At 38.6% G+C, this 144,179-nt stretch overlaps 6 protein-coding genes across 13 annotated transcripts in view; 2 read left to right on the top strand and 4 right to left on the bottom strand.

Moving 5' to 3' along the window:
- Positions 1–33,609, bottom strand: part of FGD6 (FYVE, RhoGEF and PH domain containing 6) — a 63,694-nt gene extending 30,085 nt beyond the window's left edge. Inside the window, 6 exon segments of the mRNA XM_042468978.1 lie at positions 6,251–6,281; positions 6,386–6,453; positions 8,486–8,642; positions 18,233–19,932; positions 19,934–20,601; positions 33,513–33,609. Of these exon segments, the coding sequence (XP_042324912.1) occupies positions 6,251–6,281; positions 6,386–6,453; positions 8,486–8,642; positions 18,233–19,932; positions 19,934–20,601; positions 33,513–33,528 (2,640 nt within the window). The 5' untranslated portion in view covers positions 33,529–33,609.
- A 261-nt stretch (positions 33,610–33,870) lies between these two features.
- Positions 33,871–74,606, top strand: VEZT (vezatin, adherens junctions transmembrane protein). 5 transcript variants are annotated; one of them, XM_042469298.1, is made up of 13 exons: positions 33,897–34,032; positions 36,176–36,348; positions 46,090–46,239; positions 52,043–52,132; positions 54,276–54,451; positions 58,066–58,341; positions 65,054–65,203; positions 66,182–66,329; positions 67,556–67,887; positions 68,553–68,746; positions 69,475–69,575; positions 71,208–71,415; positions 73,246–74,606. In XM_042469298.1, the coding sequence occupies exons 3-13, from the start codon at positions 46,201–46,203 to the stop codon at positions 73,809–73,811; spliced, it is 2,280 nt and encodes a 759-aa protein (XP_042325232.1). In that variant the 5' UTR covers positions 33,897–34,032; positions 36,176–36,348; positions 46,090–46,200; the 3' UTR covers positions 73,812–74,606. The 5 variants fall into 5 exon arrangements, with proteins under 5 accessions (XP_042325231.1, XP_042325230.1, XP_042325229.1 ...); XM_042469297.1 differs by lacking the exon at positions 36,176–36,348 and having other exon boundaries at positions 33,871–34,032; positions 46,090–46,224; positions 65,066–65,203; XM_042469296.1 differs by lacking the exon at positions 36,176–36,348 and having other exon boundaries at positions 33,871–34,032; positions 46,090–46,224.
- Positions 74,607–77,841: 3,235 nt separating this feature from the next.
- On the bottom strand, positions 77,842–112,921 carry LOC121931839 (uncharacterized protein C3orf20 homolog). The gene is made up of 12 exons (XM_042469914.1): positions 110,632–112,921; positions 108,724–108,873; positions 107,315–107,435; positions 105,004–105,135; positions 103,792–103,902; positions 99,331–99,469; positions 97,637–97,853; positions 96,668–96,766; positions 92,200–92,464; positions 91,214–91,330; positions 85,028–85,170; positions 77,842–79,372 (listed from the first exon to the last, which is right to left on the bottom strand). Exons 1-12 carry the CDS (start codon positions 110,751–110,753, stop codon positions 79,225–79,227), a joined length of 1,764 nt encoding a protein of 587 aa, XP_042325848.1. The 5' UTR covers positions 110,754–112,921; the 3' UTR covers positions 77,842–79,224.
- Positions 112,922–113,764: 843 nt separating this feature from the next.
- LOC121931764 lies at positions 113,765–121,388 on the bottom strand. Of its 2 annotated transcripts, none has more exons than XM_042469767.1 (7): positions 121,296–121,388; positions 120,509–120,593; positions 119,855–119,920; positions 119,665–119,768; positions 116,405–116,949; positions 115,827–115,907; positions 113,765–114,386 (listed from the first exon to the last, which is right to left on the bottom strand). In XM_042469767.1, the coding sequence occupies exons 1-7, from the start codon at positions 121,346–121,348 to the stop codon at positions 114,199–114,201; spliced, it is 1,122 nt and encodes a 373-aa protein (XP_042325701.1). In that variant the 5' UTR covers positions 121,349–121,388; the 3' UTR covers positions 113,765–114,198. The 2 variants fall into 2 exon arrangements, with proteins under 2 accessions (XP_042325701.1, XP_042325702.1); XM_042469768.1 differs by having other exon boundaries at positions 119,855–119,905.
- A 5,741-nt stretch (positions 121,389–127,129) lies between these two features.
- METAP2 (methionyl aminopeptidase 2) lies at positions 127,130–140,325 on the top strand. The gene is made up of 11 exons (XM_042468037.1): positions 127,130–127,392; positions 129,066–129,167; positions 132,749–132,814; positions 134,005–134,107; positions 135,604–135,765; positions 136,049–136,230; positions 136,313–136,407; positions 136,519–136,615; positions 137,273–137,376; positions 138,734–138,849; positions 139,625–140,325. Exons 1-11 carry the CDS (start codon positions 127,242–127,244, stop codon positions 139,875–139,877), a joined length of 1,431 nt encoding a protein of 476 aa, XP_042323971.1. The 5' UTR covers positions 127,130–127,241; the 3' UTR covers positions 139,878–140,325.
- Positions 140,326–143,195: 2,870 nt separating this feature from the next.
- The window catches only part of USP44 (ubiquitin specific peptidase 44), a 22,651-nt gene continuing 21,667 nt past the window's right edge, over positions 143,196–144,179 (bottom strand). For all 3 annotated transcript variants that reach the window (XM_042468035.1, XM_042468034.1, XM_042468036.1), the window contains exon 6: positions 143,196–143,925. In XM_042468035.1, the coding sequence (XP_042323969.1) occupies positions 143,726–143,925 (200 nt within the window). In that variant the 3' untranslated portion in view covers positions 143,196–143,725. The remainder of the gene's footprint in view (positions 143,926–144,179) is intronic.

Below are 144,179 nucleotides of genomic sequence, written 5' to 3'. Positions count from 1 at the left end.
TCTCAGGTTCCTACCCACCTTGAAACCTCTTTTAAAGCTAGAGGACTCAAAAGGACAAATGACAAGGGTGCCCTTTGGCACTAGGGACTTGGATGCACTAGACTAAAATGAAAACAGATGGTTTTATTCATATGGAAATGCAGCATTTTTTTTATTTTTTATTTTTTGTCTCTTGGGAGCCAACTGGCGGCACAAAACTTAACAAACTTTTTACACTCCTGGGGTTTTATGAGCCTTCACACACAAAAATAACCCAAGGAATTACTGTACTATACTCAATAGAATCCAGATGGAGCACAGTAGCGTCAGAGAACCTTAAGCAAAAGACGACATGCATAACATTAATAGAACACTTAAAATACACTAGAGAAAATATGCTGGGAATGTTTTACTCTTAATATGCATAAACTAAACTGGTGTTATGCCCTGAATGCACTTATTCATGTATGTACAATAAAGGCTAATAACAGTGGGTTTCTAGTTCTTCTGGGCTTTAGCTTACAACTTTTCCTCTCTCTCACTCTCTATCAATACACCCCCAACCCCTTCCCCAAAGAAAATAAGAGCAGATGTATGCTTTCTGCCCTGTAAAACAGGGTTCAGTCTGCAATTGTAAACACACTAGTCCAACACATTTGAAGCTATATGGTTTTTCTGTCACAAGAGGATAGAGTAAAATTAGCTTGTAATATGAGGAGATAAAACAGGAAATTACTTCAGTGTGTTTTTATCTGAAATCAAGAGTAGGAGGTATTTAGCCTCAGGTGTTCAGGACGATAACTATGATGGTACTATATCCCAAAATCTCAAAGACCAGAATCAGAGAATATAGTTTATTCTGTTTCTTTCTCACTTGGAAACTTGGTCAATGCTCCATGGAATACCACTTTGAATAGCAATGGTATAATCCATCATGTTGAAGAAGGCCACATGGGCTGAATTTTTGCAAGTTTTGACACAGGGCCTTTAAAAGCTTCTAGTATTGCAGCCCCTTCTGATGAACGTGTTTATCTTTCTCTCTCTCTAGTTTCTTTGCCATCCAATGATCTTATTCTATTTACTGATGAACAGAAAGAAATACACGCTAGAAACTTCTTCACTCAATGGAGCTCTATGTGGATTGTCAACTGTCCATTACATGAGGCTTTTGAAATTCTGGAAGTTTTTTGAACTGGCTTATAATGCTGCAAAATTAAGATATGCCATCCAAAAATTTGATGAGTGCAGAATTCGATATACAAGCTTTAAAGCACATTTCTAATTATAATACGTCTTCTTTAAAAAAGAATAGCATTTTTCATATCAGATGGTTCCTAAAAGGAACTCTGACATATCCTTTCTTTTAATATAAAAAGCACACTTGTCCATTTTTAGGATCCATTGCTTAGAAACATCAGGTTCTAAAATGTACCTATGACTCCCAGGAAAGGCTCAGTTACGCTAATAAATTTTAATGGGTTACGGGTGCTGCATTCTTGAATGACAGTCTAGTAATGAATGGTTTAATGTACTTTATATTTTAAAAAACACTTCTGTATCCTCTTGCAAACTTAGGAGCAGCACTGTAGCCAGATGCTTACTGCCTTTTATATGTAAAAAATACCAATAAGCCCTTTCTGTATACAAAATCTGTTCTGTCATATGTAGATATCCATATAATCATATAATCTGTACACAGGTACACAGTGTACCTTAATTCAGGTACACAGTGACCTTTTTAAAGGAATTTTGTCATACTGAGGAGAGGCAAATGCAAAGAATTATTGTAGAAGCACATAGTGGCCAGAAATGTGTTAGACAGATACAAGTGCATGATTTAGAGTTACGCACTTGTGGCCATTTTACATTCATGGTCCTTACATAGTCTCCAGTTTAGGGGAAATATAGGGACCATGAAAGCCCTCCCCCATCTTCACCTACCAGGCAGCAGCCAGTGAAATTGATGGGGGTCTGTTCCTGTTTATCAGGAAGCAGCTGGCTAATGATCCCACCCACCTCTCACAAAAGCAATCTTCAGCACAAAGGGGAATTACAACATGGTCCCACTTCTGTCTGTTGCACCAGAGATTGCTCACCGGACAAGGTGGGAATGTCAGCTGCTTCCCAATTGACTAAGGAACAGATCCCATCAATTGTAGCATCTGCTGCCCAATAATTGGGGACTAGGGGAGGGGGGGGACTGGGGTGAGATTCACCTCACAGCACTATAACTAAACATTCATTACACAACAAAATTCTGGCCGTATTCTTCATTAACCTGGATAATGAGGTCCATTTAGTGAAGTCCCACTAAAGCAAGGATCTTTGTTCACATGACTTGGTATTACATGAATGAGCCTTCTGTTCTCATGTTCCTTCCTCCTATTTTAACCAGTTGCTCTCAGCAAAGCCACAATTTGGCATTATCTCTGAATCAGCAAAAGGTTTTGTTTAGTCCCTTTAAACTAAACTGAAACCACAGTCTGATTCTACTTTGTACTGGGAGGAATTATGCAAACCACAATAGGCTGCTTTAGATGTATGTAACTGCAAGCTGATTTCTGCAAAAGTGGAAGTGACTCATTAAAACACAACTGATGAGGTGGGAAGGACATAGGACTGCTCAGCATCAGTTTCGACTGGTGCACCAATTATGACATTTCCTGGACAGAAGATCATGCACAAGTAATCTCCAATTCAACTTCTGTAATGTGCTCTACATGGGACTGCTCTTGAAGATATGAAAGCTGCAACTAGTGCAAAACTCAGCAGCTTCACTGCTCATTGCAATATCATATAGACATCATATAATGCCAGTCTTAAAAGAATTGCATTGGCTGCCATACACTTCTGGTCTGAATGAGAGGTGCCTGTGATGATATCTACACTCTATATTAGTTTCTAGTGGGTTTTTTGGGCTATGTGGCTGTGTTCTGGGAGAATTTATTCCTGGCATTTTGCCTGCACCTGTGTCTGGCATCTTCAGAGAATGGTGGCATGGAGGTGTGGGGGGTATATATACAGTGGACCCTTGTTATACGCTGGGGTTTGGTTCCAAGATCCCTCATGTATAACAAAATCCGTGTATGCTCAAGTCAAATTAAATATAATGACATAGCAAAATGGTGTCCCTTATGAAAAATGGAAAATCAAGGTAAATTTATACTTTTTTGAAATATTTTCAAACCGTGTATGCTTGAATCCATGTATAAAAAATCAGTGTATAAGAAGGGCTGACTGTATTGTTGGTTGAGAGGAAGTGATTTACATGTTAATCTGTGTGTTGGTCTGTTGGTGAATGGCAAGGCCTCAGAGTAGGAGGCTATGCGAGGAGGATTTGTGTCTATTTAATTAGTAAACCATTGTCTTCTGGGAAACCCTCTAACCTGGGTGATGTTTTAAACTGCTTGAAGCCGTAATGCTTTAAGAAGGACTTTCCCTGTATTTGGCTGCCTGAGGATTTATGTGTGTGTGTGGGGGGGGGTCCTTTGTGTCCCCACATGGTAGGGACACAGGAGACAGCCTTCCCAGTCATGGGATCTCAGCCGTGGAATGCCCTCTCTTTAGAGAGCCAAGTAAAAACTTAGCTCTTCATCACAGCTTTTGGACTTTATGTAATTCTCTCAAATACGTAATTTTAAACTGTTTTCATCTTTTAAATCTGTGGCTGCATCTGCATTGGAGAAATAATCCAGTTTGACACCACTTTAACGGCCATGGCTCAGTGCTATGAAATTCTGGGATCTGTAGTTTTGTGAGACATTTAGTCTTTTCTATCAGACAAATGCCAAAACAAATTACAATTCCCAGAATTCCATAGCACCAAGCAGCTAAAGTGACATCAAACTGCATTATTTCTGCAGATTCAGCCTGTGTTACTTTGTTAATCATGTTAATATATTTTTATTTTATTTAAATTATTTTTATTGTTTTTAAGATGTTTAATTTAATTTGACTTGAGATCTTTTTGATATAGAAATATTTAAGTAACAAAAAATAAATAAAGAAACATAAGAGCATAGGAGTCATTCACTAAGTGCCAAGCCATACTTTGGGGTTCATGGGACGAAAATCAATGATTCTGACCAGAGCAAGAGATTCAGGCTCAGATTACAGGCTTAAAAATATCTATTTAACACTTTTAGGTCTACCTCTGGATAATTAATAAACTGTCATCTGCATCATACTTGGGCTTTCCAGGTCATGACATTTCAAAGTCAAAATCCAAGACCTAGAGATGACCTCTAGTTATGTCACAAGGGATAAACTCTGGTGATGCTGAATGACATTGCAAGGGACAGCCCCGGTGATGTCATTTGCCAGGATATATTATGCATCAACCATAGATGCAGGAAACAATATAACATTTTTTTTTTCAAAGCAGTTCCTCCCCTTCACCCTGAGGACCAGGAAATTTGGTCTAGGCCCTAAGATTCAGGAGCCCTAATTATGCAGCCTATGAAATTCAGCAGTTTTTACATGATTTTCCAGAAAGACAAAATTATATCCAGGAAGATGGACACTGCAAGCAATTCATTGGAAAGTAAGAAAAAAGAAGCTAATGAAAGCGATATGAGAGGAGAAGGAAAAGTCTACTTAAAAAGACAGCTGGTTAGTGTGACATCCTGGATGGAAAAGGCAGGATAAAGGGTACAACTCCCCCGATGAAACTGTACTCCATTAATGACATTGTGGAAGTCCAGTTCCTTATCCTGCCTTTTTCATCCAGAACTGGATGTTAAATTTACCAGCTGTCTTTTAAATTTAATTTTAAATCTAAATATAATTTTAAATCTAAATATTAAAATTAATAAGAGGACAGATTTTAGAGGCTTTGCTTTCTATTTGGAGAGGAGCAAGAGGTTTTGTGTTTGGTTTTAAACTTTAGGGAACAGCTATGATGTTAAAAAGTCATGCCCCGACAAACAGCAATCAGTCTCTGATCTCTGGATGTCAAAGAGAAAGAAAACTTGAACAGTCAGGTTCTAACTTAGCTGCCTAGAAAGCTGTGCTCATATGCTTTTGGTAATACTTGAAAAAGATCCGTTGAAAAAAAATCTATTTCATTAAAACACAGTTGCCCACCTCTGCTTTAAAACCTAGTTAAACATGAACACAACCTAATAATTCAAGTCCCACTTTCACATCTCTTTTGTCCTTCAGTTTGGACACCCTACAGCATATGCACAGAAAAGCAAAGATATTTGAAGAAAATACAGTTCTGGGAATAAAAGTGAAAATGATAGCAAGATATTGTAGTACAGATAAATGCCAACAAGCAGCAGTCCTTTCCCAAGCAGTTTATTAAAGGTGACTAGGTCTTTCCCTCCTTCAATTATAGCAGCGCCATAAAACTAACTGACAATGTATGTTATTTCCTTCTCAGCACAGATGAGACGGTGACATCATAAACTACCATAAACAAATTAGACCTGTGTTATATTTTCTCAATATCTGAAGGCTAACCTATGTACATACAAAGAATTTTTCACAAGTCAAATAGAAAAACAACCTACAAGAGAACACCCTCTTGCTCTACTGCATTCTGCCCTGGCAGGGAATGTGCAAGAATTCCTGATCAGCCTAGAGCCTTAAAAATCATGCTAATCTTAAAACAAAAGGCACTCTGAGCTCCAACATCCTCCCCAAACTTCTTGAACACAGCTTGGTTTCCTCTTATGCATTTAAAAATGAAATAAAAGGCTATAGAAGTTTAAAGTTTCTTCTTAAATAGTTTATTTGGCTGTTTTGTAAAAGGAAATACAGGTCAAGTCTCCCTTATCTGAAATGCTTAAGGCCAGAAGTGTTTTGGATTTCAGTTTTTTTCAGATTTTGGAATATCTGCATATACTCAATGAGTTATTCTAGAGATGAGGCTCAGGTCTCAACACAAAATTAATTTACGTTTTGTATACACCTTAGAAGCATAGCTTGAAAGCAATTTTGTACATAATATTTTTAATAATTTTGTGCTTGAAACAAAGTTTATGTACCTTGAACTGTAAGAAAGCAAAGGTATCATTATCTCAGCCACCCATGAAAAATGATTTGGATTTTTGAGTATTTTGGATTTCAAATTTTCGAATAAGGAAGACTCAGTCTGTATAAATAACACGAGTTTAATGCCTTTTCTGTAGAGTTTCAGAATCAAAGAGTTGGAAAGGACCAGAAAGGCCATCCAGTCCAACGCCCTGCCATGCACAATCAGTACCACAATCACAAATGATTAACTTTCAACCAAAAATACATATGTACAAAGTGAAATACTTACAATGTGTAGGAGCTTTAGCACATCTACAAACCTATTACAAAAAAAAAAGATAGTACAGTACATTATTTTATATGCAAAGGAAATGCATCCACACATACTTGCAGAAAATTATTTCATGCCATACAAGATACTTACACTTTTTCTGAACTCATGATTTCTTTAGCAATATGGTAAGCCTTAGTTTTCTTCCCAGCTGCTTTAATCTGCAAATAAAATGAAACTTTATAAAAGGCAAGCATATAGGGAGGGGAAAGGAGTTATAAAATACATTAAGCAAGAACCCTAGTCCTTATTTTCTTATTGTAATGACCCTGCAAGTCCTCTAGGTCTAGGTTATTTGTTACTACTGTTGTGTGCCTTCAAGTCATTTCCAACTTCTAAGGGGTTTTCTTGGAAAGATTGGTTCATAGGAGATTTGCCACTGCCTTTCCCTGAGGCTGAGTGCATTTGACTTGCCCAAGGTCACCCAGTGGGTTCCCTGGCCGAGCTGGGAATCAAACTCTGGAACCCTGGACTCCAGAGCCATAGTGTCATGAAGGAGATGGTCAGGAGAGATGGTTCATGTTAACCAATACTAGGAGTGGAGGTAGAGAGACCTGATTGGTCCTGACTCCCATTTGGGTTCTGTTAGCCAGGAGGGGCTTCTGGTGAGTGAGAAGGAGAGAGAGAGGTCTGCAGTGTAAAAAGGTATTAATTGCTCTGAGCAAGGGAATAAATCCAGAGTAAAAATTGTAGGAAGCATGGAGCATCTAGGACTAGGTAGATGGGTTAGATTCCTAGTTTTTTGGAAAAAGGATCGGACAGTCATCAGACAAAGTTTTCAAAGACTGGGATTCATTCATTCAATTTCCTGAATGGGAGGGATGACAATTCAAGCAGCTTTTGAGTTTTGAAGTATGAAATAATTGTTTACCCTTGCAAACACATGGGAAGGAGTAAATGTAGAGAATAATGATCAAGAAGTACACATATTCATGTCTTAGGAATGGGGGTGGAGGAAATTATGTATATAATCATAGAGGGGAACAACGGGACTGTTCTTTTGTAGGTTGCTGTTGCTCTTTCAGCTTATTTTTGTTTCTTATGTGTAAACTCAATAAAAATGGTGGCCTTTAACTTCCCTTAGGTTAGGAAATGTGTATTTCTTTAGTGTTAATAATAATAATAATAATAATTTGTTTTATTTATATACCGCTATTCCAAAGATCATAGCGGTGAACAGCAAGTAAGCTAATTTGCCCCCCAACAGTCTGGGTACTCATTTTAGCGACCTCGGAAGGATGCAAGCCTGAGTCGAGCTTGGGCCCTTTTGCTGGTCTTGAACTCGCAACCTTGTGGTTTCGAGTGAATGGCTGCAGTACAGGCATTTACCCACTGCGCCACCAGGGCTCCATTCTTTAGTGTTGTTGTTACATTAGCCAAGAAACCGACACACAGACTTTAAGCCAAATTAGCCAGCTGTCTATATATGATTTTTTCCCTTGCAGCTGCAGACTTTTTTGTCACTGTCAGGAAAGAAGACAATTATTTGGAAATTTAATCCACAGCTGCCAGATGCGATATACAGGAAGCTAAGTGAAGCAAGAAAAAGAAATGATGCTTGCCAATTAGTCCTAGTTCTATATAATACTATTAAACGATACATGAAACATTTGTAATAAGAGTCTGCACTATCCAATTTTACTTCTCAGGGAAGTTCCTTGCATGTTACAAGATACAGATGTATCACTATAACTCAACAACTTTTGGCAACAGGAAATGTAATTGATAGTACAGTGGTACCCCGGGATACGAATGCGCCGCCTTACGAAATTTCCGGGTTACGAAAAAAATCCATTAAAAAAAACTGTTCCGGGTTACGAAGGTTATTTCGGGTTACGAAAAAAATTTTGGTGCTTTTCGGCGCTTTTTCGCACGAAATTGCGGCTTTTCCCCATTAGCGCCTATGGCATTTCGGCTTGCGAATGCTTTTCGGGTTACGAAAGCGGCGGCGGAACGAATTAATTTCGTAACCCGAGGGAGCACTGTAATTCATCTCATGCATAAATGCTTTTGCCCAGCTAATGTTAGGATGTTTTTACAGATGCTAGTTTTAATTTCAACTGTTGCTTTTCCTGTGCTTGATTTTTACTGATTTTTTCTTATGGAGAGCCACCTAGACTATACATCTAATGATGGCAGGTACTTGGACTAACTAACAAATACTGCTGTGTCAAAGGGATCGTATGTATCTACCTGCTTTTTTTCTTGTATATCAAGCTCCCCTTTGCTGGAGTCTGAATTGGTATCTACATCTTCATCAGAGCTGTTTACATCTCTGAGCATCAATTCATCGTCTGAATGTACATCTTCCAGTGCCAAATCATAACCATCAAGTTCTTCTGCTGAGGACCTAAAAATGAAAATGTTTAACTAATTTTTGTTACAATTTTTGTTTGAAGCATGGATGACAAGAGAAGCCTGATATGCTGTCAGCACTTCCTAATTCTGTAACATAATCCAGAAAGTGAAATTTTTTAAATGAAGGGCTGCAAACAGGGTTAAACACAATGACTAAGTGTCACTATCAATTATATAGTATGGTATAAGTCTCAGCTAAAAATGCCAAAATGCATCTTCATCATTGTTTAGGAAAATATTCTTCAATTACTTTTCATCACACAGCAATGAAAGTCACTCCTCTTTTTTATAGCTTCAAAGCACAAAGTTCTAGAAGGTTAAAATAACCTCCCAAGGCTCAAGTAAGTTAGGTACATATACCCAACATGTTAATATTATCTTTTTATTTTAATTATAAGCTAAATTATATAAAAGTGAGTTACAATGAAATCATCTTAGTCTTACAAGCCTAAAAAGCTTGATGATATTCTGCTCTGACAGATGTCACAATAATTACAAAAACAACATTCAGGGACACCTACTTCAGGACCCAAGATGTTGTCACTGTTTATTAGATACACCTACTTCAGAACAGCATTTGAGAAACACAACACACTGACCTTGTGAGTAGACTTCCTGCAACACAATCATATAATTATTTTTTTAAAGTGTTGCTCAGAAATAAGTTGACCTAGTATTTTGGAGAATGGCACACTCTCAAACAAACTAACTTTGCTTCAATATGAATGGGGCATAAATAATTCACATGCTGCAATTCTGAAAAATAATGGAGTGTTATGAACTAGTTTAACCACACCAACAGCTTCAGGATAAACTGCTTCGGTAGTCTTATGTAGCTCCGAGCTACTCTGCTAGAAATGAACTGTGACAAAAAAATCAAAAATTGTAATCCCAGAAAGAGGCCTTTTAGAGTCTAATGAGCCAACATACACCCTCAAGCTCAAGAATATCTGAATCTAGTACATTTTTTTAATAATGGCAGCAAAATCCAGGTTACAATCTTGTAGGCTTGTCATGTTTCATATACCTTGAAGCAGGATAAAACTCAGTGTAGAAGGTCAACTACCTTCATTCAAACAAACAAAAAAGAACTTCTGGTTGCTGCCATTAAGGCCCAATATGGAAGAAAATGCAAAAGAAGCTACTCTCTTCAAACAAAGTTGAAAGACAAGGCAGAAATTCCATGCCTCATTCTGATCTCTAAGAAAGGCAGTCTACAGTTACATGATGTTGCAGGTTCTAAAACCCTGGTCCCAAGAGTAAGATTAATGGGAATCTGGATAAAGAGAAGATGTTATGGAAAAACCAAGCTCCGTCCAATGCAACAAGGCATTTAGGGATTTCTTGAAAGATGATCTAGTCCAGTAGCCAGACTTCTTGGATTTATATCCTGTTTGAGATGCAAGACATGAAACAATTCTAAAAGCAAATAAATTTGTTTGTAACTACAGTCAGCCCTCCCGATTTGCGGCATTGACTTTTGCAATCTCTAAGTCACCTAGTGTGACGCTTCTGGAAGCTGACCATAGAGTTGCGCTGTAGAATCTAGAGATTCCTAGAGGAAACACTTCTGTAGGCATTTGGAGGTCCTCCAAAGCAATTCTATGGTCAATGTGGCAGATGTTGGCCTCTGAGTTGTGCCAGAACACCTAGAGATTCATGGAAATATGTTCTCTCGTGTAAAAAAAATGAGTGGTTTCTTTATTTGTGGTTTTTTCACTTTCACAGGATTCTTGTGCCCCTAACCCCAGCAAATGTGGAGGACCCACTGTACTCTGATCTTCTTCTCTCCTTTGTTCTCTTATTTAGTAATTGGTGACGGTGGTGGAACATTTGTAGCGTTAGACCACGGTCCACAGCAAGTTAAATTTTAATAGTAAGTTTTTCATAAAGATGATGAATGAAGATGAATGAATGATTAAAATTATATACAGTAATAACATATACCCATATTACGTATAAAACACACAATATTGTTAACATGGGGAAATGCTTTTAACACATTGTTGCTGACAGGAGGAGAAAATACCTTTAAGATTCCAATCTCCCTGACAATTTGCTCAAAATGGGTCTGACATACTTTTTCCACCCTGCATTTGGCAGCCTATAACAACTCAATGTAGACTCTTCAAACATTTGTTAGTGCTCTGGGTTTTTAAAATTTATTTGCAGCTCTTTTGTTAACAACACAGTCCAATTTTGCTTACACTTGTTTCCATATTTTTTGACCAAATGAACCAAAAATATCATGTGCTAATCTAATTTAAAATATTCACCTCCCACATTTTCTTGTTAAAGATTAACACATATTGAGCTTTTTTTGGAAGCATAACTTCCACATTACTAGTCATGTGAAACCAGTCACCACTAAGTCACTGCAGTATTCATTGAGTAAGAATACCCTCTCATGGCATGTGAGCTGGCTGTCTCACATACATACACATTGACAGAGGCAGTTCTGGTTTGCTAAACTTAAGAATCTGAATTTATCTGAAATTGTCATAATTCAGACTTTCACAATGTATAAGTGTCATACTAGATACTGTTGCGCTCCAATTTAAAGCTCAGAGCAGACAAGAACACTGGGAATTGCCAGGAAAAAGACACATATTTTTACTAAAGTATTTCCAAACATTAATGTCAACAACTGTCTTTTGTAGACTCTACTCTTACTTAACATTTCAAAGTGAATGTGCCTGGGTGGTTGTGATTAACAATGGACATTCTGGAAGTCTGGTTACCACTGCAAAGGAAAGCAAAGGTCTAATTGTGCATGGATACATTCCTGACTTAGGGGACTGAGAAAGAATAAAAATCACAAAAGGAACTATTTTCCAAGTCCAATGTACTTCAATAGGCTAGCCTGCACGTCAGCATGCCTAATATTTAACAATATCAATACAGTAGCTGTGTACAGGAACTATGTGTGCCTCTTATTTGGGACGTTACTCCTGTATGGTTTGCAAAGCACCACCAATTGACTACAGTAATTTAACAACAGCAGGTGAACAGCTAGACCCCATGCATGTTTATTTCATTTAACTCAATACTCTCTTAATAGTGCCAAAAGCCTATCATTTACATCTCTGAGAGAGGCAAACAACTAAAGTGAACTAGTAGTCTTATCCATGCATGTCCCTTGCCCTCAAGTACCCTTCTTTAAACACTATTGTTAAAGCATTAAGAGATTTATTCTGCTTATGCTGAGTGGATGTACAATTTGATCGCTTCTTGCCAATTACTTATTCCCAAAGATGTTCACAGTGTACTGTTTGATTAAACAGTTGAATAAGCTCCTTAGCAAGTAAGTAGCTCTCAATTTCAATATTCAACACAATAACAATAATATTAGGATAAATTTTCTACATAGTTACAATAGACTTCCCTACAATCCAATCTGGCCAAGTGCGAGAATTCAGTAGATGCTTCTTTTAAGAAAGCCTTGTTAGTGTAGGGAGGTACATAGAAGCACTTTAGGTTAGTATCGTAGCAATTATCAACTCTCCATTTTCCAGATTTACTTAGAGCTATATAGTATAATGTTTGATGAACCAATGTTTTACAGCTTTCCCCTTTACTTAATAATATAAAAACAGAGATGGTCTGACATATTATCTTTATAAGTCTGGATTCCCCAGAAGGTGAAATTTTCCACTTGCCGTTCAATATTCTGTCTTCAGAGTTTACACTAAATATTGTCAACAATATGCAAAGTTGAGAGTATAATATGAATCTTTAAATATAGGCTGAATCTCACTTAAGCAAAATGCTTGGGACCTAAAGTGTTTTGGATTTTTTAATATTTGCATATACATAATTAGATATCTTGGGGATGTGACCCAAATCTAAACATGAAATTAATTTATGTTTCAAATGAGCCTTATTAATATAGCCTGACATTAATTTTATACATAATATTTTAAATACCGGTAGTATTGTGCATGAAACTAAGTTTGTGTACACTAAATTATCAGAAAGCAAAGGTGTCACTATCTCAGCCACCCATGTGATCGATTTTGCAATTTCAGTTAAGGGCTACTCCACATGTATATGATTTATTTAATTTTGGCTATAACTAAGTCCTCATGTAACAAAAAGTTTCAAACAGACATATCCAAGTTGTGAGTGAAATGTTCCTACCCAAAAGGTATTTTGGCAATCTGAAGCAAATTTAGAGTGTAAACCTGAGAGCAGGGAACCGTCCAATTAAAAAGATTGTATGTGCAGCGCTGTGTAAATTTACAGTGCTTTATAAATAAAAGTTAATAATAATAATAATAATAATAATAATAATAATAATAATAATATAAGACAAACACGCAAAATAAGCTCCCCAAACATATGCAATGCCTTGTATGCTTTTGCACAGGCATTGTGCAGCAATCTGCAACACCCACAATATGGGTGAAAGAAAGCATTCCTTGGTGACACTTAAGCCTGGTTCAGGTGCTAATATTCCAGTGCATAACGAGATGCAAATTTTTGCTGACAGTCTGCAGGAGAAGAATTACTTTCCACTTCAGATATCCATCCTCAGCATGACAGGGGAAAAGCAAGAATGGGAGAGGGGGGTAAAGCTAGCATGCTTGTGCATGTTCAACCTCCTTACGTATTGATATACTGTAATAAGTAAAATGTGAACACTTGTGCAAGACTTTTGTCTATGTTTATCCCCTGGATTTATTTTCTACTAGAAACACCAAGAATTCATCAAAAATATTTTTAGATTCAGAGAAGCACAAGCATCAAAAGCATACAAGGTCACATTTCTTACTAAAAGGAAAATCACATTCTCTTAGAACTAATGAAGACATCCTAAAATGATTAGGATGGTTTAATAAGGGTAACAAACCTTATATTAAAACCAGATAACAAAGAGGTAAAACATGCAGGCCAAATAAAGCACTTTCAATCCATTTGGAAGGCGAGGCATTTAGATGATGCACACCTTCAAAATGGGTGGAAAGCGGATTGAAGCTATGCTCTGGGACTAAAAACTGGCGCAAAAGGAACCTGGGATATTCCGATTTAGCCCGGAAAACACGAACTTTCGACCCTGCATATAAACACATCAACACCAGAGCAATTCTGATGGAGCGATCCATCCTAACCCTAATTACCTGCATATAAATTCACTGGTGCAAGTACGCATTAAAAAAGGATGGAGTTGCCGTACCCAAACAGTAAGGGTGACAATGCAAAAAAGTGAAAGTGTGACATTTCCAATGTGTGTAATTACAACATATACAAGCCAGACAATCCAAGAGAGGACAAGGGGTGAGGGGGGGGTGAAGGGGGCTTGTAGGGGGTTCTCCCTGTACACTGAAGGCTTTCAGATATGACTGTGTGGCCATTCAAAGGGACAGCCATCCAATGGAATGGCATCTAGGCAGCAGGCAGTCACCAGTAGTGTGTTTGTGCAATGGTGAGCATGGATGGTGGGGAGCGACCAAAAAAAAAGGTTACCTAGCAGCACAGGTTGATACTGCATTGTACGGTCAGGCCATGTGCATATAGGACGCCTTGGGAGTGGCCCGTGCGGACATCAGGGGTTTGACCTGCTTCAAGAAAATGCAGGTCTGAGCTGCTTTTTCCTGCCCATCTGTCCCAACCAAAAGACTCACTATTGCTTTGATATGACATGCCTAATTAAAGAAATGCAAGTGGTATTTTTACAGCAGTACAGCCAATTTAAATCTCTCCACCCTTCTCTTTATTTATATCTTGCCTTTCTCCCAGGCTTGGATTCAAAGTAGCTTTAAATAGTTTTTTGTGGGTTTTTTGGGCTATGTGGCCATGTTCTAGCAAAGTTTCTTTCTGACATTTTGCCAGCAACTGTGCCAGCCACAGATGCTGGTGAAACGTCAGAAAGAAACTCTGCTAGAACATGGCCACATAGCCCAAAAAACCCATAAAAAGCTATGGATGCCAGCCATGAAAGCCTTCGACTTTACATTAGCTTTAAATAGTTACTTGGGAGGAAAGTGTTGTTTCTGAGGTATCATGGAGGTAGAACTCATTGAAGAAAAGAAAGGCTTCCAACAGAAAACTAGCTAATTTTCAGTTCTTCATGCCCTCTGCTACCACTAAGCCCTAAGTTATAGAGTATGAGGCAGTTGCTTCTGTACCAAAGATAGACAATCTAACATATAAAGACACATATTAGGTTGGTTTAGACATAAATTCCTTGACTTGAGGTGATATTTAATAGGGGCATTCTATTGATGGAAACACAAGATCCAGTTTTCAGATGGCACATATGACTGAAGGGAAGAGGGAAAGGTTAGAACAATGTGGAATTTAGCTTAGTGTTTCTACCAAAAGCCATTTATTCTGGAAAAAACAGTCCTCTCAATTGTTTGTATGATGTATGACATCTTACTCTTAAAGCACCTAGATTTCTGTTTTCTGTTAAACCTATGGGTGCTGTGATAGTTAAAATATATACTATGTGAATGCTACAAAGAATCCTAGATTTTCATTCAGTAACATAAGATGTCATACCACAAAATGTAATGAAAGGAGTGAGTCGAAATGACATGTTTGGCCTTCTTTCCTCCAACACTTTTAGATAAACATAAATGCTGTCTGTCTAGATTTATACATATGTGGAGGTGGATCTAGGAATAACTCATGTGAAAACTTGCCTAAATCATTCTCATATTACTATATTAATCAGTGGAAAAGGCAATAGTAACAAGAGAAACAAGTCTTAACAAGGCTTTTGTCAACTTTTGGTAATATTGTTGTGTACCTTCAAGTTGTTTCTGGTTTATGGCAACCCTAAAGCAAACTTATCACATGGTTTTCTTGGCAAGATTTGTTCAGAAGGTTTGCCTTTCCATTCTTCTGAGGCTGAGTGTGACTTTGCCAAGGTCATTTATTGGGTTTCCAAGGCTGGTCAGGGATTTGAGCCCTTGTCTCCAGAGTCATAGTCCAATGTTCAAGCCACTAGACCATGGTGGCTCTCTTGGTAACATTATGGCTTTTCTATGCACTACTGATTCTATGCCATCCCTGCCTTGAAGTGTAACTTCACTGACACCCATCCTCTTAGTAAGAATATGTCCTAACTCACAGTCCTGCTCTCTTCCCTGGGAACCTAATCCTCAAAAACTACTGAACTACACTGTGACGAAGGATTCTGCCTAATTAAACATCTTGACCTTAGCCCTGAATTTTGCAGATATTTCCTTTAGATAAATTTCTCACCATGACACGAAAGCTGTTCCTGGTTTATATCACTCAAGTCTGCAAGGAAGGAACTGCATTATCTCCCCCCAGTACAGAGGAAACTAACATATCACACAGAAAGCTAGACTACTTTGTGTTTGCAGGAAATCTGTGTTTTACTTTTAACATAGCAAAGAATTAAATCATGTGGCTTCATTCCTCTCCTAACTCTGAAATGGTACAACATAAGTATAATTTTACCAATTGATGTATTGCACATCAAGAAATCTTCCAATTACTACCAGTTCAGAAATTTTTGCTACAGGAGAACAGCTAGGTGTATACAGTACTTAAGTACACTGAAGTCAAAGTAGTAAATATTCACATATGCTTGGGGCCTAACATACATGTGAAATAACATGTACATTGATGGCATTATATAAATAAAAGCTGATAATGATTGATTATTATGATGCTTATGATGATCATGATGATGGTGGTTTTAGAATAAGGTGAGTGCTCCATGTTGGTAGGCTAGTGATCCGTGGATTCGACCATTCACGGATCACCAAGCCCCATATTATTCAACAGTAGCCACATGCGCAGAGATACATTGACATGGACACCCACTGAATAGTGTGGGGCACAATCGTCCTTGTCTTTCTCATCTGGGGGTGGGTGGGCAGGCAAAACGAAAACTCCACAAATGGGATGGGTCCACTGGACATGTATTCTTACTGCTGATTTCTTATTGCTTCCTGTGGTAGAGAAATCAGTTTTGTATGTAAGATGGGTGTGAAATCCTTTAATACAGAGGTGAACAAAGTTGTCAAAAGTTGCCTATGGGCAATATGTGATACTAGCAACTCTCAGAAGACCTCTATAGCTACTGGCTTTTTAATTTGAAGGTTGATTTTTGGGCAACTCCTTGTCTCTAAATGGCCCAAACTGTATAAAAATACAGCATTCTTGTTCTCTAGACCCTGAAAAGTCTCCTAAACCTCTCCAAAACACCAAAAAGAAGGGGAGAAAATCCCTTCCAAAAATCAGCCAAAATTGTGGCGCAATGTCATTTCAGGATTATTTAAACTTGCTGGTGTGACCCATTGGACAGGCACTTGGAGGTAAAATGGACACCCCCTCCATGCAATTGCCCACCTCTATCTTAACAGACTCTGATGTTGTATGTAAGCTATTTTCTAAACAAAGAGCGTCAAGATTTGCATGAAAATTCACTTTAAGAAAAAAATGCCTAATATAAACTTGTAATCCCTAGTCAACTAATGCTAAAAATAACACACCGGGAAAAGCTGTTGTCCAGCATACAAATAGGACTTCCTTTCATTTGGATTTTGTATGACTTTCTGCTCTAATATATGATGCACTTCTGTAACCATGTGACAGCATGCTGCTCTTACACAAATGTATGGAGAAAGGATTTAACTATTTCAAGACCTTCTGTTCTCCTTTGGACGCACTAGTATAATCCACATAGAAGTACTTTATAGAGTTTGTGTATCATTTCCATATTATATTACTAGTCATATTGGATATGTTAGGAATAATATCAACCTTGGCATGTCTTTACCAAGAAGTTATTCATCCATTAATTAAAAAAAAAAAAACTTCACAAAGATTTTTGTTAATAGAAACCATTTATTTTCTTCTTAAAAACGCTTTCTCTAAGTTTATGACACTGTAGATATAGTGTGGGCTGAGAGAATGGATTTCTAGGTCCATAAATTAATTTTTCAATGGAATGCTTTACATTTCCCTTCTTGAGAAATGTTTAATCTGGTGGAAAATATCCTAACAGGAATACCCTAAAATATTTTGGTGGTGGGAGTATAGCTCCTCATTCAGCAATCCACTCAACCACAGTAGCCATAGCTGGCAAGGAACAATAGGAATTGTAATCCAATACATCAGGTGGCAATAAACTTGGGAGACTGACAAAATTTCTTCAGGCAAATCTTGGCCCACTAAGTGCCAGTCAAAAAACTTTCAGCAGAATATAAAAGAAACATTAAGGAAAGCATTTAACTGCACAAGTCTAGAACTCTAGGGACTAAAAAGTATCAAAACAACCAGTTCTATTAATTTCCTTGCTAATTTTATGTGGATAACAACATCAGCAGAAATATATCCATATATTTCGGTCCTTGAAAGTCTGGTATGAGAATGTAACTGGCCCCTTGCCCTCCATTAATTCAATAAAAATTCATTCTAGCTTTCCCCATCTAGTGGCATTTCTACCATATACATGTGCACATATATACACTAATCCAGATAAAGCCTCATTAGGGCCACTCCAACATATTAAAATGAAGATCATAGATAAGCCCTAGGGGTAGATTGACAGCAATATTGTATATATACTTTATATGATCCAACTTCCTATGTTCTTACCTGCTAAACAATGAACAGTTCCTTGTGTGTTCATATAGGTCTTCTACTTCATACAAATTAGCATCCTGGTCATCAGCAGTGTGAGAATGTTGCCATTTAAAACATGGATTTTTGTCAGTGGATGCAAAAGGCAAATTCTCATACTCTGGGATTTCTTCATAATGGCTCACATTTTCATATTGTATGCAGTCATGAACAATAGAATTTAAGTGTTCTTGGGATGAGATGGCCTGTTCATCTAATGACTTTGACCGCTGGCTGCTTGTTGTATCATTATGAGCCCTGGACTTTTGCTTTCCCTTTTGTAGGCTATCCATTTCTGCAGATTGCGCTTTTGGAGGTTTAGTTTTCCTTCCATTTGTCATGCTAGTTACAGTCTGATTTTTTCCAATTTCTTCCTGGCTAGAGAAAGCAACAGTGGAATTATCTGTAGCTTGACTGCCCTTGGTCAAAAACTTCTGGAAGTCAGTTTTCATTATGGATATAGAAAGCTTCATGTTTAGGAATTTTTTTAATGAGTTTTTCTTTTGAGGCTCTTTGGTGGGTTTATGTATTCTGTCCATATCTACAGAAGACAAGGATTTGGCTCGAGGCTTTGTTATAGAACTTATGGGTCCAGAATTTTTTGCATTCTTTTTTAAAGCTTCTAGATTGCTTGGAAATGGGAGAATAGGATGAGGTAATTTCCAAACAGGTTTCTCCAAAGATGATTTTGGTGTATCACAGAATAGCAATGAACTTTGTTCTTTGGCTGACAGATGCCTTATACGAGTTCCTTCCAGAGGAGTCTCTGAATGTCCTTCCTCATAAGCGCTTCTCTCTAGCAGTTCCTCAGATGCAGCTTTTTTCAGCAGACCAGCTGCAGGGATGCTGTGCCTTTGAGGTTTTTTAGGAATGATTCTTGGTGAACCTTCAGCTTTTAAGTGAATGTCTTTATCTTCCTTCTTTTGTGCAGAATCATCAAGGCTTTCAAAAGCAGGCAAATGCTGAATGCATGATAATTTTAATTGCTTAGGCAAGCTCATAGAAAGATTGCTACACCTCACAAAGTCAGTATTTTTGCTATTATCAGCCAATGTACTGATATCTTCCATTATATTATCAGACGGGTTTGTTGAGTAAGGGTCCAAAGAAGGATCAACATTTTCTGCTAGATGAGAACTTTCATGTAAAATCTTGGGTGAGGGTTTTTGTGGGATTAGCTCTTTGAAATCACCAGATTTGGTTGTCAGAGGCAGTTTCCCAGCAATGCATGGAGCAATTTCAGATTTATCAACTGCACACATAAGTTCTTGACTGTTATAGGAAACACTTTCAACAAGAACACTTACTTTTGCTGTTTTTTTAACAAGACCGCCAGAAAGTCCATAAGAATCATGCTCTGAAGTGACCGTTTCTTTTATTTTCTCTCCTGGGATATCTATGCCATCTTGGCGAACTAAACATGGCACACGTAGCTTTCTTGGCTTTGGAACTGGGAGAGATTTAGCAGATGGAGCAGAGCTTGTTCCAAATGAAACTAACAATTCATTGTTCTCTTTGGAGTAGGTGCTTGTTTGCAAATCATCAGTATCCAAAGTTGGCAGCTCAAGCAAGGAGGAGTTATTTTCACTCAAAGGCAGCCCTTCTGACATTTCAGGCTCAGCACCACCTAACTTTACATTATCTGAGTCGATCATGATCTTTTCAGAACTAGATGATGGGGGGGGCAAGGTCTGTAAATTCTATTTTAATGTCATTGCTATAAGAATTAACATTACTCTTTTCAAATTTATACAATGGCTTTTGCCTCAAATGGCTGCAATTAGGGAAAACACTTTGTGTTAACACATCTTTAAGTTTCCCCTCTAGCAAATTAGCCTTCAAGACTACCCTATTTTTATTCATATTTTTTTCATTATGACTGTCAAGTATTGTCCTAGGTTTCAAAGATGATGTTTGTTCGCCTATATCAATGTTCTCTAGGTTTTCCAATTGTTCAAAAATGGTTGGATTTTTGCATGAATTTCCTCCATTCCCCAATTTATGAATGCATTCAAAATTGCATGAACACACTGATATAATATAAGCAGTATTGTCTCTTGGGGCTCCATTTTTATAATTCAAATGAACCAAATACTCAGAAGAGTCTCTTTTGTGCTCTTCCAAACTCTTAGAATTTTTTCTTAGAGATGGTGGTACAGCTTTAGCCTCAGGAACAGATGAGCATTTCAAAACTTTTGGTTTGGGTGCTATTGCTGGCTTCATTTTCTTTGTGACTTGTAAAGCATCTGCAAGAACAATATCTGGTTTAGGTGCCACAGGAGGAGGAACTACTTTGTGTCCTATCACAAATTTTGGTTTGGGGGCCACCGGTGGCTTCTTGATTTCTAAAAGAGGGGGAGAGAAATAGAAGATAAATATTAGATATTTAAGTATTCAAAATCCCAAGCTTCTATCTTATGCACAATATTTTCAGCCATTCCTCAAATTTTTGGACTAACTTTCTGTCTGTTAAAGGTTTATGGGAGTTGAATCATCTGCCGATCATGCTAGCTGGTGGTTTCTTAGGTATATAATCCAAAAAAGTAACTTTTCTAAGTTCGTGTTTGTGCTTTTACTTATTTATGCATATTTTAGACCATTCTTCAGCCCCACAAATGTGTAATTGCCATAGTTAAACTAGACAACCAGATTTTAAGATAAAAACGTGTTCATTTTTGATGGGGTTTTTGTATCTATAAATGAGTATATATTTTTTAAAACAGTAAGTACTGTATTCTGAAAGTTGATGATCTCCAAAACGAGACACTTTAATGTTATATATGTGTTTTTGGTTTTCTCAGCAGCAACTATAGACTGTACTAACAACAAAACACAATAAAAATATGTCAAACCTACCATATTTCTAAAAAAATACTTTCAAACATTTCTGTCTAGAAATATGGGTGTGACAATACCTAATCTGTTTTTTTACCCACAAACACATGCAACTTGATTTACTAAAATTTTAGTATATGCCATCTAATAAGTCAACGTTATTGCTTTAAAAAGTAAAAGTTTTCCCCTAAAAATAAATTTCAAAGATCGATTTTGCTCGCTGTAGCACACTTTGATAAATCAGTATCTTCAGTGATCTAAGCAAGAACCCAATTATTGTTATAATTATTATTGTTGTCTTCAATTAATTGTGCTCAATGCATCTGGTAACAACTCTCCAAACAATTTAATCCAGCCATTACTAACCATTTCCAACTGAATTATACATTTTTACATACTGGTACATCTGTGTTCTGTTCTGCCTTCAAGTTGTTGCAACTTATGGAGACCCTAAGGCAACATTTTCATGGGGTTTTCTTGGCAAGATTTGTTCAGAGAAGGTTTGCTATTCCCAAGGCTGAGCATACTTGCACAAGGTCACTCAGTGAGTGGGTTTCAGACTTTGCAATTTTACCCAGAAGACCATGCTCTACTATGTGAACACAATAGAGCCTTAAGACTTTCTTTTTAAATCTAAGATGCTTGAGTCATTTAAATCTCTCAGTCTTGTCCCATGTATTATTATTATTATTATTATTATTATTAGAATAACCCTCCCAATTTTAATTGTAGAACTTAACAAGTTTCCTCTATCATGGGAGAAATTCAGTGTGACCTGAACTACTGCTCTCAATTCTACTACTACCACCCTAATAGTAACATGACTGATTTGTGCATTTCCCAGTTTAACTGTACACTTAAACATGTGAAGGTGTTCATGTGCTCAGTATTCAAGCTGTGCACAAATCATTTCTGAACCTTTGGCTTCTCACCAAATACCAGCCACCTCATCTCATAATTATGTGTTCTTGGCTGGCAACAGTTTATTTCAATCATGATTAGGGAGACCTGCCTTTCAAGGTGGCTCTCCCTTTCTGTGGGAATGGGGGAAACTGTTCTTAAAATGCACAGCACTGTCACCACCACATCTAGTTAGTGTGAGTGATGGCGATCTCACAGTTGGTTGAATCTCACGGTCCATGTAGTCCATTTCTACTCATGATCCTGCAGTTTGCAAAACCTACAATCTTGTACCAGACAAACCTGAAGGAGACAAGCCTGTTTCATCATCCCAAACATTCCAACATCAATCTCGGTGGTTTCCTTAATGTACAGGGCAAACAAGTTCAGACGCGCTAATTCCTCACCTATCTTTTGAAAGTGCTCACTTTCAGAGCCTACTCTTTCCCATCCATTAAGAAGCAGCATAGATCACAGGGCCTATAGCAAACTGAGAAACAACTTAAACAGAACATATACACTTTATTTCCTAAACCATTTGCCTACAAATTTCTAATTCTGCAGTAGGATTCTGTCTAACAAATGTCTTGAAAAGCTGGTAATGAGGGAGGAAAAGAAAGCACAGAGGAGCAACATGATGTTGTTCTGTAGCCTGCAAAAACATTATTTTAATTGCATTGAGTATGAGTGAGCCAAACCCAGAAGCGTTTAAATCCAGAAGGCTCTAAACTTCTAAAGTTACAGATCTCCCTCCATTTCCCTCTTTTAGCCATAGATGACTGGTGGTACAAAAACAAACCAGCTCAAAATACAACATGAGCTCATATCCTAACAGAGCTTCTGCCTTTTCACAGCTTTATCACCACACTGTGATCACAGTTTACAGAAGTCCACTGACAACTATTCAGGCATAATATAGGAGGGTCATGGAATCTGTGGTCCGCCAGACATTGTTGAACTATAACTCCCATCATGCATCACCACTGATCAGGCTGGCTGCAGTGGATGGGAATCTGAAACCAACACTTGGAGAGCCACATATTCCCCAGCCATGGTAGATAAGCCTATATTCTGTAAAACATTTTCACATTAATTTCATTGACATTAATGTACAACAGTAACAGACATGTTTTAACCATTATTTCCAAGTAGATTATTATACCACAATCAAAATCAACTATATGTGTATGATATATATATATATATCATTTTATCTTGAATTTTGTCATTCCAGTAGTGTATAAAGACTGTAGATACGTAAAAATAAGCTGTATTGTTGTCTGTTTTTCTAGATTCTAATTAAATTTCCCAACAGGTCCATATAAGCCATATTCTGTATGCATTCTGTCTTCACTGCAAAGAAATATTTTTCCAGTTTTTAAAACTGCACATTTATGCAGCTACTAGTGAGTGTACAATTAGCTCTACAACTTCTGATTCCCCCATCTCTTCCACATAGCAAAACAAGATTATTCACAATAACCAAAGACAAAACCTGTCATATTTTCAATTTTTTCCAAGTCTAAATTCTCTCATCAATAAGCGCAACCAAAATACATCATAAATATCAACACCTGCTTTTCCAAATCTTCTTTTAGGGTCAGTGCTTCTTTTAGGTACTTCCAGGACAAACTAAGCTCCCACCTTTTGCCACTCTACACAGAGAATGGGATGATTCCTTCTTTTAGAAAATAAGAGTTAAAGTACAGTACTTACATACATAAATACCTGTATACATGTACTTATGTACTTATATACATTAACCTGTGGATAAGTCGACTCAGGTTTTGGGGGGCAATTTTTAACTAAAATTTCTAGACTTATAAATAAGTATAGACAGTATACATTATAATTAGTGGAGTTTAACATTAGAACCCATCTGCCCACCTTCAGACATTTTTGTTCAGACAGGAAAGCCAAATCATCCTCTCCCATGTAAAACTGCCCATAAATCTTCTGAATAGGAAGGGCTCTGCATAAACAAAGGGAATCCCCAATGAATGCATGCTACAAGCCTTCTGCCAGGCCCTCAACCTCTGCACTTCTCAAAGGAGCTATGTTTCTCATCCTTTGTTATGCAATCCCAACAGATGTTTGTCTCCTTTTAACTCTGTCTGCTGACTTGCTGTCTTGGATTCTGACTTAAATTTCTGCATTGGAATAGTTTCATGATAACCATTCTGTGTGTACAGAATGAGGTAATTTACAAAAGTATACACGGTATACAATTTTTTCTAACTGATCACAGTCTTACATTGCAAACTGCAGTTCTTCACTTAATGTTTTGTTTGCACAGTGGCTGTGATTTTTTTCAGGTGCACAAGCTTTCGATCTAAACACAAAAGGAAATGACTCACAACGTCCCGGAAGATTGGACAGTAGCTCTTTGAAAAATTAAGTATATCGGGAAGAGAGAACAGTTACCAAGACCAGATTTAGAAAATAATCTTAGCATATCCAGAAAGAAAAACACTGCAAAGTTGACCTTATTTAAAATAATGTTGAAAGGTAACAGGAAAACCAAATAGCTTTAAAATAGACAGTGAAGAGATAAACAGAGAAGAGATAAACAAACGCCTTTTTAAAAACTTAGATGGTACAGCTGTAATTGAGAAAAAAAAAACAGATATTTTAATAGCTCAAAAGGACACATTGCCCTTTAACCTAATTTGTTTGACTGTCAAAGACAGAATTTATAAAAAAAGTGAGTCATACAAGTGACTTCTGCTGCATCTTATCATTACCTTTTGCCGTACTAAAGAACCAAATTTTAGAAAACCTAATTTATCCAAATGAAGAACTAACCATTGCAAACTAGATTTGTAATTTTGCAACTGCAACAGCATTCTGGCCCCCCCACCACAGTCTATATGGACACTGCAAAGGCACATTCCTCCAACTTCCACCTTGATTCGAAATATGTTTACTTGATAGTAGGCTCCATTTATTTGTCTGGAATTTCTGAGGAAGCATGCCCACAATTACAGCTTTAAAAGATCTGTAGCCAATCCTGCATATCATTATTCAAAGAAACTTCATCAATTTCAGCAGAGTTCACTTCCAGGTATGTTTTCAGTGTGCATACTTTACCTGGAAGCAAGCCTCGTTAAACTGAATGGAAGTTATCATCCAGAAAATAAAAACAGCACCGATTGTTGTAAGTTTAAGGACTGTAACACCATCTTTAATAGGTGTGCATCTTAAGATTTATGCTGACGTGATGCAGAGTCACTCGTGCAGCTATTTTGTAACAAAAATGCAAGGTACACTAATATTTTATCAGTACTAGTGAACATGCCTTTGTTAGCAAACTTTCTAGAATATGTTGTCTACATAAACAAATAGACAGCTCTTCCATTATTTCTGTCTTGATACTCTTCTTAAGTCCTTAGATCACTGGATCTGGAATATTAAGCTAACACAGACGCAAGTTACAAGACTTGTTATATCAACAATGCAATAGGTGGAGATAGTAGCCATGTTACTGTAGTATTACAAAATGAGGTGTTCAGATGCTATACTGGTTCTGCAGCAATGCTGACTTTATGAAACAAAACCTGGGTGGCTATTACTATACTTTAAACCTTGGCTACTATTACTATACTTTGTTCCATCACACAGAATCCTAACATGATTTCTATCTTCACTAAAAGCTATTAACAGGAGGAGTATTGGCCATTTAACAGAATTAATCAACTACAGTACTATATATTTCACACAGAGGAGGGGAGAATTTAGCACTCTGAATAATTTTATACTCCAACTTTCATGATCTCTTTCATGCTAGCTGGGTCTTCTGGGAGTTGAAGTCCAAAGCATCTGAAGGGCCACAGGTTCTCACACCTGATGTACAGAAGCTAAGAGCACAATGAATGTGCTCCAACAGAAGGATGTGTGCATCTTTGCTTGAATTTCTTTTATACATTTTTGTGCTGCAAAAGGATCTTATAGTCCCTTTGAGACTAACTGTGTGAAACAACGTGTAGCATAAACTTTTGTAGACATGGCCTACTTCCTGAGGTGTATAAGTCCATATATCAAGAGGCACCAACACAACAGTGAGTATTCCAATGCCTGAGACAATGGGCAATTCAGCACTGCCCTGTTTGTGTATCTTGACTAATAGGCAGAGTGCACCTAGTCCAGGCTCCTGTGGTGTGTTAATACAGATTTGGTTCTGCGCCTCCATGGGAAATTCCCCGAGTACTCTGTGCAATTCCATCCGAAATTCATCTGTGGGATGGATCATCATTATTAGACAGGATTTTGTAAAATGTATTGTTCAACAGCCATGCAACTGAAAAAGCAGACCAAGTCTATGAAAGTTAATGCCACAACTTCTTTTGTACACTTAACCTCAAAGGTGCTATCAGATCCCTTTGTGTACATTGATATTCCAGACTAACATGTGTATGTCTCTGAATTCTACATGTTTGTGCTCTTACTTCTCACATCTAAACCTCCTGAATTGTCTTCATACAGCTTCTCCAATAACCCCCTCCTTCAAAGACCAATTCTCCTTTCAAGTTGTCATAACTACTAGTGACCATAATGTTTTAATTCTCCAATACTGAGGGACTAGAAAATGCGGGGAATAGTTTTATAAAAATTCAAGACAACTAGGCTTTGGGTTTTGGCTCTGCAGCATTTTGAATCATTTAATTAGTTCATGAATTAATAAGTTAATTCTGGAGAAAAGTTCATTCTGAAATCCCAGTCTGAGTAATTCTTTCATTTAAAAAATTGTTTCACATCTTGCTGGCAAATGTTCGATTTCATTCCTAACTTAATTGATGTTATTCATTTATTAGTTCCTAATCACCTCTCCAGTGGTTTTGGGTTTCAGCATGATCCACAGTAGAGATTATGGGAGGTGTAACCCAAAACATCTGGAAGATACTCTGTTAAGAGTAGCTGTAAAATTCAGCCATCTTTTTCACTTTTGCCTTCTTATTCTTCTAATTAATTTCTTTTCTCTTCTCCAAAAGCAGGACTGAGGTGGTTGACTTTTCTCCAAACCTACTGAAAATGCATCTGATTCACATGTTTTTATTTTAAGGCAAAGATTTGCTTTAGATTTTAAAATTGATAAGAATCACTGGTGTTGGCAAATTCAACAGCTTAATCATGGGTATCCCCCAGTATTTACATAAGTGACTTAATAACTGACTTAACATATGTAATCTTCAAGAGGGTGAGGGGCCTTCAGACTTCTGTGATCAGCTTTACTTGTTTCCCTGGAACCAGAATTGGAGCGAGGTGCAAAGTGCTGACTTGGGGAGGCAGATCACACCAAACATTAAGGAACTGGGTGCCTCTGAGCCCATGGTTAGAATTTATATACATATGCCTTCCTCTAAGGCTGAGAATACGTGACTTGCCCAAGGTCATCCAAGGGTTTCCATGGCTGAGCAGTGATTCAAACCTTGGCCTCCAGAGTAGTAGCCCAACATTCAAACTACTATCTGGCTATCTGCACTGGCTATTGAGTCAATATTTTTATACTCCCCTTTGAAGCATACAAGATTAAATAAATCAAAAGAACCTGTACTGCCAATATGTTAACTTTTATAATAGAGCATGCATCTTTAGGACTGCTTTTCACACCAGAGTATAATAATCAAGAAAGATATTTGAACAGAACTTGGAAGTTTCTTTCAATTTCTTAGTTCCAATCCTCTCATGAGTAGTTGCTTATACTGTAGTTAAAAATTGCTGAAGTAACCAAAATAGTTGTTTTTAGTCAATGTTTTAAATGCCAAAATGCTACAAGTATAATAGGTCAGTGTTGCAGAGTACATCTATGTGGTGACCTATACGCACTGTAACTGCAGAAGCAATTAAAACAGAGTTGCATCACAAAAGGAGTGAAGTTATCTTATTTCTCATTACATTCCAACTGTAATGTAACTTAGCTGTGCCTTGATTACTTCCAAATTCTACATTTAAGTCCTGCTGTTCCTCACCACCTCTAATTTCAAGCAATTCAAAACATTTGCGGTCTGCAGCAAAGATCTAATGACAGTTTACAAAGTCCAGAGCTCAGTCAGATAGTAAAAGTGTCTGTCACCAAAAGGACAGCCGATAAGAACACTGACTTGGGCTCCACTTATTTGGAGATCCAATCACAACTTCAGAAAGACAATAACCACAAAAGGTCAATGGAAAATCAGTGTCATATCTGGGCATGGATTCAAATTTCAAATACCCACATGCCCTGGTGGGCCACTTCACATGTCATCTAGAGTATTATAGTTGCTGCTTTGCTCTCTGGCTGCACCAAAGCCAATTCCGGAGCTATGTGCTTCAAGATGTATTGTACAATCACAGAACATTAAAGCAACACTCAGCACCTGCCCAGACGACTGATAACAAAGACAAGACTCTTCTCCTGCATGGCCATTCCTTTGGAGAAGATTCATATGCTCTAAGTATGGTGCTGTAGAAGCATGTCATGAAGGCTTCAGCAGCCATGTCCTTTTCAGCAGGTAATACAAAAACAATGGTTTCAAAGGGTTGATTTCTCCATTCCCAGTATATATAGAACTTATTCCATCCATACTGTGTAGAATAATAAAATTTAACTGCTGAACATGCCTGTATCTCAGTGGATCTGTCTTAGGTCCCATTGCTTGGTCACAGTACAACATCATAAAGAGACAATGGACAGTATATGGATCTGCACAATCAAGCATACAGCAGAATTCAAAGATATAGCTGTGTTAGTCTATAGAATCAGTATAGAGAGATCTTGTAGCACCTTTGAGACTAAATGAAAGAAAGAGGTTGGCAGCATGAGCTTTTGTAGAGTAAAGTCTACTTCCTCAGATGCATTTGGTGGAGTGACCAATTTCTTTCAGCTTGTGTCAAATGTGCTACAAGATCCTCTAAGCATACAGCACTCAGCTTATTTCCATGCGTGTGTGGCTTCAAGTTGTCTGCTGACTTATGATAACCCCATCAATTTCATGGGGTTTCTTAGGCATGGAAGAATCAAGAGGTGGTGGTTTTGCAGGGCATATAAATGCCTAACAATGTAAATATATTCAGGAACCAATTCTCTTCACACACACACCAGAAATAAACTGACAAGGAAGTCTAAATTAAAAATATTACAAAATAACTACCTTTTTGTTTGTTTTTTAAATCAGGTTATTTGATGCATTCCTAATGGAAATTTAATACTACAGTATATCTTTATTTTTCAGTCTGTCATATTTTACTTTTCATTTTGATACTGCTATACTGGCCTCAAAGAACAAGGTAACAGTCAAGGGAGTACCTCATGTTAGACTAGTTTCCATTGGCATAGACTGCGCATAAATTAACCAATACTGTTCAGATGCCATGCAAAGATAGCACATTCTAGTACTTTTTTAGCCAAGGCTGCAAATATAGACAAGTGCACTTGCATGGGAGTTATCCAATGCCAAAGTGGCTTATTTCTAGGTATGCATATTTACAGCAGATATTTTCAAGTTAGTTGTAACTCTATATAGTGTGCAGGAAACATTTAGCCAAAATAAACTGTTCAGGATAACAATAATTTTCAGTGTAATACCATATGTATTAAGGTCAAGTGAAGTCAAACCACCTTGAGTCCCACTTTTTGTGTTCGAGTTATATTAAATAAATAAATTAGATTTATTCCCTGTGAGTGCAGTCATATGATACCTACCAGAGTGTAAACTCAATGGAGCTTACTGTTGACTAGACATGTGTATTAAAGCAGCCCTCAGCTTAATTTTAAAAGCCCCAATTGCCTATTCCAACATATAATTAGAACCCAAGGAAAAAATATCCAGCTCTTGCTATAAAACTATTACATACCAGTTCCCAGTTGAAACAGAGCTAACTTTGTTTTCAGGGACCACAGCATAAAAATAATATATGTTGTTGCTTTCTGAACAATGGTGGCCTAAGTTTGGTTCAAAATTTTAGCAAGTAACATGGTAAACAGTAAGTCACGCTGATAAAAAACAACCCACACACCTTTAGAGTAAAGAATTCTCTGTATTGACCACCACATCAATGCCTTTAGTTTCACTAAATATTTGTCTACCTAGGGCTTGTATCTTTACATAGCCTTGGAGCTGTAGAGAATACTTCTTCAAATTGTTCGCAACAGAATCAATTCAAAACAAGAATACTTTATCAGGAATGCACCAAACAGTTGCCAGATAGTGTGCATTATGTAAAATTCAAAAACTGCTGCAAAGTCTTCCAAAAACTGTGGGTCGAAGGGTTATTGTCTTATCTTTGTACTTTACACAACTGCAATCAATACCAGTACAAATTAGAAATACGTAATCCATCTTGACACCATTTAGCCACAACTAAATACAAACCCCAGGATTCCATAGCATTGACCCATGGCAGTTAAACTGATGTCAACGTGGATTATTTCTGCAGTGTGGATTCAAACTTAGTAGGCATAAACCAGAAAACTACAGGTGTTTTCTCAGGGATGCAATAAAGTCCTCCAAATAATATGTTTCCTTGTTCCTGCAAGAAACAACGGAAAGTACTTGGCTTTCTGTTACCACTTTGTCCTTCTACAGGACTCTCAACTCGAAACACACAAAAAGAGGAAAAAGAAAACATACTTTCCTCCATATCCTCAGGCAAAGAGGAGAAGGAAGGAAGAAAGGATTATTATTCACGAGGCAGGAAAATGGAGGTAGGGGGGTTATGTTTATGTCTAGCAGTCTAGTAGTGAGAAAACAACATAAAAAGGGAGTTCTGGTGGACACCAGGAAAAGTCTTTTTTAAAAATCCCAAGGGGAGGAAGAAGAGGAAGAACTCCTTAATTCAATAAAAGAAGACCTTTAGAAGTATTTGTTAGGAAAGCACCATCTTAGGGGAAAAGGGCAGTAAAGGGGGGGAAGAAGGTTGCGTTGAAGACATTCCAGAAATCTCCTGGCACTGATCCTCTCTCTTAGTACTTGGGATCCTGCCTCCCTTACTCTTCTTTGCACTTGGTTTGTTGTTTAATAGCATCATAGAATTGTAGAGTTGGAAGAGACCACAAGGGCCATCCAGTCCAACCCTCTGCCATGCAGGAACTCTCAATCAAAGCATCCCCAACAGATGGCCACCCAGCCTCTGTTTAAAGACCTCCAAGGAGGGAGATTCCACTACACTCTGAGGGAATGTGCTCCACTGTCAATCAGCTCTTACTGTCAGGAAGTTCCTCCTAATGTTGAGGTGGAATCTCTTTTCCTGGAACTTGCATCCATTGCTCCGGGTTCTAGTCTCTGGAGCAGCAGAAAACAAGCTTGCTCCCTCCTCAGTATGACATCCCTTCAAATATTTAAACCGGGCTATGTTGTTGTTGTTAGCAGCCCTTGAGTTGGCCCCGACTCATGGTGAACCTGTGGATGAGACATCTCCAAGACCAAGACCTCCAGAACCAAAATCTTGGAGAGCCAAGACAGAGTAGACCTCCACTTCTCTACTTGTTGGATGCCTTCAAGTCCTTTCTGATTTATGGCCACTCAAAGGTGGGGTTTTCTTGGTAAGTATCTTCAGTGGGGTGGTTGCTATTTTGCCATCCTCTGAGACTGAGATAGTGTGATTTGCCCAGTGAGTTTACATGACTGAGCCAGGATTCAAACATGGTCCTCCAGAGTCCAATGGAAAAGGAGGGCCTCTGGTCACACCCAGATTGCTACACCATGCTGGTTCTGCTCAGGTCCTGCAAATTCAGGTCCCTGGCTTCCCTGATTGTGTCCAGCCAGCCACCAGGGTGTGTAGTGTTGGACTAGGAATCTGGAGACCAGGGTTCGAACCCTGGTTCGGACATGGAAACCCACTGGGTGACCGTGAGCAAGTCACACTCTCTTAGCCTCAGAGGATGGTCATGGCAAACTCCCTCTGAAGAAAGTTATCAAGAAAAGTCCATGATAGGGTCGCCATGAGTTAGAAACAACTTGAAGACACACAACAACCAATTTATTATTCATTTATTTGAAGTATTTATACCCCACTCTTTAGCAACAAAGGTACTCAGAGCGGCTAGTGTGCACTCTTTCTCTCTTTCTACTTCCCTCCACCTTTCCTTTATCATCTTTCCTAGTGAGTCACTCCTTCTCATGATGTGGCCAAAGTATGACAGCCTCAGTTTGATCATCTGAGTCCAGGCTTGATCTGGTCAAGGACCCACTGGTTTGTCTTTTTGGCCATCCAGGGCAGACTTGTTACAGACTTGAAAAGGGTTCGAGAGGAAAGGAAAGGCCAATGCCAGGAGCTCAGGAGGAGGAAACAGGGTGACCAGAGGCCCTCCTTTTTCCAGGACATGTCCTCCATTTCAGCTTTCTATCCAGGAGGAATGCCAAAGTGTCCTCCATTATGAGCATGACCAATAAGCATGAACTTTTAGCTTTTATTTGGGAATGTCCCACATTTTATCTTGGATGTCCTCCATTTTGCAGTGTTGTGTCCTCCTTTGTGGTGAGGACATCCAGTCATCCTGGGAGGAAAGAAAGAGCCCTGGGCTTCTAGTCTGGAAGAAATTTGGTTGACAACCCCCATCCTCCCTTTCTCTGCTGCATTTAAAGGAAAAGAGAGTCAGGAGAAACCAGGAAGCCCTTTCCTCCCATTGTCTATCAAAAACCCCTCTGCATTTTCTCCCTCTTTTCCCCCTTAATATTATTACTACATCATCATCATCATCATCACCACATCATTACTATACAGTATTATTATTATTATTTGTATACCACTTTCTTCCCTCAAAACTGAGACTCAGAGCAGCCTACAGTTTAAAAGCACAGTGCAATCAAAAACATACAAAAAGTGATGCATTAATATACTAATAACAATCATATAATGTAATAATAAAGAAGTACAATAACATCCCAAATCCACAAAACAATGACTTTTGGATGTGATTGTACTTTGCAATATAGCCAGCAAAGCTAACCCTTGAATATGTTTCTTGAATAATAATAATAATAACAATAATAATAATAATAAATGTAATTCTTTCCTGACTTTCCTCAGCTGGGGTACACAACCTATTAAAAAATACAACATTAAAAACTCACGGAGTCCCAGTGAAAACACACCACTGTGAAACACAACTAAAAACCTACAGTTAAAATACACTATAAAACAGAATTAAAATCCTGTAGACTCACAAACACAACTTAAAGCCCATCGACTCAATTAAAATGCAACACTTTCAAACACAATTAAAACCCTACAGGCTCCCAGTTAAACTACACCACTATGAAACACAACTGGAAACTCCCAGTTAAAACACAATGCTAAAAGAAGTCATTAAAATACATACATTTTAAAATGCGTTTAAAACAGGGCACTTTATTAAAAACAAGGCAACAGCAGCCCTCTGTTTTTGTTAAGGAAAGTTTTTCACCTCCATAATTATGTCTTTTGCATCTCATGCTTTTATGCCTTATATTTTTATATACTTATATAAAACATAAACATTTTATCTATTCGTATTAAAACATGTTAACTATTACTTATTGTATACTTTAATCAGGCTTTTACTCACCGGCGGCTGCGTTCATGGTCCCTCGCTGCCTCCGCTGAGGGAGGCAGAGTCCACTGTGGTCTCTCGCAGCGGCGGCGGCCGCCTGAGCTCAGTTGCGCCACAGCGCCCTCTAGAGACCAAGAATCACCACCACTAAACAAACACATTCTCACCCCTCCTGCGACGTCGTGGCTCCGCCCCCTTAGTTCCTCTCCTCCAATCAACTCAAGGCTATGAGAGCAGCGCGATGCCATTCATCCGCTCCCTCCTCTTCCCTCCTGTGAAGGTGTGGCTCCGCCCCCCTCGGTCCCTCTCCTCCAATCAGCTCAAGGCCGCGACACCATTTACCCGCTCCTCCCCCTTTCCTTCGCAATGGCTCTCGGGGGTTGTAGTTTTTTGCCCCATCCCGGCTTGTAGGCCTCCCGGGCGGAGATTATGCCTCCGAGGCCTGTGGGACTCGATTTCCCGTCGTGCCTCGGGAGAGGGGCACGGATGGCGGAGAAGGATGACACCGGAGTTTGACGACGAAGTGGTGTTTGAGGTGGGAAAGGGGCTCCCTTCACGGTCCTGGGCCCAGGAACAGGGGCGGCGGGTGGCTCAGTGCTTCTCAGCCATGCTCAAAATGGAGGGCATCAGGAGGCATGATGTGGGGCATTGCAAAACAGTCATAGAGATATAAATCCATGCTTCTCAGTCAGGCTCAAAATGGAGGGCTTTCAAGAAACACATAGGGCATTATTATGGAGCACTCATATAGGTATGAATCAGTGCTTCTTAGCCATGCTCAAAATGGAGGGCTTTCAAGAAACACATAGGGCATTATTATGGAGCACTCATATAGGTATGAATCAGTGCTTCAAAATGGAGGGCTTTCAAACACTCATATAAGATATAAATTCATGCTTCTTAGCCATGCTCAAAATGGAGGGCTTTCGAGAAACATGCAGAACATTTCAAAACACTCATATACAACAAATAAATCAATGCTTCTCAGTCATGATCAAAATGGAGGACGTTAGAAGAACATGTAGGGCATTACAAAACACTCATATAGATATATAGATATAGATATAAATCAATGCTTCTCAGTAATGCTCAAAATGGAGGACATTCGAGGAACATGTAGGGCATTACAGAACACTCCTATAGAGAAAGATAGATAGATAGATATAAATCAGTGCTTCTCTGTCATGCTTGAAATGGAGAGCATTCAAGGAACATGTAGGGCATTACAAAACACTCATAGAGATATAAATTCATGCTTATTAATCATGTTCAAAATTGAGGACATTCCAAGAAGCATGTAGGACGTGACCAAATCCAAGCCAAAAACACGAATATATATATTACATGGATACATGTAGGGCATAACAAAACACTCATAGAGATATAAATTCACGCTTCTTAGCCATGCTCAAAATGGAGGACTTTCGAGAAACGTGTAGAACATGACCAAATACAAGCTAAAAGCGTTAATGTAAATATTGATACATGCTTCTTATGGAGAGCATTCAAGAAACGTGTAGGACGTGACCAAATACAAGCTAAAAACGTTAGGACTTCTGGTCACCCTGGATGAGCATAATTCCTTTTGGCTGAAAAGCGGGGTATAAATAAATAAATACTATTATTAATATTAATAATGCACCCTGTTCAGTAAATCGTTATGCAAAGGGATCTTGTAGCTACCAACTCCTCTCTTTCCTAGTTTTTTGTGAGAGGTTTTCTCTGAAGATGCCAGCCACAGCTGCTGGCAAAACATCAAGAATAAACTCTTCTAGAACAAGGCCTCATAACCTGAAAAACCCACAGAAATCTATGGATGCCGGCCGTGAAAGCCTTCGACTTCACATTCTCTCTTCCAGTTAGTGTCAAAGGTGTTACAAGATCCGTTTGCATACTGAGTTTCCAGGCTAAAAGAGCTGTGAAAACAATTCAGTAAAAGTCGTAGAGTCTGCTTCAATCAAAACAATACTGAAGATGATGGGGGGGGGAGGCATAACAAGGCTATCCACACTGCAGAAATAATCTAGTTTGAGACCACTTCCATTGCCCTAGCTCAATTATATGGAATCCTGGCAATTGTAGTTTATTAAGGCAATATCTCTCTGACAGAGATGTCTAAACATCTCACAAAACTATAGTTCCTGGAATTCCATACCGTTGAGCCATGCCAGTTAAAGCAGTATCGAACGATTATTTCTGCAGTGTGGAGTGGATGCAGCCAGCGTGAATTAAAATCTGCTGCTCTTGTGCACTTTTTTGTACACACAAAAACTATCCATGGAGAAGGAAATATTGGTATGAGGCATTACTAATTAAAACAGAATGTATTTTAAAAATGTATATACATGTAAGTTCCAAAGGGATCTTGTAGCATCCTTGAGACTAACTGAACGAAAGAATTGGAAGCACATGCTTTTGTAGACTTGACCCTAATTGTGGTGAGGAAATAGGTTCAAGTCTATAAAAGATCGTGCTACTAGCTACTTGCTTTCAGTTAGTCTCAAAAGTGTTGTAGGATCCCTTTGCATATTGATTTTCCAGACTAACACAGCTGTGAATAATGTTCCAAAATTACTTTTTTTTGTAAATCATTTTGCTTCCCCCCCTTCCCAAAATGTTGGCCCTCCCCATTTGCAGCTTTGTCAGTTTTTCAGATTTGATTAATGTGTTGGTTCCAGGAATCTCAGCCCTCCAACGCGACTCTGCCAGAAGTTGACCATGGAGAACTTAGATGTTCCTAGAGGAAACACTTCTCTAGATATTTGTAGGTCTTCCAACATGATCCTATGAATAATGTCTGGCAGATTTTGACCACAGAGTTGCACTGGAGGATCCAAAGATTCCTAGAGAGGTATTCTCATAGATAAAAAGAATAGTGTTTTGTTTTGGTTTTTTGCAGTTTTTCCACATTCACAGGGGGGCTTCACCCCTAATCCCAGCAAATGTGGAGGGACCACTGTATAATCATCTTGGTAGGACCTGGGGTCTGTTTCTTCAACCTCAAAAAGAATTTTGTTTGCTGTGTAATGTGTATTTGTGTTATATATGTATTTTGGATTATACTGATGTACACTACTTTAATATTTTTGCACATAAGGGGGATATAAAAGCAGATAGCTAATTCTAACATGTAACACTAAATTATAGTTTAATTCTAGCCAGTGGGAACTTACAGTTCTTCTGATGTCAGTGGGATGTTGAATCCACTCTAGTATGTAAGAGATCTTGTGGTACCTTTGAAACTAACGAAAGAAAGAAGTTGGCAGCATGAGTTTTCGTAGACATAAGTCTACTTCCTCAGATGCATCTGGTGGAGTGGAGAATATGAATAGGTTTTAGTCCAAATTTTGAAGGTACGTATTAAACCTGTTTTGGGGATAGGGTTTAGCACCTTGGATAGCTCCCTATATAAGCTTGGGCTAAAACCTGGATGGGATTCACAAGTTGCATTGGAGCTGCCATTTGTCACTGATTCTAGCATTATGAAAATAAACCTAGCTTCCCCAGTTCTGTTCCATATTGGCTATGTGGAAGAGAATGGGATATTTTGGATCATCTACAGCTCAGTGTGACATCTGAACCTGGAAAACTGGTTATTATTTATTTTGGTTTGTTAGAAACTAGATAACTTCAAATCATAGATTAAGAAGATTTTTCTCTCAACCAACCATGATTAAGGTCAATCATAGTTTAGTGTTCAGACAACACATCAATCTAAAACAGAAGCTGCAAAGTTTGTCCCAGTGCAAGACTGCTAAATTACCAAATAGTCCAGTTCAGGCATATATTGATGGTGTATGTTGATGGTTTGTATATAAAATAAACATTATATTTGTTTTTATGTGCTTTTAATTCTGCTGAAAGTGTAATTATACTGTAGCTTTAACTTTACTGTCATGAGTACTTTTAGCTGTATTTGTTTAAATTTTTGTAAGCCACCTTGAATCCCAGATTGGGAAAGGCGAGATCATAAATAAATACGTTAATAATTACTTAGTTTAGTTCCAATTAGAGTATAACCATTGAATTAATGGATTTACCTCTGTGTTGATTTACTGTTCAATAATTGATTCAGTGGGCCTCCCCTAATTGAGACTAACTAATAGGATTCTGAATAATAATCATATAATTGTTAGTAAAAAGACATTAATTTGGTTCAGTCATTGGTTTATCCATTGGCAAAGGACGTGATGCAGGCTCATGCACACCTTTTAACCTGTGGCCAGGATGGTGGAAGCAACTGCATTAATTGAAGCAGTAGGGGACAATTTTTCTTGTTCTGCATAGTTTGGAAACCCTGCGGTGGGAGGGTTGACAGGGTAGATCTATTTCCATCAATGGATTTATGCCACTGGAATTTAGTCACTGCTTTTGGTTTGTTTCTCTTTAGAGCAGGGGTAGGCAACCTGTGGCCCGGCGAGGCCTTGGGACCGGCCCCAGCCTGGTCCTGCCGCCGATTGCCGCCAGGGCCTTTGGTGTCTCGCGCGAGGGTCATGGTGGGGCAATTGTCTATAGAAGCCTCAGAAACATGCATTTATCTTAACATTTTTTAAAAAATCAGCAATTTTTTTCACATGTCCTCCATTTTTTATTTTAAAAGTGCCCTCCATTTGAAAATTTTGTCCTACATTTGTCCCGGCTTATTTATTTATTTAATTTTAAAAAAATTATTTAATTATTTATTTTTTGGCTTCGGCCCCCCAGTTGTCTGAGGGACAGCAACCCGGCCCCCGGCTCAAAAGGGTTGCCTACCCCTGCTTTAGAGACAAACTGTGATAAGGAGAAACCACAGTTAATTCCAAATAGGCTGCTGTTTTTGCAACCATTGAAAATAATATATTCCTGTAAATGATTCTGTGAATTATACATTATAGATATTTTTAAATGTATATTGAAAGTTAAATATTCTCATGTAAATTGTCATAGAATTGTTGACTTTTTGTTATTGCCATTTGAGCTTTTGACATGCATTCATATCTTCATTTCCAGTGTTAATTGCCCAATGGGATAAAAAAAAAAGTAAAATATGGCAGGGTCTGCAGTTTGCCATAGGCCCCATACAGACAGGCCAAAATAAAGTTGCTTCGGTTCACTTTGGAGGTATGCTATTTAAATGATGCATGCGTTCTAAGAGTCCAGAAGCTGCACCAAAGCTTTGCTCCAGTCCTTAGGACTGGATCATGGCTTTGGCATGGCTTCCAGACTCTTAGGACCCATGCAGCATTTAAACAGCATACCTCCAAAGTGAACTGAAGCAGCTTTATATTTGGCCTGTCTGTATGGGGCCATAGTTTTCTTATTAAAGGTTCTTATTAGCATAAATGGTTGTCTTACTACAACTACATCATCTTTTTTTTTATTTTGTAATTTATTCATGAAGCATATGCAATTACCAGAGACACTGTGAACACTCAGTAGCACAGTACTTTCCTTGAAACATACTAAAGCTAGTAGAAGCATTGTGCATGAAGCTAGAATGATTCAAATACCAGAATGGCACCAGTTCACAAAAGTATCATTATCTTTTTGCTTTGTCTATGTACGTGTGTTAATGTCAGCCCAGTTTTGTATTCATATTGAACACTCTGTGTGTGTGTGTTTGTGTTTTGTATAAGTAGTGGTATGAGTAAATTCCAGGATCAATTTTGCTGAAATAGCAGTAATAGTCTCCATTGTAGAAGACTGCTGGTAATACAATTTAAATCACCTTTGAGAGCTTTATAGCTTCCCATATCTCTCTTTACATACATAAATTAAAGATAGCCTGTCTTTCAAAGCCATTCACAGAATTTAGTCATTCCTTTTTTTTCAGCTTTTTTTGAAAGCCCTCATAGATTTTAAAGGTAACTTCTTCCTACAGAGTAGAAATTTGTTCAGTTTTGTTGAAGGAGTAAACATGGAAAGAAACTTTGCCTCATAGCTCTTGAATGATTTCTGCATGTCTGCTAGCAATGATGTTAATAAAAATTTGTGATGTTTTTAAATTCATATCTTTACCTTCTTCAAAATTAGAGAAGACTGTCCAGAACTTATTTTCTGAAATATTTCACATAATGTATATAAAGGAATTTTGAGAATCTGTCATTGTATTATCAAACGCATCATGATCTTTAATAATAATGAAAGAAAATGATTGCCGATGATAGTAATAACTCATTGGTTATCAACCTAGGTGCCTCAGAATTTGGTAAGAGTGTTTTTGGTTTCCATCCAAATTGCAGTGGCCAATTTCAAGTCAAAAAGTATAAATTACAAAAGGAAGAACTTCCCCAAATTAGGGAAGTAAGAGGGGGGGGGAAGGAGGGGCTGATACAACTATTTGGAAAAGATTTTAAAGGGCTATTAGACAGGAAAAGGCTCCCTGATGAATTGATGCTAAGATTCTTGATGCAGGAGAGGCACTGCCCCTAAAATACCCAAATCCTAAGATACAGTATTTTTTTTAAGTTGGTAAAATGGGAGAGGCTCTCGACAGTATTGTTAATAGCATTCCTGAGTAAAAAGACAGGCTTGTAAAAGAGAGCGGCACACAAGCCTCCTTTCAGGTGTTAGATACAGACGCACTTGAGCTAATGATTTACAGTAAGAGAAGAACATATTTCCTAAGTGACCAGCAGACTGGAGTGATGTAAACATTTTCAAAACCGGTGTTTAACAGTTTAGGTGCTTACAACTATAAGACAACAAAACAAAAATGTCTTTTGAAATATTGTCATTGGTTCATGTATAAAAATAACAGAATAGCATCTTATATCTGTTGAGACATCATGCTTTGTTATACAGTCGACCCTCCTTATCCATGCATCCCATATCCACAGATTTAACCATCCATGGCTTAAAAATATTCCAAAAACATTATAAATTCCAAAAAGCAAACCTTGATTTTGCCATTTTGTATAAGGGACACCATTTAATGGGACTTGAGCATCCACAGATACCCATGGTGGGGGAACTCCTGGAACTAAACCCCAGCAAATAACAAGGTCCCACTGTAAATTAAATGGAAAGTTACAAGTAGCCATGTTAATAGCACCAGAGGAGGTAGACTGTATGATGCACTTTTCTGCTTCATGCAATTTAAACAATGCAGGCAAAGGGAAAGTAAATTACCAGTAATGTGTGAAACCTAATCAAAACCTCAGGCAGTTGTTGGGGGAGGTGAGGGTCCATATTGGCCTACCACAGGACATTGGAGGACCATAGCCATCCCACGGCGCACACCAATGTTTGAAAGATTTTTTTAGAATTAGTTAGAATCACAGGCAGTTTTATGTATTCTTAGACCTCCCTAGGCAGTTTTATGCCCAGGAGGCTTTTTTCCCCCTCCAACCAGGAACCAATTTACTTTATAGGTGCTTATTTTATAAACACCGACTTCAAGAAAATGTATTTTTAGAAATGTGGTCAGCTTATATTAATGTATATGCTTAGCCAACATTCCTATCCTATGTACTCCTACTCTCTCCTTTTTTCCCCTTCTTTGTCTTTTCTTTCTTTTTGATCATGTTTTCCAAAGTCCATTAAAAATGTTTTTCAAAACCTCAGTTTACTTCCTGGTCCAAAGAAGGCTTTTGCTGATCCTAAAACAATTGTAGGGAGACTCAAACATGGCAAAACCCACCATCATGCCATAGGTACTACAGGACAAAGACTACAATTTTTGTTTCAAAAAATGTTTTTTTAAAAAAAGGGGGAGGATTCTTTCAGAGGTTTCATGTGCCCCATGGACTGTACTTTTTCACCCCTGTTATGGACCAGTGTTTCCCTTCAAGTTGTTTCCTCCATTATTACTTTCTGTTTACCTACAGATTACAAAATTATTTTGTTATAGACTTTAAAATGCCTGTCCATAGTTAAATGCAAAAAAATTAACGGTTTAATAAAAGAACTGCTATTCCAGTGGAATATTTAAAACAGGAGTCGGTATCATGCAGTTTTCCTGATGTTTTTGAAACCAATAGCCAGCGTTTCTCTCCATTGGCTGTGCTGGCTAGGGTTAATAAGAATTGCAATCTAGCCACCATCACTAATTTAAGGAACAGTATACACTGGGCCCTTCCTATGTGGGGATCCATTCCTCCCCGCCCCCTGAGAATGGGAAAAAATGCATAAGCTCAAATCCCTTTGTTTCCTATGGTGGCATGCTCCTGTGCTCAGTGCTGCATGCACACCTGCAGCACATATGCCATTTTGTCCTCCCAGGCTTGCCATACGTGTAAGCATGAAGCTGCGTACGGCAAGCCCATGTATAGCGCGGGTGCGCTTTACATGGTTTGAGCATTGGAGTAAGATACTGGAGACAAGGGTTCAAATCCAGCTCTGCCATGGAAACCTACAGGGTAATCTTTGGCAAGTCACACTTTCTCATCCTCAGAGGATGTCAATAGCAAACGCCCTCTGAAGAAACATGCCAAGAAAACCCCATGACCAGATTGCCCTAGGATGACTATAAGTCAGAGGCGACTTGGAGGCACACAACAACAATACATGGATGGGGTGAAATTAAGAAGGAAATTGGAGCTCCACTTAAACTGGTCAAAATAATTATACATAATTGAAGAGTCTCCTTCGTTGGAGGTCTTTAAACAGAGGCTGGATGGCCATCTGTCAGGGATGCTTTGAATTGGATTTCCTGCATGGCAGGGGGTTGGACTGGATGACCCTAATGGTCTCTTCCAACTCTACGATTCTATGATTCTATGATTCTAAGATTTGGGATGACAAAAGATTTTTTTTTTCTCCTTTTGAAAAAATAATCAGTTGTGGGCAGAATAGAATCTCTAACATAAGAGGAAATTAGATATAATATTTAGGATGTATGGATCACATATGTTTCCAGACTCACTATCTTGTATGCATGTGAGATTTATGAGTAATTTGCTAAATGATAAACAGTACAAGATTATGATGAGTCAAGAGAATATGACTAAGACCTTTAAATACAGTTGCTTGGCAAAACCTTGCATTGAACTTTATATAATATTTATGTGCATTATTTCTTCTAAGCAGCAGCTTCCTAAAAGCCTTTATGAATCCATCAACTTATTCTGGGTTCCTCCTATCATATGGTAGTAGGAGGAAGTGCATCACCTTTCTGAGTTGCAGCTGGCTGCTTCTGATGAGGATGCTAGGAAAATGCACCCATGCAAGAGCACAGGTGCTCTTTCTCTGACCGATACTTGTAATTTTTTGCTCCAGTCACCCTGGAGAAGCAAGTAGACAGAAATGGGGAGGTGGAAGGAATTCTTTCAGATGCATTGGCCGAGTATCTGAGAGAGAGGTGGGATCACATTTTCCAGGAGTCAAGGATTGCATTGCCTGTAAGTTATGTATGTGAAAGAGAGAGTGGGAAGGGGGGGGGGGTGCAGGCAGGCAGGCAAATGATCAGATTAAACTTTGTTTTTGCATCCAGCTGTTAGCCAAGCTCATATTGGCTTTAGGGAATATGATTGAATAAAATGTGTGTGTGTATGTGGGAGGCGGGGAAAGGAAAAAAGAAAGAATGTATATGAAGATTATTCAGATATTGGCTTTTCTTTATGCTCTGGCTTCTGATTGACTAGCTTTAGCTTTGTTATGGTTTTCAAGTAGGATATTATGGCATTTCAGTCATTTTATGTAGTTAAGAGAATAAAAGGTTAGATCCACAGGAGATACAATAGGGTGGGAGAGGGAGGAAACTTGAGAGTTCTAACAGAAAAGGGCTTAGTCATTTCCTTTGTAATGCATCAGCAAAAAATTATCTGGGTGTGGCTTTGATTTTAACAGCTGTGGCAATAAATTGGATATTTTCTTACATTTGAATCCTAATTTTCAATTTCATTTGTTAAAATAGGTTCACACTGCATCATAAAATCAATATATTAAGTAATGCTAAATGTAAATAAAGTGCTAATAAAAAATCGGTATGTTAAAACTGATTGCAAAAATCTTGGTAGTATTCTTCTATAAGTACTTTTCTTCTCTTACAAATGTATTTTCTTTGTATGAGTTTTCCAACACTTTGCTCTTCTGTATCATAGTATGACTATTTCAGTTTTATGAAAAGACATTTGATATTTCTGTTGCTTAGACAGTTACTTGCTGTAATAGATTTTTAAACATTGTAGTGCTGCAAACAAGGCAAGAGATGGGTCCAAGATGAGCGTTTTGACCGAGTGCCAATTTTGAGGGGGAAATGGGGTATAAAGTTCATCATCATCATCACTGCATATTTCCTTATGAACTATGTTCTGTAATTAACATCTCATACACCTATACATCATCGCAAGTTAAACACAGACAGTGAGCACTAATGTGTAGTCAAGAGATAGAAGATCTGGGAGAAAGCTTCTTTTCTCCCTGCTGTCTTTCTCTAGCTGTTGGAGGTGCAAACCACACTACTACAATAGAGACTATCACATTAAACGGCTCCTAGTTGTCTTTTCTACTGCTTACAGTATAGCTGCGGGAGCCAGACCCTGGGCCATTAAATTAAACTTCAGGCTACCTAAATAAAGCAACCAAGAGGAAAGCAGTTGCTTACTAAGGTTGATGGAGGCAAGAGGTGTTGATGGCAGTGGCAGAGCAGCTTGCTTGGTTCATTTTGAGAATAGGATACATGGTACTTTTGGATATTGCAGACATTCCTGTATTCCATTTCTGACTGAAAACTTGCAGTCATATTGGTTAGGCAGTTCATATTCTCATGTTAAATCCAGTTGCTATATTCCTGCAAACTGCAGAGTTCTGTGAACCAACAGTATTGTGGCCCTTTGTATCCAACAGCTAAGACATTTCTAAAGGTAAACAAGTTTCCAAGAGCTCCTTTCCTTTCAGTCAGTAGTATAGATCCTATGTGTTCTTTCCAAGACGACATGCTTGCATCATCTATTTTTTTCCCCTTAAGCTTTTCATCCTATTACAACGTCTTCATTTGTTCAGCTCCCGTGTTTTTTAACCATGTTCCCTACACATTTTTCACACTTATTTCTTCTCCCTACCTTCCCAGGAGCATTCTTTTTCCCCCATTTCAAATCTTTAGTCCCTATGAAGTAATTCCCCTTTTATTGGTATTGTTTTTATGTGTGTGTTAACTGCCCTTAAGTCAGCCTTGGCTCATGGCAACCCTATGGTTGAAACATCTCCAGGTCCTCTGTCCGCCACTCTTCTGCTTAGTTCCTATAAATTCAAGCCTGCAACTCCGTGATTAACCCTATCCCTCGGGCATGCAGTCTTCCTCTTTTTCTGTTGCCTTCTATCTTCCCTAGCATTATTGGCTTTTCTAGTGGTCATACCTTTTCATGATGGGGCCAAAGTACAACAGCCTCAATTTTATCATCTTTTCTTCCAGGGAGAGTTCAGACTTGATCTGATCAAGGATCTATTTGTTTGAATTTTTGGCTGTTCATGATATTCTCAGCACTCTTCTCCAGTACCACATCTCAAATGAGTTGATTTTCTTTCTGTCAGCTTTCTTTACTGTCCAGCTCTCACATCCATATGGGGTGATGGGGAATATAATGGCTTGAATGATTTTGACTTTAGTGCTCAGTTGTATGTCTTTACACTTTAGGATCTCATCTAGTTTTTTCATCTCTGCCCTTCCCATTCTTAGTCTTCTTATTTCTTGACTGTTCTGATTAATGTTTGATCAAAGGTGTGGAAACCCTTTGACTATTTCAATTTCCTCATTATCTGGATTGAATTTATGTAGATCCTCCATGGTCATTATTTCTGTTTTCTTTATGTTGAGCAGTAAGCCTGCCTTTCTTCTTTGACCTTCCTTAGTAACTGTTCAAAGTCTATCATGTTTTTCACTAGTAGTACGATGTCATCCACATATCCTAGTTGTAAATTTTTCTTCCTCCTATCTTCACTCTTTCTCCTGAATCTAGACCTGCTCTTCATATGATGTTTTCAGCGTACAAGTTGAAAAGATAGTATGATAGAATGCATTCTTGCCTGATCCTTTTGCCAGTTAGTCACCAATCTGTTTTTCTATTTTCTGTTTGAACAGGAGCCTCTTGTCCCAAGTACAGATTTCTCATCAGGACTTTGAAATGTAGTGGCACTCCCATGTCTTTAAGAGTGTTCCATAACGTGATCTCTGCAGTCAAAGACTTTGCCATAGTCTATAAAGCATTTGCTGATTTTCTTCTGGCATTCCTTGATACACTCCATTAGCAATCACATATTTGCAATGTGGTCCCTGGTGTCTCTTCCTTTTCTGAGCCCCACTTGCTCCTCTGGGATTTCTCTTTCCATATATTATTGGAGTCTTATGTTGCAGAATTTTGAGCATAATTTTGCTTATGTAGGAAATTGTGTGGTCCTATAGTTGCTGCAGTCTTTCTTTCGTTTTTGTTTTTGTGGATTGACATGTATATTGATCTTTTTTTTTTTTGTTTTCCGTATTTGTTGGCATATTTTAGTTTAATTTAATCACACACACACACACACACACACACACATGTATGTGTGTGTCTGTGTGTATAAAATCTAATATATAAAATGTATGTATATAGAACACAAACATATACTGTACATGAGTAAGTTGAAATCATTGTCAGTTCATAAAGAAGTCAATCTAATTGTATCTTTTTTATTTTAGAATTCACCACTCTATCAGTACTTACAGGACTTGGGGCACACTGATTTTGAAAAATGCTCACCTTTGGTGCAAAACCCAGAAGAATGTATCCCAAAAGAGGGACAAAAAGACATGGATACAAGTCCCATTCAGAAGGCAAGTTCTCACTTGGTAATTCATGACCTTGTGCACATTTTGGTCTTTGTTTGAACAATCCCTTCATAGTGTGTTCCTTGTTTGCTCAAGAGTGCTTTGAATGTGTGTATTAGTGTTCAGAGTACTACTCTGAGAATCTTTCTGTTAGTCGTGCAAAATTACAGCTTTTATAAGGCAGCTATAACAGGAGACAGGAACGTCTTCCTTTTTCTTTGCTGGCAGTGTCATGGGGAGTGGCAGGAAGACCCTATTTGACAAGATGTGTAGGCCTGTGAAAGAAACAGGCACTTCCCCACCCAACAGTTTTTGATGGAAAAATTGTCCTCCCCTGATTGTTTTTCTTGGCCCTCTCTCTTCATAGCTTGTGAAATTATTTTATTTTATTCCATTTATTCATTACAGGTGCAATTTCATATAGCAGGAATGGCGGTGGTGCAGCTCTCCAGATGATGTTGGATTATAATTCTTAACATTCCTTATAATTGATTGTATTGGCCAGAGCTGTTGAGAGTTGCAGTCCCTCGACATCTAGAATGCTGCACCCTGCTATAGACACACACCTGGGAATAAGCCTAACGGAACTCAACAGAGTTTGTTCATGAATGGACATACAGGATTTTATTGTGTTAACATAATGTAGATAATCTGTTTGCAGCTTCCTGAAAACAGCCCAGGCTCATCCAGTTTGTAAAGAGCATTATATTGGTTTCTGGTGCTTCTTTCATTAGAACAATAAAAGAGTTAGTTAGGGTTGAAACATCAGGTGGCAGAACAGATCAATAACCTTGAGCTCAAACGATAGGAGGTGGGAGGTCTTAATAGGAGAGAATAAGCTATTTTAACAAATGGGAGTAGCTATGCCTATTACGCCCTTGTGTTGTTCAGAATCTGCCCTTAATAAACTTCTTTCTTTAAATAGCACAGCCCAGGGAAGAGGAGATGAGATAATCCATATAGATTATTTTTATTACTCCAATTCCTGCAACATGTTACAGTACAAAAATAACAACATGAACTACTAAATTTATCTGACATATAGAGAATATTTTTATATAGCTTTTAAACTCTTGGGAGTTTGTACTCCATCATATCACCCCATTTTTTCACTTTAGTACCAAAAACAACAGCCCTGATGGCATAGTGGTTAAATGCTGATGTGGCAGGCACAAGGTTGTGAGTTCGATCCCAGGAGCTACAAAATTGACTCAGCCTTCCATCATTTTGTAGGTCAGTAAAATGATATCCAGCTTGTTGGGGACAATTAGTTTACAGATTGTAAAGTGCTTTGAGAGTGCTGAGTTAACTGATAATGTACAGAAATGTACAGTGCGCCCACGTTATACACAGCCGCGTTTTATGTGGATTTCAGCATACACTGGAAGCCACAACGGCAGTAAGGGAGGCGCGTGCCTGAAGGAAACAATGGCGCGTGCTCCTGCAGTGTGCCGCACCTCCACAGGCATGGGCCCCATTTATTTGAATGGGGCTTGAGCATCCACGTTTTTCCCCTTTATGGATCCCCTGCATAAGGGAAGGGTGGACTGTACATGCTATTTCTCTTGCTAATACCCTACTAGTTTTGCTTCCAGAGGGTTTCTTCTGTACTTGGGCTATACAGTTCCAAAGCAGAAGTTCCCATAGGGAACATAACACTTGCAAGCTGCTGCTAGGAAAATAGCAACATAATGAATAATTTGTTGGAAATGTATGTCAAACACAATAAGCTAGTATCAAGTTGGTATTGTAGGGCAATTGCTAAATTCCCCTGTGGGGTTATATTAATTTACATCTTGCTGAAATTTCCATAGGTTTTGTGGTGTCACTGTCACAGGTAGTTGGAGCATTCCCAGTGTAACTATTTTCTCTCTGCTTCTCAGTTTTTCATATTGGACAGTTCTGTTTTCAGTGGATAGGCCCTAGCTATATATTAAACATGGAGGAGGCAATGGCTTCCCGCAAGACTTCTTTGCCCATGACTGGAGGCTGGAGGCCTTTCCAGTGTCTCAAAGTAAGGTGATAGGAAAAAAGGGCAACAGGTTTTGATCTGCATATTCTGAAAAATGTGATGTGTTTTTAGTCATGACAAAATGCAGTGGAGTTGTTCATATAAGCCAACAAGATGTGTGACAGTGACACAATAAAACCTATGGAAATTTCAGCAATAAAGAGAGAAAAGAAGAAAAGCAGCAAAACACTGCTTTCCATATATACTCGTCTATAAGTCTAAAAATGTATTCCCAAAAATTTACCCCAAAATCCCAGGTCAACCTATTTAAGGGTCGCTATGGTAATGTGATAGCAGCTCTTGCAGATTTTCCCATGCCATGAGGAGAGGAGTTTATTTCTCTCTGGAGCCAAGCATAAAGAGTCCTGGGTGATTGATTGATATGTCTGTCCATTTAAAGTCCTTATCCTGTCAGGCTGAACCAATGAAGCAAAAAGCCTCAATGAGAGTCTCTCTTGCCATCTGCACACATACACACAGTGAAGGAGCCTCCAAGTTTTACCCTTGACCTATCCCCAAAGTCTGACCTCGACTTATACATGAAGTCGACTTATAGTTGAGTATATACAGTAGATGAGAATTTTAAAAATCTAATACAGTATACAACAAAAATGTTAATAGGTGTCCGTTGATCTGAATGTCTATTTTTAGTTCTTATTAGCTTCTAATACTTTTTTTGCTGAACAATAAAACTGCTGAGGAACACTGACTTATTGTCAGCATTGTACCAAGAGCAGCATGATACATTGTGTTCCCTCTCTTGTATTTCTTTCTTTATGCTAAATTAGACTAGATTTGCAGGTGATAATCAGCACAGAGGAATGGGCTCTTCCACTGATTCTTCCCCTATTTAATTCCCCACAATTGCACCCCTGCCGATTTTTTAACTGGTTTTCTACAGCAAGATATTGGCTCTGTGTGGTGGCAAGTCCCAAGAATGACTTGCCAGAGGCTGAATAGATTCTTAAACATCCTGTTGTGATGTTCAGCTGACTGTGGGTTGGTGGTGTTTGCTCTCAGAATTCATTTTTTATCAAAACATTTCTGTAGTATTCATACATAATAACTGAAAATACAGTGGGCCCTTGGGCATCTGCTGAGGTTTGGTTCCAAGAGCCCCCTGTGGTTACTAAAATCTGTGGATGCTGAAGTCCCATTAAATACAGTTACATAGTAAAATTGTGTTATTTACATAAAATGACAAAATCAAGGTTTGCTTTTTGGAATTTATCTATTTTTTTTAATATTTTCAATCTGTGGATGGTTGAATCTGTTGATAAAGAATCCATGAATATGGAGAGATAACTACAATTCTGTGCTTTTCATCTTTAGTTCTGAAAAAGGATCTTTTAGATATTTGCTTTGTTTTTACAGTTCTGTACAGGATACTGTACTTCTAGAGTTCCCAGTAGTATGGAACAAAAATGAAATATATATATTTAGCTTGCTCCCTGCAGTGAATTGGAGGCTGCCAGTACTAAGTTTAGAAGTAGTTCCTGTATTTACAAGGAAACTCAGCAGGAGACTTCCTTTTTATCCTGTAGTGTTGCTGATAGCTACAGTAAAACTGCTCATAATTGTTTATTTCCAAATGATGCCTGTTCTGTAATTTTCCCCCTTAAAAGTTGCTGATTATTGTTTGTGCAGTATTGAAACCACATATGATGTCATTATATTTGCAGAACAGCTAGAGACTTCCCCACTAGGTCTAATACACACAATTATTTTAACACAGAAAAAGCCCCATAAAGTTACTTATCCCTGTATTTTTGGAGCAGTGTAATTTAAATGCATTAATTTGTGAGGTTGATCCATATATGGTGAACATCAGGTAACAGATATGTGACATTTGGAATAGCTACTTCTGCTACCTATGCGCTGGTCCACTTGATGGCTGGCAGCAGTTGCTTGGTATCCTAAGGAGTGCAGAGGATTTCCTCTGAGCTTGTAAACAAATGGTGCTTGTGTATAGGTATAACTGTCACACACAGACACATGACATCTGTGAGCTGTATACATGGCAATAAAGATTTTTATGACAACAGAACATTCTTACTGAGCCACCATTCAATAGGAATGGAAATTTGGATGGCTGTGAGTACTGTGCAGCACTTTTATTTCTCCCTTTGTCTAAAATACTTCTACCCTCTTTTCACTGCCTTACTCTCACAAAACAAGTGGTTATTATTTAATACAAGATAACAGCCACAGCAACAAGCATACAGAATACTTTATAAAGTTGCTTTAGTCGTGCAAGGCAATTATGAATTCACTTGAAAGAGGTTTATATAAGAATGGTCTTTACTGATCACCAAAATGCCAGCTTTGAAGCAGATATTGATAAGAAGGGTTCTTGAAGTGTTGGCGCCACTGCTGGGAAGGCCAATTCTCTTGCAAATAACAGCTTATAAAACTTAATGTTAGGCAGTTGACGAGGACCCACTGATAGGAATGTATGGGTGAAGGTGTCCCTTTTAACAGCCTCATGTAGTGATTGCTTTTAGATTATGAATCTGTAGGATGTTTGTTGAAGGCTTAATTCAAAGAAACTAGCTTGCTCTTGCTTGATTAGGTTGGCTAGTGTTTTGATATACAGTGTGGAAAAGAGCATTTAAATATGTAGACATAACATTGGAAAAATACATAGCAAACAAATTAGAGAATTTTTTTTAAAAACTAAGTAATTTCATTGATAGCTGAAATTTTAAAATTTAATTGGCTTATATTTAATGTAAATAAGAACACCATATTTATGTTTGCTTGTTTTACGAATGCCTTAAAAACTTTAGACAGCAGAAGCTATCTTGAAAGCAAAGTGATGACAGTATGCTTAAAGTTAAGCCCATTAAGAACTTGTAGTATAACTGGGTAATTGGATGACAAACCTCCAGTTCATTGGCACTTTAAGAAACTCAAGTAGAAACCTTTCCCCTGAGTCAGTCAGTACTCAGCTGGACATTCAGACGGTGTGTTATGCGGAAGTTTAAAAAACATTGAATCTCATCCACTTTAATCATCAGTGCTCCTTTGTCTAAACAAAATGATATTCCTAATGCTAGTTAGTTTATTTAATTACATTTACCTTTAATCTTTCTGACCTTTTATTTTCAAAATTTAGATTCTTACCCATAGTATAAATTTGTGAGTGCTGTTTATACAACTGCTAAATTAAATTTTAGGGTAACCTGCATTCGGACTGTAGTTAAAAGCAATCTTTTTAGCTTTACTGAAGCAAGTTTAGATGAGGGGTGCTATAAAAGAGATGTAATCATGAAAGCTTCTTAACTGAAATCCTTCTTTGTGAATAGAAAGTACCTCAAATCCCTTCAACTTAGTATAAAGATCTGCATGTAGACCTACACTAGGCTGAGCCATGTACCTGCACTGACTTACTTAGAAGGACCAGAAGCTGCCCTACACTGCTGTTTCCTGCTCAGTGGTGAATAGGCAGGATGGCAGAAGTGTCTGGCTACATCCCAATATAGTTGTTATGTGCCTCCAAGTTTTTTCTGTATTTGGGGTTTTGGGTGCAAAAGGTGAAAAAATCCACTCCCTCGTTTCACAAAAGGTGGCACAGATTAAATGTAAGATTCATTTCTAAACAGATTGGAAATCAGGTAACTAATCTTGTACTTGGACAAAAATATATGTGACACAACACCTCTTTCTAATTCTTCTTGTATATAAAATCCAGTTTCTTAACGGGTGTAATTTTCTCATGTACTTAGATGAAACCAAATAAATAAAATAGATTCTTGTGTTTTTAGGAAAACTGTATTTATGGATTACAGTAACTCTTTTTATTTTTTGTAGAAATACATCCTGTCAAACCTAGCTGAGAGATTTACCAGCTGGCTTTCTTTTTTACCACATAAGAAAAAAGATGATATACTCCACCAGTTGGTAAGTATCTTTCATGACCAGCCCACTTTCCTACTGAAGCAGTGCTCCTGTTTCTCCTAATACTCTTGGGATTTTTTTTAACCCAAAGTTTTTTCTTCCACTTTTTTTTTAAAAAATTAACTTGATAAGTCATTTATTGTTTTGTATATTACGTAGTGAATGAAAGTATTTTATTTTTAAACCTGAATGAAAGGAAGCATATACAGGCATACTTCAGTTAACAAAGGGCTAAAATAGATGGCCATGGAGGGTTGGCTTGAAGAAACCCCTGCCCAAGATGCCGCAGTACTGCAGAAACTACAAGCCACAGTCCTGAAGGCACTCCCCACCGCTGGCCCAAATAGCAGCAAAAAAGATCTGCTTTTTGGGGGGCCGGGTTTGGGCACCCCAGAAGCAGCTTGAGCATAGCTTCTTTACATTTTAGAGGCATGCGTTGTCTAAAGGCCACGCCCCAAGCCATGTGGAAACCAGCTTTTTTGTCCCATCTGTTGAGGTCCAAAGTCTTTGAAAAACACAGGTAAGGTATACAGCAGCTGCCTTCAGATTCCTTAACTTGAACGAACATGTATGAACATCAAAATAGAGAGAAAAAGAGAGAGCAGATAGGCCTGTTTCACCAGGTAATCCCAGCATGTTAAAAAACATAAACTTAAAGTGTATGAGTTCATTTTTGTGGTTAATTTTCTCTACTTTACCAGACGATTCATACAGCAGAAACAGTTTAAGATAAAGTGCAACAAAGTTGCCATTATTGACAGCGGCTGTTCCCAGGCTGTGGAACTCCATGCCAAGAGAGGGCTAGGGCTAGGCTATCTTCTCCCTTTGTTCTTCTCCTGTCAAGGAAAACTATTTGATACTGTAAGGGTTTTTAATGAGTGGTTGTTACATTTTTCAATATTGTGTTTTTAATTCAGTTGTGCTTTTTTGTTTTAATATTCTAATTTATTCACTTGTGTTTTAACATTAAACTTATTTGTGTTTTTTGTTGGTAACCTTTAAAATTCATTTTGTTGTTGGCTTGGGTCTCTGTCTTTTAGGGAAGATAGGATATAAATCAAATAAGTAAATAGATGGTTGGTTAGATTATTCAGTTTGTATACTGCTTTTCTCCCAAAATAGGGCCTTTTAACTCAGTTTGTAACAGAGCCAAAACAAATGCAAATTGAACTACCCAGGCCCATCATCAAGTATTAAAACCCCATGGGCAAGGAAGGAAAACAAAGGCATGGTGTTCATAGTTGGAGTCCTTTGGAGTATTTGCCAAACATGGTGCTGGTATCAGGCCTGAAGGAGCTACATATTTGTTTAGCCCTGCTTTTACTTCCATCATTTCTCTGTTGTTTCCCTAGTGTTAAATTTCAGATACTGATTCCGTGAAGCAGGGTCCTGTCCCCTTTATTCTGTAAAGCAGTGATTCCCAAACTATGATCTTCTGGTGTTTTGGACTTCAGCTCCCAGAATCGCAGACTATTCAGATAAGATGGCAGAACCTTCTGGGTGATGATGGCCAAAACACCTGGATGACCTGAATTTGGGAAGCACGGCTGTAAAGTGTCATATAAACTGATGGTGTTATATACAGTTGTCCCTCCATATTTGCTAGGGTTAGGGAAACGACCCCCGTGAATATGGAAAAAACGCAAATAACAAAAACACTTTTTACCTGAGAGGACACCTCTCTAGGAATCTCTAGGTCCTCCAGTGCAACTCTGTGGTCAATGTCCAACATATACTGACCATAGAATGGCACTGGAGTACAGTAGCTACAAATGTTCTTTCAGTGCAACCTTTAGTTAAAGTTGACCACAGAGTTGCACTGGATGACCTAGACAGTCCTAGAGAGAATATATTAATCAAATCCGTGAATAATCAAATCTGCAAATATCAAAGCCGCAAATATGGAGGGATGACTGTACATATTAAATAAGTGACCAATTTTGGGCTTACTTAGATTAGACCCCATTGAAATGGATAGGTTTTGTCAGTCACAGCTAACTTAAATCTCACTGATTTCAGTGTATCTAATCCAGATAGGTTTAGTGTTGAATTTAGCCCTTACAGAACTTTACCTTGTGACCAAAGGAGTTTTATTTGATGTGAAAGTGCTCAACTAATGCTGTTATTCTGAACCTTTTCTATTAAGGATGTTGGTTTTCGCTCAGAGACTCTCTGCACCATCCTGCAACAGGAAGTTTTGCTGCAGGAAGATGTTGAACTGATTGAGCTGCTTGACCCCAACATCCTGTCTGCAGGACAGCCGAGGCAACAGGAATATGGACATCTTCCAAATCTACGCTCCCTAGCAACTCCTAATATTTGGTATTGGCTTGAGCCATGTGCATGCTATAGGAATATTCCTAATGCTATTAAGAGGAAGAATCTTTATTTCTCTTTGCATATATGACCTGCCAGTGAATGGGAATTATTTTTTCCTGAATATTATTAATGAATAATAATAGTAATATTCAATACCCTGTTTCTTGGCTTTGTTGGTTTTACCTCTGTGTTTTTCTTTGTCTACATTTATATAATATGCAGCAATTATTATTATTTTTCTCAACATTTTGGAAAGATGCATGTCATGTGAGTTTGGAGAGGCCTGCTTACAAGCATTCATGTTATGAGTCCTGTTCACAGTAGGTTTTGTCTACTGTTTCGTGCACTGATCCTCAGTAGTAGGACAATTGAGCCAATCTTCTTTTTTGTGAATCCTCTTTTCTGTAAACCATTTTCTCAATGAGCATACTCTGGACTTATTTGAATACAGTTTCTCTTGTTCCATTTCAGTCTGCGTGTTTTAAGAGACAGGTACGCAAAGTGTGCCTACAGACTGCATGTGGCCCCAAGGGCTATTTTTGTGGAACCCAGGGTCCATCAGGGCTCAATTTATTTATTTCAAAATTTCTACTCAAACTTTACAAATGCCCAGAAATGATCTCAAGGGGCACAGGGAGGATTTTGTATATTTGGAACGTGCCCTGGATACACCAGAGGTCAAAAATACACTTTTGCAAATGTTTTATTTTATTTTATTTTTGCCTCAGAATATCCCACAATGTGCCCTAGGGGCCTCAGAAGTCCCAAAAACATGCCCCTGTATTCCATAGAGAGTGTTCAGGGCCAATTTGTTTTGCTTTTGTTTTTGTTTTTGATAGAAGCAGATATGGTTCTCCAGGATCTCCTGGAGGGCTAATGTGGCACCCTGGTCTTCCAGAGTGCCCACCCCTGTTTTAAAACTAAAGACAAGAGTGAGTAGTGCTTTATAAACTCACTGCTTAATCAGGACTTTGTAATGTTTAATTAAAATTTGTCTTCTGGGCAGCTCCCTGCATAATTCCAGATGTGGAGATTATTTAATGCTTTGTTTTTAAGCTAATTTTGGGTATTTTATTTTTTTTAATAATGATGTAGGACCTCATCACACTACATTGTTTTAGCACTGTTATTCCACTTTAACTGTCTCCTGTGGAATCTTGGGATTTGCTGTTTAAGGATGTATATTGAGAATTCTCAGCCACGTGAGGCAGTTAAAGTGAGTTAATAGTGTTGTAATAGTGTAGTATGATAATATCCATAATCACGTTGTGAAGACTGATATTAGAAGAACCAATCTTTCATGAAAGCAATGGAAAATCTAAAATTTCCCATGATAAACGAGAAATGAATCAGTTGTATTAATCCACAGTCTCTGATTGGTCCAGGTTTGATATCATAGTATCTGTTCTGTGATCTTGCACAGACCTGTAGATTGTCATTTTACAAAATAACATTTTTGCAGACAAAAAACAACAAATACCTGAAGTGAGCAAAAAATGTTGCTAGGCATAATTGTTACAAGATTTATCATAAACAACAAGTGGGCAATTTAGCAAAGCTTCTCACAAAGAGGTCTTTTAGATCCATTTTTTAAAAAACCCAACAAAATGACTGTAGGTTCAGGTTAAATGAGTCACAGTCTGGAAGAACAAAAATTACATTATGACTGTGAAGTTTGCAAGGTCTCTACATGTCATTGCATGCTGTATTTAAGCTGGGCTGGGGTCAGAGGGTACAAATGAGCAGAATTCACTTCAGAGTTGCTCAGGTGGGGACAGAAAATCCAAACATGCTTTTAAACTGGAAAACATGCACTGCAACTATAAAGTTTGGCAGGGCACGTTTTAGATATTCATTTTAAAATATCTAAGAGAAGATATTTCTACAAAAATAAGGCAAAAGTTAGAAATAACATTAACTCATGTCTTGGTTATTACCCTTTGTTCTGGGGGTAGAAGACAGACTGTTGCTAGTGTTACAGTCACAGTGCAAGTATGCTAGATTTTCTAGGTTAAAAGCAGGTTTGGATTTTTCAGCCTCCTGAAAGCTTGCATTTATTGTGAGGAAAGATGTGGCAAAAGCAGTCAAAAGATAAAATGCAAAGTCTGACCGAAAACCCATCAATATAATAATAAACCAAGTTTATGCTCCAACTACAGAGGCAGAAGAGGAAGAATTTGGAGGATTCTGTGATGGAGTCCAGCAGGAAATAGATCACATATCAAAACAGGACTTGTTGCTAGTCACAGGGGACTATGAAAAATAGGAAAAGGAGTAGAATCAAAGACTATAGGAAAAGCTGACCTAAGATCAAGAAATAAAGCAGGAAACAGACAGAATTTTGGGAGGCCAGCATCGCAATCACATTCTTCGAACAGCCCAAAAATTGTTAAAACGCTTTTGATGTTGTTACACGGCGCGTGAGGCAACACGTCAGTGTATGGCGTCAGATTCTCCACCTTCGTGACTGTAGTCAGCTGGAGAAACACCTGTTGCTTTCTCAGTGAACAAAGAAACACTGTAATGTGAAGTCAAAGGCTTTCATGGCCAGCATCCATAGTTTTTTGTGGGTTTTTTGGGCTATGTGGCCATGTTCTAACAGAGTTTATTTCTAACATTTCACCAGCATCTGTGGCTGGCATCTTCAGAGAATGTTTGCCTGGAAAGGACTTGGCTATATATATTGTGTGACCTGGAAAGGCTGGAGTGATTTGCATGTGTATTGTTTGTTGCTGATGGCACCCTCACACCCTGAGGACTGCCATCAGCAACAAATAATACACATGCAAATCACTCCTCCCTTTCCAGGTCACACAATACATATATATAGCCAAGGCGGTTAGGGGTAGAGTCTGAGTGGAAAAGGGCTCCCTACCGTTACACTTCCAGGACTCTAGAAAGGGAGTGGCTGGAGTGTGATATCCTGTGGGATATTGTTAGCTTTGGTGGCTGTTAGGACTAAGTTTAAAAGAGGAATTTAATAGAAGGACTGAGTAAATCTTAGTTATAAGAAACTAGTGATTTAGCTAGGGAGTTATAAAACCAATGGTAACTATAACAAAGTGAAAGTAACAATTACATAAAATATCATATCAAAACCAACACTGTTAAACCTTCTTGTAAATAAAGTTTTATTTGTTTGATTCAAAAAGGACATGTCTGGACTTGAGCTAATACCACACTATTCACATTACAAAACATGGGTGGCAGAGGTGGGATTAGAAAACCCCATAGGACTGCCATCTTAAGGAGAAGAAATAAGGTGAAGGAGTGTTGTCTTCACATATTTTGGTGGCATCAGTGGGATGATAAGACCCAGGGTGTTGTCATCAATTAAACTTAGGCCTGTTACAGACTGCCAAAATAAAGCTGCTTCGGGTCTCTTTGGAGGCATGCTATTTAAAAGAATCTGGAAGGTTCACCAAAGCTGCACTCCAGTGCTTAGGAATGGGGTGTGGCTTTGGCGTGACCTCCGGACTCTTAAGACCCATGCATCATTTAAATAGCATACCTCCAAAGAGACCCGAAGCAGCTTTATTTTGGCAGTCTGTAACAGGCCTGAGTTGTGTCCTTCACAGTCAGTGTTTCATATTTATTTTTTCTTTACTTGCTTTTAGGGATATTTCATTATTGTTTGCCTTCATCAGCACCCTGATTATACTTCCTTCTTTCTGGAATGGATTCCTTGGACTGGTGTGGGGAATAGGCTTTTTGGTTTACATAGGCATGAGAGGCTTGGACACATTGAGAACAGCCAAGCTGCAAATGTCTCTAAGAAAATGCCATCTCCAGCTAGAAGATATAGTAGCAAATTGCCGAGCGTTCACTAACCTTGTGAGAAAAGCTCTGCGGCTCATTCAAGAAACTGAAGTCATTTCCAGAGGATTTACTCTGTAAGTGTGAAATTTTAGATATTTAAAATTAATTGTGTCGTTCTCACTTGTTGAATGTTAATTTGTTCACATGCACACATGTATAAAAATATAAGCAGCAAGAGCATCTGTTATTTTTTATCATGTTGACCTTTTGACACAATTTTCTAAGCACTTAAAGTACTTCAGCAAAAGGAAGTTGCAAGGGCTACTTGTTTTATTTGTGTGTTGATTATACTGTATCTGATAAACATAAAAAAGGGCAAAAAAGAGATCAATAGGTCCACTTTAGGGGGCAATTTCCATTGTAGTTGATGCTGAACTAAGCAGTCATATATAGATAGATGCATATATCTTCTAAACATTCAAATGAATGAGCTCTGTTGCTTCCAAGCTGCCTGTTACCAATTTTCAAGAGACTGATGCTTTATCTTATACAAATCTTATATATATGCAAGTGCAAGCAGTGATGAGCAAAATCAAAACTCAAGCTATTTTACAGAGAGAAAGTTTCCTAACCGTGGATGATAAGCTTAAATTTAGCTTGACTGACAAAAGTAATCTCTGAATGTTTAGGTATGTTGTAAAGCAGGTCAAGTCTGTTCTTGATGAAGCAGCATATTCTTAAGAATACTTAATCCTATAAAAACAGTAGTTCAAAAAGAGCTTATTTAGTGTTTGTGGCAGTCTATACAAGCCCTTAGGCGAAAAAAGTTCTTAATCTTTGTAGATGAAGCTTGCAAATGGGTTTGTCTAGCTTTCCCACCTTGAAAAATAAAAGTAAATGGGCAGGATCTATTTGCAGGACAGCTTCAGAAGGCACTTTGTCCAAGCCCTATCAGAACCTATTGTGTTTTGGCAGATCTCTGGAGCCTCACAAGCAAGTCTTCCCTGAGTAAAGGTGGTATAGTACTATGAATGGGTCTAACAGAACCAGTATGTTGGAGTGTTTGGAGCTGGACTGAGAATGCATTTACACTGTAGAATGAATGCAGTTTGACACCACTTTAACTGCCATGTCTCAATGCTGTGGAATTCTGGAATTTGTAGTTTTGTGTGTGCCAGAGCTCTGGTGCCACAACAAACTACAAATTCCCGGACTCTGTAGGATGAAGCCATGATAGTCTGCAGTGTAGCAGCAACATATGTCTGGGGAGACTTAGCTGATATCCCTTCTCAGCCATGAAGATCATTGATTGTCCTTGAGACAGTAACTCAGCAGAATATTATTTGCATATGGGATGTAGTGGTTTGAGTGTTGGACTACAACTCTGGAGAATCTCCACTCAGACATGCAAACCTTCTGGATGACCTTCAGCAAGTCACACACTCTCAGCCTCAGAGGATGACAATGGCAAACCCTCTTTGAAAAAAAACCTTGCCAAGAAAAGCCCATGATAGGTTTGCCTCAGTTAGAATTGACTTGAAGGCACACACAACAACATATGAGAGAATACAATCTTTCACTTTAGGTTAGTAAATCATACAGGCTTATTGACCACCACAGTTAGAACTACCATAAGATAGTTATGCTGACAAGAATCAGTCTCCCTCTATTAGTACAGAAGCCTTTAAAAATTAATTAAAATGCCAGTCCAGTTCTACTTAAACTGTAACTATATTTGTTGATACAGGTATGTCATTCTCTGCTTTTAGGAATAGTACCTTAATTTCCTACCAATCACCTAAAAGCAGAGAATGACATACCTGTATCAACAAATATCAGAAGTCTATTTAAAATGTAGTCTATTAATAATATAGTAAAAACTTCACTGATGCTTAGCTGAGATACTTTTGCACATGTGTTTCAAACAGTGCTTTTGGACTGCTTAAGTGATCAGAGATATTTAGACAACTTATAACATTTTCTAACAATGACATAGGACAGTGGTTCTCAAATGGCAGTGTGACCCAAAAGTGGGGAACACAAGAGTTCTTCTAGGGGGGCACAAGAAATATAGGCTCTAATTTTAAAAAAAAGTAAAGGTAAAGGTTTCTCTTTTGACAAGGTTGCTAAGTCGTGTCCAACTGTAGGGGTGGTGCTCATTTCCTATTAAGTCAAAGAGCCAGTGTTGTCAAAAACGGCTCCTTGATCATGTGGCCAGCATACCATAAATCAATAAATAATAAATGACTGCATGAAACGCTGTTACCTTTCCACCAAAGTGGTACCTATTTATCTACTTGCACTTTTACATGCTTTCAAACTGCTAGGTTGGCAGAAGCTGGGACTGGTGATGAGAGCTCACCCCATCACAGGGCACTTGGGTCCTGAACTGCTGACCTGGTGATCTCGCAGTCAACAGAGTCAGCATCTTAAAAGACCTCACCATAATTCATGTCCTAGCCCCATGCAGACCAAAAAGTTTTTAATGCAGCTTTCTGTGAAGCATCCTGTTAGTGATTTACATGTTTAAGTGCAGCATATGTGCGCATAGGTGCTGCTTTGGAAGGGCTGCAGAGAGCCATTCCTCACCCTTGCATTCCTTCCAAAACCTCCTACTGCCCAACTGTGGTTGCTTACAGGTGAAAAAAGGAGGGAGAAGGGAGATGGTTCAGGCAATGAAGATATGGCTCCTCTGGGCTCCTTGAAGAAGGAAATGGCAGGGGCACTCCATTTAGGAGTACATTTTCATTTCTTTCCCCTACCACTGAGCTGAAAATAGCTGCTTCTTTATGGTCTGAGTCACCTCCTCCACACACCCTTCTCCACCACTAGGTGACAGTAGCAGAAGCCTCTTCTTAGGCTTGGCAGTTGCTGAGTGGTGAGAGAATGTGGAACTGTGTGCAGAGCACTGCACTAGGGCAAGATCTTGGCCTTCATACAGCTGTCCTTACATATTCATAGAAACTAAATGGTTCAGAATTAATTCACTAAGCTAGTGAGCAGGGCAAGGCATGGGAAACATAAGGATAGCTCTAAAACAACTGCTAGCTATTTGTAGGTTCAGTTATGGGTACTGAGATTAACCTTTAAAGCCTTAAACTGTGAATCCAGAATATCGAAGATAAGGTTGGAGACAGTCCTTAAACTATATTGGATGGAGAAAGCAGACAATCTCTTCCTTCCCAGAGACTATCCATTGATCTTTTCAGGCTGCATTGCATTGCCTCTGCTCATGTTTATTTTCTGGTGGTAGATGTGATGCCTCTTTAATAAAGTACAATATTTTCAAGTATCACATCTTACCTATTTGAAGTCAAACTCAGCCAAATCCTCAAGGTCTAGTAAATTCCTCACTTGCCCCAAAGACAGTTTCATTGTATAAAAGGTGGAAGAGGCAACAACAGGGATGACCTGGTTAATGGAGTACAAGTGGTGGGATGCTTATGTGGGAGTGATCATGTTCTCCTAGAGTTTGTTATACAGTGGAAAGGAGAAGCCAGGCTTAGTCAGACACACATTCTAGATTTTAGGAGAGCTAATTTTAGTAAACTTAGAGAAATACTGGAGATGATTCCCATGATCAGGAATTCTAAAAGAGAAGGGAGTTCAAGACAGATGGGAGCTTCTCAAAAGGGAGATATTGAAGGCACAGTTTCAAACAGTCCCAATGAGGATGAAAAATGGGAGGTGTCTCAAGAAACCAGGATGGATGACTAAGGAACTTTCAACTGAGCTAAGTTTTAAACGGAAGATGTATAAGAAATGGAAAGGGGGGGGGGAATCACCAAAGAGGAATTCAAACAAATAGCTACCATGTGTAAGGGTAAAGTCAGAAAAGATAAAGAGCAAAATGAACTCAGGCTTGCTAGAGAGGTTAAGAACAATAAAAAGGGGTTTTGGGGGGTATGTCTGCAGCAAAAGGAAGAAGAAGGAAGTGGTAGGGCCACTGTGTGGTGAAGATGGCAAAATGCTATCAGGGACAGAGAAAAGGCAGAATTACTCAACACCTTCTTTGCTTCAGTGTTCTCAGAAAAGACAAAGGGTGCCCAACCTGAGGATAATGGAGCAGAGGACAGAATAGGGGAAATTCAGCACAGAATAAGTAAAAAATATAGCACAGGAATACCTTGTTAATCAGGCAGGACAAGATGAACTACATCCAAGGGTATTAAAAGAACTGGCAAATGTAATATCAGAACCATTGGCAATAATCTTTGAGAACTCCTGGAGAACAGGAGAAGTCCCAGCAGACTGGAGGAGGGCAAATGTCCCCATCTTCAAAAGGGGGGAAAAGAGGATTCCAACAATTATCCAGTTAGTCTGACATCTATACCAGGAAAGATTCTGGAGCAGATCATTAAACGGAGACTCTGTGAAAATCTAGAAGGCAATACCATAATCACAAAAGAGTCAAGATGGGTTTTAGAGAAACAAATCATGCCAGACAAATCTAATCTCTTTCTTTGATAAAATTACCAGCTTGGTAGATGAAGGGAATGCTGTGGATATAGTACAGTGGTACCCCGGGTTACGAAATTAATTTGTTCCGCCGCCGCTTTCGTAACCCGAAATAGTTCGCAAGCTCGAAGAAACCCCTAGTCGCTAATGGGGGGCCAAAGCCGGTCGATTTCGTGTGTGAAATAGCCGCGGCAAAGCACAAAAAAATTTTTCGTAACCCGAAAAAACCTTCGTAACCGGAACAGTTTTTTTAAATGGATTTTTTTCGTAACCGGAAATTTCGTAAGGCGGCGCATTGCGTATCCGGGGTACCACTGTATATCTTGATTTCAGTAAGGCCTTGACAAGGTTCCCATGACATTCTTGCAAACAAGCTTATAAAATGTGGCTAGACAAGGTAACGTTACATGGATTTGTAATTGGTTGATGGCCGAACCCCAAGGGTGCTCAAACAACGGCTCCTTTTCGTCCTGGGAAAATTGACCAGTGGGGTCACAGGGTTCTGTCTTGGCCCAGTGCTATTCAACATCTTTTCAATGACTTGGATGACAGAATTGGGAGCATACTTATCAAATTTGCAGATGCACCCAATTAGGGGAGTAGCTAACACCCAGAGGACAGGATCAAGATCCAAATGACCTGAATAGACTAGAAAGCTGGGCCACAACTAAAAAAAAATGAATTCAACCGGGAGAAATGTAGGTACTGCACTTAGGGCCGAAAAAACGAAATGCACACATTGGATGGGGACACTGGATGAACAAGACTACATGTGAAAGGGTCTAGGAGTCCAAGTAGACCATAAGTTGACACTTGAGCCACAGTGTGATGCGACCGCTAACAAGGCCAATGTGATTTTAGGCTGCATCAATAGAAGTAAGTGTCTAGATCAAGGGAAGTAATAGTGCCACTCTATTCTGCTTTGGTCAGCCCCACCTGGAATACTGTGTCCAGTTCTGGCACCACACATTTAAAAGGATGGTTGAGAAACCGGAGTGGTCTGAAGGACGGTGACTAAAATGGTGTGGGTCTGGAAACCATGCCCTGTGAGGAAAGAATTAGGGGCTGGGGATGTTTAGCCTGGAAAAGAGAAGGTTAAGAGGTGATATGCTAGCCTGTTTAACATATTTGAAGGGATGTCAAGTTGAGGAGGGAGCAAGCTTGTTTTCTGCTGCTCCAGAGACTAGAACGCGGAACAATGTATGTAAAATACAGGAAAAAGAGATTCCACCTCAACATTAGGGGAACTTCTGACAGTAGGCTGTTCGACATGGAACACACTCCCTCAGAGTGTAGTGGAGTCTCCTTCCTTGGTCTTCAAACAGAGGCTGGATGGCCATCTGTCGGGGATGCTTTGATTGTGATTTCCTGCATGGCAGGGGGTTGGACTGGATGGCCCTTGCAGTCTCTTCCCGCTCTACGTTCTATGGCCCACAGACAGGCCAAAATAAAGCTGCTTCGGGTCTCTTTGGAGGTATGCTGTTTAAATGTGCATGGGTCCTAAGAGTCCGGAAGTCGCGCCAAGCCACACTCCAATCCTAAGCTCTGGAGTGCAGCTTTGGCGCAGCTTCCGGACTCTTAGGACCCATGCATCACTTAATCGCCTACCTCCAAAGAGACCCGAAGCAGCTTATTTTGGCCTGTCTGTATCAGGCCCTCGATTCTCTTTGCGAAAAGCAACTATGATGGACTAGCACTGTATATAGACAATGGCAATATCTGTGTGTCTTACTGCATTTGCATTCCTGCTTCTGCCATCTTTTGAAATTGGAGAGGCTTTTTCAAAAACCCATGAGTTCAGATTTTATTGATCATGATCATGTCTCTGTAAAGAAATATAGTATTTACTTTTATATATCTATAAATGCAAAAGTAGTTTTAGGGGTCATGCTATTTATTATTCATTTGTTTGTGTGTGTGATGTTGCATTTTTTTCTTTGTTATATTAGGAACTTGAAGTTAAGCCTCCTTGGCCTTGTACTTTACTACCAACAATGAATAGGTCTTTTCTCAACTCAAAATTTATAGATACTAAAAAGCACTATTAATATTTAAATATTTTACGTATATCGTCTGTGAAAAAGAAGACAAGCCTGTTACAGACAGCCAAAATAACGCTGCTTCGAGTCACAAGGTATGGTATTTCAATGATGCATGCATCCTAAGAGTCCAGAAGTCACACCAAAGCCACACTCCAGACTGGAGCATGGCTTTGGTGTGGCTTCTGGACTTTTAGGATGTATGCATCATTGAAACACCATACCTCCACTGTGACTCGAAGCAGCTTTATTTTGGCTGTCTGTAACAGGCCAATATTATTGTTTTATACTTTATTCTTTATTATTCTTTAGGACATCTGTACAGTTGTATCACATTTTACTTTTCAAGTTTGCTTGACAGGGTCAGTGCTGGTTGCCCATTTAATAAAGCTGGACAGCATCCTTGTCAGCATCTCATTGGTCTTCGGAAAGCTGTATACCGATCAGTAAGAGCCAATTTCAGAGCCTCAAGACTTGCCACCTTATACATGCTGAAAAAATATCCTTTTTGAAATACGAGTCTCTTGTTCTTCATCTATCACTTCCCCTTCAGCTCCTTCCAGCCCCTTATGCATTGTGCTCTTTTCTCAGTCATTCACTGCTATCAGATAACATTCTATCCAGTGCTATCAGTGTTTACCTGAGACAAATTCTCATTGTCTTCCAGGAGTCTTGTGGCTTTGTTAGTCGTCATAGGATTATAGTCTTAAATTTATTGAGATTTGCAACTGAATTAGCATGCATAGGATTGCAAGGAAATTACTAACAGTCATTCTTCTGTCTTTGCCTTAAGCCATTTCTAACCCCTGTCATTATTCTAACCATGACATACATAATTGTATTATTTTATATGGCTTTATTTGTGTCATTGTAATATTTGAGCAAAATATAGGACATAATCATGAGATGACATGATTCACTGGAAAAGTTAAGGGCAGTAGAGAAAGAGGAAGATTGCATTAGAGATGGATTGATTCGGTAAAGGAAGCCACAGCCCTGACTTTGTAAGATTTGAAGAGGGCTCTTATTCAGAGAGTCACCAAAAGTCAGAAGTCAGCTTGGTGCCTTATAACAACTACAGCAGAGCAATTTACAGCATACAGTTTTAGTACTAGCACTTTCAACTATTTAAACTTGTTTTGTTTAATTAAATATTATTACAAAAAGAATAAAAAGCAATCCATGTTTCATTTCATATCTAAAGAAAGAACATTACCTATTAGAGCACATGAGGCTTTTTGGTAATCAAACAGTATTTCTGTCCACTGCACCATCCCTTTGCTTTGCAATCTTTTGGAATAGAAGAAAGTTTTTTCTTCTCTGTGAATAAAGAACATCACCTAGGCTCTTTAACTTAATACAAAGGTACAGTAGCTTTTTGTATCATATTTATTCACATTGCATATTTTTGAGTCATATGTATGAATGTGCCATTAATAAAAAAAAACTTATTTAACTGCCTTAACCCTAATTAAACTTACCCATTAAATTCTGAGAGTGATAATGTGACAAACTACATCTGTGTGGTGCCTTTTAAGGAATTAGGCTTAGGACTAAGTGAAGAGCAGGTGTCAGAAGAAGAAGCACATAATTTCACAGATGGCTTCAGTCTGCCTGCACTTAAGGTAATTCACATTTTGGGAAACATATCCAGGGTAACAGTATTGGCCAGACTTTACTGCAAAATGCAACAACATCCCAAATCCACAAAACAGTTATACCTTTATTGGTCCAACCAAAAATCCACAAAATACATCATTCAAAACATTGTGTGATGTATTTTTTCCCCATTTTTTTTGTTTTGCCTATTAAAGTTATTGCTGTTTTGTGGATTTTGGTTGTTGCCACACTTCAGGGTGATTTTGTTGGTTTTGTTGCATCAGCCTCTTTTGCCACTTTGTAGTTTAAATGATTCTGATTTATATTACTTTTTTAAAAAGTCCAGAGCTCATTCACATCTTTGGAATACTCTGTTGTAATGGTCTTTGTGTTCAGCCCAAAGATTATATTTGAACACACAGATCTTGTAGGTTATAATTGTGGATTTTTGAAACAATGTTTAATGTTCAGAATAACTTGATACAGCAACGGAAGATGGTTTCCCCCATCTTTTTGTACAGTGTTATCTGAAAGATTCAAAATGTGTACTGTACTTCGGATGAAATGTCTGTAATTGACATGTGTGAACTTACTTCCATCTCTTTGTATTTTGCACTATAATATGGTGGATCACAGAGTGAGTTATAGCTGTTAATATATTGCTTAAATAAATCCCTGATCCCATGGAATCCTTTTGGTAAAATATATAGGTGTAATGCCAAATTAAGACTTTGTATGTTTTTTATTGCTCACTGGAGGTATTTCCCATCTCTATCCAAAATTACCCTTTACTGTACTTACCATTTTTGTGCCAGGACTAGGAAAGAATGAGGGGGCGGCCAAGCAGTGGATGACTTGTGTTCCTGCAACCAGCCACAGGAAGATGCCAACTTGCTGTAGGTGGCTGCAGAAACACAGCCAGTCACTGCCTTGCCATCCTCTCCATCCCCTTCAGGACATTACATGACACCAAATAGGTAAGCAGAGTGCACAAAGAGATAGAAAGGCACAGTGCTTTGTGCTCTGCCAGTGCAATCTAGGATCATGCCATTAAGTTAAATGTATTATCATAATTTCATTTAGTTTATTTAATACATTTATCTTCAGGCTCTTCAATTATCTAAGATGATCTAGTTATTACTCAAATTGTTCTTGATTCTCTTTTAAAATACATTGAATGGGAAAGCAGGGAAAATGAAAACAGAATCTTTTGTAGCAATGAAGATGGTTGTGATTTTTCTGTGTTCTCAAGATTTTATTCCAGCTTTGGGTTGGGCAAAGTTCTGAATTCTTCAGGCGACTAGTTCTTCTGCTTTCCCCCTCCAATGCATCTCTCAAGACCCTGATTACGCCAGAACGTTTGCCTCTTTCTATCTTTTCTGATGTGACTCAAGGCCTCCCTCATGCTCATGCTGCCTGCTTAGAAGAACTTAAACGAAGCTATGAGTTTTATCGGTACTTTGAAACACATCACCAATCCAGCTTGGAACGGTCAGCCAAAACTCAGCAGAAACCAGGAGAGCTAAATCTTCTCCAAACAGCAGTGCGCAGTTTGCAACTCCATCTAAAGGCCTTACTGAATGAGTAAGTTACTCTCTGGCAGAGACGTTCTGAGTAGTTTTAGGGCCAGTAGAGACCGGCAAAATATGCCCGCTTCCTGGTGGCATGGCATACGGATGACGGATGCCCAATGCTGCCCAAAGCCGGTATCACGCTGCCCCACTGTCCACATCTGGGGGTAGCTTTTCGGCCCTTCAGCAGGCTAGATAGTCTACCTCAACTTTATGAGGAACTTCCTAACAGTAAGAGTTGTTCAACTGTGGAACACACTACCTCACAGTGTGGTGGCATGTCCTTCTTTGGAGGTTTTTAAACAGAGGCTGGGTGGCCATGTGTCAGAAGTGCTTTGATTGTGAGTTCCTGCATGGCAGAATGGGGTTGGAGATATATCTGCCCAGTGGTCTTACTGTGGAGATCTTGCTAAAGCTCCCACAGTTCTAATCACTGCTACTACTAAAAACAGCCTGGAAGTAGAATTGGTCCAGGCTGAGATCTTACAAGCGTGCTCAGATCTCTTCAGATATTTGGAGAAATATCAAAAAGACAGCAAACATGTTTCACCAAGTTAGCACAAGAAGTAATGAGTTTAAATTAGAGAGAGAGATAAAAAAAAATTCAGAAAACATTTTACTGAATTACTAAGCTGATTTTGAGAAATGTTTTGTTTTTTTTCCTTTTCTTTTGTTCAGAGTAATAATTCTTGAGGATGAACTTGAAAAGTTTATTAGTTCCAGGGAAAGTCAAGAATTAACCACAGAGGCCTATCATGTTGTAGAAAAAAAACTGAAACTCATTCAGCCTCATATGCAAGCTAGCAACAGCTGCTGGGAGGAGGCCATTTCTCAGGTGGACAAAATGGTTCGAAGAAATCCAGATAAAAAAGGTATATTGTCTTCCTAATTCATACACTATTCAGAAAATGAATGTAAAGTTGTAGCGGGGAAGAGAAAATCTGTACTGTAAAATAGCATATATATACTCAGACTTACATGGAACTTGAGAGCATGGAGCTGTCAGGTGAAACCATGATGAAAATAAAAATATGGGTACTCCAGTATGTGAGAACATTCTTGGTTTCTTGGAGTTGTTCAGCATGGTATACTGCTACCCTGTATCCTGACCCTATTCAAGCATTTGCTCTTAGCAGGTGTGTTATAATCTATTTCAGATGCTCAATTGAAAAAGTGGTACTTGTACACCACTTATTGTTCACTTATTGTTCAGTTGTGCTATGCAAGTATTTTGAACAGTTTTGCCAGAACTTGTCTGCTGTAGATGCAAACTCAAATTATATTTCTCTACCTTAAAGTAGCATTTTCACTGCTTTTCCAACTTTATATTTGCCCAGCATTGTATTATATCATATACTAAGAGTAAACATACACAAGTCTTTTTATTGTGCACAGAGACTCTGGGAAATGGACTGTCCTAATTAGCAGGTCCTAAATGTGAGCATTTTGAGAGGTAAGGATAAAACAAGGGCTAGTGTATCAACATTTCAGCTCTGAACAAATCTGGTCAATGAGTCTCCTTAGGAAGTTACTTGGGGAACATTATTTTTAATGCTACATAGACTCCTACTTTCTTTGCTTCTTACCTTCCTGCCACCAGACAAAGCTGAACCATCCTGTGAGAACAAGCACTGCACCATGGTACCTTTATTACAGCCAGCTGTACACATAGAGGACAAAGATCCAATCCCTGAAGAACAGGTAAGAATACCTAGACTTTATACTGTGAATATAGTCATTATCTTTCTTTTGCCAGTATGCACACAGGTACAGTGGTACCCCGGGATACGAATGCACCGCGTTACGAAATTTCCGGGATACGAAAAAATTCCATAGGAAAAAACTGTTCCGGGTTACGTTTTTTTTTTTCGGCTTACGAAAAAAATTTTTGGTGCTTTTCGGCGCTTTTTCGCACGAAATCGCGGCTTCCAGCGCTAGCGCCTATGGCTTTTTCGGCTTGCGAAAGATTTCGGGTTATGAAGGGCGCCGCGGAACGAATTAATTTCGTAACCCGGGGTACCACTGTATTTTAATATACAGCATTCCAGTTAGTCTTTTATTCTACTGAAAAGCCATTTCTTTCAGAGTAAGCTATTGTCCAAAAATGCTATTGTACCTGTATTGTATCACATGGTGGCACTCCCACTGTAGCTTTTAAAAAGATTTTCATAAAGCTTTAAACAGTACATCTATGTGACTTTGACTATAGTCCTGTACACACTTAAGTGAAAGAAGTGTTGTTGTGTGCCTTCAGGTTGTTTGCTACTTATGGTGACCCTAAGATGAACCTATCATGAGGGTTTTTTTTAACAAATTTCTTGAGAGGCGGTTTGCTATTGCCATCCTCTGAGGTTGAGTGTGCATAGAGAGACATAAATGACCTATTCGATTGTTCAAAACTAAAGCAAAAACTCAATTTATTGTTGGGATATTCTGTGAGAGGGCAGTATAAAATATTTCCTCAGACCTTTTCTTCACTTCAGAAAAGTATCATCTGAAGAGTGAAGTACTTTGAGAGTCAAGAAAAATACCAGCCAAATTTGAAGTGTTAGTTTTCTAAGTGAAGTGAATTTTCAACATGCAGAAAATTGAAGCAATATAATCGAACTATGTTTTTTCTTACCATGTGGACGGAACCTCAGTGAATGAATACAGAATATACATTTAAAGAGATTATGTTTTTCAACCTTTCCAGTGTCAACTAGTTAATTTTCTCTCTCTCACCATTCCCTTCTTAAAAACTTTAGTACCAGCCCTGCCACAATTTCTGCAGTCATTTCTATAGCTTTTGACTTTTGGGCATGTAGGATTACATAGTTATATAATATTTTAATGAACTCCGTGTTATCGATTATCCATAGAAGGCTTGTTTTTATAGCACCCAAATCATGTTTATATGACAATACTATGCAACCCCCAAATTCCATTTTTTACCTTAAAGAATAATTTTAAGCCCAGATAGTAGTACAGAGATTTTAAATACCTAAACACATAGGGGCTAGAAATTTAGGGATCAGAAACAAGGAGACCCAATTTAAAGTTTTACATGCTTTGGGATAAACTTTGGGATAATCATGAATAAATGGTGTCACTATAGACCAGTGCTAACTGGAAACTATTTGTAATTATTCTGTAATAGACAGACCGTATCCAGAAAAGTGTTTAATCCATGTAATGAAAACTAAGTAAAAGGAAAGAAGAACAGAATATTTGGCATCTTGTTCATCTGGGATCTAAATCTTCCATAATGAATAAATGACGGTCAGAATATCAGTGTCTCATAGGACTGAGTAATGTGTAGATAAAAAGGATGTTTGTTGATTCTTCTCTCAGGAACTTGAAGCCTATGTTGATGATACAGATATAGACAGCGAATATAAGAGGGATGACTTTTATTACTTTTCCCTGGAAGACAGAGAGAGACAAAAACGTGAAAGAGAAGAATCAAAGAGAGTGCTGCAGGAACTAAAATCTGTATTAGGATTTAAAGCTTCAGAGGCAGAAAGGCAAAAGTGGAAGCAACTTCTATTTAGTGATCATGGTAAGCATTGTTTGCTATTGTTAATTCCAGAAAAACCTGTATGCAGCTGTCCTTTGACAGTATGTTTAATTTTTGTTTTATTTGTTTATTTATTTAATTTATATCCTGCTTTTCTCTCATATGTCACTCAAAGAAGATTACACTGTACATTAAAACAATATACTGTATATACTCAACTATAAATCGACCTTATGTATAATTCAAGGGCAGGTTTTGGGCCAAAATTAAGGATATGACTCGTGGATAAGTCAAGAGTACAACATATGATCTGCTTTCCTGCCCGTCCACCCTTCCTTGGTTGTCTGCAGCTTGTCCACAGAAGATAGAGAGGAGGAAGAGACAAGCAGGCGGCTCCAAACAATCATGGATGGGGCAGATAAGCGGCATGCACTCTACCTCCCCCCTCCACAGTCTGGCTGTGCCCTCAGGAGACAGCCATGCTGGGGAGCAGTTGAGGGGCGAGTGCTTGCCTTTCCTCCTCCTTCCCAGCTTGCCTGTCCCTTTGGGAGACAGACAGCTGGGAAGAGGCTTGATACCATATTGACCTGTGTATAAGTCAACCCAGTTTTTGGGGGCCAATTTTTTGGTATAAATTTTTTGACTTATAGACAGGTATATACAGTAGCTAAAGCTATCTGTAATACAAAAGTTTAAAAACATATTAAACAAAAGTCCACTTAAAAACATCAATTTGGATTAGTTAAAACACATTAAAACTGCTTACACATTATGAACCAGCACATTCATTGCACTACCAAAATTGCTTCTGATGTTCAGAAACAATACCATGGAGCTCTTGGGGATTTTTAATTGTTATAGTACACTGGTGCAATTTTATCAAAAATACTTTATCCTACTATTAGAAGACCAGGCTTTTAGGGATTCTGTAACCAGATACACTGGGAATCAGCACAGTGCATGGGTGTGTAGTTTCCTTGCTGTTTTTTTCCACCCATTTTTATTCCAGTTAGTAGAAACCACAGTTTGTCAGCATAGAACATAAAATGAGGACAGATTTCAGAGCTTGACAAGTTATCTTAAAGAAGACTTAATATAATAGCCTGAAACCTATAACTGAGTAAGTTGTAGGCTAGCTACTATCTGGCTTAAAGAATCATCCCAGCTTTGCTCAGATCTGCATGGCTTCAGCATGTAATTGTATTTCTTCTGCCTAAAAATAATTTTGCCAAGCTCTGCATTTGGTGAAACTGATTGTGTCATTTCTTTCTTCTAAAATGTATTGATTATTGGTGCTTTTGACAGTTAGAGTCTAAAGCTAGACCCTATTTAGATTAATTTAGATTATTTTAGTTTTCACATAAACAAGTTGGGGGGAGGTGTATATTTTCTTTATGTTGATGATAGTTTCTCTGGCTGGAAAAGAACTGGGTTAACAGTGGTTCCAGATAGCTTTCTGAAGATGCGGACTCTGGTTCCTTGCTCAGTGCCACTCAAAATGGCACGCAAGGAACTACTGGATGATAGTCCAAAACAGATAAACACAATCAGTAGCATAAACAATATGTTCTGGTCATTACATTTTCTAGTATCTGATCAGCTGCTCACTGTATTTTGCTTAAATCTTTATACCAAATCTTTATACATAACCCATTCCTTTTAACTGTTCACATTTGAGGGAGTACATATACATGATACAGTAATTGTTACTTATTATGTCCAGCATCCTGTGCAGTGCTTTCATATTATCACATTGAGAATTACATGCCCTCTAAAATGTAGTTATCAGTTTAGGTACAATAATTTTAAATGAAGTTTACCTGTAACAGAAATAGACAATTTTGAGTATCAATTTCTCTTTTCACTCTTAAGCTGCAGTAAAACCCTTGCCTGTTGAAAACCCAGATGAGCCCACGAATATTTTGATAACATCTGTGAATTCAGAGTCTGACAAGCAGCTTTATATCAGAAATGATAACTTGGAAGAAACTGACTGTAACCAAAAACTGGAAGCCACTGATGAAGAGAATGGTAGAATGGAATACCTATCTGATGGGTTTCGTGTGGGTAAAAATGACATTGCTGCAAATGGTGACTCACCAGAAATTGAAAAAAGAACATGTTACCAATGTAATGGAGAAGGTGAAGAGTCTGAACTGACAGATGTGGATAGAGTAAACATGTTGCAGCCACTTGAGAGAGATGTGTCACAGTCCTCCATCAAGCAAAGGCTGGCTGAGCTTCATATATTAACAGATTTCAATTTTACATCTGGTTTAGCAGCACAGGTTGCTGCAAAGTCACTTACATTTACAACCATGCAAGAGCAAACATTTGGAGATGAGGAGGAAGAGGAGGAGGAGGAAATGCAGGAGAAGGAAGATTTATTTGAAAAACATAAAGGAGAAGGAAACAGCTGTAAAAATGAAAGATTATAGAGTTCAGCCAAACTCGGCCTTGCTTATGTGAACACCACAGAAGGCATGTGAGATAACAAAAGCAACCCATGCAGAAATTCTGAATTGAAATACTGGATGGCAGATAGGATAACAAGTCCTTTTATCATGATATCAATTGGGTTTTACTAGGTTTTTTTTAATGTGTGTGTGTGTGTGTGTATACATGCAAGTATAAACTAAACTCAAGGTGTATAGACTGGTTCTCACAGACACCATGGATGAAATGTCTTTTAATATTTTACCTTTATTTATTTATGTTATAAGGATTTTTTCTGTAAAAGAAAATTTCTTAGTTGTCATTTTCTAAATGTTGGTTATAAATAGCAAGTTTCGTTATAAAACTTGAAATGATTCATGAAAAAGAACAGAAACACTCATGATGTTCTATCTGAAAGCTTTATTTCCTCTGTTGTATCTGCTTTATATCACTTTACTTGTTGTTTTTTCTTGATCTGTTGGTTCATTGGGCTCATAGCCTAAGATGTAGACTCTTTTGTTGATTAAAAAAATGAAAGCCATAGTTAGTGCAGCCAGTGATTCTAATGCAAACTAATACTCCAGTTTGGAAAAGGGGCTATAAAGCAAAACCAATATATGTACAGTATTTATTTTGTTGCATATAAACATCTGGACTAGAGAAATAACTTACATCATTATTATATTTACAGTAAATGCTCTATACTCTCAACTATTACCAAGCTTGTTCTCATGATACCCACAGACCGTACTTTTGCCCTAGAAAATTAAACAGGCTCAAAAAGGTCTTCCCTTCAATTACTGTGTCTTTCACTTTCTTGTGTAGATAACATTTTTATTTTTGAAACAAAGTAACTGGTACTCTTATTTCCATTCCTCCTTTGTGCATACACCTTCAGAACACATCTGTGAATCATAGAATCATAGAGTTGGAAGAGACCACTAGGGCCATCCAGTCCAACCCCCTGCCATGCAGGAAATCTAAATCAAAGCATCCCTGACAGATGGCCATCCAGCCTCTGTTTAAAGACCTCCAAGGAAGGAGACCCCACTACACACCGAGGGAGTTTGTTCCACTGTCGAACAGACCTTACTGTCAGGAAGTTCCTCCTAATGTTGAGGTGGAATCTTTTTTCATGTAGCTTGCTTCCATTGCTCCAGGTCCTAGTCTCTGGAACAGCAGAAAACAAGTTAGCACCCTCCTCAATATGACATACCTTCAAGTATTTAAACAGGGCTATCATATCACCCCTTAACCTTCTTTTTTCCAGGCTAAACATCCCCAGCTCCCTAATTCGTTCCTCATAGGGCATGGTTTCCAGACCCATCACCATTTTAGTCGCCCTCCTTCAGACACAACATCCTTTTTGTATTGTGGGGCTCAGAACTGGACACAGTATTCCAGGTGGGGCCTGACCAGAGCAGAATAGAGTGGCACTATTACTTCACTTGATCTAGACACTATACTTCTATTGATGCAGCCTAAAATCGCATTGGCCTTTTTAGCTGCTGCGTCGCACTGTTGACTCATGTTCAACTTGTGGTCTACTTGGACTCCCAGATCCCAGTCAGGTGTTGCCCATTCTATATCTGTTCAATTCATTTTCCACCCTAAGTGCAGTACCTTACATTTCTCCATATTGAAATTCATTTTGTTAGCTTTGGTCCAGCTTTCTAGTCTATTGAGGTCATTTTGAATTTTGATCCTGTCCTCAGGGGTATTAGTTACTCCTCCTAATTTAGTGTTATCTGCAAATTTGATAAGTATGCCCCCAATTCTGTCATCCAAGTCATTGATAAAGATGTTGAAGAAAACTGGGCCCAGGACAGAGCCCTGTGGGACCCCACTGGTCACTTCTCTCCAGGATGAAAAAGAGCCATTGTTGAGCACCCTTTGGGTTTGGCCAGTCAACCAATTACAAATCCATGTAACAGTTATGTTGTCTAGTCCACATTTCACTAGCTTGTTTGCAAGAATGTCATGGGGAACCCTGTCACAACTTCATTCAAATTCTTGTTCAGTTCTTTCATTTTCATTCTGATCTGCCAAGTATGTTTTCATTTATTGCAATGCTTTTTCCATTGTTAAAGACTAACTACTTTAGTGTTCCCAAATGTTAATGGTGATGTGGATAACTGTTAAGGTGTAGCATCAACAACTTCTATGTGTGACATATTGCTCTTATACTGCATGTTTTAGAAGGAAATGTACATAAAGTTGAAGACAGGACATTATTAACTGCAGTGTAAATGATCTAAAATCCTTTACATTTTACACTTTTTCAGAGGCGTTACAAAAACACCTACAAAAACACCTACTTGTCTTCATGAAAGAATGCTTCCTCCCTGATAACATAGAAGTAATCCTGTGGGCAAAATATTATGCATTTAGTTAGATTTCTGGTATGAAGACAAAGGCTACTCTGGTTGTTTGGTTCATGTTGAGGTACACGTAATTCCAACACTGCTGAAGTCACGGGCAGATTATGATAGGCACAGCATTATCATATCAAACCTTTTAGTTCTTAGAAGAATGGTATTTTTCTTGTCTGAACTTACCACATTATCAAAATATGTGTCATATCTGAATACATTTTTGAATGTCTAGTAGAATACATGGAATGTACAGAGAAATCAGATTTCATGCCAGGCAAAATGTTCTATGAATTACATTTGGCATTGTGTGCCTTCAAGTCACACATATATGTCCATCATTGTTGAGCGAGTCCAACTCCCCCCCCCCCCAAAAAAACCTGTGCTGCCATTGCCAAAGTCTGAAACATTTTTGCCGAATTATGTTTTTCTTCTTCATGTAACAGAATGTGGCAGCCTGATAGCATACAATGTATGAATTAAAAACAAACACTCTGAAATTTCAATAAAGGATGAGATTAGAGGTGTTTTGTACCAATAATAATGAAAGTGAGCAGGTGCCAAGCTTTCACTGATACTGAAGTAACGTCAGACTGATAAATTGTACTTAGTTCTCACTGTATTAAATAAACCAATTCCTGTACAGTGGGCCCTCGCCTTATGCGGGGATCCGTTCCGGATCCCTCCGCGTAAGGCGAATTCCGCCTATGCTCAAGCCCCATTGTAAACAATTGAATGGGACGCGACGCCCCTTCCTCCCTGCGCGCGCCCCGCAGCTTGAGCGCGTATGCTCAAGCCGCGTAAAGCGCGCCCGCGTATGACGCAGGTGCGCTGTATTAGGATTTGTACACCATCTTGAAAAAGATTAATTCCCACATTAAAAAAAAGCTCTGACATACTGGTAATTATGTAACCGGGGCTTGCCTGGGGGCTTGCATAGTCTGTTTTATAGTCCCTGGAATCTGATGTGTGTGAAATGTGGAAAGGCAAAGGAGCAGAACCTGTATTGAAATCAAGGGTATGGTAGTGTTGTCTGGAGATGACACACAACACCATCCTAGCCATTTTTGTGGTTCCTAAGAATTCAACCCTCTGCCCCAAATGGGAAACTTCTGTCACTAAGGCTGCATCTGCACTGCAGAAATAATCCACTTTGACACGACTTTAACTGTCATGGCTTAATGCTATGGAATTCTGGAAACTAGTTTGTTGTGACAGCACAACTCTCTGACAAAAAAAGCTAAATGTCTTACACACCTAAAATTTCCAGAATTACTTGTGCTCTGGTAATTCTGAGAGTTCTTATTCCAACAGAGTAACTTTTCTAAGCTCTGGTTACAAAAGTATTCAAGCATCAATTTACCTTTTACTCCAAGTTACCTGAGTCTGCAATCCCAGGCATACTTACCTAGGACTAAGCCCTACTGAATGAATTGGGGACTTACCTATGAGTTTATATGTATAGAGCTGTGCCATAAATTAATTTCTGCCCAGTGAAAAAAATGAAAATAAAATTCAGTTGAAACCATTAATGTGTAAATTATCCTATTACCTGATCTCAAACCCATCAACATTTAGGCTATTCTGTTATCTTGATGTAGCATTGTCACACAGAAAAACAAAAGAATCCTACTCCAGAAAACACACAACTCTGTAATTGAGAAATGAATATGGATATTTATTTAAATTAAAATTGAGTTCTCTGACAGCATACTTATCATATACAAGAGCTAAAGATAAAAAAACCTGAATCTGTTTTTAGTTATGTCAATCTCAGTAAATAAAACCTCTCCCAAATTTTAGTCCCACTCCCAAAGTCTTTGACTCTGACTCCCATCATTTCTTTTCACATTGTGGCTGGAGGTAATGAGAGTTGTAATTAAAAAAAACTTGGAGAATGCATCAGGGTTTTCTATCAATTTCAGTCCTTGGTGGAGGGGACACACAAATATTTTCTTTTGCATCCACCTCACATTTTTGGTCACTGCTTAGCAACTTTGTTCTCTTCTATATAATGATTTTCCTTCGGCTTATTAATATATTTGCAGTAAAGTATCTTAGCAAAACTGAAGTTCATCCAAAACTGAATTAGAAATTGGATTCCTCAATTTAAATGGTTCTGCATTTCAGTGTCGGTGCCGCCCTTCTATAAGTTGTATAGTTCAAAATCATGAGAACTTTCTGGTGTATTTCAAAATATAAAGTATCAAGAAAAATGTGCGAACATACAACATCAATAATAAGAATCTTGTAAGGGCCATGATTCAAAGAAGTGCAAAGAAATATGAGACCGCCACTGTAGGAAAATGCTCCATTAGAAGTATGACACTGCCTTTTAACTTATCCTAACTTCAAAATGGGTTTGTTGATGAAAATCACAAAAATGTGTACCTACTGCTTTGTTTTCTGACGCTCTTGTACAGAAATGTCCAGTTACCTTTGAAGTTGAGGGAGCTGGGAAGAACAGCAACAGGGCTCTCTGAGAGGCACTGTCTGGAAGAAATTCTCAGCAAATTGAGGGGCACATGGGTCCTTTCGGATAACAGCTATTTCAGATCTGCTGCAATTCCATCCATGGACTTTCGGTGATGATGTGTCTGGTATGAGAACAATCTTAAGATCACCAGGACAAGGAGTACAAGTGAAGAGCACAAAACTGTGTTATAAACACTTCCTCCAAAAGAACTGCCTTTGGAAGCAACTGAAAAGTATACTAGTTTTTGATAATATATCTACTTTTTTTTCTCTTGAAAATTTATTCGCTTTAGGAATACTGGACTCACATGAGCCAAGAGTCCTGTGATAATCAGCCAGCTATCTCCAGATATCTGGCCAGCAAAGAACTGGTTACTGCTGTGCAATTTGATTCATGTCTTGGATTTGCTCTTTGGTAAGAGCACAGCAAGGTTGAGGCACTCCAAAGAAAATCATAAGACATTTCTATATAAATCATCTTGAATTCTTCCTACATATATTCTCTAGCTTAGTTGATCTTGAAAAGACAGGTAGTTGTAACATTATGCAGTGAACCTAATCAGGAGCCTCAGCCCATCATTTTCTGTAAAGTTTTTCTTCTCAAAGCCATTTGCTCATCCCATCTGTCAGTGGCATAAGAAATGCATCTAGAAATATCTTGTGAAATTCTTCCTTCAGTGTGTTCAGGGAAACTCTGCAAGCTATTTTCAATCAAACTGGAATGCAAAGACAAACCCCACAATAAAAATGTAGCCCCAGCACTTCTACACTTTCATACCCATTCACTAATGTCTAGTTAGAACATTAGAGTTCACAAATACACATCAACAATTCATAACATGTTTTGTATGTAGTTTCTATTATGTGCTTATCTTACTAGATGCTTCGCTTGAGAAGCTGAACAAGTAGAAGACAAACTAGCATCCTGGCTGTTAAAATATATCACCACCACCTCCTATTCCAGAGGTTTGAAACCTGTAGGTCAAATGATGCACACTTTTCTCTTCCAACTTTTATGCATATATCTTTCTATCCTAGAGTGCAATTCTATGCATGCTTACCTAGGAATAAGCCCCACTGAAGACAGTAGTTCCTCTTTCTGAGTTAACAGCACTATTCAATACATATTTATTCATTTCATTTGCTAAGGACTTACAGATACTTATCTTAGATCTCTTCCCTTTAACAGCTGTTATGAGCTCAATGGTCATTTAATGTTTTGGTTTTGGATGTTCATGTCACACCAACTGTTTTTGTTTCTAAGTGTTGTAAACATGTACTTTTAATATTAATATTCTAATTAAAGAAAATACTTCAATTTGAACCCTTTGCTGAATGCAGTTAGCTTTACTTTCTCCTTAATTTCACTCCATATAATTGGCTACTGTAACTATAGTCCGTATTCTAGATGGGGACTGAGAAGAGTACACATTGACCCCCAAAATTCATTTTACTTTTTAACTAAGCAACCTGGTTACTTAATTTATATTAACCAGAGTTAGTCACTCAAAATGTCTTTCTTTTGCTTTAAAGTTTAATACAACCAAAATGTAAGAGTTTTGCCTTTGATTCACATTTAATTAAATTAATTAAATTCATGTTTTGGTTTAAGTTACTGTAACATTCACTGTGTCTGAGGTCCAAAAGGGCACCACCTTGAGTAACCATTTCTAAAGGTTTTACATTTTTTATTACTTATACTGTTTTATTTATAGACTTTGTGTACAGTTGGTCTTTAGCGTCTCTACTCCCTCCCCCCAGCCTTCTTGGCATATCCTGGTTAATACTGTTCCTTCTTCTTTAGCATCCATAATTCAGGATCTGTGGTTAAAATCTGCTTTTCTTCAGTATGGTACTTTTTGTACAAAGTGTAGTAAAATACCTGGCGAGAGGGGCAAACTAATGCTATATCAGCACTGAAGGTATTTGTCTATTAATATAGATGCTTGTTTATAATTTGACTTTCCTCTGAAGGTTAATTTCTTGCTAAATGATCTTGGCAATAGCTAGTTTATGCAGCAGACAGTGCTGGCTCACTGTTGCAGGCACTTTACTAATGAATGTTGGTTACTCTTGTTCATATACTTGCTGACTGAAGTAAGATTGGGTATATGTAATTTTTCCTCATGCAGTAGTTCCAAGGGACACCATTAATGATCCAAATAAGATATTAATGGCTCTGCAGCAGTCCAATAAGAACCTGTCTGTAGGACTGCTGCAGAAAGAGACTGTCATATTGAATGAAAAGTTTGCTAGCCAAGAAATGTAAGGATTTATCAATAGAGAGAAGATGGCAGCAACTGATGAAACTGAGGGTGCATACTGGTAACACAAAAAGATGCCTAAAGGAAGGTTTTTCCCCCATGCTAGCTTGGTCTATGGCGATGTCCCTGGTTGTTTGTTTTTGTTTTGTTTTTTGTGTGGCCCTTTTAAAACATAGAGATCCAGGGGACTTATTTGAAAGGTAGGTACAAAGGAAAAACCGGAGTGCCACCTCTTCTCACAGACAAATCCACAGATCAATAATGCCATTTCGCAGTCTTTGAAAAGTTGTCTGTACACAGCCTCACAGACTGCAGCCTCTCTGTTATAGTGAAGTAGTGGCCTGAATCACTTTTATGGAAAAGACACTTCTATCTTCATGCTAAATATGTGCATTTGCCTCAGGAGTTCTTCACATGTATGTTACTCTTAAGCAACTCTCTGCTGCTATTGATACTAGGAGTGGAATTTTACATACAGTTATGACAACAGTATGCTGTTAGGAGCTGAATGGTTTGTTTTTAGTTAGTAACAGAGGATAGGCTTGTTGCACAAGGGCAAGCTATTTTCAGTAGTTAAATCTATATGGTGTGGAGCTGAATTTATTTATGTGACATATTTATGCTTACTTTATGTGACATATTTCATGAAACTAAATGTATTCATTTTCACTTTCTTTTAATCATATCTGTTAGCTTGATTTCATGCTTGTTGTTAAGGAAGTCCATTTTGTCTTATCTTCTTTTGGTATTTTGAATGTTTGTCTGATACATTATCAAAATATATACAGGCAAATACAAATATTATTTGAGGAAAAGTAACACATCCAGTCCAGATTGTCATTCTTTCCTGTATAAGGAATCATACTTGTTTCCTGTACTAACAAGAATGTATGTATACATATGAAGACTTAAGATTGTAGCTTTTAAACAGTAAACAAAAAAATCTTTGTTTCTCAACTTCTCTATTAATTCTTTAGATGCTTGACTTATATAAGCTGTACTTTTATATGACTTTCTGAATTTCTCCTTTCTCTCATTAAAAACTATATTTCCCTCTTCTTTCTGCTGTTTGACAATGTTGCACTCATTTTTTAAGCACAACTCGTATGTCTCATATCCAAGGTTATACCCATTTTAGTCCACATAATTTCTTCTAAACTAACAGTAGTTCCCTGGTTCAGTCACTACTGATGGTTCAGTAGCTTCATATCTATACTGAAAAAGTCTTCAATCATGTCACAGTGTACAAAAAAGATGGTGTGCACAAAAGCAGAGTTTAAGTTTATTTAGTTTAGGTTTGATTTACTTTAAGTGATCATAAGCATTTAGTTTAATTTAGTTTAAGTTTGATTTAGTTTAAGTGATCATAAGTATGTATTCCAATATTTTCCTACACATCATAAGAACAGTCTTGTTTTATGTTACTCTTTGGCATTTAGTGTGTTAAATAATTATGCTAATGCAACCCTGGTGGTTCTTCCACCATGGATTCTCCAAAGGATTGCTGTCACTGATGTTTTATTGGGCAGTATTTGCATATTTTGAGTGTTTTGTTCAGCAGAATGGATTCCTTCTATCTCCTGCAGCTCTTTGCCTCCCATCTGCTCACTAGAATTAACAGGGCAAGGTTGAGGAGGAGAAAAAAAAGTCCCAAAGTGAAAATGGCAGACCCACTGCCAATCTTGATCACATAATCTATAATATATCACTCAGTCAATCAGCTACAGACCTACTGTGGGCACATCTAGAAACCTGAAAAACTTGTTGGGGGCATAACGGTTGCTATGAGGGTCTGCTTAATCACTAAATAGCTGCCATGGTAGGCCTCTATAATCAGAGGGAAAGTAATTTCACCCATAAATTTCATGGAAGGATAATTGGTGATGCAGGACTATCACTATTGTGAAAAGGGCAGGAAAAATCCAAACTACTTCCTACCCATATGGCAAAACAAAAGATTTTATATACTAGTAAATTAAATTTGAAAGGAACAGAAAATTGCACATACTCTTCCGTTATGGCCAATGTTAAACCCGACAAATTTAAATATATTAAAACATTAAGAATCATGGAGCTCAATGTGCACCTAAAGAGATGTCTGGTGGTATTATGGTACCACAAGAGTCACTACAAAATGAAAGAATTTTAGATAATGCATTGAAATCTTTTAACTAAATTATACTAATTTAATTTATAACTTACATGTGCATATTGTCATTGGTGCTTAAGGCCTTATTGTTGGTGCTTCATATAATTAAGATAAAGGTTACAGTTTATTTCTTTTTTTAAAAAAAATCTACTGTACTGCTCTGCCTCATTTAGCAGTATGATGAATTATTTAGCAATATGTTAAATTGACCTGGATGATTATTATGCTCAAATATTTCCCTTCTCTGTCTTTCTTTAGTCTGGCTGTGAGGAGATAAACTGCGCACACTTTCCTGCTAGATGCAGTTTTTGGTTATGTCCAAACGCGATAAAATGTCTGGATTCTAGTTTGAACTATGGTTTATAATCCTAATGTGTTCATATAAACCATAGTTAAAAGAAAACATAGTGCTTTATTCAAACATAGCAACATGATAGTTTAAAACTGAAGCAAATTGTCGTGCCAGAAGAGTTAAAGAGCATAGACATAAGCCCAATACTCGAGCATTTTAATTCCATTCACGCTCCATATATATTTGTGTATAAATCAATCCCTTGTCATTGCTGCAGTTTCTTCACTCCCTGCTTCTGTGAGGGGTGGACATCCCCTGGTGATGCAGGAGCTGGTACTGACCGCTCACTCCCTTTTGCCATCAACCGGCCTTTCTATCTTGCCAACCAGTTAACCTGAAAGCAAGCTCCACTCATCTGGTCATTGCCCTCTCCAGATCCTGGGGGAGCAGCTGGTGTTATTTATTTATTTATTTATTTCTGGTTTTTTTGTCTTTTATTTGCCTTCTCCTGCTCCTCTCCACTGTAGAAAATGTGGTTGGGTGGTGGAGAGGAGCTGGAGAAGATAGGCAAAAGACAATAAATTATCTGCTTTTCCAACAGAAGTGGAGGGATCCAGCAGAAGTGCTGAGCAAAGAAACAGCAGTAGTGGGGTCTGTTTGTCTCCTCTTACTCCTCCTCTCCACCTTCTTTGAGAAGACAAGCAGGCCATCTGTGATCAACCAAGGGCAGGTGAGGAACCCCCCAAATCTTCATCGCCACCTCTGTTTCTTGGCTCACCACTTCTGCCAGGTTCTTCTGATACAGCTGAAGGAGTGGCTGGTTTCTTGTATTTTGCCTGCCCTCTCCGTCTTCTCTCTGCCACCCATCTTCTCACCCCAAAAGAAGCCAACTTAGAAAGAGAGAGAGAGAGAGAGAGAGAGAGAGGCATTGACCTTTGGAGCTTAGTCTGTCAAGAGAACTTAAAAGAAACACCCAAGCCATTTGATCTCTCTGCTACACTGGGGAAGCCCTCTAAAGAAGCTTCCAAAGCGAAAATGAATGGAGGACATTGCTTCCTTCAGGCTCTCCCAGCAAGAGCTAAACTTGGAGTCTGGGAGCTTAGTCCATATCAAGAGAGTCTGAAAGAAACACCCACCCCATTTGTTCTTTTTGCCATAATGGGGAAACTCCAAAAAAAACTGCTGCCATTTTTTTGAATAGGCATTACAATATACCATATTGACCCATTAATAAATTGACCCAGATTTTGGGGGTTTGTTTTTTGACATAAATTTTTCAATGTAGAGATGAGTATATACATTAGTTTAGCACTGTGTCGAAATGTCACTGCAGATTCTCAGATTCTAAAACACATTAAAACCAATAGCCTCCAATTAAACTAGCATGCCTTAAAGTGTGCTTACATCAACTACCTATTTACATAAACTTTAATCTATCAAATAAAATTTAAAAAAATAGTTTGTTACATAATTTTTAAATTACTGAATTTTACCACTGTTTTCATAAAGGAAAAGAAAGTAAAACAACTTAAATGTGCCACCAGTCTGTGAATTTGCCCTTTGGAACCAAATGCTATCTTGTCACAATCACTGTAAGATGTGCTGCAACAAAACTGGACATAGACAAAAGGAGTCACAGAATCAATGGTGTTGTAGAATATAATACCTGAATCTATAATCAGCAGGTAAATAGTAGCACCTATTGTAGTTGCTCCTTGTTAGGACAATTTGTTTCTGAAGGTCTTTCACAGATTTGCTGTATCCATTGAAAATGTAGTTGGCAAAAAGCAGCTTTCCTTGGATGTACATCTGCCAAAAATAAATAAGATATCAGGATGTGAGAAGAATGGAAAATCCACTAAAAATGTTGGCATGGGTTGACAGCTCAAATAATCATCTTACTTCCGTTGACATTTATGAGAGAGCAGCAAAGAAAATGAATGAATTCAAAGACCTAGCCATGTTAGTTTGGAAAATGAGTATGCAAAGGGATCTTGTAGCACCTTAGAGACTAAGTGACAGACAGAAGCTGGTAGCTTGACCTGTGGTGTACTTGAACCTACCCTCAGATGCATGTAACAAGAATCTGAGAAAGTGGGCTCAAGTCTATGATAGCTCATACTACTAGTTTATTTCTTTCATGTAGAAATATATCTGCACTGCTGAAACAATCTAGTTAGACACCACTTTCACTGCCATGGGTCGATGCTGTGGAATTTTGGGAATTGTGGCTTGAGAGTTTTCTAACAGAGAAGGCTATATGTCTCACAAAACTACAGTTCCAGAATTCTATAGCATTGAGCCATGGCAGTTAACGTGGTGTCAAACTGGATTGTTTTTGCTGTATGGATGCAGCATTAGTCTCTAAGGTGCTACAAAATCCCTTCACATAAAGAAATTGAATGGTAGTTGTATTTTCTATAATGTTTATATAATGCATAAGGTATATAAAGATGGAACTAGTATGTCATGGCATCACACTCTTCAAATTCAATCTGTGGTTTAAGTTTGGGAATTTGTGTCTTTTTTTCTTGTTCTTCAACAGCTCAAAAACCTACCATATGTGTCAGTCTTAATGCAGACCTTTGGTTGTGTCCATGTTCCATTACCTTCTATGTGCAACCACAGCTGGTTGCTAAATCTGGAATGGCCACATATTACTTGCTGGTAATGAACCAAGGCATTCCTAAAATTTATCTTCTGACATTTTATTCAGTGTAAGCTTCAGGGACACAGGTTGAAAAATATTCCATATGGAATTCAACCACAGGATTGTACTATTACCTTTGGTTTTCATTTTGGTTCACATCCAGTCAGCCATGGCAACATAGAAATGTAAAAATAACAACATGCAATACTCCCAAAACAGAGATAATGGCCTAGAATATTTTATGTAATGATCTTGTGAGTCATTTAACCTGTTTTCACAAATTATGCATCAGTGTAACTAGCAATTTATAGTGTGCTCTTAACACTTTTTGTTGGCAGAGAATGTCGTATCTCACAGAGATTTCTTCAGTTCAGTTGTCTTGAAAATAACAAAGTAGTGCATTCTTTTCCATTACTTTTTAACAATAAATGCCTTATAATCCCTTTGCTCATCCTAGTTATCAATAATCTAATCTGTATCAACTATTTCAGTTTACAGACAATTTAATTGTGAAAATTATATTTTAGAACAACATAAAGTTGAACAGTTTGGATGCCTTCATCTCTTTTGTTTTATTTTTGGAAATACTGTGGGCCCTTCCCATCTGAGGGGGTTTGCTTCTGCTCCCCTCCTCACAGATAGGAAAAACCATGGGAGCTCAATAATAGGCTAAATCCAATATGACATGATAGTGTTGGGATATTCTTTCCCTTGTCTATGCACCATTCTGTGGTACCAAAATCTTGCAGAGGTTTTTCCATCTGTCTGAGTATGGTTTCAGGCTGTGGGTGGAGCAGGATGGAGGGGACTCATCCACTCTTCCATTTGTGGAAGTAGCCGCTGCCAGCAGAAGTATGCAGTTGGATACAGACCAGGAATTGAAAACATAGGGGGGAAAGCTCTGGGTTTTGGTCATTGTTTTGTATACAGCTATTTCAAAGGTGTTCTGTCATTGAAATGTGAAACGTGCTGCTAGGCAAGAGTTCTACCAATACCATGGGCTACCAAAAAGACAATTTAAATTGGTCCAAGAGTAAATCAGGGAGCCAGTGTGGTGTAATGGCTTGAGCATTGGACTATGCCTCTGGAAACCAGAGTTTGAATTCTGGCTCAACCATGTAAACCTACTGGGTGACCTTGGGCAAATCACATTCTCAGCCTCAGAGGATGGCAATGGCAAACCCTCTCTGGAGAAACTTGCCAAGAAAACACCATGATAGTCACAATAGGTAAGAAACTGCTTGAAGGTATACAAGAAGAGTGTCAATCAGGTCTGATCTCTCACTACAAGCCAGGATGACTAAACTGAGCCCACTATACCTTGGACATATCATGAATAGCTATTTGAAAATACAATTATCATCAATGTGGAAGGCAGTAGGAAGAGGGAAAGTTGGATTGAATCGATCAAGGAAGCCACAGCCCTGAGTTTGCAAGACTGGAGCAGGGCAGCAAATGATCATGGCTCTTGAATGCTTCTCATTCATAAGGTCACCATCAATTGAAATTGACACCAAATAATAATACCGCAATATCCCTGAAAAATAGCTTGCCTTGTGTATATCAGTAGGTGCAGTATATTTAAGAGGCCTTTTATTGCCCATTAGGATTAGGAACTAGAACGCAACTCTTGGGGCACAAAAATAAAAAGCAAACCATTTTCACTTCTAATTCCTGCACTCCAAGTTGCTATACCACATAATGTTTACTTTTGAGCAAAACAGAGTCAGAGTCAAGAGTCAGTGAGTGCCTATTTTAATGATTCTAACTAGGAACTCATACAAGCTTCTCTATCAGGTTTTTATCTTCCAGAGGGAGATGGGAAGGACAAAAGATTCACCAAACTGATGACAGCACAGTCAGCTACAGGTCTGTGTCTAACACTTATCCAAAAAGGAAATCCTGCTGAATCAGAGGGAATTTAGAAAGAGGACAGTCAGGATGGGGGTTGCTTCTCTTGAATTGTAGGATATTTGTAATGAAAAGGCAAGCAGAGAAAAAATAATTTTAAACATTGATACTTGGTCATTGTTTGTTTTTAAATGGAATTGAACAGGGCCACTTGGAAAGTGGAGATATATTTTAAAGAAAATGCTTTTAATCCTAATCTTGCATCCAATATTTTCTTAATGAATTTAACAGCAAAACAGAAAGAGAACCCTAATCAAATATAGCAGACCTCCAAACAATAATAGAGAAAAAAGATTAACATGTCTGTTAGAAAGCTGGCACAGTGAAAAGGGACTGGGGCAACAACTTCTGCTTGCCCCCTGCCCCTATGGATCTCCTGCAGAGCCTGGAAAGAGCTATTTCTCCAACATGCCTTCTCCACACCCGTCCTCCAGAGGACTGCCATTATTAGCACAAAAGCTGTCTACTATATATACTCATGTATAAGTCTAGAAATTTTAGTCAAAAAATTGACCCCCAAAACTGTGTTGACTTATCCACGGGTCATTGTAAGTACTGTACTAATACTTATTTTAAAAAGAACCATCCCCTGGTGAAAGGCAAGAGTATAATCTGTCCTGGAAGGACTGACCCCCATTATACTCTCATCCATCCAGCTTTTAATTTGAGCACAATGTCTGCTGGAATTTTGTATATTCTTTGACATTGTCTTCCTTTGCTTCATATTCTTTGTTACATGCCTCTAGGTATTACTCTCAACTTATCCATTGGTCATATCAAAATCCCTAATTTTGGCTCCCAAATCTACCCTTGACTTATACATGAAATTGATTTATTGTCACGTATATGCAGTATATGAAATTGGCTTTTTTCAATGAAGGCAATTGGCTCAGTTAAGCCAAATGCAATTTAAAAAAATTGAACACAACATGAAAATAACTCCCAATTTTTACTGCTTATGAACTCTGTAAAATACAACATCTACTAACTGTTACTTGTCAGTTTTTTTGGAAAAGAATATGCAAAACTTAATTTATAAAACGTGGACTGTAATGTTATCTACAATATTTTGGGAAAGTCTCACTTTCAACTTGGTAGGACTTTCCTCCAAGTAAACATGCCTATGATTAGGACAGAGAGATAAAAAAATTAGCTTTGCCTCTGAAGAATTTTTAAAAAGTGGTCTCCAGTACTGCAAGCATGGTTCTTACATAACCTCTGCATTTTATGTGTGATCTGTTAATATTACATCCCATGCCTCTGTAAACGGTCCTAATCATGGTCTTGTCTATAGGACATATAAAGGGAGTCAAGTTTAATGGTTTAGACTCTGGTTCTAAATAGCATTATAACAGTTAAAAAAAGAAAGAAAGCTGTGCTTAGATCAAAATGGAAGAGATATCTTGTTTAGAGATTAATGAAAAGCTAAATTGTAGATGAACAGGAGCCCTCTGCTGGGAAAATTCTGACATTACAATCTCTTTCCATTTACCAGAACAGGTTGAGTTTCCTTTATCCAAAATGCTTGGTACTAGAAGTGTTTTGGATTTTGAATTTTTATTTTGGAATACTTGTATTTCATATACATACACAGTGAGATATCTTGGAGCTGGGACCCAAGTTATAATACAAAATTATTATATGTTTCATATGCATCGTATACACATAGCCTAAAAGAATTCAAAGACAAAGCTGTGTTAGCCTGGAAAGTCAGCATGCAAAGGGATACATAACAGTTAGTCTCAAAGATGTTACAAGATCCCTTTGCATACATAGCCTGAAGGCAATTTCATTTGTTGTTGTTGTGTGCTTCCAAGACATTTGTCACTTATGGCAACCCTAAGGTGAACCTATCATAGAGTTTTCTTGGCAAGTTTCTTCAGAGGGGTGTTGCGATTGCCAGCTTCTGAGGCTGAGAAAGTGTGACTTGCCCAAGGTCACCCAGTGGGTTTTTGTGCTCAAGTGGGAAATCAAAACCTATTTTTAATAATATGGCGCATGAGACAAAGTTTGTGTACATTGAACCATCAGAAAGCAAAGGTGTCCCTGTCTCATCTACCCACGAAAAAAGTTTGAGGTTTTGGAATATTTCAAAATTCAGAATTCTAGATAAAGGAGACTCAACTGTACTTCTAACAGGGAAACAGCCAGGAAAATACTGTATTACTTTTGCTTCCAGGACAAGAATAGGAACACTGGATTAACTCAAGTTTTTTTTCCTTGCCAGGGGTAAATGGTATCCTGATGTGAGCTAACACCACACTCTGTTTCAGTGGGTCAGGGGTCTACTTCTGCTTGTTTGTCTCTGTCTCTTTCATGCATTCTGCAAGTCAAAAATCTATTACAACAGAAAATCTTGTAAAAATTAATTTATTACTGCACTAGTTTAAAAGAAACTCCAGAAGGATTTTATATTTTTCTTCTCTATATTCAAAAAGCTAACTCAACAGGCAGTAACCATTTTACTTTTGGAATATAGACAAAAAGCAGCATATCCAACCCCACAGTACAAACATGCCATTTGCCAGAGCATTGGGATGCATCCACACTGCAGAAATAATCCACTTTAGCACCACTTGGCACCACGGCTCAATGCTATTAAATTTGGGGTATTGTAGTTTTATGAAACATTTAGCCTTTTCTGTTAGAGAACTCTAGTGCCACAACAAACTACAGTTCCCAGGATTCCATAGCATTGAGCCATGGCAGTTAAAGTAGTGTCAATTAAATCCATTCCGGGTTGTAACAAAAACAAAATTGTGAAAAAGTCTACACGGGGTGTGTGTGTGTGTGTGCAGGGACGTAGCCAAGGGGGGGATCTGGGGGTCCGGACCCCCCCCCCTTCCATTAGAAAAATGAATGGTGTGTGCTGCTGTGCCGCCGCACTCAAGCCCCATTATAATGGTGGCACTTAGTCTGGACCCCCCCCTTCCTAAAATCCTAGCTACGTCCCTGGTGTGTGTGTGAGAGAGAGAGAGAGAGAATAGTACTTCTGAAGGGTACTTGTCTGAGAACGAGATGAAAAAAGTACAATCTCTTAGAAACAACATGAATTTGGACATAAGAGCTGCACATATACATGGGTTTTCAGCTTCCTCATTTTAGTAGCACTGTCCAAAGCAGCATTCCATGTGATGCCAGAGGTTGAAACTGACCTCTTTGGAGCTGGACTCAGGTATATGTCTAACTCTGGTTTCCTACTGATAACTCTTCAATTGGGAAGAGACAAATGAACTGAACTGAGTGTAAGTGCAAATGAAGAGCAGTGAAGAGAAAATAGCTGTAACCTACCAAAAACATTCCAGGACCAACATTATGCCTTTTTACCAGTAATGAACCACCATGGCCTGTAAATTCATCTGCGCAGTTGATATCATATTTGAACAGCCGAAAAGAATCTAGGCGACCCTGGAGAAACAAAAACAGGAATCATTACAGAAATGTGTCAATGACGACAACAACAAATCTTGTTTGACACGCAGTATTCCCACTGATCAAGACATCATTAAAAGAATTGAGTTATCCTACTCTTTACTGTTCAGACTGGCAACTGGCCCAAGCATTTGACTTACTAAGAAGCATTACAGATTGTCAAAATATTTCCATGTTATACTTTCTCCTTACTAAAAATATCTACGTTACTGATGCTTGTTTAGACCTAGGACACTTGTAGGTCTATTGCCAAGAGGCTGTTGCATGTAAGGGGAGCAAACACACCAACAAAATCTGTTTGGAGTTTGAAATGCCACAACTTTATTCATAAAAACAGTATAGTATTGGCCTGGCATGAGGCATGGATCCAACTGTCAGACAACCTGCCTGTCATCTAATGATGTATCCCCCTGGCCTGCCTGCTAGCCAGAAGTCAACTTGGAGTGCCAGCCCACATAGGTGCAAAGTGACTCACCTTTTTGAGTAAGTCATAGCTACCATCCCCCAAGCTAGACCTTCAAGATGCCAATAAATTGATGTTTATGACAGCAAACTGACATTCTGACTACCAGTGTGCACACTTTGTGGACAACAATACTGAGCTTGAAACAGTTCGGTGTTTTAGATTACAACTCCCAGAATTCCCACGCCAGCATAGCCAGTGTGCTTGCTGGTTGGGGGCTTGTGGGAGTTTTAGTCAAAAAGGGAACTTTCCCAGGTTCTGGAAAATCCACCCAAGCAACTAAAGAGAAGGAGAGACTTTTGCACTAAGATGTTTAAAATATGCTTGCTTCTTCTGCACCAGGTATTTGGCAGACTAGGATATCAATACTAGAGAGGCCCACCTGTGTACAAGGCATACTCCTGTTCTTATTCTTTCTCTCATAGAGCTGCTCCAGATGCTCATCTGTCTTGGGGTCATAGGCTGTTCCCTGTGAAGTAGTCACACAGACCACAATGATTTGCTCTGGGGATGACACTTGGTTGTTAATAATATGATCATACTCCAGGTCTGTAACATACGGAATCTGATAGCTGCTGCATCGGCATGTCTTTGTTTCATGTCCCATCATTGTTCTTCGAAGGGCTACAGGGCAGGCACTGTTGAAACTACATAATGAGAAAGCAGTGGTACAAACAAATTTAAATTGGAGAAGGCCTGAAATAACAAAAGTATTAGTCATTACTAGAGCAGACTCATGAGTTACAGATGTATAATCTGAAATTGAAAGAACTGGAGCTGACAGCTAGTTTAACATTTGGGGTTGCTAACACTAATGGTTCTCCTCTGCCTGATGTAAAAAGATTCCCAGAGTATTTGCAAAGAGGACAATATTGACTCTTCACCAGTTCTGAAAGAGCTTGTGTGGATGCAGAGGTGAATGATGAGGAGAGAATGGGATATTTAAAATCTCAAATTTGTGGAGGCTTGGTAGACATCTATGGGAGATGAGGCTGGAGGAAGCAAAAGTTGGTTTAACCCCAGAACATCACAAAAAGATTGGGGGAAAAACTTGAGGAAACGGATACAGTCCTCACTCCACATTTGCAGGTTTCACCTTTGCAGCTTTAATTATTCATGGATTATTTGCCCCCTCCACTACTGCACTACACCATTTTGACTGGAAACAAATCAACCTGGTGGGGTGGTTGAACCTGGCTGCACACATGTTCCATCACTAGCATACTTGCTTGATGGGAAAAGGACAGGGGGATCATGATGACAGGGGGATTGCAATGCGGGAGGGTGTGTGCATACATATGTGCATTTGGTCAGTTGCGTAGACAGGTGGGCAGGCAGGCAGATAGGGATTGGATGAGGTGATCATGAGAAGAGAGGTTGTGTATGTCTCTTCACTCACTCATATGAGCAGGCAGGAAGGGGACCACAGGAGGGTGCATGCGTGTGTTTGTTTACTCAGGTGGCCTTAAAGCAGTTCCAAAGGCATAAGAGATGGTTGCTGTACTGCTCAGAGGTGGGGCAGCCTGCCAGCCATTGGCTTCTTTCTTTGAAAAGAGCAAAGGGACACACCTTTTCCTTCATGCTGACACATGTGCATTCACATTTTCAACATTTAATAATAAGAGGTGTGATTATTTGCATTTTTAAAAATATTTTATTTTTTATTTTTTTGCATTCACTGCAGATCTTGGAACTGAACACCCACAAATCCAAAGCAATCCAGAGATGCCAAGATGCAAGGTTGTTTCTTTCATACAGCTGTATACTATTCTCCTGACCTGAAATTTACATAGGATTCCCATTGATCTCTCTTTAGGTACAGGCAAGCCCTCTTAGATTCATTAGCTAAATTGCAGCGTAGGACGTTATCAGACAAGGGAAATTGGAAGTATAATCCAATGGCAATCCAAATGCAATCATGGGGTTCAACATTATTTCGTGAGAGGTGATCACACACAATTTCGGGCAATGGCAAGCTATTTTCGGGCAATGAGAAGTCAGTTCGAATGCAATTCGCATTCACGTAAACTCGATGAACTACCAAATTCACATGAATGCATTCTGGCCTCACTTTCTTTTCATTCAAAATTAAGAGAAATCCCTCCCATGTGATAAACTCCCCAGTCTTCACACCATTCCCTAAATTGTAGTTGGAGGTGCTAGGTAGTTTATAATTTGCTGGAGATCTCTAGCTTTTCTTCCCTGAAAAGGATTGACTGTTAAAACAATTTTAGTCTAAGTGTTGGGATACCCATTATTTTTCTGTTTCTTGTGAACCATTTCCCCCACATGAACCTCCTTAGACTGTTTTTCTGGGGGCTTTGTCAGTTTATTTTCACTTCTTTTGCTTAGCAATGTCCAATACTAATTAAGCCACCTTTAACCATTCCCTCCTGTCAGCCTCCTCCTTTATTTTAATAGCACCTAGGGCATCACTGTCATTAAATAATATTAAGAACAAATTATAGAATTTAATTCCTAGCATTGAAATCTGACATCAAACATTCTGTCTTAATAGTGAATATTATTTTAAAAATCCAGAGGTGATGAAAAGGTAAAAGCCCACTCCACATCAACAGTGAAGGGTCTTTATGACTATATTATATGGATCAAAGTCTAGGATAATGAGTGCCCAACTGCATATGTTTCATTACCCCACATAAAGAAGATGCCCAAATTAAAATAATGATTTCAAGAGCATGTTCTGGTTTCAAAATCAAATGCCATAGGAAAGAATAGAGACAAATATTTCACAAGGAAATGAAGATTCATCCACTTAGACTAAATGTGTCGTTGAAAGGCTTCACTGAAAGGATTACTCTAGAGAGGTCTTTGGTTGCCAAATTTATGATTATTAAGAAAGCAGTACAACAGTACACAATAATATTCTCCCTTTTGTAATATCCTCCCTTGTCTAACTCACACATATTTTTCCTTGCATTTCTGTGAATGATGATTGTGCTAAGGGCAAACCTTTTCAAAGCAAAAATCAAAAACTCAAATATCACCTGTTAAGAGAGAACTTAATATAAATAATATTTTTCCTCCAATAGCAGCAGCAACAACAGCAGCCCCACCCCCATTGTTTTCTTTTTCTAAAAGTCTAACGTAGCCACAGCTTTAATGCTTTCTCTGGTTCTGAATAGCAAAAAAACAAGCAAAAGAGAATTCTGTTAGATTCTTTCTGTGTGGATAATTGAGCTGAATGTGTTTTGAAGATAGCTTAAAACAGTGTGGGTATTTGAGACACTCAGACACTAGATAACTAGAGATAAGACTCTGGGAAATGCTACCGAAAGAAATTCTAAGAGGCAAGCACTTTTGTGGAGCAACAAGAAAAACATGCTTGAAAGGCTCCCCTGGGTCTACCAGCACAAACTTGATTCCACAACTGAAGGCTGATGACCTGGCTACACAGGAACAGGCCTGTTTACTTCCTTTGTACATCCAATGAGAAAAGCGACCACCAAAGTTCAAGACACATTCATTTTTACAAGATTACAGAATCATACAGTTGGAAGAGACCACAAGAAGATATGTATGGTAATTTATTAAAAATGAATGAAATATATTTTTGAATTTCAGCTATAGACCTGACATTGAATTAAGAGTAACAGGAAAGGGTCTCACAGAAAAAGGAATGCAGGACTTGGGATAAAATACCTTAAGATTATAAATAAGTGGCTCTGCTGAAATGGTAGTGTTGTTAAAAATATTGGATGAGGTCTGGAGATGATTAAAATGTTGGATGAGGTCTGGAGAGACTCACATTCAAATCTTCTGTCTGCTGTACAGCTTATTGGGTGGCCTTGGGTGACACATCACATTGTCAGGCTAGGCAAGGTTAGTATAGACCCATATGTGCTGCCCTAGGCATCTAGGAACAAGGGCAGAACATGACTATAATATATAAATTAGGGTCCTAATATATTAAATGGTTCCAATTGTCATATTTTCCCTACTCTTTGAAGGGATGGAGGGAGTGAAGATGATCATTTGAACATGTATTTGAGATAATAATACAGCTGCAGTCCTACATCCACTTACCTGGGAGCAAGTTCCATTGAACACAATGGGTGGACATGTAGCAACAGCAAGTACATTTCTATACCGCTTATCAATGGAATTAAGCACTCCCTAAGTGGTTTGCAGTGTGTAAGTTAATTGTCCCCAACAAGTTGGGTACTAATTTTAGCAACCTCAGATGGATGCCAGGCTGAGTCAACCTGGAGCCACTGGCTGGTATCGAACTCACAACCTTGCAACTGTGAGTGAGTGGCTGTAGTACCGGCATTTAATCACTGCACCACCAGGGCTCTTCCCCATGTATGAACTGCACTGTAAATAGTACACTATAAAGTAGAGTGTGTGGGCCAGATGTAGCTTGTGGCACCCTCCCAGCAGGTCTATAAGCCTCTCCTATTACCACACAGCAGCTGGGCTTCTTTTCAAGCCTCAATGCAGCAGGAGTGGTTCTGGGTATGTAGAGCTTGAGTACGAAGCATTAATCTTCCCTGGGTATCACAATTGTCTTGGGCTAGAAATTAGTATTGAAACAAAGTTTGCCACTGGAGCCTATGAGAGGGGTTTTTATATATATAATTAAAGAGCATGTAAGAGCCCAATGAAGAGCTGTATGGATAGAGGACTGACTCAACCAATGGGTCCTCCCACTTTAAGCATCTGGCCATCTGAAAAGTTACCCACAAGCCAATATGGCCCTTGGGGTGAAAAAGATTCCCAACCTCTGTTCTAAGCAGTAATGTAAATGGCATTATAAAAGTCCTAATAATTATGCTATTCTGAATATTCAAACCAAACAATGGCCATTTGCATTTAGCTTCACTTACCTTTTTGCAGGAGACTTTGGGGGTTTGTCTTTGTTTGAAATGAAGTGAGGCAGGACTGCTTGATTTGTTTTTAAAATAGTGCTCAATACCTGGGGAGCTCTGCAAGCCAAAACAACCACAATTAAGATAGCTGCATGCCAAGCAGAGCCGTGAAACAACTTTGCAATTCTAAAGTTGTCTACACTGGTGCATAAAACTCATTTCTAAAGGTTGCATCAAACACTGCACACAGTGGGCACACAGTGTATACAGTCATCCCTCCATATCCATGGATTTTTATCCACAGATTCAACAATTTACAAAATGAAAATATTTTAAAAATACATAAATTACAAAACAGAAGCCTTGATTTTGATGTTTTATATAAGGGATACTATTTCATTATGTCAATGTATTTAATAGGACTTGAGCATTCATCAAGTTTGGTATCCATGGGGGATCCTGGAAAGAACCTCCATGGATAGCAAGGGCCCACTCTATTTAACATTATGATCCCAGTTCCTAAGCACAATTTCTTAGCATACTGGATCCATTACTCCAAACACATGTATCTAGAATTCCTAACACATACTTTCAGAGCAAGATTATTAAGCAGCAAGATCCAAGCATGTGGCAAACTTATCAGCTCTATCTGTTGCCATGGATCAGCATCCATGTTTCTAGAGAGCATAATACCAAATTAAGAGGTTCTGGTAACTTAAATAATTTAGAAATAGAATAAATCTCGCATTGGTTTTACATCTAGTTTTAGAAGATTTTCCAAATTGCTTTTAATCTTCACAGCATTATTTTTTTTTGGAAAAAAACCTTTTTACACTTTCATAAAAGAGAAGCAGTATAAAACTGTAAGTTCTGAGCCAAGTATGGAATTTATCCTCAAATATATATTCAGCTGAATGCTGAAGTGTTTGTTTCCCACTGGAAAGTCACTAGGTAAACCGAGGTACACTTGGCTTCCTTTGCTTTTACCTAGAAGAACCAGACAATAGGTCTTGTGCTGGGTGGCTGTATGCTGGAGCAGACTGGAAAGGAGAAACATTGTGTGATAAAGAGGTCTCATGGTCACCATTCCTCTCTTCCGGTGTTGTGTTGGGGTCTAGAAATACACTCACAAACTGTGCTTTGCACTGTCTGCCACCTCTCTGAGGAAAGGCTGAGCTTTTATGTATACGTGGTGAGCTGATTTCTGAAATACAAGAAACCACCAAAGTCAACCCATATATCAAAACATAAAGAAGCCTCACACTTGCCTCTATGTTGAGTATGTGTGTGTATGTGCATGTGCATGTTTCTCAACAAGAGCAACAATGGGAATCACTGTGAAAAAAGACTCTTAACAATTAACATCATGTTTTAATAAAAGGCTTTAAAGATTATTATCCCTTAATGACTAGTCTGATCATCAGTATAAAGAATTTGCAGCTGATTTTACCTTCTGCCAACATCAGGAAACATAGTACCCAGAACTAACCAAACTGTTTTGATATAAATTTTTTTACCAGAATCATCTCTTTCCATCCCCGGAAATTGAAATACAGTAATAACACGGTACAAAAAAGCAATGATTTGCTGCCTTTTTATGTGCTGCTGCACATTCAGTCTGCCTAATATCTACAGGATATCTCTGATTATGTGCAAATTCCATTTCAAAATGTTGTGTTTGAGTTCATTTTCTGCTTATTTCTAATCTTGTTTTTCAGACAAATGACTTCCCCAACAGATCACTATCAGACGAGCTCTTAAAGAGGTACTATTCCAGTGTGACTCCTCTAGCTGCCTCCTGTTGCATGCTGGGATTGGCAGTTTTAAGGAGGGGTATTTAGAATTCTCAGGCAGAGAAGTTCAGCTCCTTAAAACTGCCAATCCCAGCATGCAACAGGAGGCTGCTAGAGGAGTCACACTGGAATAGTACCTCTTTAAGAGCATAGTGTGATAAACATCAGTGTGATTAAAATACATAACTCCACTAGCTTTTCCTCTGTAGAAATGAAAACCAACAATTTACCCCCTCCCAAAATCTCAAAATATATCCTATAAACATACACAGTGATAAAATGTGAAATCAACATTCACATTCAAGGCTGTCTTTTATACAGTACAGTACAAATTCAATCAAAAGTATTAAGCAAAATAATATGGTTCCACTGAAGTTACAGCTCCTCTGCAAGCAAAAATCAGAAGTTAGGCTAAATATTATGCATTATGAATTGTAATGTTTTGTCTCATCCTGTAATTGCACTGATCTACATACATGTTTATATCTGGAATGAAGCTGAGACGCTGCACTGGCATAGACATTGTTGGAAAAGTAGTTGTGCTTTCACAGAGTTCAGTCCTTAATGAATATAGTGCTTAGTGCAGCCAACTGATCTGCAAACACATACACCGGCCTGTCTCATTTTTAACCTGGTGAATGGAAAGCTAATTGACCACAGTGTGATAGGTGAGTTCAAGCTCATATTGCCTGCTGTGCAAACACTTGGACAACTGAGGTGTTCAACACAACTATGCTAGAGTGTATTTATGCTATGGTAAAAGTATATAGGATCTTGGCTGATATGTCTTACCAAACTCCAAAAGTATAAACCATGCAATTACTTATTTAATTCCTATGACTAATAAAGATAAATTAATTCAGAAATACTAGTAAAATAAGGACTGACCAAATGTTGTCCGATAATATTCCATCCAGTCTTCCAGGATACTTTTGATTTTCTGCCTCAGCATTCTTAATTCTCTCATAGCACTGAAATCTTTCATGTGGTTTACATTCTCTTCTGGGTTTTGAGGTATCTTTGTCCCCTTGGATATTTAAGTAAAACACAGTGACTACACAGAGCAATGCACAAGACATTTGTTTCTCTAACAAAATCCATAGTTAGGAGTTCCTAGCAAACTGTGCAAATCCTAATGCAGCATTTGCCCTAGAGTAAAAATTACCACTTTCTCCCCAAAACAGACCAATGGTGGCCAATCATGGTTTCTTAAGATTTTTTTTTTGGGGGGGAGACACTAATTCTTAGTCCCAGAGCAATAACAGCTACAATATTCTTGTCTTGCCATCTTAATTTGAAGGCTACAATTTGTGAAGGAACATGCACGTTGTTGCTGAGCAAGCAAAGTATATCTTTTGAGACCACAAGGCAACTGGCCCTTTTAGTCTTAGAGATATGAATTCATATGTGTGCCTGGGCCTTGTGCTCCACATCGATATAGGTTCAACATCATGCTGCTATACAGTATTCCCTCTGAATCCATGGATTCTGCATCCATGGATTCATCCATCCACAGCTCTCCACCCCAAAAGCAAGCCTTGATTTTGCCATTTTATATAAGGGACACCATTTTATTATGCCATTGTATATAGCGAGACTTAAGCATCAATGGACTGTAGTATCCATGGAGGAGGGGCCTGGAACCAACCCCCAGCAAATATCAAGGGCTCACTGTATTAATTTTCTAAACTAAGTGGTCTTCAATCCAGAGCTAGTGTCTACAGAAAAGCAGGATGGTTACAAACAAAACTTATCTTAGTACTGATTTCTTAATAGTATTTATTTCTTTTGCTTAAATAAATTTGCAGATAGTACAAAATGTAAAACTTGTCTGCTGAAATCCAGATCTAACATCATAGTCACAGTGAGTAAGAGGCAAAGAATGTAGAAAATTGCACACAAACCTATCATATACCTAACACTTTCCTGAGGGAATTCTCAGGGTTTGGAAATTACATATGTTTGAAAACCTACTTAGAGGGATTGTTGTTGAGATCTTGTGTAACTAGTTAGTTCAAGCTGTAACTAACTTAAATATCATAAGATATATAAAACACAGTGTTGTATGCACAGATTTTGCTATTACAATTTTAACCATCATTTCAATTAAACAATAAGCCCACAGCCACATTGAAAATCTCATTGTTTCAGCAAACGTGACGCCAGATGCTAATGTTAATTGTTAAAGTAAATTTTATTTCCATGCCAAAAGAATTAAAATAAAATAAATTTAAGCCAGAGAGTTCTGAGTCATTATATTTATTATTATAAACATGAATCATTATTTTTTTAAGAGTCCTGCAAAAAGTCTTTTTAAAATACTAGACAGGGGATAAATATGAATGTTTTGGGACACAGTAGTCAGGCACTGGAAAGTACATGTATGTGTGCAAGCATACACAACACACAATAAATAAATATCAATACATCGATACAATAAATACAATAAATATCAAGCAGTCTGCAGAAGGAAGGCTTAATATGTTATTTCTGTGGTGGCCTAATGCTTCCATTCTACAAGCTAAGTGACTGTTCTAAAGATGTTTTATCTGTTTAAAATATCTTAAGTTTTATTTGGCCAAGCTGCAAAAACAAACAAACAAACGGAAACAAATTTGTCATATTATTTTTGAACTCATTTACTGTCTCTAGTGTACATCATCATTGGATAATTCATCCATGGCCAAGATCTCATCATCCCCTGTTTATTCATTACCACACACACATGAACATCAGCAGGACTCACTTCTGAGCAGATGTGCATCAGAATGCACTGTCTCTCACAGGGTTGAGCAATTGTGAGGGGTTGGGGGCTACATGTCCAAACAGGAGAACTTGGAGGGCAACACATCCTTGCTGCACCTACCTGAATTTTTTTTTATTTTGTTCCTCCCAAATGCCCTCTGCATGTATGGGGAGTAGTTTTGCCATGTTTTGGGGGTTGGAGAGCATTACAAACCCCCACCAGGAAGTGATGTGGAAGTCAACAATTATTTTAGACCTTGGGCACTGCATGTGGTTCACAGGTCACACTTTCCCCACTCTGGATCTAGCACATGGGTGACCTTGGCCTTCCAGATGTTTTGGACTAGTGCTTCCATAATCCCTGGAAATCCCAGCCTGGATCGTCTTGAAGTCCAAAGGTTCCTTACTCCCATCTAAAAATTATTTGAGAGGGTGTTTTTGGTTGGTTTTTTTCCTGACATGATGATACATGAATTGCTGCTCTACAGCTATTAACCATTTTATGAGCTTTGCTGTGAGCCTACCACTAATTATCCTAAACGTTGACAAGAAGAAAAAGCAGCAGATGTTATCACTTAAAAGGGAGAACGGAAATGATTTCTTTGGCACATTTATTCTCTGTTTTGTACTTTAAAAAAAAGTTTGTCTTTACCAAAAAACAGAGAGAGAGAGAGAGAGAGAGAGAGAGAGAGAGAGAGAGAGATGTCTGATGATTGATCTAGTTTTCACTATGATTTCAAGCAAATTGCTGATCGGTTTATATAACCGTCATTCCCACTTGAAACTGGTTCCGATCATACTTTGATCAATTTCTGTCACGATAAAGCGAGATAAACACAAAAAACCCAGTTTCTCCAAACACTAGTTTTCCAGCAGTTCTTTTGGAAAGATTTGATTTCAGAGCATGTTCAACAAGTGGGAATGACGGATCTGAACTGCATCATTCTGGAGGGGAGGGACTAATGGCAGAGGGGTGTTTACCAACACGGAGCAAAAGCGAATCCAAAACCGGTTTAAATGTAAGCCCTAACAGTGGCATTAAGCAGTAAAAAGACTAAAGCACAAGGACCTCTGCTTTCTGCTCACAGAACTTTTCCCACAGAAGTTTCCTCCACCTAATATTGTAGCATCCTCCCCATCTTTCCCCGTTTACACACCCCAGCTCAGCTCACACAGCATGATCTGACTAAGCCCCTGACTAGTATTTTCAGGGGCTTAGGGGTTGGTGGTGGGAAGGAGGCAGTAGAGAAACCCACTTCTGCCAGCAAATACGTATGGATCAAACCACAAATAAAATACCCAAACAAGCCATGTAGGCATTCCCAGCAATTAATATCAAAATCACTGTTAATTAAACTAAAAGCACAGGCAAATGCACTTTTCTGACTTGTTTGAAATGGTCATCTAAAGTGTAATAAAGGCATCACTGGGCTTCTTGAGAAGGATATTCTAGAATCAAAGGTCAATCACAGAAAAGCCCTCTTTTCAGCCACTACCTAACTTAGGACCTAATCACACTAGTGAAATTTTGCTGAGAAACAGGATTTGAAGTAGATTTAAATTAGAAAAAAATGCAAATGTGGGAGGTTTATCAGAAGACGTTCCTGCAAATGTGAAATAATGTGAAGTTAAAGCAAAAGCAAAAGGGATAAAAACGGCAGTTTTTTTACGTTTGAAACTTCCCAAAAGTAAAAAGATGCTGTTTTTCTCCATTTTACCTTCACTGTAACTTAGCGTTATTTCACGTTTGCAAGAATGTGGTATGATAAACTTCCTGCATTTGCGGGGTTTTTAAAAATTTAAATCTAGTTTAAATCCCGTTTCGGAACAGGATTTTGCTGATGTGATAAGGTCCTTACATATGAAACAGAGATAAATATGCTCCCTGTCTCCCTTATTCATAGTTGCCATTAACCATACTCTGTTTAATGACGATGTTTCACCTCCTATTTTCTATAGGAGGCCTCCCTTTGATCTTATCTCTTCTTCTTTTCCTTCCAGACCTTTCTTTCTCCACCCCTTATTTTCTGATGCATCTTTCCCGGTCTTTTCCCTTAGCCTCCTTTCCTTTTCAGTACTTCTGAGCTGCAAACTACTGTAATACCCATCCAAAGTTAAGAATGCATGTGGAAACACAGATGTAAAGATGTCAGGAAATAATGTATCAGCTTCCAAACTCAACTTTGATTGGCTTTGACACATTTTTTTTTCATTTTCCTTGTCTGTTAGTGCTTTCTGTCTCCTGTGAACTTTTCCTCTGTTCACTTCTGCATCTTTTCTCTTCTTTCCAGGTTTGGTATCCCTATTCTTTCACTTACAGACCCTTATTATAGGCATCAACCAAAATATTATGGCATCCTAGATTTCAGCAAAACACAACACAAACTGCAGCAGCTTTTAATACATCTGCTCTTCATTTCTGTTAGATTTGTCTAGACAAGTTCTGAGATTATTATGATTTTTTTACGGTATACCATTATATGTTGCTGGTTCATTTACAGGGATGGGTGAGGATGATGGGAAATGTTTGAAAGCCTAACTTATAGCACCACAGTTTGGAAATAATACTACCATTACTTATTTCAGGTTCTGAAAGTTGCTTACTTCTTTTTTCAGAGGTATATTTTCTTCTTTCTCCTTTAATGCTTTGCTGTGTGTTTCAGTAAATGCTTTAATCGATTTAGATAACAGTTTAACTTCTGTGAATATATGACCCTAAAAATAAAGAGAGAACAAGCAACAGATAACATGTACACCATGGAGAATTTCTACCAGATTGCACCCATTATATCAGTTGGAAAATCAAATGGGAAATGGACACTCATGTAAACCCCACTGTTTCAAATGTTCTACTGTAGTTGGGAATAGCAACTGGATTTAGACCCTATGGTTTTAACACTATGTGACAAGCACATAACTAACAAAATTGTTGTGAAGCTAATGAAATCATATAAACCCTGTCAAAAAAGTAGCAAGTCTGTTTATGTGATTCAATTAGATTACTAGTATGAAAATAGGCATATATTGTACTGCTATTTGTTTGGCTTCAGGTCATATGAAAGTCACTGCTCAAAATCTGCATAGCTTGGCCTCCATTGTTCTTCTGTAATGCTTTTCATGGTGAGATGCTGAGTTTTTCCTTTCTTTTCTTTTGCTATGCTACTTTAAGCATCCACAGGAAGTATGAGTGTGTATGACCAAGGAACTGCTGCACATGAACCTAGGATTTCCCCCTACATTTATTTCCTATCCTTCCTCTTAAAAAGTAAGTCCTCTTTGACAATCAGGGTAGTTAATACAGATAATAATCTATCTTACCATCACAGCAATCCACTGAGATACGTTAGGCTGAGATCCATACTTTATATAGGAGAAAATAATACAGCGTCTCTTGTGTATCCAAACCCAATACATCACTTTTGTATCTATCAAAATACACTCTAATCCAATGATTCCAATACTTAATCTGTGTAAGAGATACCAGAGGCTATCCCTACTGACTAACATATGAATGTGGGTTTGTACTGCCCCTGACTTTGAATTTGATGGAGAAATAGGGACAATGTGTATGAGAAAAAAAGAATGCATAGGGATAGGAGTCCCATTAACTGGAAACTGGGCTTCCTTTTTCTCTTGATGTTATTATTTCTGCCATCCCTGAACAACACATTTTATTTTTTTACTAGATCTTTCAGTAATAAAATTATCTCATGTGCAGAAATAGGGTTATACTCTCTGTGGATTGACTGTAGATGTACAGACTCTAGAGAAACTGCCATGTTGTGTGGTCTTGAATACTAAACTGTTGCAACATACCAGATTTTCTCGCTGTGGAACAGCCACACCTTGTACTGGTGACAAAGACAAATTCACAATTTCATGCTCCCACTTGTAAATCAAAGAAACAGCAAAGCGTCCAGCGATCCTCACAGTTACATACTTGTTAACCTACAGTAAGAAAAAATAAGCTTGTGCTCTATAACATTGTTCAAATAGGACTTTCCCCAATATATAAATACCTTAAATTGAATACAGAAAATAAACAAGTGGTATTTGCAGCAAAATATTGCAGTCTGAGGTGCTCCTGTTGAATACTTCATTAAATCAGCCCAGTCCTTCTACAGAATATTCTATTCAATTTCACCAGTCAACCACAGAGTTTGGGGAAGACTGCAAATCCCTGAATCTCCTCATAGGCCTGGACACTGACAAAATAAGCATGGAGAGCCTAAAAGTCAAAGTCTGAAACTATTTTTTAAGCTGTGATCACTCAGCATTTTATTACTGTGACTCATGTGTGTGTCTGAATCTACATAAGGTCTGTATCCCAGCTCCATTGCGTAGTATCCTTGCATGGTTTGACTCTTTTACTGCCACACATGCCTCTTTTAACCTAAACTGAAACCAGTTTGGAAAATTGCATGGGACTCCCATTATGTAGCCACATAAGTGCAAGGGGCTGTTTCTACTGTGTGCACATGCCCACCATACTGGTTTATGTCCAGCCACATAATCATATATATGTATATGAGTTCTTATAAGTATATTTTGGTGGTTTTATAGTGTTGTGTTTTAACTGTGGGTTTATGTGGTTTTAATTGTGTGTTTTTAACATGTATTCTGTTGAACCTTGAGGAGAGGCAGAAAATAAATAAATAAATAAATAATGCTATATCTCAGGTAAATCATTTAGCTTACTACAAAGTGCTCAGAGATACAAGTCAAGAAACTGAATTGTTTTTAGCATTTCTTTGAAAAGGTGTGTGGTTTTTCCAACCATTCTAAAATCACATTTCTTGTCCTCATTCTTTGCCACTGATATTAAGGTTTGAAACCAGACCATGTTTTCAAATGTTACACTGGGAGGGGGGGTCTATACCAGCCAGAACCACAAAGCTAACAATACCACTGGTTGTTAAGAGTCCGTGAATTGTAATTCCAGAAGTAACTTCCAACCTGTAACTATCAGAGTTGCTTAAAGAGACACTTTGGACCTTTTAAAATAACCAATCACTGCAGTGGATAGATTCCTGTGTCTTTTGTATGCACAACACTCACTAGCTCTGAACATGACTCCTCAGATCTAGGTGGGTGATTAGGGAGATTATTAGACGGGAGGGGAAAAGCCAAGAGTAAAAGGCATACTCCTGGCATAATTGAGCAATCACACTGAAGATTTTCAGACAACGTTGCGCTCATCCAGCACTTATCCCATGAAGATCCAGGAATGCTCCAGCAACAAACCATTTTAACACGATCATGCAATTGGAGTATGCCTTTTACTCCCAGCTTTTCCCCCATCTGATAATCTCCTAGGTCACCACCAGCACATCTGCACTAATATGAACTCAAGAAGTGCATCAACAGAAGGTGAAGCAGGGACATAATGGGGACATGGCCCTGTGTAACAACTGTGCAGTACTCTCCTTCATGAAGTACTATATGTGGGTAAGGCAGCACAACATTCTTTTTTTTAAAATATTAACTGTCTACAAGTTATAATTAAGTGTGTGATGAACTCATGTTTCTATACTCCTTGCCAGGTGTAGGATGCTGTGTTGGTTATTGCAATGTAGGCCACAGCTAGGACTTCTATAGCTGCCATAGGTAGTGTTCAACAGTCAGATAATGGGGTTAAAATTATCTTCAGTTCTGGTCTTTAATGATAGGAAACAAAAGGCTTTCCCCTAAATACCTTAACAAGTGCTGTTTTGGACATGTTCTCCTACGGAAAAAGGAAGGAACAGCAACTAAGCCAAAGAGTTAAAGTGCTACAATTTCACAGTCCCTCTTTGCTTTGCCCCTTGACTCAGTATTCATTTATATTACTGCCTGAGCTGCTTCATGGTGGGAGAAAGAAAATTAACTTGTATCTGTTTTTCTTCGCTAAATAGGGTTGAAGTCTACTGTGAGCAAGCTAAGGTAGTTAACTATTTCTAAAGCAGCCTGGTAATTCACTTTTGCTATCAAAAATATTCCCAGAAGAGAAAGGAAAAGAAAAGGGAAGAAACTCTTCTAGAACACAGTCTCATAGCCCACCCACCCCCCAAAAAACTACAGAAAATATTTTTATTAAAAGATAAAAGGAAAACATAACTAATACCAAATAAAAAGAACAGAATGTTACCTGAATAATAACTGGGTCATCAAGCATTCCTGCTCCAGGCCATTTCCACTGGCGTAGTATTTCTCCATCTTCATTAGTCACCATACCTCCTTCCTTATTAAATATCATTGCTATGTTGTTACTGCAGAAACCAAAAGCCAGTTTTTCAGGATACGGTTTAAAGAAGCATAATGAGTAAGCTCAAGCACTTATCTTTGATCATAACATAATGTTTGATTTAACATAATGATCTGGATATTTATCATATCATCATAATTTTCTCAGAGACCATACTCAAGACAGGTGTGCATGGTAGATATAAATGAACTCATCCAGATTTAGAGATAAACTACTAGGCAAGAAGTCATAAACTGGTTTCATAAGGTAACAATTGTTTTACAAATACAAAATGTATGAAAAGTTTTATGTTGCTTTGATTTCTCTAAGAATCTATTCCAGACAGACCTCAAAGATATCCCATTTTATTTTAATCAACAGCAAAATACTGGGCTTTCATCTTCAATGGCTGGGATCTACAAACCAGTACTGATAAAATATTTAAGTTAATATACACTTCTTATCTTTAATCTTTAAAATGTTAATACCAAAAAGAAGCCTGCTGCCTGCTGCATGGTCTGACAGGCTGACAGTGCTGAGGTAGATGCAAAAGAAGGCATACATACTTGAATAAAACATTTTAAAGACAATACAGAACAAGACCAGTTTGATTTAAAGTTTTCTCCAACTGGGTTGCTTGCACTTTCAGTCATAGGTTAGTACCAGCAACACAACAGTATTAATTTTCTTAACCTGCTCTTCCTGTTCTTTGGAAGCAGCATAACAAAGATCTTGTACCAAACGTTTTTGTATTTTCATGTAAGGGATATCTGAAATCTGCATGGGACATCTCTAGCAAGAGGGAAATGAACAGGACAGGCTTTGATTTCATGGAGCAAATTGTCACACCATTTGTCTGGCTGAACTAAATAATTCCACTCTGACCATGAAATGTAGTCCTCTGGTTTACTGTATAAAGAAAACAGCATCTCAATAAAGGGTGCAATACTGCCAGTGCAGCAACCACACCTCTTAGGCTGTGCTAGTGCTATGAGCCAACCAGTCCATGTTTTTACACAAGTACAACCAGATGGATCAGTTCCACTACATCATGTGCACAGTGGACTGGATTAGAATTAGGCACTTATTTTCCAAAATCAAAGCTAGTGGGAAAAAAAATCTGTGTTATCCTAGGTGCGGCAAACAGAAGAATCTGAGGCACATTCCAGTTTATAGTGGAAATAACCATGTTGTAAGCCATCCTTTGAGTTGTATACTGTGTTTAAAATACTAGGTACAACTCTCAATATCAGAACATCTGACCGCCAACACATACAACTGATTAGAAATCTCTGTGAAATATTTCTTCCTACCTGTTAGGAAAGGAAATGCTGCCATGTCCAAATGGAGTAAATGTTCCAAGTAAAGCACAATCAGGAAAATCGCTGAATATGTTGGTGTACAAACCACCATTGGGAAGATCAGAGTAACTCTGGCAGACTGCAAAATGTCCAGAGGGATAGGTAAACCAATAGTCAAGGAGCTTCTAGCATTTTCCTCATAGAATAAGGGCTTCTCCAGAGGTTTAATGCATTTTTAAATCCTAGCATGAAAGCAACAGTAATGAAAATAGCACTAGCCATTAATTAGTACTTAGTGGGAGGAGAGGAAGACACTTAGCAGAAGAGGAAATTGCCAGAGGATTTCCAGTTTGGTGTATCCTCCCTGCACTGACAAACAGACTGCATGTGCTTTCCATTGCTGTTTAAGAAAAAAGAATATCAATGGAAAGTCATCCAAAAAGTCCAAGGTAATACCCTAAAGGCATCAGATCCCCTCCGATCTTGAAAGTTAAGCAGGATCAGCCCAGGTTAGATATGGATGGGAGACTGCCAACAAACACCAGGTATTATAGGCTACATTTCAAGGGAAGGAACTGACAAAACCATCTCTTCAGTATTTCTTGCCTAAGAAAACATTATGAAATTCATTGAATGGCCATAGGTCAACCTGAAGATGCTTGAACACACCCATTCATGCATACATGTATGCATGCACACACAAACACACAATTGCTATGAGGGGAAACAAGCCACTCAATATGGAGCAGCATGCTAGTTTGTGTGATACTTTATCAGTTCCCTAGAGAAGCACAGTAGAGAGTATTCAACCACATAATACCAAAACAAAAACAAAAAAAAGTTTAATAATGTTTGCAGAGCAGCACAGCACATGGGGAGATGTGTGACACATGCATATCACTAGTGCAAGGGTTCTTGTAACAACCACATGTTCAAAGCAGCTCTAATAAAAGAACCAGCTTCTTCTCTTCCAATAGAACGTAAGAGACCTGAACTAAAAATGGAGTTGAAAACTCAGTATGGAGCTGGATGAAAATCAATTGCTTGGGTGATGCAACAGTAAATCCCTCTCATCTGTTTTGTATTTGACAGCAGCTCAAACCTGCTTAGAGTTAATTCTCCATCCATTGTTGTGATTGTTTGCCTTCGAGTCATTCCCAATTATGGCAGTCCTAAGGTGAACCTATATCAGGGATTCCTTTCTTCAGAGAAGGTTTGCCTTCCTCTGAGGCTGAGACAATGTGACTTGTCCAAGGTCATCCAGTGGGTTTTCATTGCTGAGTAAGGGATTCAGTTCCTTCTCTCACCACTGACTCACCATCCATACTTTTCATCAACTGTTTACCTCCTATACCACCAAATTAAAAGCAGCCACTGTGCTTACTCAACAGTGAGCCATCCTGACCCCAACTGACTACTGTTTTCCCTAATTTATACGGTTTTATATTAATAATGTTTTTATGTCCACCTTACTAGCAAGGCGTCTTTTCTCAAAGCATTCCACTATAGTTTGTTTACATAAATAATTTGATTAAACAAAAATCTTGTATAGCATGAGGGCTAGTTATTTCAAGGCAAAGAGGGCTTAACCAGCTTTCCCAAGCCAGCAGCATGCAAAGGTCTGGAATTCTGATATTTGGGGAAGTAGAAAAAAAGTTATGCATAAACATATTTTTTAAAGCTTTAAGAGCATTATTGATACTGCTCTTCTAAAGAAATTTAGGACTTAATTGCTTAAGCATGTAATCCTATGCATGTTTACTCAGAAGCAAACCCATTATACTCAACTGAATTTACTCTCTGGACACTATGGGGAATGCAGCCTAGATTAAATAGTTCTTCTTTGTGTTTTGTAGGCACCATCCGTGCCATAGATGGAATTCTCTTTTATTTTATACATTCCATAAGTTCAAAGGATATTAAACCAAAGATGATCCATCAATCAATCCATAGTGCAGTTTCTTAAGGACTGGCTCATTCTTCTTGATCCTTGGTAATTGTGGTTTTTCATACAGGATGTCAGAGGACACTCTCTTCCTCATATACCTTCTGATGTTTTGGGGAAATACTTTTCCAAAAATGTCTTTCCTGGCATTACCATAATGACGAAGAATCACAGGCTTATCAAATCCAGATTCTTTCAGCTGAGACAGCTGCTCTGTTCTGTTTGGATAATTTTAAAAACGGTTTTTACTATGCAATTTAGGGGAATAATCTTGTTTTTGTTCAAGCAAAAGCAACAACAACACTACAGTCTTAAGTAATATAACTAGTATTTATTATGAGCATTATTCATGCACTCGGAATAAACACTTTATAGAATACTGAATACCACAGAATAGTTGTTTTCAAATTTTGACTTCCCATATGTTATGGACTTCAATTCCCAGAAGTCCTAGCCCATATGGCCAATGCTCAAGGATTATGGGTTTTTTAGGAGGTTCATAGCTTGGGAATCACATAGGTAGGGTATCGAAGGCAACATTCTTCTATTTATCCGAGCACAAGTAGTTTCATTCAACTCAAACCTTTGAAAATCTATTTTATATTCATAAAGTAATATAATGTTTAAGTTGTTTATAATTATAAATTCTCATACATGCTCAACATGTATTTCCCACACCTCCTCCAATGATTTCAGTTGTTCTTTTTCATACTTTATTCTCACAACAACCTTATGGGGGTTGAGAGAAGGTGGCTGGCACAAGGGCACTCATTAATTTCATGTTTCATGGCTTGGTGGGAACTTGAACATGGATTTTCCAGTCCGAAATTCTAACCACTAGACCACACTTAGTTATTGCTCCCATGAGTCCAATGGAGTATTAACATCAATACTAAATACAGACATTAAAGTCTAGATCAGGATTTGATTCTATTTGAAGTTCTAGGAACATTTTTACTCTTCGTCTGAATAATTACATTATTAAAGGTGCAGCAGCCATTATCAAGGCCCGACCTGGCACTCAGACCAGGTGTTACTGTAAATATCATCATGGTTCTTGCCCTTTCTGCAGGCAGCCTCCTTTTAATGTCACTTGCACACCACTGACAATGGTAGAGAAAGAAGAGCATGGGGACAGCCAGCTCTATACAGAGTATCCTAATGCAGTGTTTCTCATACTATCTGATGTGGGGATCAGCAAGTTTCTTCCCCCAATGTGCCAGGGACTGGTACCATATTTGTGCCCATTTGGCACAACTGTTTCTTTCTTGGAAACTCACCAGGGACACTAGAAGCTAATGGCTTGTGGACTGGTACTAGTCCATCGACCACCCCTTTGAGTCACTGCATATTTAACTGCTAGAATAAAGGGGGAAAGAAATGAAATGCAGCAGTAACATTTCTTTACCATAAATACTGGAGACAGAGGATGGTGTTACACATGAACTGATTTTACCTTGCACTGGAAAAAAACACACTAACATTTCAGGTAAAGGTAGACTGGGCTATCAATGCCAATGGTAGCCAACATTTTTACTGTACAAGTCATCAGGCAGCTGTACAAGTCCTATTTACCATACAAATCTTACTTCAATGTCACTATACATTTTCTCACAGTCTCCATATTACACATTGCCGACTTTCACAGAGGCTTACATTTCAAGTCAAAATACCAACACCTTAATTAACCACATCAATTAAGCAGGAAAGCATTCCAAACACTTGTAATTCTAAATATTAAGTAGAGGAAATCTAAGGAGAATCCTTGTATGTAAGCCAGCATTCCTTATATCTTAAATTCAGTAACAGGATATAACAGGATATATCAGTAATGGGATACTTTTTCTGCTGACCAAGGTAAGAATAAGTGTTCAGTAACAGTAAGTCAACTGCTATAGTGTTGGCATAGAAACCTGGCAGCAGTCAGCACAGTCAAGTGCCAAAATTAATATCAAGATTTCAGTGTCAGTTCACAGTGCCAACAAGAGTAATAAATATTAAAAAAGAAAACATCGTTCTCCTCTCTTGGGACACATTTCTTTACACTGCAGCTGTATATAGTATTGTGTTTTAGGTCTGAAATATTTTTTAAATAATAAAAACACATACAAGCATAAAAACAGCTTTAACTAATGGAAAGTAGTTATGTGGTCTTGATGCAACAAGCGTCATAATTTCTTGCCTTAGAATTATAGGAGGAAATACAGGAGATGAAAGAGTGTAAGACTTATAAAGATGCTATAGCAGTCCTCGGTGTGTGTGTGTGTGTGTGTGTGTGTGTGTTTAATTAGTGCAATTTTTGGTTGGTGGAAACAATCTACATTTAGAGTACTCCCCTGACCCAGCATCATAATTCTAAGACTGCTGTCCCTAAAAAAAGTATCTTCATTTTCCCTTTTCAAATATTTATTTCAATTAGAGAAAGAAAATGAAAGTACGTTATGGTTTCAATTATAATAGGCTCTCAAGGCTTGCATGGCCATCAGGCATATTTTGGATGCAATGAAAAGACTGCAAATTGTTAGTTATTTAATTGATTATTATAGCAGTAAAACTGTGGGGGAGGGAAAGGTGTTGTATTTTCTGACTCAGGTGCCAGATTAATGTGGTTTGCCTTGGGCCTTGATTTGCCTTGGACACAAGATATACCATCTGTGGCTCTCTCTCAGGCAACAAAATGCCTTGGCTTGCGACTGAACTCACCTTGCAATATCTCTGATTAGTTTTGTATGGGTTTTTTGGGCTATGCGGCTATGTTCTAGAAGAGTTTATTCCTGATGCTTTGCCAGCATCTGTGGCTGGCATCTTCAGAGAATGCTGACCTGGAAGAGAGTGGGTATATAGATATACCGTGTGACCCTGGGTAAGGAGGAGTGATTCCCATGTTAATCTATGTATTGTTCTGTACATGATTAACATGGGAATCACTACTCCTTATCCAGGGTCACATAGTGTGTATGTGTGTGTGTGTGTATACACACACACATACATACCCACTCTCTTCCAGGTCAGTATTCTCTGAAGATGCCAACCACAGATGCAGGCGAAACGTCAGGAATAAACTCTTCTAGAACATAGCCACATAGCCCAAAAACCCACAAAAAACTATGCATGCCGGCCATGAAAGCTGACTTCACAATTTCTCTGATTACCTGTGACTATCTTTTTTTTAAAAAAAAACACAGTAGATATATTTAGGGTTAACTTAATCACAACAACAAGAAACAAGCCATAGCAGTATATTCCATTTAAATACATTTGGATCTTAGCCGACACTGTTCAGAGAAGCTTCAGTCTATACAGCTGGTTCAGTTTGGTGCCTTCGCACCATCCTTATTCAGTTGAGAAATTATCAGCAGGCCTGCATATTTGCATGAGGCAGGTGGAATATGATGTTGCACTCCTATAGATACTTACCTAGGAGATGGCTCCATTTAAATCAGTGGGGCTTGATTCTGACTTACACAGATAGGATTGCACTGTATGTCTCCAAACTGGCAACTGAACTCACCTTGCAATATCTCTGATTACCTGTGACTATCTTATTTTTTAAACACAACAGACAAATGTAGGGTTAACTTAATCACAACAACAAGAAACAAGCCATAGCAGTACATTCCATTTAAGTACATTTGGATCTTGGCCAGTTGTAGTCTCTCCACTGCCCAGATATATGGTAATTTCCATTCTAGGTCTTTGGTATCACAATCAGAATGCTGGGAAACCCAACCTTTAAAGAAAATAAAAATCTCAAATCATTGGGCTGACACAAAAATCTTATATTCCAAGAGGTTTAAATGGTTCCAGTTAATCAAAGTAATACATATCAGTTAAGACACTTGTAAAGAATGGGTAGCAAGTTCAGTTGGGGTATGGATCTCTCATAATCATCTGATGAGAGAGTGTCAGAAATGGGATATGGATGATGTCAGTGTACATTCTACATCATCCACCAATATTCTAGCCTTATTAAAAAGACCATGGAAGCTAGTAATGATGGTAATTGTAGCTGAACATATCTGGAGGGCACTAGATTGGGATAGACTACTTTTAGGAATTGTGGGTAATTATCTTCTACTCCATCTCCATCTCTAAAATAGGAATAATAATGATTTGTCTTTACAGGTCGAGCCAATGGTCTTGAACAAAATGAACAGCATAAAGTGGTGATGCTTACTTCTTAATAATTTCTCAGTTCCTTTCACTGAAAAAAGCCACATCCATGAGGAAAAGTGGATGAGATTGCATGTCTTCAGTCATTATTTTGGACTGAGCATGTCTTATACAAGTTATATCTGGTCTGAGATTATATACAGATATAAAATGTATGCGTTATATGTGCTATCGACTAACTAAATAATGATAGAAAGAAATTGGCAGCACGAGCTTCCGTAGACTTCAAAATAAGTAGACTGAAGTCTATGAAAGCTCATGCTGCCAATTTCTTTTTTTCAGTTAGGCCCAAGACAAATGGGTGGGAAACAGTGTGCCAGCTCCAATTCTAAGGTTTGGGAGCGTGCACCAACCACACACACCCAAACCCTAGCACGTAACAGCGATGCGATGATGGCGACCTCCCATCCACACAGGGCCTGCCATCATGATGTAAGCGACGCACAGTGTATAGACGTCGCTGCATGTCACTTACACCACTGATGTGGCACAGTGCGCCAATGGCGTACTTGTAACATCCACTGCAAAACTTAAAAGAACCCAGCTTTTTCAGGTTGTTTTTGGTGTGGAGGGACGCTGCACAGTTTGGCTGCTGTGGCATCCCTTGGGAACAAAAACCGGCAGCTCCAGCCTGCCCTTTCGGGGCCATCTGTCCAGCCCCTTAGTCTCAAAGGTGCTACAAGATCTCTCTATCTACTGATTCTACAGACTAACATGGCTATATCTTTGAACTAAATATTTACTTGCTAGATTAAGTGGCAGATAATTGATTAAATTTCAATAAATGGCCAAAGCTATTACTTCCTAGGTTGGAGTTTAGTATGAATAAAATAATTTTATCCACTCGCTTCACAATGTACCACATATTCTTTAAAAGAAGAGTATCTATGTATTTCATTTTTCATTTCCAATTGTCAGAACTATCGCCACCTAAAAAAGCTATGCCATTAACTACAGTATCAACTTGATCTAATTAAAATGAAAGCATAGGCCATACCTCTTTCCATGCACACTTTTGAGGACAGAGAAAAACTGATTGTAGCAGATGAATCACTGGCATCTTGTTGTGAAACTACAGCTAAACAAGAGACAGAAGAAACCAAAAAGCACTCTATTATAACATATACACCTATTATTTTGTTTTAATTACCATCTTACAAAGGGGTAGTTAAATAGCCAGACCGAGAGTTTCTGTGCTGTTAACTTTACTGAACAAAGTGCTTGGGATACAGATTACCGGTAACTCTCTTAGATGAATATATAGCCATGACTTCATTTTCACTCACCATTATTAGGAAACAGAAGTTTAAACAATGATTTGAAAAACTGCCTAGCTTCTTTTTAGTTTTATTCTAAGTTTCCGTATCCATCTAGCATCAGCTTATAAAACAACATTTTATAAAGTTCTCCAGCAAGGTTCCTCAATTAATCACAAGTGATAAGTTTATTTCCTCTAGTGATTATGGCTTGGTATAAAGGTATAAAATTTAGAGCTATTGAATAGTGTATTGGACCAACTATTCAATCAGCTGCTATGTGACACCAGAATAGGGGAAACCAGTAATTTCTCCTTACGTTTGTTCAACAGAGGCACAGGATTCTCTGATCCTTTTACAACATCAGTAGGAAAACCAGCAAGTATTTTGTTTCTCCTTTTGATATCTGTTGCCATATCATCATCCGTATATTCAGAGGTGGACAACAATCTACTGGACTCCTCTGATGCCTGCGTTCTTCCCGGTTTTATAGTTTTGTATCTTGGCCCCTGGCAATATTTTTTATTATACCATGCATCTTCAGCAAGCTCTTTCCAGTTCAAAATATTTAAAATCCCCTGCGGTAAAATAATCTTGTACTTAGAAAAACATCTCATCATATCTTCCAGCTCCTGTAATATGGTAACAGCTATACATTTATATTTATCCAATGAGGCTGACTGTAGAGTTTCTTTTATAAGTGAGTGTGAAAGTATGTGGGAAGGCTGATCAGAAGGGTCCTCGCAGATTGTTCGGAAAATCAAAGGGTCAGAACTTGGAGGAAAAACTGAAATTTGCTTTGTTATGTTGCTTTTCACTAAAGTATCACTTCCTTCCATTCGCTCTCCTATACATCCAGGATTCCTACAGGTGGAAAAAACAAATAAGTTATGCCCTATAATTCAAACTAAGATTTTGTCTGCAATTCCAGGATATATACAAAGGATACTTTAGAGATGAAGAGTACATACGGTCCTTTTCACAAGTACTTTTAAAATAGTGGAACAGAGGTGGAATAGCACTGGCAATGGAGTGTGCACAACAAACAAAATATCCTGCTTTTAACGTGATGAAACCACATTTCTGCCACTAAAATAATCAATTTGTAACCCAAGTTAATGTTATTGTTCTGGGGTGGTTTTTCGTGTGTGTGTGCAAAAGAGTTTTTTAAAATATATATCCTAATTTAGGGTTTAGGTGGGTCCCAATAAGTGTGTTTGGGGCATATATATATATATATATATATATATATATATATATATATATATGAGAGCATGGGAAACAGCTCAGGTCTAGAAAAGCTTCAGACATACCTAAGTATGTTTTGAGGATGGCTGAAATGAATGATAACTCTCAAATAAGTAAGAATTGTGTACTTCCTCCTGAAAGCAGTAGTAGCTTTTTATATTCAACTCAGCTACACAAAAAAAGATATTTTAATTTGCACTGTGTTTAACAGTCTTGCAACCTGATCTGTTAAGCCAATAATTTTACATGGAGATGTCAAAAGGTTAATAACCACTTCTAGAATTTTTACCAATTTATTGGTGATTCACAAAAGTATTATTCCAAAGGAGCGTAATAAATCAAGCGAGAACCTGAGAATGATTTGTGTGCCCTTAATCATTGACTTATTTTATTTGTAGGCCAGACTTAGCAGATGCTTCCTTCCAATGACTCAGCTATGCAGTAAGAAAGAAAGTATAGTCTCAGAAGATCTGGAGCAGAGATTTGCTTGTTGCATAAGACAATACAGTTTTTCATGCTGAATCAACTACATTTAGGGCCCATTCACATTACAAAAAAAATCGGTTCTGAAACCGATTCAATCACATGAAGTTCCTACTCACCCCGAATCTCACACAAGCGAATCCGGGGCTTGCACATCCGTTCCGTGTTAAATGGCCCCTAGCGCGGGTCTTTTGAAATCGGCGCAAATACCGTTTCTTTTTAAAAACCCCGGGTCCTGGGAATGAGAACTTTGGCCTCGATCACGATCGAGGCAAATTGAGGGAGGGATTTAGGCCAGAGGGTGGGCAAAGGGCAAGGCATTTCCTCCCCTCATCGGAGGGGAGGGGGAGGAGGAAAGAGCCCTGGGAAGAAGGGAGCAAGGGAAGGCATTCTTTAGGAGCCTCTTTTCCCTGCATCCCCTGCCCAAAGCCCTCTGTCGCTGGGCATTCCTTCCCTTGCAGGAGGATGAACGGAGCTCATGTCAGGCAACCCTCCCCCCCCCCCTTTTCAAATTCAAACAATTTTTTTTGAGCGAACATGCGCATGGTTTATATTCCAGAATGTATGTTTTATTTTTAACAATTTTTTTTGAGCACACATGCGCATGGTTTATATTCCAGAGGCAGATGGAGCCAGGCTTGCACTTGCTTTCTGCAGAGGGAGAAGCTACAAATGTTGCAAACAATCAATGTTACATTTTTACCAATTTTTTTTGAGCAAATATGCGAATGATTTGTCTTCTTGAGCAGATACAGCAGGAAAGCAAAGGGAAAGCTAATGTTGCTTTTAAAAGCAAAAAAAAAAAAAAAAAAAAGCATGGCAATCCCATCCTCTGCCTGGGCATCTCTCTCCCTGCTTCAGCCGCTGAAACCCCTGTGCCTGGCTCTTTAAAAAGGGAGGACACTTCCCCTGATGCCCTGCAAACGTCACCATGACGATAGCTTGATTGGCAGCGGCCACCTCGCCAGCAGACTACAGAATGCATTCGATTTCTGTCAAAATGCATTCGATTTCAATTTGTAGTGGGCACTTGCTAACGGAGCGATTCGGGGGAGGGGCATCCGGATCATCCCAGTTCCCTCCATGTCTTTTAGGCCAGTATGAATGGGGCCTTTGGAATCAGGATCCGGGTTAAAGAGGCATGGTTCCCATTGAATCGGATTTTAGAAATCAATTCAGAAAGGGGGGGGGCATGCTTTCTGCCCTTTTTTGCCCATTTAACCCACATCAAAAAGACTCTGGGTTTTTGCAGTGGGTTTTTTTGCAGTGTTTTCAAATAAATCGATTCAGCCCAAGTGGGAACCAGGCGGATTCACGCCCTGGTTCCCACACTGCCAGCCCATCCCATCCCATCTCTGGCCTCTCCTGGCCCCCAAATCCCCAGTCCAGCCTCCTTACCAGCTTCTTTGGCCACTAAATGGCTTCCCTGCATCTTTTTAAAAATTTCCTGCAGCCGGGGAGGCTGGAAAAAGGTTGCAGAACAGCCGGAAACCTTGTGGCCTTCTTCCCAGCTTTCCCCCGGCTTCTCTGCAACCTCCTTCTGGCCTTTCTGGCTACGAGAAATTTTTAAAAAGACGCAGGGAAGCCGGTCAGTGGCCAAAGAAGCCGGTAAGGAGGCTGGACCAGGGATTTTGGGGCCAAGAGAGGCTAGAAACGGGACAAGCCAACAAGCTGCCCCCCACCACTTGCCGATTCCTGAACCGATTCCTAAAATTGGTGCAAACATAGTGGAAACTACGTTTTTTCATTACCGGTTTCAGGAATCGGTTCAGGAAACGGATCTTCCGGTAAGTGGGAATGGGCCCATGACATATTATCAAGTAGAAAACAATATGACAGTACTTTTACCTGTAAGAGCTCCTACTTTCAAGAGGATTTGTGTTGCCCGATATTAAATCACCTAGCTGTTCTCCTGGTTTCTTTTTCTTATCCCATTTTCTTTTGGGGTTTGGCTAAAATAAAATATATACTTTGAGTAGATCCTTAGTAACTTTGGAGAAAGCAATAAAAAATAATTAAACATGAACAGAGAAATTACCTGGTCAAAGAAATATACAGGTTCGTGTTCCAGTGACTCAGCCATTGTTCTCTGTAAAATTCTGCACTTAACATTATATAATATTATGAACAAAACAACAGATAAAATGCTTTCATTGTTTCTGAACTTTTAAGTAAGGCCCATTATGTGCAGTGTCTAAATTTCTCTTCCTACTTACACATTCCCCAAAAGTGGGTATGCACAACAGAAAAATAAGTTAGAAGAGTGCACCAGTTTGCATAGGATTTGCAAATATATATCTAAACCTGAAAATTGTAAAAATAATAATAATAAATAACTACTAGAAGCTACCTTTCACAGAAGATAAATCAATTTCCCAGACATACACCCCCTCCAAATCTTAGCAAACTTGAGCCACATCCCAGATCATCCAAATCATGTATTATTAAATTGAATATGGTTTACTCCCAGGAAAGTAGGCATACTTTTAATTCCTTACTGGATTAGGGTTGACTAGATTTTACATTAAGTATACAACAATCCAAACATAGAAGCAAATAAAAATTGATCTGTGTCCTCCCCTCCCCTTTTAATGATGTTTATTTATTAGCATCCCGTCAGCCTTTCCCTGGCCCTGTTTTATTTGACATCCAGCATGATAAAGAATTCTGAAAGATTCAAAGGTTTGCTCACAGTTTTGGCTTCTTCTTTAAAAATGAGGCACTGCACTGTTTGTTCTCTGGAACTCTTCTGAAGTAAGCAGTATTTTAGCTGATCACTGTAGTTTATAGACATTAGTAACAAAGTGTTCATCCCGATGTAAACCTCTTAACTTCAGAAATACAGTGGTACCTCGGGATACGAAATACCCAGGTTACGAAATTTCCGGGATACGAAAAAATCCCATAGGAAATAATTGTTCCGGGTTACGAATGTTTTTTCGGGTTACGAAAAATTTTTTGGTGCTTTTCGGCGCTATTTCACACGAAATCGCGGCTTTTCCCCATTAGCGCCTATGGGTTTTCGGCTTACGAAGGCTTTTCGGGTTACGAAAGCGGCCGCGGAACGAATTAATTTCGTAACCCGAGGCACCACTGTAGTATAAAATAGTTTAAGTTCAAAAATCACTTAATTGACAGAATACTTTGTCTCATCATCACAGTCTTTATATTTGTCAAATGAGGTTACTAATACTATTTATTCCCTGCATTTAGATGTATAGCACAACACTTACACATCCGCATGCTATACAAAATACATATATGTCTGCAAAGATTGGAACAGGCTATTATGATGAACTGAATACAAACAGTATCTTCCTGTGCAATCTTTTCTTTAGGCTGATATAAATAATTAACTTCTTTATACCATTGCTATCTGCCACACAGAAAAGACATTTGACTCTGTCTTCTCAAATCTCCCTTGTTAATTATGATTCTGTAGAGACTGCAGTAAAGTCGTATTATAATGACATACGTACCCTGACACAGGTTTTTCCCAAACTTGCTTAGTCAGTAATGCAAAATTATTCATGTCAAAACTGCCTCTTCCAAGGAAGTGAAAAGTTACTGAATCTCTGTGAGGGCAATGAGTCTGTCAACACACTGTTTTAAAGGCCTGTTGCTTGGTGACCATATGTTGTGGATTGTATTCAGCCATGCTCTTTCCTTCAGCCACGTTTTAGCTTTCAAAAGGAGTATTCTTAAAGCATACAGGCCACAATTCTTTGCAGTCTTGTGCGAAACCCCACTGAAATCAACAGGCACTAATATGTATGCTTAACTGCATTGGACTCTGAACATTATTTAGAAATACATTCCAATTAAAGCAAAGATTTGGTTATTTTTAAAAAGGACAGAAAGACAGTGAGTCTAGTGGCACCTTTAAGACTTATTTGTTTTAGCATGAGTTTTTGTGGATGACAACCCATTTTCTCAGATGCACTGAAGGAGTAAAATGTTCAAGGCATGGGTATGAATATACAGGTACATAGTTGTACAGATGGAATGAGATATAGAAATGGGAAATTCCTGGATACAGAATCAGGGAATTCTTGTGACAGTGGTCATAAACTTTCACAGATCTTAATATAAGCGTTCTTGCATCTGCTCACAATAGTCATCATAATCTTTATATCCTTAACACAACTTTCTAGTTTATCACAATCAGATGTAGTCCATCATTGAGACATTGTGACAAACATAGTGTAACTGTAATAAAATGAAAAGGAATGAAACCTTCATGCCAAATTAAGTGGATTTATTCAGGACTGAAGTGCAGAAGGCTTTCAACATTTCAGTGCTGCTTCCCTACAAGGCTAAACTAATAAGTTTTAAAATGTTTTCTACTGCATGCCTGCCCATTTCCTCAAATTACAATAGTAGGACTTTACATTTGGTATCATTAAAAACAACAACAAATCGTTTCTAGAAATATTCCCAATTATTACCCACCTAAATGAACCTGGATCAACTACACACTAAAATGGCTCCTTCCTCAGCATAATCGTGGTTTAAAAGCCACATGTAGGAATGTCCTCAATAAAAAGTAAAATGCTCCCCTTTTCCAGCCTTTATTTCCCTGCATCACATATACTGATCAATAAATGAGCTTACAGGATTTCTATCTCCTCCCTGCCCCACCAATCATAGAAGTTGTTTTGGTCCATTTGGCTGTGGCTGCACTTATTTCCCTGGCTAGTGACTTGTGGTCACTAATTTTCCCGTGGGCACACAGCACTTGTCTGGCTTCAGAACAGCTTGGTAGGCACTTGGCAATAACGTTTTTCATTTTATTAAAATTATTTCTTAAATTAAATAACTCTCCAAATCCAGCTCCAGTCATCCGTGTTATGCATGAGTCTTAACTCATCTGAGTACCCCATCCCTCCACTCACATCAAGGGATGTGATTATCTGTTAAATTAAGGATCAAATGACCAGAGAGCTATGGATATGGACTCATTGCTGGATGGGAAAACAGAACATTAAAGTTATTGCTTGTTGCACTGAATGAAGATTCAGTGAATCTGTCCTTTATGCCACCTTAGACTGCATCTACATTTATTAATGAAAGCTGTATAACACATTTCCTTCCTGTCTTTTCTTCTATCAAGACGATTGAACTTTTAATCTAAGTAGTTGGACCCAAGCAAAGTAAAACACAGGGCATACTAAAAGGCAGTAGGAAAAGACGAAGACCACATGCCAGATTGACAGACTCAGCCAAGGAAGCCACAGCCCTGAGTCTATAAGACCTGACTGGGCTGTTGATGATAGAATGACTTGGAAGTGTCTCCTTCATGAGGGGCCCATTCACATCACCTTTTATCCCAGTTTTGAAATAGACCCTTCCATGTGAAGTTCATATTGGGCCCGATTCTATCACAATCCATGTCGAGGCTTGCACAAGGAAATGCCAATTAGCGCGGGGGATCGAGATTCGGGCTAAAATCCGTCTTTTCTGAAAAGACCCAGGTTCCGCAAAATATGAACTTGCCCCCGATTATGATCGGGGCAAATTCAGGGAGGGATTAAGGTCAGAGGGCGGGCAGAGGCCAGAGCATTCCCTCCCCTCATCAGAGGGGAGGGGGAGGAGGAGGAAGAAAGAGCCGAAGGAAAAAGGGGAATCTGACAGGAGGCAAAGGGTGACAGGAGGCTAAAAGGGGAAATCTGGGTGACTGACGGGGGCTGCAAAGGGCTGTCAGAGGGAGGGAGGGAGGGGGGGAGTGGAGAAAGTGATGGAGGAGGAGGAGGAGGATGAAGGCACCGCGGGAAGAAGGGAGCCATAGGGGGCATTCTATAATGGAGCAGGAGGAGGAAGATGAAGGAACCAGGGCAGCTCAGAGAGAGGGGAGGGTCAGAAGGAAAGAGGAGGAGGAGGATTGTCAAAGGAAATTGGGCTGAGTGGCCAAGCCAGAGGAGGGATGTAGGGAACTCAGGCTGTAGAAGGAGCCTCTTTTATTTTTGACAATTTATGCGCATTACTTTTTGGGTGACATGTCTGTGTGCTTGCTTGTGCTACTTCAATTTCCTCTTGCTCCTGGATTATTATTATTATTATTATTATTATTATTATTATTATTAGTGTTATATGAGGATGCTACAGTCAGAATGCCTGCGCTGCATTTCCCTTTTATTTCCAATTGATTCCATGGGTCAGTTGGAACTGACAGGTCACTCTCTCTCAGCCTCAGTGGAAGGCAATGGCAAAGCTCCTCTGAAGAGAATGTAAGCAGGAGGAAAAGGATCAGTTCAGTTCAGGTCAAAGGCAGGGCTTGAACGGAGCTCGCATCAGGCACCTTCCCCCCTCCCCTTTTTATATATTTTAAAATCATTTTTGACAAAATATGTGCATGTTTTTTTCTTGAGGCAGATATATAGATGGATAGAAAGTGGCTAGCAGCTTGTTCCCTTTTCCTTGCATTTGCTGGTTTCCAGCAAAGGGGAAATGTTGCAAAGGGCAAGATTTGCGAATGAATGCTACAATCTGAATGTTACATTTGTTGCTCTTGTCAATTTGGCCAATTGGCAAAATGATACATGCTTTTGCTACTGTCCCTAAGGAATTCAGGGGTAGCCCTGAATTGCTTTTAAGAGCAAAAAAGAATGCATGGCAATCGCATCCTTTTCTGACATTTCCGAGGTGAGGAATTTATTATTATTATTGTTATTGTTGTTATTATTATTATTATTATTATTATTACATGTGTAAGAGGCATTCTGGGGTGGCAAGGAGGGGGGATACAGGATGCATTAGCTTGCATTTGGGGCTGAAAATGGGGCCAAGGGCAGATCATAACCTGCACTGACCCAAATGCATCACAACACACACACATACACACACACACACAAGAGGTTTTTAAATCTGTCAAAATGTGCGCATTTTGGTGCATTTTGTGCCTGGCTCTTTAAAGAAAAAAGGAGGGGGAAGCATACTTCCAATGCCCCAATGAGTGCTGCAAACGTCACCTATGGCGATCACTTGATTGACAGCAGGTGCCTTCATGTTAAACCTAATTTCTGTAAGAAGGCATTCGGGTTAAAATGCCCCAATTTTTGTAGTGGGCACTTGCTAACAGAGAGATTTGGGAGAGGGCCTTCCAGAGCCAAACCACAAGTGGGAATAGGGCCCGGTTGCCATAAATTGAACTCAGCTTGACTGAAGTTAACAATAACAGCAGTACTAAGCTGATTTCTGGTGAAAGTGCTATAGGACAGGAATGGCTGAAGCTGCTTAAGCAGTGGATAGCTTGCGTTGTTGGCTATATTTTCCAAAAACATCTTGGTAAGGTTATACTGAAGTGTTTGGTGAAATCCAGGTTTAGATGTACACAATAAACTTACTGAAATTAAAGGGATTTAAGTTATGTACCAGCAAGCACAGGAGGAAAATGTTTAAAGTCATTTTTTTGGGTGAGGGAAAGAATTTCCAAGAGGTTTAGATGAATAAATTTGTTTCGTAGTAAGCTTTGTCATAATTTATAGCACAAGCCTATATGTGTCTAAGAGCCATTGTGCTGTAGTGATTTAAGTGTTGGATTAGGACCAGGTCTTTCAGTGTTTGAATCCCTACTCAGCCATGGATACTAACTGGGTGCCCTTGGACAAGTCACACTCTCACAACCTGAGAGGAAGGCAAAAGTAATTCCCTCTGAATAAATCTTGCCAAGAAAAAAGCCCTGTGATTAGGATCACCCTAAACCAGGAAATATTTGAAAGTACACAACAAATACATGTTTGTTCCGAAGCCTCGCTAAGTTTAATTTAATGGTTTTTGTAGCGCTGCAGCCTTAAAATCACAACAGATTTATTATGACAAGCTTCTTACAAATGTATGATGGATTGCAATCAATAAAAACATATCTATAATGCACACATGCGAGCTCATGCAAAGCCAGGTACTTTGGCTAGCGTTGTAGTCATCGCTTAACAATTCTTATACCACAAAACACAAAAGCCAATTTTGTGATTAGTGTTGAACTCTGGCACTCAAGAGATCCAACTTCCAGCCCCCAAATGAACTGCAAATCTCTCAGAGTGACCTTGATCTAGTCTTTCTCAGCCTGAGTTACATCAAGTTTGCTAGAAAAGATGAAAGGAAAGGCTGGGTATTCTCTGGAGCTCACTGGAAGAAAGACAGGATATAAATGCAACCATTAAGAAAAACAAAAAGGTTTTAATGTAAATAAAGATAGAAATGTAAGTGATTACTCAGAAGTCCAGTTTAGACTGACGGAAGTAATAGTGCCAGTCTATTCTGCTTTGGTCAGGCCCCACCTGGAATACTGTGTCCAGTTCTGGGCACCACAATTCAGAAAGGACATTGAGAAACTGGAGCGTGTCCAAAGGAGGGCGACTAAAATGGTGAAGGGTCTGGAAACCATGTCCTATGGGGATGTTTAGCCCAGAGAAGAGAAGGTTAAGAGGTCATATGATAGCCCTGTTTAAATATTTGAAAGGATGTCAAGTTGAAGAGGGAGCAAGCTTGTTTTCTGCTGCTCCAGAGACTGGAATGCGGAACAATGGATGCAAACTACAGGAAAAGAGATTCCACCTCAACATTAGGAGGGACTTCCTGACAGTAAGGGCTGTTCGACAGTGGAACAAACTCTTTCCTCGGAGTGTAGTGGAGTCTCCTTCCTTGGAGGTCTTTAGGCTGGATGGCCATCTGTCACAGGGGATGCTTTGAGAGTTCCTGCATGGCAGAATAAAGGGGTTGGACTGGATGGCCCTTGCGGTCTCTTCCAACTCTATGATTCTATGGATTTAAATTGTAATTTGATGATTGTATTTTAGTTAAGGGATGAGGGATGGAATCTTAGTTTGTATACATTATATATCGTTTAGGTATTTTATGTACAGTATTTGCTTATGTAAATCGTTTATGGATTTGTTTATGTAACTTTTTCAACCACCTTGAGCCTTTGGAAAGGCAGTATAATAATAATAATAATAATAATTATTATTATTATTATTTTGGCACCAAAGCTCTGACAGAGACTGTCTCTCACAAAACTACAGTTCCCACAATTCCTTGTATATATACAGTGAGGCCCAAGCCCCTCCCGCGCCTGCGCATTGAGGGCTAAATAGCGGGGGCGGGGCTGGCCGCTTTCTTTCTCTCTTGAGCACGCGCTCCTCGCCCCGCCCCTCCTCCCTTTCTCCCTGGGGCGCGCGCAGGGGGCGGGGCTATGGGCGGGGCTGGTAGTAGCGCTCTCTCTTGCGCACGCCCTCCTCGCCACGCCCCTTTCCTCCTTCCCTTGGCGCCGAGTCCTCCTCCACCCTTCCCGTCATGCTCTAGCGCTGCACCATAGAGTCTCCCGGCCAGAGCGCCGGCCCTTCCCTCTGCTCTCCTTGTTCCGTCTCTCTGCCTCTGTCTGTCTTCTTCTTGTCGCGAAGAGCGTCGGGGGAGGCGGCCGCAGCAACATGGCGGGCGCGGAGCGAGGAGGCAGCCCCGAGGAAGAGGAGGAGAAGGAGAAGCACCTGAACGGGGAGCTGCTCCTCCTGGACCCGGACGAGCGAGAGGGCGCCAAGAAGAAGCGCAAGAAGAAGAAGAAGGGCAAGGCGGCCGGCTCTGGTAGGAGGCAGCGAGGCTGGGAAGGGGATGGCTCTCAAAATGGAGCCAGAAAGAGAGTTAAAGCGGGGCCAAATGTTGCAAGCCGCTTTGATTGGCAGAAATAAAAGCTTTATTATTGTTATTATTACTGTTTAAGAAAAAGAAATGGAGTGGAGGGCAATGGCCAAGTAAAGGGTAACAAACACTGTGTATCAGAGTAATAATAATAACAATAACATTTTTCCTTGGGTGTCCTCCATTTTGTGGTGGCTTGTCCTCCTTTGTGGTGAGGACATCAGGTCCCACTGTCTCTGCTCCTCATCACCGCCTTCTGTGTCACCCCTATACATGTAAATCCATGCTCCTTATTCGTCCTTAAGATGGGGGACATTTTGTGAATTCCTCCTGGACAGAAGGGCGAAATGGAGGACATCTGGTCATCCTGAGGGAAAGCCCGAGGCGACCACATGTCCCAACTGCAAAGGAGGACAAGGCACCACAAAATGGAGGGCATTCAAGAAAAATGTACAACGTTGGACTGGGATTTTGGAATTCCTCCTGGACAGAAGGTCGAAATGTAGGGCATGTCCTGGGAAAGGAGGACCTCTGTCTGGAGCTGGTGGAGGAAGGCAGGCGTGGGAACGGAGCATCTGCTGGGGATTTGTGGTTACAATGTCCACTGCCTGAGTCAGTATTGCTTCCAGCCATAGGTTGCCAGGGTCCTATATGTAGCTAAAACGAAAAGCCTGAGAGCCTTGCTTTGAGCGCTGGGCTACACTCTTGGAGACCAGGGTTTGAATCTGTATTCAGCTACAGAAACTCATTGGGTGGCGTTGGGCAAGTCACACTCTCTCAGCTTCAGGGGAAGGTAAAGGGCAACTGTTCCCTCTGAACAAGTCTTGCCAAGAAAGCCCTGTGATAGAATCACCTTGTTGTTCTGAAGAGGTTTGCTGCTGTTGCCTTCTCCTGAGGTGCCCAGGGTCACCCAATGGGTTTCATGCCTCAGCTGGGAATCAAACCCCTAGTTGGAAAAGACTTGTAAGCACACAACAACAACAACAACAACACACTAGAAACAGAAAAGCTCCTGTGAGGGAGTGCTCCATCTCCCAGAGTTGAAAGGTGCAGTGCTGTTACTGGATGTTGGGTGTGGAAGATCTTGGGAAATAAAGCAGCAAATGTAACGCTGCCATCTAAGGATAGTAGCAGGCATATACATGGAAGTTCATGTGTAAGCGGGTGGGAGATTTGGCATGTTGCGTTTGAATTATTCACTCTTACTATACAAAATAGGTTTTTTCAGAGTGGGTCCCTCATCTGTCTGCAGTATGAAAGAGTTGGAGAGGGAAGGAGTCCAGAAAATAGTGTCGCTGTCTAGTTTTTCTACATCACTGTGGCCAGGACTTGGGTGTTATGGTTAATAAACCGTTAAGCTAAAACAGTTTATATTGACTATAAAGACAAGGATGAATGGGTTTCCATTCAGGACCATTTGACATCTGTTCTAAGGATGAAGGAGGGGATGAATGGTCATTCTTGAATTAATTTCACGATTTATATGCAGTGTTGATACAGGGATAGAGAGCGTTGTAGATCAGTTAAAATAAATGTAAACTGTACTGTATTGAAAGCATATTAAAGTTGCCACAAGCCTTTTGCATCAGTGTTAAACCACCTCTTTATTTTGCAAACAGGACAACAAGAAACCGAGAGAGAGTCGGAGGCTCTTGATGAGGTAACAAAACAGTTGGATAAACAGACATTGGAGGAAAAGGAAAAAGATGAAGATGATGAAGGCAAGTATAGTCTATGCCTCTGTAACATGTAAATATTAATGTTCAGAATGTTTGTAGAGTATTTTACGGCATTACTCCAATTAGGAAAGATACTTCTTGGTGATATGCCCTCTGTCCACCAATACATCCACTCTGCAACCCGCCACTAGCCCAAATGCTTCAATTTTTGTTGCAGTCCTACTCAGAATGGCAACAAGAAGTGATGCAATGTCACTCTTGGTCACCATTTTCAGAAGGACTAAAGTTGAAAACTGAAGTATTTGGACTTGTAGTGGCAGTAGCTTGCAGGGGATCTCTTTAGGGCAATTGTCCCTTGGTTTCCATGCAGATACCTACCCCTTCCATAAAGTAACTGTGTAGATTTTTCTTCTCTTTGTTTGAAGTTTTTTAGACATAGCTTTGATGGCCATTTGTCAGGAGTGCTTTGATTGTGTATTCCTGCATGGCAGAGGGTTTGGCGGGATGGCCCTTATGGTCTTTTCCTACTTCTATAATTGCCAAACTGGGGTACCGCTTTTCTGGGATGTGAACAAGTGTAGCATTGCAGTTGGTGAACCCAATCTAGTCAGAGGTACACAAGCAAACCTGCTTACTACTGTTCATATACAGTATTTAGAGTATTGAAAAGCTACATAATAGAGAAGGTGGGACTGAAATTTTGAGTGACAGTTTGTTTATTTATTGAATTTATGTGGTGTCTTCTGACTCGTATGATTCTGTGTCCCATCTTTCTCCCAGAATGGGAGTAACAAGCCCATAACACTTGTAAAAGGCATTTCTGGACTAAGGATAAAAGCTTGTGTATATGGGGCATGATAGTTCAGTTAGTATTGGACGTTATCTCTGAAATTATATTTTGTTCACTCTGTCTTAGAGTTTCTTATTAGAGATTATATATCTGATAACAGACAACAGCTTTTATTTGAAAGCCTAGAAAACAGGCCAAATTTTGTTTCCCTGCAACATATATTGATTGGTTTTGGACAAGAGCAATGCATGTATGTCACAGTAAACAAGAAGTTGGGAAAGTGTGGCCCTCCAAATTATGTTGGAATCCAACTCTCGTCAGACCCAGCATGTTTCCAGGAAGGTGACAGTTGGTGTCCAATAGTATTTGAAAAATCACAGCTTCTTTACCTTTGAACTAATGCATAATACGCATAATAAGAATGATCTACAGTGAGCCTCAGGCACACGTGTCCCATATCCTCACATGGTATTAGCAAGTTCAGAAGTCTTAATTTACCATGTTGTCTGAACAAATCATAGGCCTTGGTTAGTTGAAACAAGCTACCTTTATACTGTGATTTACAAAGTTGTCTTCTTTCAAATAATGATAGCCATGACAAAATACAGTTTAACATAATACTGAATTGCATGTAATCTAAAATGGAAGCTCTCTGATATCCTTGCAGCTATATAGGAGTCAGAAGGGCGTATGAGCCTAAAATTTCCTGTGGCTCATGTTAGTGTAATGTGTGGTGAAATTGCAGGGTGAGAAGAGCAGATGGGTGAGAAGAGTGGCCTGAATCTGAATCTTGCCGTATTGTGTGTGCACCAACTGCATGGCCTGCTGTAAAAGTGGGCCATGGTCACAGGACCCAACCTGCACCACCAGAAGCTGGATTGGCCTTTGCTCCGGTCCAAATGACCAGTGTGGCTTTGGGCAACATTGGAGGCATATGTCGTTTGACTGCCACTCCTCCAAAGCGGCCAGATGCTGCTGCTTTTTGCCTGTCTGGTCCGGATCTTAGTTGTGCTTAGAACAGAATTAATGAAATTGATGGGACTTAAGTCAGTTGAGTTACCCAATATTTAATGAACTGTTTACTACTTCAGCTTCCTATAACTGGCAACATTGTGACTGCTAAATGATTATTAGGACTGGTGCCAAAGTGGTGGAAGAAACTAAGAACAGTATCAGAAGTTACTATTAACAATAAAACCTGCTTTAAAAGCTAGGCCAATTGTGATATATTTCAACAATTTATGTTAAATGGTGATTGGGTAGAGGGTAGTTCTGAATTTCATTTTTTACATAGTTTTGTGTAATTCTCAAGAAAGAATGGATGGTTTTTAAAGTATAATAGCAACAGAAGATTTTGTATTTGTTGACCAGTTTGAAGATTTTTTAGAGAGATAATTACTGCTTTCTATTTTGTAATAATGATATAGCTGTTTCATAGCTGAGATACAGGATGATACTTGGAAGAAAGCTCCATTCAATTACCGGTAGTGAGGATTCCCAGTTAGTGTGCCTAGGATTGCAGCCTTGGTTGGAAACTGGAGTTATAGCCCACAGAAAAGCTTGCAGCAGTCTTCAAGGACATGGCAGCCTGAATAGTTTGGCTTGCTGATTGGCATCTTTACCACCGATGCTGCAGGAAAAAAAAACACCCTGTAATCAGTGAATAGCAGAAGCTATTGAACTCAGTATTGCCAGCGTTTGCAGTGGTAAGCATAGAGAGTTGGAAAGTTTTCCAGATCTGTAGATGAATGAATTGTATGCCAGAATTTTTTTTTCTGATGTAGTGTAAATGGATTAAGCACAGTTCAAGGGCAAGAGAAATTTGATGCAGTTTTAATTCACTAAAACGAGCAGCGCTTTTAAATAGCATTGACTATTCAAAGATCAAATGTATCTTTGTTTCAGAATGTGCTGGGACAGACAAATAACACCTTTAAAAATCTAGAACATTTCTTCAGCTATCACATTTTGCCATTTCAGCACCCAGGCTATACTTTTTACAGTCAAATCCTAATTTTAAGGAAATGCACACACAATAGATTGAAATGCTGTTTTTTAGATTTTGAAATATTGTTTAAACTAAAAACCAGAATTTAAGCTTTAAAAACCCATAAGTAAGTGGAAACTGATATTTGCCTGCTGTCTTTAGCTCCCTGAAGAATCCTGTTGCCATTCAACCTCCTTTCTTTTTATATTGCCATTTCCTTGCCCCAAGAATACTCAAAATAAAGATAATTTTCTAGGTATTGGCCCCAGTTGTTCATAGATTTTTCTTAAGGGTCTTTTGTGGTGGCAGTTCTCGCAAAGAGGAGAAAGTGAGTATTGTGGCCAGGCACCCAAACAGCATGCAGCTGGCTTGTGCAGAACACTGATATATCTTGAAGTTTAATGCATCACAGTATATCTCATTCTAGTGTAATGTGATCTACATAAAATGATACTAGCAGGAATCATGCAAAAGGTTTGTGATGTCTGTATCAACAAGCCACCCTAGCAGAAAGTCTTTGTTGTTATAATATGTCAAATGTGCAGTTTGGGCAAGCCTGGTCAGATTAAGAAGTTGGACTTACTGTGAAAATTCATTCTGGGATGGCTGGTTGAGCAATCCACTACAGATGGGTTTATCCCCATGTGCCAACCAGAGAAGGCAGGAGCTGATGTTCTATTTGTTGGTTTAGCAGATAGCCATAATATAGGTTTGGCCATTGTGTTTGATCTGAAGACTTTTGGCCCCATTTTTTGTCATACAGTTGTGGAATAAGGCATGGCTGTTTATGTTTCATTTACATAATTACTTTCATCATTTGTTATTTTTAACTTTTATGTCCTATAGATGGCGATGGTGAAGGTGATGGTGCAGCAGGGAAGAAGAAAAAGAAGAAGAAAAAGAAGAAGGGACGTAAGTGTTGACTGCATGAATGTATCCTAAGCAGTATTTTGGTCATATGTCTGAAGTTTACCTTTGACATTACCCTATACTTTGGGAATCTTGCAGTTCCATGGCCTTTTTGAGGCACCAGGTCCTCTTTCTGGCTACTTTGTTTGTGGTGTTGTTTGCTAGATAGAAAAGAACCTTCTAGGCAACTGCAGCTGGGGCCCTCTAGAGGCACAAAAATCAGTGGATGTGGCCCTCCAGGCTTCAGAGCATGCCCATCCCAAGTTAAAAAGGTTTAAATGACAAGGTTGGGAGAATTCTTGACTAAAACCAAGCTGAACATAACAGTAGCCTAGACTGACATAGGAATTATGCAGTCCTCCAGATACTATTGGAATGTAACTCCCAACATTCTTCACAGCTGGATATGCTGGCTAGAAATCATTGGAATTACAATCTAACAACATGTGGAGGTTCAAACAATTCCTATTCCTGACCCAGATCAACCAGTGGTCTTACACAATATAAGGCACATGGTCCAGAGACCAATCTGGACATACAGGAATCACTGCAGGTTGCACCATCTGGTTCATTTACAGTGAACTCTGGGATTGGACTGATGTTTTCTAATGCATTTGTGTCCATGATTATCATATTTTTAAAAAGATTTATTAAACATTATAAAATAAACATACATAACAAATCATACAAACCAGAGAAATAACATATAAAGACATACACATACATACTATTATGGGAATGTCCATGATTATCACATTGAAAGACAAAATAGGCTTAATGGTTTACATGAGACAAGAATCCAAACATGGGAACTGTGTTGGTAAATAGGGCATTTGAAACATATGTGAATGTTAGTTTTTTTAAAAAAATAATAGTAAGTTTGCACAAACTAGGCCTTTTGTCTAAGATGAAAATGGAGGAGCTCTTCTTGACAACTGGCACTCTGAAAATCAGCTATCTGTGGATACCTGGGTTTATTTTTATTTGGATGGGACCTCAGGGAGAAAATTACTACTATTATTATTGTTATTATTATTATTAACCTTTATTTATAAAGCGCTGTAATGTACACAGCGCTGTACATACAATCTTTTTAATCAGACGGTTCCCTGCCCTCAGGCTTACAAGATTGAAAAAATGTTTTTGTTTGGAAAATGATATAATAGTTACAAATTACAGTTTTAAACCAACAGCTAAAGTCCAGACAGATCCTCCATCTATTCCAATATGTGATTTGTTTGCCAGTGGAATATTTCCAAAAGGTGAAGAATGTGAGTATCCACCAACGCAAGATGGGTAAGTATCTTGCTTAAAGTTTTAAAATGCTACATTAACCACATGTGTTAAGGGAGTATCAGTTTTGATAGCCTCATCTAATTTCCTAGTCTTTATTGCCCCTTTCTTTTTATAAGTGCCAGACTTGTTATATTATGTACTCTACATCAGATTGGACAGAAGGTAAATTTGAGTTACTGGTAGACCTTCAGGTCACTTGCAGTAGATAGGCTCCCTGTTTGGATTCCCTTTTGTTTAACTACAACAGCAACTACAGAACATTTTACAAAAATGATTTAGGTTGCTGAAGTGTAACCCAAGAAAAGACTAGGAATAGTGTTCTGTATGAAAAGACACTGAGCTCAGTACTGATACTCAGATTCTAAGTATGTGTTCAAAGGCTTTACTAGCAAAATACACATAAGTATCTCCTTACTAGGCCTGTGCTTCCCACACATTTTTCTTGCACAATCCAGTTGATTGGTTTCTTTATATACTACTCAGAAGCACACCTGAAACAGTTTCACCAGTTCTCCAGGCTTTCAGATTGTACATATATAATAGAATCAAGCACACCTTAAACAGTCTCACCAGTTCTCCAGGCTTTCAGACTGTACATATATACTAAAATATTAAGACATGAAATAGTTCACTGTATCTTCATTATGTATTTTCAGTACCAGTGCCAAACCCATTTGAAATGCTTTGTATCATATGTGGAATATACATACTTCGTTGGTCTAATTAAAGCCTGTTCTGTGTAATGAGGCAGTAGAACACATTATACCTTACAGTTTTGTGTCCTGCTCCTCACCCTGCCAGTTTTCAGATCGCAGAAGGGGATCCTTCTGCTTCTTTTTTTTTGAGGGGGGGCAGTTCAGATAATGATTAACCAGCTGGTCTCAGCTCTGGGAAGAAATAAATGAGAGTGTACTCTAAGATTAAATGCATCCTCCTCCTCCTTCCCCTGGCAGATATATCTTCATCTGATTTGCCTCTCTCTCTTTTCCCCCCAGTGAGTAGTGGTGGCCCTTCTTTGGACTTGACAGCTAGTGGGAGGGAAAGTTTGAATAGAGTGCAAACAGCTAGGGAATAACTCCTCTTCACATTTCAACTTTTAAAAAAGATGTATATTTAAATGTTCTCTTACATGATGCTTTGGGCTTATTTAAAAAACGAATACAGGTATATTTTAGGGATAAAACAGACAGCCTGGAAGGAGTAATTTCCAGCTGCAATTGGTTTTGGACCGCAGCAACCGGATGGCCCGCTCCTGAAGCAGGCTGCTGCCATGGTCTGGAATGAGCTGCCAGCAGGAGTGGATTATATCCGCCCCTTTTGCTAGTGGATTTGGGCTGCCTTAGGCAGCCTTGGAACAGCTTCCAGGTGTTTAAACGCCGCGCTCAGAAGTGGCCAAAGCCACTCTGTTTGGCCCATCTGTTTTGGGCCTTCATCTAAGATTAAAATATAAGCTAAGGTGACAAGCATGTGACTTTCTTTTTGTTATAACATTAAAGGCGAACTGCTGCTTGGAGAACCACAAGTGATGAAAAGAGAGCACTAGATCAAGCAAGTGAAGAGATCTGGAATGATTTTAGAGAGGCTGCTGAAGCACATAGACAAGTGAGGAAATATGTTATGAGCTGGATCAAGCCCGGAATGACAATGATAGAAATCTGGTAAGCACAAAAATGTTACAGCAGTTTTCTTCATGTAGTTAATTGAATGTGGTCGACATACTTTTTGTTCTAATAAATTGGTTAGAGTAAAAACACTTCCTTGTTTTTTACGTGCTTGTGGCAGCAAATTTTAGTCTCACATAGCAAGAATATTGCCAGTGGTACACATAATAAAAGAAAATACACACACATACAGTTTATAATTTCTAAAATGCAGCTTCTAGATACCTAAGAAAACTTTGGAAAAAATCCTATTGTGTAATAGAGACATTTGCTTTCCTAGTGAAAAATTAGAAGACTGTTCACGGAAGCTGATCAAAGAGAATGGCTTAAATGCTGGGCTTGCATTTCCTACGGGTTGTTCTTTGAATAACTGTGCAGCCCACTACACCCCCAATGCTGGAGATCCAACTGTGTTGCAGTATGATGATATCTGCAAGATAGATTTTGGAACACATGTTAGTGGTGAGTTTTCTATTGCTTATTTATACATTTAGATAATTTAGTTGAAGACAAATGATTTTATTTAATTTATATCTAATTTCAGGTCGTATCATTGACTGTGCTTTTACTGTCACATTCAATCCAAAATATGACAGGCTCTTACAAGCTGTTAAAGATGCAACTAATACTGGAATAAAGGTACATTCACACGGTGAAATGTAGCATTAGTTATCTACATACTTTCTTGAGAAATAATCCTTATCTTCGATTTCACTCTGGGATTCTTGTGTGTGTGTGTGTTATGTATAGTGCGCTGGAATAGATGTTCGTCTTTGTGATGTCGGTGAGGCTATCCAAGAAGTTATGGAATCTTATGAAGTTGAAATTGATGGCAAAACATATCAAGGTAATTTTTTTCCACCTAGAATATATGGTAGTCTCAATTCAGAAGCAAATAAGGATATGTGTATTCATACCATATATACCTAACTGTTGGAGAGCTTTAGATTCTGTAAATCTCAAGCATTTCATGCTTTCCATGCTGCCCCACCCCTGTATCAGAGAAAGAAGGGTTTCAAGTCTTTTCTCAGGGGTCTAGAGCAGGAGATGCAGTCTTTCCTACTGTGCCTAGGTTTGAATTGCATTTTTAAAATGACCCTGATTTTTCTATTCACTGCTGCTGTTGTGTCCCTTCAAGTCATTTCCGACATGTAATCATACTAAAACAAACCTATCACAGGTTTTCTTGGCAAAATTTGTTCAGAGGGAGCTTGCCCCTTGCCTTCCTGAGGCTGAGAAAGTGTGACTTTCCCGAGGTCACCCAGAGGGTTATCACGATCATTGTGGGATTTCAACCCTGGTCTCTAGAGTTATAGTTCAGTGCTAAAACTACTATACCACACTACCTTTCCTATTCAGTATAGGACTCAGGAATTTCATGCACTCCTAGATTCTAAAAGGTGGGTGTACCATTTTTAAAAGAATTGTCTACAAATTCACTACTCTGGTTACTGAAGTGTATTTATGGCAGAGTGAGATGACTTTGTATTATTTTATGCCACAGTGAAACCAATCCGCAATCTGAATGGACACTCTATTGGACCATACAGGATACATGCAGGCAAAACTGTTCCCATTGTGAAAGGAGGAGAAGCAACAAGAATGGAAGTAAGCAAATGATTCTTAAACCTTCATCCCGTTCAAAGTCCCACTGAGTTCAATGAACCATTGCATATATTCATAAGGTTAGATTGTTAATGTTACAGTTAAGACTGCCAAATATTGCATGGCTTTGGTTTGACATGTGATATTGCCTTTGACAGGAGAGAAAGTAAAATAAAATGCAGTGAACATATGTGCATTATACTTGACTCAGCCATGGAAAGCAAGGCTTACTTTGTTCTTAAAATTCAGTCATAATGTTCCATTGCCCCCAATTAATCTGGATTTAGTAAAGATTATTTTTGAAAGCAAATGTAAATATAAGTTAAAAAAATTTTTTTTTAAAATGAGATGGCAACTCTTCTTTTCAAGATAAATGGAAATCCAATCAATTGAACTCTTGCAAACCATCTCATCTAATGATATGGATTTCCAGAAAGAGTTCAAAAACTCAGAGAATTTATTTCTCCCCCCCCCCAAAAAAAAACCCTCTCTATTTCTACGCTCTTATCTATTAAAGGTTAGTTTAATTATTTAGTAGGTCAGTACTCTATTTGTTAGGATAACTACAGCTGCCGCATATACCTTGCTAACCTAGAGAATGATTTGAAAGTATACAAGTAATTTCTGTTCATAAAATAAAGCAAGTCTAGCCTTGTAAATGGCTTCTGTGGGACACACCTTAGAATGATAAAAAAGAGGGGGGGGGGGAGAGAATTAAAATTGAGTTTGTATGTTTGATGTATAGAAAAATGTAAGTAATCCACCGTTAACCACATTTCAAGTGGTCCACACACATAAAAATATTGTGAATAGGTGAATTAGGGAAGTGACTAGAGACATTATTTCTTGTACATGCTGCCCGTGGATCTACTCTGTAGGGTATTGTACATTTATAGTTCTTAGAAATTTAATGTAACAGAGGTGATATGATAGACCTGTTTAAATATTTGACCTCACCATTAGGAGGAACTTCCTGACAGTAAGGGCTGTTCGACAATGGAACAAACTCCCTTGGAGTGTAGTGGAGTCTCCTTCTTTGGAGGTCTTTAAGCAGAGGCTGGATAGCCATCTGTCGGGGATGCTTTGATTGGGATTTCCTGCATGGCAGAATGGGGTTGGACTGGATGGCCCTTGTAATCTCTTCCAACTCTCTTATTCAATGATTCTATGAAATTGAACAACTAATTTAACTGCTAAATGAAATAGTCTGGTGGCAGGTCTGAAGAACAACAGATTGTCATTTGTGTATTTCAACTTTTGTGGGGCAGAGCCAAAATTGTCAAATCTCAGCAAATAAAATTCAGGATTGACTATAGTGTACTCTAGTATGTTCAAATGTCTAATTTTTTTTTCATTGTAGGAGGGAGAAGTGTATGCTATAGAAACATTTGGTAGCACGGGAAAAGGCGTTGTTCATGATGATATGGAATGCTCTCATTATATGAAAAACTTTGATGTTGGACACGTGCCAATAAGGTTAGTCCTACTTTTATTACATCAGGCAAAGATGTCACCTTAGGTATGCCAGCACAGTGGGGGGGGGAAACTTCTGTTTAATACAAAACCTGAAGGAAAAATGTTAAGTAGTTGAGGTGCAATTTGTGAGAAAATCATACAACCTCTTAAAAGCAGGGGACCTGGTAGCTCAAGAGGCAAAAAATAACTGCCATTAAGGAAAAGCTGCTTGAGCTTATTATGTATTAGTGAACCATAAACAAGTTCACTTGTTTCTCATGGAATATGAGAATTTTTTTTTAAAGGAGCATGCAGTATATGCTCACTGTTTCCTGAAAACAAGGCTGTTCAAGGCATTAAAGCAAAACATCCGCAGTGCTGTGGAAATGCAGGTCCTTCTGAAACTCAGTATACCGGGCTGGGAAAAAACACTTAAATTTTGAAGTGGAAACAAGTTTAAGTTTGGTCGATCAGTAAAAATTGGTATTGAAGCATCTGAATCTCTTTGCTTTTAACTATCATCACTGAAAAAGAAGGGAAAAAAATTTTTTCCTCTTTATTACCAGCAACTTGGCCACATTAGAAAAATGATACTCTGAATGATTTGAGTGATGTATTAAGGTTGCAGTTATAAACACTTGTAATTTCCATTAAGTATGGTGCAAGTAAACATGCCTATTATTATAAGTATATTGTATTATAAGTAACTGCCAGATAGTTATATTTAGTTTCAGAAGAAGATACTTCTCATACTTCAGCCTTCTTTTCTGCTTATTCAGTTAATTCTTTCTCCTAGGCTTCCAAGAGCAAAACACTTGCTGAATGTTATTAACGAAAACTTTGGCACCCTTGCCTTCTGCCGCAGATGGCTAGATCGTCTGGGAGAAAGTAAATATTTAATGGCCTTGAAGAATCTGTGTGACTTGGGTATAGTGGATCCATACCCTCCCTTATGTGATATTAAAGGCTCATATACAGCACAGTTTGAGCATACCATATTATTGCGTCCAACGTGCAAAGAAGTTGTCAGCAGAGGAGATGACTATTAAATCTGCAAGGCCATTACCTCACCTATGTACTCTGTTGGAATACATTATGCCAGAATAAATTTGCAGTCTGTTTTATCAGTGGACCCAATGTGATAACTTTCCATGTTTGGAAGAGAAGAATTGAATCAAAGGCAAGTTCTCTAATGTAACTAACCAAGGAAAAAAGGCGAGGGGGGAGGGGGCTCTAGAATATTTCAGGTTACATTTTTTTTTCTTTTGTGGGAAAATGCTATAATGCACAAAATTTTAGTTTGGAATGAGTTCTCCATATTATGTGGAAAATTTCTGAGAAGGCTTTTCAAATATTTATATTACCATATTCTTACTTGAATGCTTTGAATGACTACATCTGATTTCTGCGCCCAAGTCGTATCTGGTATTGCCTTTTAAACATCCTGAAATTCATTTTGTAAAAAAAAATTAATAAAGACAGATTTTCAGATCTAAACCCATATCTGTTTAAGTATTAGTTCTAGGCACAATACAGTGGGGAAACTGTCCTATTAAGTTGTTTTCTTAGAAACACAAGATACTATATCTACTCAACTTTGGAAGAGGCTGTAAGTTTCATGTAATGTAGGGATGGGGGGTGTATAGCTTTCCAGGTATTGAAGCACAATTCTGATTATCCCTCACAACTTGCAGTACTGCCCGATAGGCCTTTAATTCCTGTGGCAGCTTACCTGTTTCCCACGCCTGATAAAATGCATGAAGTTTCACTTGATTTATACCACTAGTAAATTTCTGAAATCTACTCTCATCTATAGTGCATGGAGGTAAGCTGGTAGGTCCTCTTTATGTATAGCAAGTTACTGATTTCACTACTCTCTTTGCATTGAGTGAAAACCCTAATCAACCTCAAACGTTTACCAGATGCCTTGGTTATGACATACTCTAAATGACTATACAAGTATAGATATTTCTACTTTTTCCTTAATGTACTTTGAGAGAAGGGAAATCCAGTGGAAGGCTGTAAATAGACCAAGTAAAAAGTTAACAGAGATGAGGGGGAAACCAGATGAGAGCTTGAATGTAGGGCTGGTAAGATTGTCTAACTGGTAGTTTTAAAGCGAACATGCTGCAGCACTGCACACCATGGTGGGCTTCCAGCCACATGCTTTCTTTACCTAGGTTTAGTATACTGTCTTGCAAATACAAATTCCATGCAACAGCAAACAATATAAAATGATATACAGTTGCAAACATGCTAAGTTTTCAAAAACTGAAGGAGCTCTTGTATTGCACGAGAGAAGCATAAAGAACTTTGTCACTATAGAAACAATACAGGTTGAGTCTCCCTTATCTGAAATGCTTGGGACCAGGCGTGTATTGGATTTTGTTTTTTGATTTTGGAATACCTGTATTTGCATATACATACATAATATATCTTGGATATGAGACCTAAATCTGAACATAAAATTTGTTTCATATACGTCTTTTATACATACCTTGAAGGTAGTTTTATACATTGTTTTTAAGAACTTTATGTAAACGGAAAGTAATGGTATCACTCTCAGCCACCCGTGAAAAAGGTTTTGGAGTATTTTGATTTCAGAATTCTGAATATTTAGACTCATAGTACTTTTGGTGGCATGTTTCCAGTAATTTATTTGAATTGGACCTGAAAAATGACGATCTAGTTGGCTGATCAGTCTAAACATGGAAGACTGAATAGGGGAGGAGACAGGTACATGGATGGAAATGTTTTATTCGTAGATATCAGGCACACCAATAAGGCCCAGAAACTGCTAGTGAAAAAACAGAAAAGCCTAGACTAGACCAGTGATGGCAAACGTTTTAGAGACTGAGTGTCCAAACTGCAATCCAAAACGCACTTATTTATCGCTAAGTGCCATGTCCCTCTGACTTTCTGGTGAACTCTTTGCAGAGGTGATGGCATGTGTCCACAGAGAAGGCTCTGACTGCCTCCTCTGGCACTTGTGCCATAGGTTTGCCACCACTGGACTAGACTTTCCAAGATATACAGACCTTGCTACAGTATCCTCCTGTAAGTAAAACTTACTAGAAAAAGTGTTAGAGCCTTCTCCATCCACTAACAAGCTTCACAGCTTGTATAGGACTTTGGTAAACTTATATTTCACTCATTGTGGGGGGCAAAGTGCATACAGCCCTCCTTTTGTCCCTCCTCCAGTTCGTTTGTGTGCTCCAGAGAGCATGGGGAAATTTTTTTGCTAAGATTAGGCCTTCAAGCTATTTTAGGTCCAGGGGATCTTTCAGCTAGAACAAGTTTTGAGAAGCCCAACCCCAGCTGAAGTCACATAAAATTCCCCCAAACCATAATGAAATTGCCCGTGAGAGGACACAACGAACCTTTCCCCAGTAGACCACAGCTACTTATAGTGGTGATCCATGAGCCCATCGGCTGGCCATCCCTGGTAAATTTGTAGCCACTTGGCACAAGTATACCACCAGTGACTGGTACATTGGATAAAAATAATTGCTGGTCACCCACATCAAATACTCTGAGAAACAGTGCACCAGACATTATTTTATTTGGTTTTTAAAAGGGGTGGTGTAGCCTCCAGCCTCAGTTGATTGCCGTGAGTGGACACAGGCCAAGGGGAAAAGGCATGTACTCAACAACCTTAGCTGAATTATATTCCTAGGATTATCTACATAGAAGGAATGAAACTATTTTGTAACCAAAGTGTCCTATTGCTTCCCCTGCCATCATACGGATGAGACTTAAGTGTCTATTTTTCATATGACCCTACAATAGCACTGGCCTTGCTCTGCCATTGAAGTACAATGGTACATGCTGATTTTCCCAAGCGTGCAGAGCAGTCCACAAATAACTGGATATATATCCAACATGTGCCACTGTGTCCATCTTGTTTTGCCGTATCATTAACCAAAGACAGCCTATTTCCATTCTCTTCTTCCTTGCTGTTGGTAGAGTATGTTATATATTCACCGGGGTGGGGGGGGGGGGACTGGCTTTTCCCCATCTCTCTATTATGAAACTGAGAAGAGAATAAAACCAACATTATCTGTATGGTGGCTCCTCCACATTTGCTGGTGCTGGACCCCTGTGAAAACTGCAAATTAAAACTTTTTTAAAACCTGAGAGTACACTTCTCTAGGTCCTCCAGTGCAGCTCTATGGTCAACATCCACCAGAAGCTGACCAAAGAAATGCACTAGAGGACCTTCAGATGCCTAGAGAAGTGCTTTTTCTAAGGATCCCTGATTGGGACGCCATAAAAAACCTGGGATAGCAAAATGCCTTATCTTGTGGCCTCTGCCAGTACATCAGCAATTGTGTGAATAAATCAGTGTAGTTTACAAAGTACCAGTATGAAGATTTGTATTTCACTTTTGTAGGACTCACCAGAGAAAATAAAAGTTTAAGTAGTATTGCAGAGATAGTACTACATTTGTTATAAAAAAATTTAATTCTGTGGAAGCAAGACAGATTCCTGCAGACACAGTCAATGGTAACGCAAGAAACATTGTATAAAATGCACATTTTTAAATAAATTCCAGCATAACATAAAAAAAATTGCTCACTGAAATTCCTCATCTATGTTTCCTAGATCAAAATATAGAAAAGCTGAAAAACAGCTTGAGGTAAGATTTAAAAATTGAAAAGGCATTTGTAAAAAATTAACTATATAGACATCCTAGTCACTTGGGAAGTTACCTAACATCAATACAGATTATACTAAACATTTTCCCCAAATGAATTTATTTTACGAAGTACAAAAGGGTATCAACACAATTTTTTTCACAAGACAGATTTAGTAAAATACTGCACTTGTTTCAGTCTGTGTACGACTGACAACTCAACTTTTACTGTACATGGCAGGTTTTTGTTTTTGCTTTGGATTAGCTGTTACTCTCTGCATTGGAACAGTTAACCTCAGTATTTGGCTGTCTTCCAGATGGCAAGTCAAGATCTGATACTTGACAGTGCCTCACTGCCTGAGTAACTCGTTGGGTATAAAACAAAATATAAGCCTGGGCTTTGCATACTTCCTCCATAGTGCAGATGTTGAGCTTGGAATCATTGCAGTGTACCCAGAATCCTAGAAGAGAAAAAGAGAGTAATTTAAAAGTCACTACAGGAGATAAATTGCTTTTTTTTCTTATTTACAAATAAAGAACAGTGGACTTCATAACAGTTTTTGAACATTTTATATAGGAATAGCTATATGTGTTTTGAACATTATTTACAAAAGGGCTGTAGGAGGATTTTGCACAGAACCGTCTAGATCAGCAATTGGGCAGCATTTGCTGCAATCTTATAAAATCTGATTGAGCATGTCTTAAGAATTTGAAA

The sequence above is a fragment of the Sceloporus undulatus genome, chromosome 5 (genome assembly GCF_019175285.1).
Source record: "Sceloporus undulatus isolate JIND9_A2432 ecotype Alabama chromosome 5, SceUnd_v1.1, whole genome shotgun sequence".
Taxonomy (NCBI): Eukaryota; Metazoa; Chordata; class Lepidosauria; order Squamata; family Phrynosomatidae; genus Sceloporus; species Sceloporus undulatus.
This window is presented reverse-complemented; position numbering and strand designations above follow the sequence as displayed.

Bases quoted from the DNA above. Each gene is read 5' to 3' on its own strand.
- VEZT (XM_042469294.1), top strand. From the start codon at position 33,997: ATGACACCGGAGTTTGACGACGAAGTGGTGTTTGAG. The intron at 52,133-54,275 runs GTAAGTATCTTT...TTTTCTATTAAG, and splicing joins ATGATATACTCCACCAGTTG to GATGTTGGTTTTCGCTCAGA. The intron at 68,747-69,474 runs GTATATTGTCTT...TCCTGCCACCAG, and splicing joins AAGAAATCCAGATAAAAAAG to ACAAAGCTGAACCATCCTGT.
- LOC121931839 (XM_042469914.1), bottom strand. From the start codon at position 110,753: ATGAGGAAGAGAGTGTCCTCTGACATCCTGTATGAAAAACCACAATTA. The intron at 107,436-108,723 runs GTAGGAAGAAAT...TGGTTTCTGCAG, and splicing joins AGCATTTCCTTTCCTAACAG to TAACAACATAGCAATGATAT. The intron at 99,470-103,791 runs GTAAGCAACTTT...TAAATATCCAAG, and splicing joins ATATACCTCTGAAAAAAGAA to GGGACAAAGATACCTCAAAA.
- LOC121931764 (XM_042469767.1), bottom strand. From the start codon at position 121,348: ATGAATAATTTTGCATTACTGACTAAGCAAGTTTGGGAAAAACCTGTG. The intron at 120,594-121,295 runs GTACGTATGTCA...TATAAACTACAG, and splicing joins TGGGAAAAACCTGTGTCAGG to TGATCAGCTAAAATACTGCT. The intron at 114,387-115,826 runs GTATGGCCTATG...TTTTCTTTAAAG, and splicing joins AAAAGTGTGCATGGAAAGAG to GTTGGGTTTCCCAGCATTCT.
- METAP2 (XM_042468037.1), top strand. From the start codon at position 127,242: ATGGCGGGCGCGGAGCGAGGAGGCAGCCCCGAGGAAGAGGAGGAGAAG. The intron at 127,393-129,065 runs GTAGGAGGCAGC...TTTTGCAAACAG, and splicing joins GGGCAAGGCGGCCGGCTCTG to GACAACAAGAAACCGAGAGA. The intron at 138,850-139,624 runs GTTAGTCCTACT...TCTTTCTCCTAG, and splicing joins GTTGGACACGTGCCAATAAG to GCTTCCAAGAGCAAAACACT.